At 47.7% G+C, this 138,532-nt stretch overlaps 15 protein-coding genes and 2 long non-coding RNA genes across 27 annotated transcripts in view; 14 read left to right on the top strand and 3 right to left on the bottom strand.

Moving 5' to 3' along the window:
* Positions 1-6,629: 6,629 nt before the first annotated feature.
* LOC120649240 (DIMBOA UDP-glucosyltransferase BX9-like) lies at positions 6,630-8,578 on the bottom strand. 2 transcript variants are annotated; one of them, XM_039925987.1, is made up of 2 exons: positions 7,756-8,578; positions 6,630-7,674 (listed from the first exon to the last, which is right to left on the bottom strand). In XM_039925987.1, exons 1-2 carry the CDS (start codon positions 8,309-8,311, stop codon positions 6,791-6,793), a joined length of 1,440 nt encoding a protein of 479 aa, XP_039781921.1. In that variant the 5' UTR covers positions 8,312-8,578; the 3' UTR covers positions 6,630-6,790. The 2 variants fall into 2 exon arrangements, with proteins under 2 accessions (XP_039781921.1, XP_039781922.1); XM_039925988.1 differs by having other exon boundaries at positions 7,786-8,376.
* Positions 8,579-18,283: 9,705 nt separating this feature from the next.
* LOC120648461 lies at positions 18,284-18,681 on the top strand. The gene is made up of 3 exons (XR_005664953.1): positions 18,284-18,317; positions 18,392-18,460; positions 18,542-18,681. It is a non-coding gene; the product is annotated as an uncharacterized LOC120648461 (long non-coding RNA).
* Positions 18,682-21,960: 3,279 nt separating this feature from the next.
* LOC120648950 lies at positions 21,961-23,229 on the top strand. Its single transcript, XM_039925573.1, has one exon. The coding sequence runs from the start codon at positions 21,961-21,963 to the stop codon at positions 23,227-23,229; it is 1,269 nt and encodes a 422-aa protein (XP_039781507.1).
* A 2,705-nt stretch (positions 23,230-25,934) lies between these two features.
* Positions 25,935-29,122, top strand: LOC120649241 (dolichol-phosphate mannosyltransferase subunit 1-like). Its single transcript, XM_039925989.1, has 8 exons — positions 25,935-26,304; positions 27,566-27,665; positions 27,795-27,828; positions 27,906-27,982; positions 28,080-28,105; positions 28,343-28,507; positions 28,586-28,700; positions 28,793-29,122. The coding sequence occupies exons 1-8, from the start codon at positions 26,198-26,200 to the stop codon at positions 28,895-28,897; spliced, it is 729 nt and encodes a 242-aa protein (XP_039781923.1). The 5' UTR covers positions 25,935-26,197; the 3' UTR covers positions 28,898-29,122.
* A 3,776-nt stretch (positions 29,123-32,898) lies between these two features.
* On the bottom strand, positions 32,899-34,986 carry LOC120649242 (methyltransferase N6AMT1-like). The gene is made up of 2 exons (XM_039925990.1): positions 34,774-34,986; positions 32,899-34,128 (listed from the first exon to the last, which is right to left on the bottom strand). The coding sequence occupies exons 1-2, from the start codon at positions 34,861-34,863 to the stop codon at positions 33,379-33,381; spliced, it is 840 nt and encodes a 279-aa protein (XP_039781924.1). The 5' UTR covers positions 34,864-34,986; the 3' UTR covers positions 32,899-33,378.
* Positions 34,987-35,157: 171 nt separating this feature from the next.
* On the top strand, positions 35,158-40,551 carry LOC120649244 (pentatricopeptide repeat-containing protein At1g74850, chloroplastic-like). Its single transcript, XM_039925991.1, has 5 exons — positions 35,158-36,622; positions 36,713-37,128; positions 38,234-38,548; positions 38,637-38,744; positions 39,653-40,551. Exons 1-5 carry the CDS (start codon positions 35,162-35,164, stop codon positions 39,987-39,989), a joined length of 2,637 nt encoding a protein of 878 aa, XP_039781925.1. The 5' UTR covers positions 35,158-35,161; the 3' UTR covers positions 39,990-40,551.
* A 559-nt stretch (positions 40,552-41,110) lies between these two features.
* Positions 41,111-42,862, top strand: LOC120649246. The gene is made up of 2 exons (XR_005665202.1): positions 41,111-41,799; positions 42,525-42,862. It is a non-coding gene; the product is annotated as an uncharacterized LOC120649246 (long non-coding RNA).
* A 581-nt stretch (positions 42,863-43,443) lies between these two features.
* Positions 43,444-46,725, top strand: LOC120649245 (calmodulin-binding protein 60 A-like). 2 transcript variants are annotated; one of them, XM_039925992.1, is made up of 7 exons: positions 43,444-43,678; positions 43,796-43,871; positions 44,311-44,363; positions 44,444-44,934; positions 45,227-45,387; positions 45,499-45,699; positions 45,803-46,725. In XM_039925992.1, the coding sequence occupies exons 1-7, from the start codon at positions 43,542-43,544 to the stop codon at positions 46,385-46,387; spliced, it is 1,704 nt and encodes a 567-aa protein (XP_039781926.1). In that variant the 5' UTR covers positions 43,444-43,541; the 3' UTR covers positions 46,388-46,725. The 2 variants fall into 2 exon arrangements, with proteins under 2 accessions (XP_039781926.1, XP_039781927.1); XM_039925993.1 differs by having other exon boundaries at positions 43,451-43,678; positions 44,447-44,934; positions 45,803-46,454.
* A 3,471-nt stretch (positions 46,726-50,196) lies between these two features.
* LOC120649247 (nucleobase-ascorbate transporter 6-like) lies at positions 50,197-61,030 on the top strand. The gene is made up of 14 exons (XM_039925995.1): positions 50,197-50,504; positions 50,677-50,774; positions 50,880-51,056; positions 51,162-51,262; positions 51,375-51,450; positions 51,531-51,590; positions 51,686-51,870; positions 51,980-52,076; positions 52,176-52,262; positions 52,364-52,422; positions 52,524-52,615; positions 60,060-60,137; positions 60,239-60,399; positions 60,535-61,030. The coding sequence occupies exons 1-14, from the start codon at positions 50,405-50,407 to the stop codon at positions 60,751-60,753; spliced, it is 1,590 nt and encodes a 529-aa protein (XP_039781929.1). The 5' UTR covers positions 50,197-50,404; the 3' UTR covers positions 60,754-61,030.
* Positions 61,031-61,953: 923 nt separating this feature from the next.
* LOC120649248 (ras-related protein Rab11C) lies at positions 61,954-64,752 on the top strand. The gene is made up of 3 exons (XM_039925996.1): positions 61,954-62,114; positions 62,246-62,454; positions 63,949-64,752. The coding sequence occupies exons 2-3, from the start codon at positions 62,290-62,292 to the stop codon at positions 64,429-64,431; spliced, it is 648 nt and encodes a 215-aa protein (XP_039781930.1). The 5' UTR covers positions 61,954-62,114; positions 62,246-62,289; the 3' UTR covers positions 64,432-64,752.
* Positions 64,753-72,764: 8,012 nt separating this feature from the next.
* On the top strand, positions 72,765-75,491 carry LOC120649249 (protein NRT1/ PTR FAMILY 5.6-like). The gene is made up of 4 exons (XM_039925997.1): positions 72,765-72,974; positions 73,170-73,387; positions 73,510-74,033; positions 74,354-75,491. Exons 1-4 carry the CDS (start codon positions 72,842-72,844, stop codon positions 75,204-75,206), a joined length of 1,728 nt encoding a protein of 575 aa, XP_039781931.1. The 5' UTR covers positions 72,765-72,841; the 3' UTR covers positions 75,207-75,491.
* A 2,256-nt stretch (positions 75,492-77,747) lies between these two features.
* LOC120649250 (Bowman-Birk type trypsin inhibitor-like) lies at positions 77,748-79,753 on the top strand. The gene is made up of 2 exons (XM_039925998.1): positions 77,748-78,020; positions 78,208-79,753. The coding sequence occupies exons 1-2, from the start codon at positions 77,918-77,920 to the stop codon at positions 78,477-78,479; spliced, it is 375 nt and encodes a 124-aa protein (XP_039781932.1). The 5' UTR covers positions 77,748-77,917; the 3' UTR covers positions 78,480-79,753.
* A 17,323-nt stretch (positions 79,754-97,076) lies between these two features.
* On the top strand, positions 97,077-102,114 carry LOC120649251 (D-xylose-proton symporter-like 3, chloroplastic). Of its 2 annotated transcripts, XM_039926000.1 has the most exons (14): positions 97,078-97,345; positions 97,470-97,558; positions 98,043-98,121; positions 98,201-98,260; positions 98,356-98,422; positions 98,507-98,631; positions 99,350-99,451; positions 99,530-99,907; positions 100,103-100,150; positions 100,291-100,353; positions 100,480-100,560; positions 100,829-100,927; positions 101,021-101,158; positions 101,612-102,114. In XM_039926000.1, exons 1-14 carry the CDS (start codon positions 97,268-97,270, stop codon positions 101,744-101,746), a joined length of 1,542 nt encoding a protein of 513 aa, XP_039781934.1. In that variant the 5' UTR covers positions 97,078-97,267; the 3' UTR covers positions 101,747-102,114. The 2 variants fall into 2 exon arrangements, with proteins under 2 accessions (XP_039781933.1, XP_039781934.1); XM_039925999.1 differs by having other exon boundaries at positions 97,077-97,345; positions 98,356-98,631.
* Positions 102,115-105,243: 3,129 nt separating this feature from the next.
* On the top strand, positions 105,244-107,848 carry LOC120649252 (L-type lectin-domain containing receptor kinase SIT2-like). The gene has a single exon (XM_039926001.1). The coding sequence runs from the start codon at positions 105,487-105,489 to the stop codon at positions 107,539-107,541; it is 2,055 nt and encodes a 684-aa protein (XP_039781935.1). The 5' UTR covers positions 105,244-105,486; the 3' UTR covers positions 107,542-107,848.
* Positions 107,849-113,613: 5,765 nt separating this feature from the next.
* Positions 113,614-116,065, top strand: LOC120649255 (L-type lectin-domain containing receptor kinase SIT2-like). The gene has a single exon (XM_039926004.1). The coding sequence runs from the start codon at positions 113,829-113,831 to the stop codon at positions 115,863-115,865; it is 2,037 nt and encodes a 678-aa protein (XP_039781938.1). The 5' UTR covers positions 113,614-113,828; the 3' UTR covers positions 115,866-116,065.
* Positions 116,066-116,361: 296 nt separating this feature from the next.
* On the bottom strand, positions 116,362-119,866 carry LOC120649254. 2 transcript variants are annotated; one of them, XM_039926002.1, is made up of 5 exons: positions 119,737-119,866; positions 117,633-119,566; positions 117,135-117,339; positions 116,872-117,065; positions 116,362-116,785 (listed from the first exon to the last, which is right to left on the bottom strand). In XM_039926002.1, the coding sequence occupies exons 2-5, from the start codon at positions 119,548-119,550 to the stop codon at positions 116,712-116,714; spliced, it is 2,391 nt and encodes a 796-aa protein (XP_039781936.1). In that variant the 5' UTR covers positions 119,551-119,566; positions 119,737-119,866; the 3' UTR covers positions 116,362-116,711. The 2 variants fall into 2 exon arrangements, with proteins under 2 accessions (XP_039781936.1, XP_039781937.1); XM_039926003.1 differs by having other exon boundaries at positions 116,426-116,785; positions 117,633-119,843.
* A 260-nt stretch (positions 119,867-120,126) lies between these two features.
* LOC120649256 overlaps positions 120,127-138,532 on the top strand; it is a 27,201-nt gene continuing 8,795 nt past the window's right edge. The window contains exons 1-5 of one of the 7 annotated variants that reach the window (XR_005665203.1): positions 121,078-121,182; positions 123,025-123,083; positions 123,634-124,203; positions 124,277-124,503; positions 124,535-124,723. Coding sequence is in view for 6 of the 7 variants with exons in the window: in XM_039926008.1 (XP_039781942.1) it covers positions 123,081-123,083; positions 123,634-124,203; positions 124,277-124,438 (735 nt within the window). In the remaining variant the exon portion in view is untranslated. Of the gene's footprint in view, positions 120,174-121,077; positions 121,183-123,021; positions 123,084-123,633; positions 124,204-124,276; positions 124,724-125,495; positions 125,685-126,948; positions 127,428-138,532 lie in introns of those variants that run through there. The other 6 variants (XM_039926009.1, XM_039926010.1, XM_039926006.1 and 3 more) reach the window with 6 other exon arrangements.

The raw sequence follows: 138,532 nt of genomic DNA on the forward strand, positions 1-138,532 counted from the left end.
AAGGAAGGAAGATGCAGGAAAGCTAGCCATCAGCGCACGAGTCGGCGATCAGGGGGGGGGGGGGGGGGGGGGGGGGCAAAGCAAAGGCGACGGAGGGAAAGGCCACGACGCCGGGCGGGGCCGGGGCGTCGCGGCCGTGGGGAGCACGGCGGCAGCGGAACGTGCCCAGGCCCGTCCCCACGGCACACATGCTGTCCCGTCGTGTCGCCTGCTTTCCGAGCTGTACCGTATCCACGTTAACGTAACCGACCCAGTCCCGTTGCTGGGAGCAGCATTATTGATCCGAGATCTTTGCGTAATCCACGAGTATCGCCGCCGCCGCTGTACATGGCCGTCCATTTGCCTGCCTGCCCGCCATGCCATTGCTAGCAGAGCAGCCTGCAGCGCTGCTATGCAAGAGCCTGGTGGCCGGCCAGTTGTTCATTTTTGGAGGAAAGAATCACATGCGTTTGGGCTGGGCCAGGGGCCAGAAAAAAGATGGTGGCGTGCTGCGGCGTAAGCGGCAGCGTGCGGGGCCCGCCGGTCAGCGTCGCCAGCCCAGTCTCTTGACCTGGCCACCGCCTCCCGTCGATCACCCAAAAATGAGTCACGAGGGCGGCTGCCGGATCCAGCGCAAAGGGACGTTGCGCCCCACAGGCCCATGTCTGATCTGATGGGCCTCAGAGTGGAGTTTGGAAGTGATGGGAATGGGCCGCTCGATCATCCATTGATCAGCGCGTTTTTTCTATTTTTATATTATTTTTAAAAATATTTTTATAAAAATATATTTTTGTTTCACAATTTACAATTCTATACTCCTGCCGCCCCTGCCGGGCGGTAGGGACCTACATGTAATTAAAATTTGAGTTCTATCGCATGGAGGCCCCTACCGTCCGATGGAGGGGCGGCAGGCTCCCCCCAATATAAAAGCTGAGGTCCCCCCACACCTGCATTTGCAGCAAACAACATCCATAGAGGGAAAAAGGAGAGACGTGGTGTGAGGGAGTGAGCTGCAACAGCGAAGTCCGCACTTGTGATCTGCAGGTAAGTTACGTATGAATCCATTAATATTGTAAAGCAATTTAATTTAATTAATACTATAATATTAAAATTTTATTTCAGTATTAAATTTCAGTTTATTACAGACTTGTTTCTAAATTAATTATAAATTAAAATAGAATTAAGTTTTGGATAGTGAAATATAGTATGAACCATACGTAACTTACCTGCAGATCACAAGTGCGGAATCCGGCATGACTTCGCTGTTGCAACTCTCTCCCTCACCCCACGTCTCTCCTTTTTCCCTCAATGGATGTTGTTTGCTGCAAATGCAGGTGGGGGCTCAGCTTTTATATTGGGGGGAGCCTGCCGCCCTCCTGCCGGGCGGTTGGCCTGCCTGCCGCCCCTCCACCGTGCGGTACGGGTCTCCATGCGATAAAACTTAAATTTTAATTATATATAGATCCCTACCGCCCGGCAGGGGGGCGGCAGGGGGCCGCCCGCCCCCCAGACGGGCGGCCCCCTGTTAGGCGGTAGGGGTATAAAAATGTAAATTGTGAAACCAAAAATATATTTCTGTAAAAAATGTTTTTAAAAAATATAAAAATAGAAAAAACGCTTGATCAGCGGGGCCAACAATTGAGTGGAGGCCCATCCATTTACGTGGGCTTGTTGTATTTTTACCTATGATTCACGGCCAATTCCCCGGCCTATCATTGGGCCACGTTAGCATGCGGCATCCCGACCGTCCATCCGGCAACGAACGGCCATGGCTGCGGGAGGAGCAACGGCCCCCGGACATCGGCCGTCGAAGGGTGGAGGGGTCGTGTGCAGCCACCCGGCACCCGCCGGCTGGCCGCCGCCCCAACTGTCTTGCGCGGCCGAGGCTCCCCCGCGACCGGCTCCTCGCGGCGGCCGATGAGGGCAGTGAGACCAGCACACGCCGCCGCCTCCGCGCCAGGCCATGAAGGGAAGGGGGAGAGGCCGGCCGTCGTCCGCTGCGGGGCCAAGGGCCGCGCACCTGCGCTTGCTGCAAGCGCCGCCAGTAGCTGCAAGAGGGAAGGGTCGCGCGCCGCCACCGGCCGGCCCCTGGCCACCTGCTGCCGCGGGGAGAGGGGGAGGGGAGGGGCCGGCCTGCCACTACGTCACGGAGGGGAGGACGCGGACGCCGCCGGCCATGGAGGGGAGTGGGAGAGTAGGGCCAAGCACCGCCCCGCAGCCACGCGAGGCCAAGCGTCGTCGCCACCGCCGCCCCAGAACAGGGCCAAGCGAAGCAGCAGCATTGGCAGAACGGCAAGCACGGCCCCAGATTACCGATAGAGCGAGGTCGTGGGCAAAGAAAGGGTGCTTACCCTCGCCGCCTGCCTATACGGCTCCCTCTGCTTATTCCACTGTCCAACGCATGCGAAGGAGGACTGGAGGAGCAGCAACGCCACAGGCAGGCAACGCCAGCCCTTCGCAGCTCCCCCCGCGCCCTCACACTCTGCAGAGCACACCTGCCAGCGGCCTTGCCGGCGGAGTGGCCATTGGAAGATGACCAGTAGCTGCTCGACGAAATGCCTCAAAGTCAAGCTACTCACTGGACCAACACTCGACACAGACATCCTCTGCCTAGGAATAAGGTGGCTACAACATCCTCAGCCATGTCTTACTCGCATTCGATGAGACTGTAGCTGTAGCAAGTCACCTTCTCTGTAGGTAATGTGTGGTTTGATGAAATTTTCTAAAGCTTTCTTCACCTTTTTTTTTTGTGTGGTATGCCTTATAAAGGATGAATCTCATTTTTTTTGTGCTACTTCACCTTTTATTCTGTAGCTCAACAATATTACCTTACAGATACAGTGACAAATTTACATAGCATTGCAGCATGAGCACAAACCAATAATTACGAACCAAACAAAGTTTGTTTAATACATAGCATGGAGGTGGGATCACAAAGCTGGTAAAAAGATATGTGCATGCAAACTTTACGAACACATCTCAGTAATTGCCAAACGGTGAAGTTTGTACCACAGGCATAATTTTTCTTTTGATAAAGTAGAAGCATATTACAAATTAAGCAATAACAACTATTAGAGATATGTATAGCTGTAACCTTTTATCAGCATTCATTGGCCTTCATTGTATACTGATTCTCTACCATGTATACATAAGCCCATTGGCTATATATATCAGTGACACCCCCTGATTGGGGTGTGTGGTGTTCCCCATATTCACCTCCCTACAACAACTTCAACAAGTATTTACTAAAGTGAAGTTCAGCTGCTATGGCATTCTGGATTGTAGGAGTATCTTGTGCTATGTAAGCATTAGGATAAAATAGCATCTATACATTCTAACAAATAACAGTGTAGTAGCAGCCAATTTGGCTATCATCAAACTAGGATGTACACCTGAATGAACTTGAAAAGAGAAAATTTGAGGAGGTAGAAGAACTTCTGTATAGCTTCAGAAATATAACTCTCAACATACTGCTCTGTTTTCCTCATGGAGCTCCAGCTTTAATTGTACTATCATGAGAAACATCAGAAGGATGGCTCTCCCAGTGGATGTTACAAATGCCATTTAAGATGCAGCTACAAGTAGCAATTAACGTGTAGTATGCACTTGTGCTATCCTATTTATTATGCCACTCAAGCACAGGCTTAGCTGCCTTAACAACTTTGGTTTCAGGAGCCATCCCTGAACCCTTATACAAGAACCAATCAAAAAGAGTCCAGAGTGCAAATTATAATTTTTTTAGGAAAAATGAATTTATCAGAAATATCACACTCTCCTGCAACAGTATTGTACAAAAGATTAGTGCTCAGAATACAGTGATACTTGAACTAAACTAAATCTTACTGAGTTGCATTAACTATTTTGCTTTGTTGAATAAATTGGGCACCGAGGAAGTTCTAGATTGCAGTACCAAATTTTTTTGGGATAATATAGCTTAATAAAACAACTCGAAGTCCAAGCTATGCTCATATTTTCATTAATTTCTCTATAGTAATATCCAAGTTTAAAAAGTGGCTTGGGCATGATCTTTTATAATGGTTGCAACCAGCTAGATAAATGGCAGGAAACAATTTTGTCAGTACATAGACAAACATGTACACTACTCATCTATGGACAATTTGTTTATGACTGTTATGCATACTCCAAACAGTGTGGTCACTCAGCCATTTTTGGAGAAACATTACAAATAGAAAATGACATATGGGTTAAAACTTTAGACACGTATTCAATATGTATATACCTCCACAAATGATACTGTATGTTCATCAGGATTCAGTAACATAATTTAAAATTTGCCATTTCATAGACTTTGGAGCAATTCAAAACTTCAATAACTTGAGTGCCCCCCTTTTATAGCTGTGATATATCCCTTTAGGCCCTTTTAGAAAAAAAAATTATTTCTTAGCAGCGTGACCATTTAAACATATTAGAAAGTAATTTTAATAAAGTGTAAAAGTTTCCTATTAGTCCTACTAAAGTGTTTGATCCCTTGTTTTTACATTACCTTGACATTATTATTCTGATCTTTTACAAAGAAAACACTGATCAATTATCATTATGGAGTGAAGGGCTAACTGGCCAAATTAAGCTGGCGCGGCAATGCCAAACACCAATCTTTTGGCCCCTATGTAAAGTCAGGATCTTTATAAAACCATGTTACATCTATAATTTTGGTGGTTCAATGCAAGTATGGTGCTCGCTCATCGGTACATTTGTTTCTTACAAATTCAAAACCACAAGAACACAGTTCGGTCATCACAGTGAAATTGTGCATACATTTTCATCGATCTAGCTACCACAACTACATATTCTGTGCATGCATTCGCTATTCTCAGTATCTAAAATATATACAAACATGCGGCAAAACCAAAGGTAGGCAATGGCTTCAGCGCGGCAATGCCGCGTGTTGTTTCTAGTGATATCGAATTTTGACGCCAACGGTGTGATCTTTTGCTTTGTTTGGTTCGTCAGCAATCAGCTGTATCGTTCGCTGATCAGTGTGGATTCACACACGAGAATCGACCGAACCTTACACGCACAAACGATCGAGTATCTTATCTTGCATTGCAGCCATGAGATCCGGCAGCTACAGACACCGGCGACGACCCGTGCTCCGCCTGTAACTAGCTCCACACGGATCCCAACTCTTCTAGACTCGGAGCCTGCGTCGATGCGTCGTCTTAGCTATACATAGTGGTGGTAAAGGGCCTAAGATTTTGAACTAGAAAGGACCCTAAAAGGGCCGGGCTCTAATCTTATATAATTTTGAACTAAATAATTTAAGGGTCTTGTTGGGCTGTGAAGAGGCAACTAGGGCCATGGCCCATTACCACCCCTGGCTATACACCGCCACCGGCGCTGAAGGCGTTGTGTACGGTTGTTACATGACATCGACGCCGAGTTGTGTGGTGTGCCTGCCCAACCCCGACAGGGAGGTCTATTCATCGCATATGCGAAAAATTGAAGTCACATTGCACATGCACTGTGCTTCTTCTCCGACGAGCTCCGGCGGCGGATCCGGCACAGCGGAGATGGTTCCGGTGGCGGAAGAGGCGAAGGCTGGTGGAGGCAGCGAGGGAGTCGACGGAGGCGGCGGGGGAGACGGGGTGGGGGGGTCTTCGCCGGCGAGCTCCGGCGGCCCAGCGGCGGCTCTGGCACGGCGGAGACGGTTCCGGTGGAGGGAGAGGCGACGGAGGCGGGCGGAGACGGAGGGGGGGGGGGGGCGAAAGCTTCAGGAGAGGCGGCGGAGGCGGCGGGAGAGACGGGGGGGGGCACAGGTTCTGCAATTGGAGGTTATTTATCGGCCTTTTCTACACTTACTGTTACTTATCGGCTGGGCTGGCTGTACATATGGCCACGACAAGCCATTGGGAGGTTTCCATGTTTGGGCGTACTGGGCACGTACGTCTGAACGAACGTCTTATCGGCAGATGCATGGCCGTACCTGTACACAAAGCACGTTCGTGTTCTACTGTTCTGTGTTCATCCTCATCTTGCGTCCGTGTTCCGAGTTTCAGTTCAAGTTGATTCTGTGGAATCTGAATACAAGATACGTTTATTTACACAGCTTTCAAGCAATTTTCGACATAACTCGGAGAATAGAGATGTTTCTTTTAGTGCGATAGAGACCTCTTCTTGAAACGTATACTCCCCTCGTCTTAAATTATTAATCGTTTTATTTTTTTTATATTTATAGTTTAGAAAAAAAAATTATTGAAGTTCAACGGCTAAAAAATGTAAACTTGACGCAATACCTGCTGACAGCGCTGCAGTGGAACTGCGAAAGAGAACCACTCAGAGCATCTCCAAGAGCTCTTGTATTTATGAATAGCTAAAATTCTGATATAACTATTATGTAAAACGAAATAGCTAGCGAAAAAGAGATGAAATCCAACAGTTTTTCCAAAATGCAAAAAGGAATGACTAGCACTTAGCGCTAGGCAAAGATGCCTAGCGGCACTCCCTGGATAGAAAACAAGGATAGAAGACGAGGTAGATAGAATTTTTGTTGGATGAGGACTTTTTGTCTTCGTTTTCTTTTTAAAAAAACTCACCCAAGATGCAAGAACTCTTGGAGATGCTCTCAGGGACCCCAAGACATAAAAATCACGAGGTTTCTGCCAGTAAATTTCTAGCATTTTTTCAGCCGATTGAACAATAAAAAGTTAAAATTCATGATTCGGAACTACTAAAAGTTAATTGACACATGAGGTTTCATGCAAGTTTCATCATACCGAAAAGAGTTTCAACTGATTACCGAGTTCAGACACGAAAACCTCAAGCATGATGACAGAGGGACAAGAAGCTAATTTTACAGGGACGTCATGTGCGCGATCAGCTTATCAATGGCCAGGCACGACGACCCGCCCTTGCCGATGCACTCCTCCGCCGCCTTCTTCAGCTCGCCGGCCCTCGCCCTCATCTCCGCGCCGTCCTTGCCGGTTATCAGCCGGCGGATCGCCGCCTCGACGGCGCCCCTCTCGAGCTCGCCGCCCACCTCGAAACCCACCCTCCACACGTGCTCCACGTACCTCGCGTTCCCCATCTGGTCGCCGAAGTAGGGGCAGCACAGCATCGGCACCCCCTCGCACACGCTCTCCGTCGTCGAGTTCCACCCGTTGTGCGTCCAGAAGCCGCCCACGGCGCGGTGGCGCAGCACCTCCTCCTGCGGCGCCCACGCCACCACCATCCCGCGCCCGCGCGTCGCGGCCTCGAACCCCTCGGGGAGCTCTTGCTCTTGGTGCGCCGACCCGCGGACCATGCCCGGCCGGACCACCCAGAGGAACGGCACGCCGCTGCCGGCGATGCCCCACGCCGTCTCCACCAGGTCCCGCGGGCTCATGCAGGCTAGGCTGCCGAAGCTCACGTAGAGCGCTGACGCCGGCGGCCGCGCGTCCAGCCAGTCCAGGCAGCTCCGGTCCTGGCGCAGCAGGCTGCTATCGCCGGCCGGGGAGAACTTGTGGAGCGGGCCGATGTCGAACACCGGCACGGTGAGGTCCCGCCGGAGGCCCTCCAGCTCGCGCCGCTCGAGCGCGTCGAACGTGTTGAGTATGAGGCCCGAGGAGACCTTCACGGCCGTCACGGCGCGGGCCAGAAGCTCGCGCAAACTGCCGCGGTCGTCGTCGCCGAGAAACACCATCAGGTCACGCACTCGGTACGGTGTCAGCTCGCTCACCGGCATGTCACGCTGCGACTCTGCATCCATCGAACGAGTGAGTTCGCGTCGATCCGAGGAACACGTGTTCCTGTTGTTCCTACGAGCTACTAGAAACGTACGTCGTACGGACGCAGGATCAGAGGACATGCCTTTCACGGGGAGGTAGCCTTTCTCGAAGAGCATCGGGTACGCGAGGAAGCACGCAAAGCAGGCGGCGCTGCCGGTGCGCAGCGCCAGCGTGGGCACGGCGAGCTTCGCGGTCACCTCGAAGATCGGCAGCAGGTGCGCGTCGGCAATGAGGCACGCGACGGCGTCCCGGGAGTACTCCTCCAGGACGGCGGCGAGGCGGTCCCGGAACCCGGACTCGCACGCGGCGCCGAGCGCGAGGATCTGGGCGATGACGTCCTCGATGGCGGCGGGCGCGGGGCCGGACGTGCCGTCGGGGACGGGGACGGGGACGAAGCGGTACTGCGGGTGGCGCGCCGGGTCCGGCGCGTTGAAGTGGGTGTGGAAGACGGTGACGGAGAAGCCGCGCGCGTGGAGGAGGCCAGCGAGCCGGAACATGGGGTTGATGTGGCCCTGGTACGGGAGCGGGAACAGGAGCACGTGCCGGCGCCGCCCGCCGTGGACAGCGTCGCTCTCCGCGGCCATGGCTGGCGCTGGTGGCGGCGTCATGGCCGATGGCTCGGCAGAGTGCAGTGCTCCACTACACTACCTATCTGTGTGAAGGCTCACGCTATTGTCACAGCTCGCATATATAGCGACAGCGCGAGCTCGATCCTGGTAGTCGCACAGCATCATCGGATCCGAGCATATCCAAGAAGCTCTCCATTTTGTTAACTCTTTATTTAACTCTCTATTTGCATCTCCATAATGATTTCCCAGCAGCTACATTCAACTCTCCCTCTACGCACGGGATCCATATTTGGCTAGTCAAAGTTTGGTTGACGAGTAGGCCAATTAGGAGAGCCGGGTGGCTTGGCAAGTTGTATAACTAGTATGTTGGAGAGCTATTTTAATGTTGAGTAGTCAAAATTTGCATTGGTTAGTTGAGCTATTTGGTTAATCTCTTCCCTCCATCTTTGGAATTTCCGAAATGTTCAGCGCGTTTTAATAGAACGATTTCAAAAACACAGCACATGCTGTGCAGTCAGAGAGTCAGTACCGTGCGGGGGTCATTGCTATCACATTTAATTACTCAGATCAAAGCAAGATCTCGCATTAAACCACACAAATCATCACCAAATTGGTAACCATTCATCTTTGTGATAAAGGTAGAGGCCACGTCAGTTGCCAACATGAAACAAACAACCATGATCCTTTGGTCCATTTCACTTGACACAGAAAGAATCGAACATCTTTTCTGCCCCATGGCTTGCACTGACTGCGGCCGTAGAAGACACCGCCCACCAGCCATTGTCCATGCTCGATCAGAGACGAGGACGACAGCCGACTAGCTACTAGCTAGCAGCACCAACCGATTTCTGGCTGCGGTCTTCAAGTAGTCATTGACCTGCATCGACCACAATCATGGAAAGCATGCGGTCCTTCCCCCATATCATCATATATATCTTCATGGAGACGTGGAGGATGACACAGTGGTGAAATTGAAATTCTTTCTCATCAAATTTATACCTACCTTACTTTTTACGGAGGTTCCACTTGCCAATCCAAAAATTTGATAAAAGAGGATATAGAGTATAGACCCACGAAATTGACAGAAAAAAATATATTTCCATCTAAAAGCTAAAACTTTTTTCACCAAAGTCTTTACATACCCATGTCACGTACCCACCCTCTGGATGCACTTTGCCATCCACAATTAAGGGAGTTAATTGATTCATCTAATATTACTTTCCTTTTTGAAGAAGGATTCACCTGCTTTTATAGAAAGCAAATAACGAGTTTATATACAAGGACACGCTGGGGTCACCAGCTTAGCAAAGGAGAGAGCTGAGTAGGGGTAGGCCTGGGCATTCGGTTCCTCCCGATCGGTTCGGTTCCTCGATTTCTGTACAACTTCGGTTCTTAAGAATAAGGACCGATCGGTTTCTTTCAAAAATAGGAACCGAGGAAATTCGGTTTCGGTTACTTCAGTTCGGTTCCGGTTATAACCGAACTAGCCTAGAAGTTCGCGAGTTCGCCGGTGAAGAGGGCGCTGCCACCGCGCCTCGATGGGCAGCTGCTGCGCCGTCTTGTGGGCCCGCATCGTTGATCTGCCACCGACGCGCTGTCCTATGGGCCGCCGCCATCAATCCGTGGCCGGCGTCGTCGATTTGCAGCCGCCGCACCATCGATCCGCCGCTTCGGCGTCCTTCCGCCACCAACGCACCGTCGATTCGTTGCTGCCGCACGCTACTGCCGTTGCCCCCGCGGCCGTGATGTCGTGCTCATGCCAGGAGGTGGGAGGGACCGAGGGAGGGAGGAAGCGAGGCGCGGACTGGGCGCCGCCCACCGGGAGGGTGACGGCCAGGCGAGGAAAGGGCGAGGCGATGCGGGGCCGGTGGCCGTGCGGGGCGAGGCAGGGGGCTGTGGGCGAGGCGACGGTAGGGGGCGACGCCCTGGTTGAGCGGCCGAGGTTGGGGTGCGGCAGCTGCCTGGGTGGCGGGTGCGGGACTGCGGGTGGGTGGGCAAATAGAGGGGATTGGGATGGCTGGGGTGTTAGCTAGGGTTTGTAGTTGGGCCGGGTTGAGCCTTAGTTAGGCTACTTGGGCTAAATTTGTTGTGAGTTCGGTTCTTCGGTTAACTGAGCCCAGGAACCGAAACCGAACCGAGTATTTCGGTTCTTGAGAACTAGGAATCGAAGAGGAACCGAATTTCTCGGTTTTGGTTCGGTTCGGCTTCAGTTCTCAGTTTTTTCGGTTCGGTCTTCAGTTCTCGGTTTTTTATGCCCAGGGCGAAGTAGGAGCGCGCAGGCCTCCAAAACACACAGACACCCCCTGAACGCTTACAGTGTTACCACACCCATGGTAGACAACATAGTTCCAGTCTGAGTTCAGCGCTAAGAGAAAAACAAAAACGCATCACAGGAAGGAGACTTCTGGTGATCTATTACGCAGCGACGCCATGACGTTCGGATTTGTTTTTCTGGAATGCTAAGAGATAGGGTTTAGAACCGGGCCGGCATTGACGTCAATCATGGAAAGCATTCGGTCTTTCCACCATATCTTTATGGAGGATGACACGAATGGTGAAGGAGAAAAAACGGCAATAGCTTCGTATGGAATGAGGTTTTCGCGTCTGGTTTTCTTGGCCAGCGGCCAGCCCCAACCTGTCCGGATCTTATAGTGGGCGGCGTCGTTCGTCTGCGCCGCTTGCTGGACCCGGCAGGATGTGCTTTCTTTCTTTCTTTCTTCTAGACTAGGCACCCTCTATTCATGGATCGGCGCCGCAAGCCCGCAAGAAGCTCAGCAAGCACGGTGCTATGCAGATTTCTGATTGTCGACTTAACTGAATCCACTATCCCCCCCTTTCCAAGGCGACACGGGGGCTCACCGCGCCGCCGCCCACCAGCCCTCCCCCAGGCCGCCTCCGTTGGCCGCCGCTATCGCCGGAGGCGGAGGCGGCGGCCCATGGCCGAGCCGAAGCCGACTCTGCTCGCGCATCCCCCCTCCTCTCTCTTTCTTCCTGCCTCCCCCCAACCCCCTCCCCCCGGCCTTCAACCTTGCTCGTGTTGTGCCATGGGGGGTCGGTTGTGCGGGGCGCGCGGCCGCGCTGCCGTCACTGGCGCTCACCCCGGTCGCGGCGCCCTTCCTGGCCGGCCCCGCTCCGATCTCGCGGCTTGCCATGCCGTCAGGTGGCCGGGGGCCGCCGCCGCCGTCGGCTTGCTCACCCCGGGGCGGGCTGCCGGGCACTTCCGCCCTCCTAGTGGCCTCCTGCGGCGGTGCGGTGCCGGCCGGCGTTCCCTCTTTGTGTTGCGGTGGCATTGGATTAGTGGAGGGATTTGGGTGGAAAGCGAAAGCCAAGGACCCGTTTGCGGGCTGATGACAGAGACGCCTGCGGGCGCCGCTCACCTTCTTGAAGGCATCATCTTTCCCCCTCGCCCCTCCTCTCCGGTGAGCTCTCCGGAAGAAAATCCTGACCATGTTTGTCGTGGAGCTGCAACCACGGCCGGGTGGCGGAAGGCACCCGCCCTAGCCCAGAGGGTGTGAACTCGGGGGTTAGCTAGTCTTAGTTCGATCTCACTCAAGAACGCGATGAACACAGCTGATTTAGAGTGGTTCGGGCCGCCGGAGCGTAATACCCTACGTCCACTGTGTGTTGTATTGCTTGCGCTCTCTAGCTGAGTCTTGAGAGAGTCTGAGGATCCGTGTTCTAGCGGGTGTGCTCTCCCTTTTATATGTCCAAGGGGAGCACGTATACTGAGCGGGGCCCCGACATGTGGACCCGGCGATGTATTATAAACTACACTTTGGCCTTCAATGCCTTAGATCCGGAGATCTTGTCGTCGGCTTCCGTGCGTAGCTTCTGACCAGGGATGGTCTTGAGCTGTCCTGTCAGAGTAGAGTCTAGCCTCTGCAGCCGCGCGTCGAGGTCATGATGAAGCGCCGAACTACTGACTTAGTCCACTGTAGCAGTGTGCACTGTTGCTCCAGTCAGTAGCTGGTCATCATGACTCGTCGTGCATGCGCACGGCGCTGAGTCTTTAATGCTTGTCTTGGTAAATGACGAGCCGCGTCGGTAATTGGCGATCCATAGTGTGGACTGACAAAAGCTGCCCCGTGCCCAGAGGCAGCAGAGCCCACCTCAACCACTCGCACTTAATGCGGGTGGGTGAGGGAGCTTCCAGCGGAAGGCTTGCGCCCGCGCCCGCGTGACACGTGGCGGCTCCGGACCCCTCCCGAGTAGCTAGCTGAGCCGAGAGCTCACGGGGGTCCGGATAGGCACGTGGAGGTTCAGGACCCATCTGCGGGAGTCCGGATGGCACGTGGAGGTCCCGGACCCACCTGCGGGGGTCCGGATGGCACGTGGAGGTCCCGGACCCACCTGCGGGGGTCCGGGTCCGCGGCCACAGGTACTGAGCATTTCCACCTCTAGGACACGTGGTGACACCGGACCCGTCCCCGAGCGGGAAGCGGGTCCGGGACCGTTGGTCCGGTGAGATGGAGTCGAACCCCAGGGGTCCGGCTGCTCAGCTCCTTAGGGCGTAGTTACGGATAACTACGCGAGTCTTGGCACAGTAGGAGTGGGTACCCCAGTTGCAGGGTACCGACAATGTTGGTCGGACGACGGCGATGTCTTTGACGTTGCTTCCTCCCTTGAGGCGTTATCTTGAAAGCTCCGATGATGGTGGTTGTTTGGTCTCTTCGGAGAGTTCCTGCTTCTGCGCCTGCCTTCGCTCGATTTTATTTACATCGTTAGGGTTGCATCACTCGTCGTCGTCTGGCGGATACTTTGCCGCCGTCGTCGTGTTGGTTGAAAATCACTTCGGGCGGACGTTTTGCCGCCGTGGTTATCTGGTTGGGTGGATGCTTTGCCACCATTGTTGTGTTGTAGATCTTTGCACCCTTATCGTTGTAGTTTCCTTTGCAGGTTCAGTTGTATGGTTGTGCTAGGTTCGTAGGTCGGGTGAGTCTCCCCGTCGTTCTTTCTGTACTTGTCTGTTGTGTTGTCGTCTGCCACTTGCTTAGTGGTGCTTGTATCTGCCTTAATAGCCTATTAAAATTTATAATGATCGTATTGTTTTTCTCTTAATGAAATACATTCTCAGTCACAGTGACGTTCGGAAAAAAAAACACTGCTACGCGCCAGCAGTTCACCGAGAACTATCTCAGATGCGAGGTCGATCGTCGAATCGTATAGGAGACTAGCTACTACTACTAGTCCACAGCATGCCAGCATCATGCCTCTACAGAGAGGTCCATCTCATCGGTAAAACACATCCACAAGGCTGGCCGCCTAGTTACGCCTCTCCACTGTGTCCAGCCCCGAGTAGCCCGGTAGCCCCCATCTCCGGGTGGAGAAGAGGACCAAGAGGAGTAGAGGGAACCAAGATTGAGGCCTCGATGACGACGACAGCAGATTCACAGCGGGATCTCTTTGCTTGCGGGGCTCATCCAGGCTGCGAGGTGAGGGTCAAGTGGTGGTCCCACATCCAGCAGGGGGATACCAGGCTCCAGTGTCCAGTCGGGGCCTCGGGGGCAGTGACGGAAGGTTCGTCCACGGCCCGCCACACCCAAGGATGGTTGCAGCAGGCTGGACCCTGACCGATGGCAATTGGCAAGGTAATTAAACTGTTCAGAGCTAGGACAATTTGTGCTGTTTTATGAGGAAATTTCATTGAATAATTGGTGAATTTGGGATGCAAGTTTCCTTTTTTCAATCATCGCGCCGGCCAAAAAATCATCAAAATGAGCTACAGCGGATTTTAATGAGGTAAGAAAAAATTGATGGAAAAAATGACGTGGATCCACCTTTATAAGGTGCCCACTCCCCCAATACACGATGATAATATGCTAGCAACCGGTCGCGTTGTTTGCATTCGTAGTTGAACTTGGACTCTTTGGAGCATGGTAAAAAAACTGCTTTAATCCAACTTTGCTAGCGCGTTGACTGGTTTTGTCATGCTGTCCAAGTCAACGTTTATTCGCAAAGGTTCGATCAAGTCTTCATCCAATGCCTTCGGCTACATTGTCCTAGACACGAGTAGTCAGTCAGGGTTCTCTAGTTTCACCCTTAGAGCATGGAAAAACAATGCTCCATCTTTCTCTCTCTTACTTCGAGCATCGATGGATAAGGATTTTGCCACTGCGGCCAGCGATGCTCCGTAAAAAATTCCCAACCTCGACGTCAGTATAGTCATCGATGCCAGAAGCCTGATCGATTTAAAAAATGACATTGGCACAACTGACATTGGCTCAACTGACATGAGCCGGCGGATGGCCTCAAGCCCACCCTCCACACGTGCCTCGCGTTCCCCATCTGGTCGCCGAAGAAGTAGGGGGCGGCGCAGCATCGGTGGCACCCCCTCGAAGGCTGCTGTGGCCAGCTGGCCTGGGGAGAACTTGTGGAGCGGGCCGATGTCGAACGCCGTTACGCCGGCGCGGCGAGGTCGCGCCGGAGGTCAGCCGAGCTCCCGGCGTTCCAGAGCGTCGAACGTGTTTAGTATGAGGGAGCCCCGATGATGAGGCTTTCACGGCCGCCGCGGGGCGCGCCATCATCATCTCATCTCGCGCACCACACCACCTCGTGCTCGTGCTCGTGGGCTCGTGGCCGTCCTTGCCGATGCGCACGGCATCTTCAGGTCGGGCCCCCTTCATTCCTCGGCGCTCGACGGAGATCCGGTGCAGTGACCGCACGTGCAGTGACCGCCGCTGACACGTGGACCCCACGGCACATGGGCCCACACGTCAGCGGCAGTCACTGCACGTTGCAGTGACTGCACGGGAACTTCGTCCCTCGGCGCTGGAGCGTGTTGAATACGAGGCCCGACTGTGCAGTGCAGGAGCAGGACGTACAGGAGGCCCGCCACGGCCGGCGCGCGCCATGCGTACGTCATCTCGCGCATATGGCATCCCCCCTCGTGTCCGTCCTTGCCAATTAATGTGCATCAGGTCGCGCAGCTCCCAGCACTGCGTGCATGTGAACGAACAGGAGGGCGTGCCTTTCACGGGGGTTTTGCACAGCATCGGCCATCGGGTATGAGGAGCACGCCAAGGAGCCCAGATAGACCGGTCCTAGCCGTGTCAAGCATGGCGTTTTTTTTATTTTTTTATTTTTCAAAATCATTTTTTACAGAAATATATTTTTGGTTTCATAATTTACAGTTTTGTACCACTACCGCCCGGCTGCGGGGCGGCCGGCCCCCAGCCGCCCTGCTGCCGGGCGGTAGGGACCTAAATGTAAACAAAATTTATTTTTAATCACATTTTGGCCCTTGGAGGAGGCTGCCGCCCGGCAGCAGGTACCCGCCACCCAGTGGCGGGGCGATAGGCCTATCCGCCGCCCGGCAAGAGGGCGGCAGGCCCCCCCTCTACATAAAAGGCTGAGCTCCCCCTCCCCCTCATTTGCTTCCCACGACATCCAGAGAGGGGGAGGGAGAGAGGAGGGGTGAGGGAGGGAGTTGCAGCGGCGAAACCCTGCCGGATTTTGGATCCGAACAGCAAGTAATAAATATTTCTCAACTTTCTTATTCTAAATTTTTTGTATGTTTAATTCTATAATTAGTGTATGCAACAGTAATGATATTTTAGCGATTTAGGTACTATTTTTATCATAATTTATTTAGAATTATGATTAGTTTTTAGAAAAACCATTTAGGTTTACCAACTTTAGGAAATGCTAGAAAAGTTTATGAAAATTTCAAATAAATTGTAGAAAATGCAGAAAACTTATATTTTTTGTGTTAGGTATGGCCGAAGATACGCCAGCTCTACTTGACCGAGTCATAGACTCGTCGCACCGGTCCTTCCTTGCAGTGGTTCAGCGCGTGAAACTTAACATGCTGCGTCCACGTCCACCAGCGGAGTTGATTCCTGTTGACCCACGATGGGTGCCCAGGTGATATGTCGTCGGATTATGTTTCTGAGAATACGTTTGTTTCGTATACGTTTCCTACATAATGTACTTACCTTTAATCGTTCTACTTTTCAGGTTGAGTGAGGCTGGTCTTCTTACTATAGGCCGTCTTGCTGAGAGTGGTTTGGCAAAGCTGGACAGGTCCCTACTGACGGCTCTGGTTGATAGATGGAGGCCTGAGACACACACCTTCCACCTCTCTTGTGGGGAGATGTCACCGACCCTATAGGACGTTGCGATGCTGCTGGGTTTTCCTATCAGTGGGGATGCCGTAGGGCCTCGCGTTGTCCCGTCTACGTGGTTGGACGATCTAGAAGAGCGTTTTGCAAATATTGACATCGCGATTGATGTATAGGAGCACACAAAAGCAACAGGGCCTCCCAAGTCATGGATTCTGCAGTTCCAGGTACATACCTCGTTTTGTTATGAGTAATGTTAGAGTTATGCTTTTGACTAGTGCAGTTATGGTTTTATTTTATAATTGATCTTATACTCATAAATGTTCATCTTTTCTATGCAGTCCGACAATTTGGCACATGATGCTGATGAGGATAGCGTCACTCGATCCCTTGAGGCATACCTGTTGTTTTTGTTTGGATACATAATGTTCAATAACTCACACGGGGCCTATGTGGATAGGGTGCTTGTGCCTTACGCACAGGAGATCGCAGAGGCAGCTGTGGAGGAAATGCCTCAATACAGTTGGGGTTCAGCGGTACATGCAGCCACGTACCGTGGCCTCTGTAAGGCATCGGTGCAAAATAAGCACAATACAATTCTTACAGAATGTCCGATTCTGCTACAGCTTTGGTCGTATGAGAGGATAGCAATTGGTCGTCCGATTATCGACCACTCATCGTATGAGCCGGATATGTACGGTGACACCGAGGATGATAGGCCGACCATGGGGACTCTCTGGTACGCTCTTCAGGTACGGAAATGACTGCTACTCATACTATTATGTTGGCAATTCTGTTGCTTTGTTTGACCATCTTTATATTTCTTATTGGTATATATTATTAATTTCGTGCAGAAGAGTTGGGCCCATGTACAGTCTCGGCGGTCCTATCCTGAGTTTGTAGCTGAGTTTGATCGATTGACACCTGAAGACGTTGTGTGGGAGCCCTACTCCCAGTTGGCTATAAACACTCGTGCACCATTCGGGATATCTTCGGTTTGCTCTCAGGACCAGGGCCTTTGGATGACAACTACAGCGTTGGTGTACGACATTTACATTGAGGCCCACTGGCCGGACAGAGTCAGGAGGTAGTTCGGTCAAAGGCAGTTGTATCCTGTGCTGTCAGCATTGGATCGGGTCCAACGTCATGACCACAGGTAACGATTCATATGTCATTTCAGTGATAATGCATTGCTGCTTTAACTAATCAATATTTAGTTTGTCGAGGGCTGGTCAACCCTTCTCGAACATGTGGGTGACAAGGGTGTAGCCTTGGGTCGATGGCTGGGACCAGGCAGAGGAGAACGTGGCGCTTTCGATCCCTGCACACACACGGAGGCTTCGTACAGGGCGTACCTGAGCTGGTACCAGCCTCAGACTCGTTGTCGCTTGATATATGCTGACATGCATCCAGAGCCGCATGTTGCGACCCCACAGGATGGCTATGCACGACATAGGGATGCGGCATTAGCTGGGGCGGTGAGTCAAAGTTATCATCGCTTTTCAAATACTTTGGATTAGAGTGTTAATGTCTTTCTTTTTCTTGCATGCAGTTTGAAATGTGCAGGTTGATGGACGTAGATGCCAAGGGCGAATTTGATGAGGATTCGAGTGGGATCTATGATGGATAGGAATGAGCAAGAGTCGGCTTGGACCCGAGTTTCACAAAGAGCCCATTCCATGCTTGAAGCCTTTGGTAGCCAGACATCGTACGATGACTCCTACGGTTCGTCTCAAGCCTCGACCTCATTTCCTTGTGGTCCCACACAGCAGCAGCCTTCCCCAGCACCTTATTGGTCTCAGCAGCATTATCCAGGTACGTGAGGATACTTACTGACTTTCTACTTTGATAACAACAATTAATTCTCAGTCCATACAGGTGATGGACACCCACCTTATCAACCTCACGGATGGACCCAGTTTAGTACCATGGCACCAGCTACAGGATGTCATTTCAACCAACACAGGCACCATCACGACATTTCGGTAAACATATAGTCCATATCTTAATTTCAATTAATTTTGGTATGAAGTCTAATTCCTTTTGCATTTACATATAGGATCACAACACTTATATGATGCGGGATCTTCTTCGTATTACCCTATGGCGACAGCAGAAGGAACGCAAGGTAAATACCTAATCCGTAACCCGAATTTATCATGTTCTTCTTATTTCTATGAATATTTTAAATAATTTGAACGGTTTACAGGATCGCACCACCAGCTTCCTGATATGGGTCCTTCTTCGTATCCACCACCAACAGTTACGTATGATAAATATGTACCCAAATAGATGACTTATAAGACGATGATTAAGATATCTTAATTGCTACTGCATAGGGGCCACACAAGATACCTTGAAGGCGAACTTCGAAGACTGGAGTCAGTTATTTTCTACACCTAACCAACAGGCCGATCCTACCTTCCAGACACTTGTGGCCACCGGACGTCTAGGTAGAGACATAGGGCCTCCAGACCGACACACATACCCTACAGACCACATCCAGACATGCCCGGGGTGGTTAGGAGGTGCTTCTAGTTGCTTCTGTATTTTTGTTATGAACATGTCATCATGTTATACTTATTTCATTCTCATGCATCACCTATTTCGTTCTCAGTTGCGTATGTGTATGAATTGCTAAGTTATACTTTTCATATTCATCTACTTTACTAATGTTTTTTTTTCTATCCAAAATATCTAAAACCATATCCGCACTGACGGTTAAGGTTTAACCTGCGGGAGGGGCCTGCCGCCCCCTGCAGGGCAGCGGGTAGTCCTACCGCCCCGCCACCGGGTACCTGCCGCCCGGCTGCCGGGCGGCAGGCTCCCCCCAAGGGCTAAAATGCGTTTAAAAATAAATTTTATTTATATTAAGGTCCCTACCACCCGGCAGGAGGGCGGCAGGGGCCGGCCGCCCCGCAGCCGGGCGGTAGGGGTATAAATCTGTATATTATGAAACCGAAAATATATTTCTGTAAAAAACGATTTTGAAAATATAAAAATAAAAAAACGCGTCAAGCATGGCCCATGGTCAGATGTTACATGGGCCGGGTGTGCCAGGCCGGGCCGCTAGTTGGTCCAGATCCACTCCCTGCTTCTTCCTCTTTCCCCTTCGTCTCTCTCGGCGTCGTCAGAGTTGAGAAATCCCCCATTCCGCAAGCCGCGAGCGAGGGTTTTGCTTTGCTGCTCGGGACGAGGAAGAGAAGCGGCGCGATGGCGGTGGCAGACCTGGCGTTCAAGGCGCTGACGGCGGGGCTGGGCGTCGCCACGCTCTACCTGGCGGGCACCTTCTCCGTCAACGTCTACCGCGGCCTCGCGTGGCACTCAGAGCAATCCGTAAGCAGGGACCCCCAATCCCGCCCCCTCCCCAACCCCGCGCGTCGCTGGCCGGGCCCCGATTTGGGACCCCTTGACTTCCCTCCGACCGATTCGATGCCTGCTCGCGCCGAATTCGACCACGCTCTTGCAATTAGCTTAGCGACGATGCTGGCGGCGTCAGTGCTGTCCCGGTGATTGTTTGTTGCGTCGCTTGGGTTGTTCCGTGGCTGGCTAGATCAGCGAAAAGCTGTTCCTTTGTGTCCTCTAGATTGATGCGAAGGGACTGTCTTCCCGGACGCGTCGGATCAGTTTTGCAAGTGCTTACATGATATATTTCAGCGATCCCATTGCGCATACGATGTCTGCTAGTTTGTTAGAACTTACCCCATATTCCTCAAATTAGTTGACTTAGCATTCTGTTTTTGAGTATGAATGTTAGGTGTCATTGAATGTTTGGCGTGTTAGAATAGGGCGTTTTGTATGCTCTAGTGTACATAACAAGGTTAGGTTACCTCTGGATTCTCATGGTAATGTCAATATCGTGTATGCTTTGATTAGTGACCAAGTTGCTGTCTATTATGAAGAATTTGGCCATGCTTTGCAAATTAGCAATGATAAGTGGCTATGCGAGTGTGGATTCGCGATTCTTGTTATCAATCAGTGGATGGAAAGTTACTGTATTCCTGTGCTTTGCAAGCGTTAACATGATAGTTCAGCGGTCCTATCCTATGGTGCGTATTTATTTGGTAGCTGTTTCTTGTAGAAGCAACTGGTGTTTAGAACCCATCCCATTTATCAAATTAATTGCTTTAACATTTAATTTTCTGGTATCAAGGTCAGGCACCATTAGGTGCTTGGTGCAAACTAATGATGGGAGTATGAAACTACCTGGGTTGAACATCTTTATTGTTTGGAGTTTATGTAGTATGTTTGTATGCTGCAGTATAAATAAGTTGGTTAGATTACATTTAGTTATTCTTCATCATGTTAAGATCAACGTTTGGACTTTCCTTAATCCTCATCGCACCTGGAATCTGTATAGCATTCCTGATTTTAGTCTACAACTTATTTGGCATATATTTTCTTGGTTTAGTGAGAACTTGATGCACTTTTTAATCGAAGCGATCATAAAATTTTGGGGATCATATGATTGCATTTCTTTGGAGCTTAGAAAAGGAATTCTCCATATTAGGATTCACAGTCCCTGATTATTGATATTAGTATAGGTAAACCTCAGTGTGATTGATCAGTTATGGAATGCAGAAGTCATGTCAATGCTGGGTATGGTTTCTGATATTGGTTACATGGATCCAGCTCTCTATTTTGAGTCCAGTGTAGCATTCAAACAAGTTATTGGCTAATGGGAAATACTTGCCTTGCTGGTTGCTAAACACATGGGTGCTAGATGAACATTATGTTTTATATAAGTGTGTGGAACCTGAGTTATTTTGGGCTACCTTAAGGCTTCTGTTTTCTAAATCTAAAATACCCTGAACTCCTGCGATAGAACCTTGTCTTTCTTGTTTCAGATATGGGTTGTACTCTGTTCTTTACGGTATTTTTGCTATGCACATTCTTCTGGATTGCATGGTAACTTCTACTGTTGTCCATTACAGAAGCTAGAAAAGGCGAAAACCGAGGATTGAAAAGGGTCATCAGTCTATTTTAGATGGCAGACGCAAGCAACCACAAGGAGCCACGAAAGGAAGAGAGGGCCTTTTTGTTGATGGGCGATCATTTGTGTTTATTGTATTTGGTTGTGTAGACCATTCAAGTTTCCCAGACCGTATCTTCAACGTGATACACAGTACAATTCAAGTTTCGACACAACACTACGAATGGCTTTTCCAATGAAAAACAATTTTTACTCTGAAACAATTTGCCTTGGGCTCGATTTTTATTGTCTTCCTCTTGTGTTTTCTGGAGGAAACCCATCCGTTCTTGAGTAAATGGAGGCTCCCTACCCTTCATTCATTTTGAACGCTGCCTTCTAGATTCCCGTGGAACAGGAACCCCAACTCCGATCGGAACCCCATCACAACACAACAGATGCTGGATCTGAATAACAGAATACTTAGGATCGACGCCACTAGTGTCCGACTGTCCAGTCCGTACATTCATCCAGCTTTGATTTGGACACCACGCCGCCCTCCCTCCACGTCTTTATAAGCAAGCGCCGCCGCCCCAAGTGCACTGCGCCACGCACGTCAACAACCAGCGAGTTCCTTCCCCTCCTCTCCTCTCGCCGGGAACGTAGCAAGCAACTCGAGAGCCCGAGGGAGAAGAGAACCTGCGACCTCCATCCCCGACATGATGGCTGCGGAGGACGGCAGCAGCTTCCGTCCTCGCGACGACGCGTCGTCCATCGCCCTCCTGCGCGGCCTCCGCTCCGGAGCCGCCGACTTGAGCTTCGTCCACCGCGCCGACGTCTGCTCCGCCGCCCCCGCCGACCTCGTCGCAAACCTGGAGCCGGTGCCGGGCACCGATCTCGACCAAGGCGGCTACAACGCCATCTGGCTCTTCTACTGCCCCAAGCGATTCAAGAACGCTCAAGGCAAGCCCAGCGGCCACAGGCAGCGCGCCATCGCCGGCGACGGTACCTGCTGGCACTCGGAGGCGGGCCCCAAGCCCGTCAAGGGTCTCGACGGCGCCACGTTCTGCAACCTATCCTTCGGTCGCAAGGAAGGAGGCTCCACCCGTGCATTCAACCGCATGGGATGGTGCATGACCGAATACGACGACAAACACGGCGGCGGTGACGGTGGCGACCATGTCCTGTGCAAGATCTATCGCTCGTCTTCGTCTCTCGCTAAAGGGAAGTCGAAGCTGCCGACTACCCAGCACTCGTCCGGCTGCAAGAGGAAGGCGACTGGCGACGAACCCCAGGCTCGGCCGACCAAGACGAGTCACAAGCACGCCGCCTGCGCCGGCGTCGACGAGGAGGAGTTCTTGCTTACTGACCAACAGATGGGGATGCCGCCAGAGCCAGAGTCCCTGTGTCCAACCGAGGAAGAACAGTTCACCTTCACCATGGAGGAGCTGTTGGGCGGCCCGGTCTACGAAGAGTACGGTGGCTGCTCCCCAAACACCCAGTTCACCATGGATGAGATGTTCAGCAAATCCAGTGGATCTTGCAGCATGCCGGCAGCCGACGACCAAATGGAAGAGCCTCAGGAGCAGGTGCTGGAGCCCTTGCTTAATGACGACCAGATGACGATGCCAGTGGGCATAGATTACGAGTCCCTGTTCCCAGCTGAGGAGGAGCAGGACCTAGTTCAGCAGAACACCATGGTGACAGCCGAGGTGGAGCAGTTTCAGCAGGACACACTGATGAGCACAGCCGAGGAGGAGCAGCTTCAACAGAACAACCTGGTGACTGCCGAGGAGCAGCAGCTTCAGCTGAACCCCCCGTTCTCCATGGACGGCTTGTTGGGCGGCCAGGTGTACCACGAGTACGGTAGCTGCTCCGCGAACACCCAGTTCGCCATGGATGAGTTGTTCAGCGGATACTACGGCGCCCCGACAGCAATGGCTGTGGCACCGCCTGATGTCAGCTTCTTTGAGGGCCTCGCCTTCTGATGTGTAGCACTGGCTAGAACTAGCTGCTGCATGTGTGCTTAGCTGCAAGCAAGTTGCGGCTATTGCTGTTGTAAGATTAACTAGATGTTTTTCGGGGAGGAGCGCCCATAGTCATTGCCCCGGGGATGTAGGTCACATTGGCCGAACCTCGTTAACAAATATCGTGTCTTGTGTCGTTCGCTTGCGTGGTTCTTTTGAGTTATGCATTTACGTATATTTTAGAGACCAACATACAACATTTAGTGTCTGACCTCTGATAATTCATAAACAGATGTTCCTATGCTGATAAAAGATTAAAAGGCAAATTTGCTATGCTCCAAAAGCATGAAGTGATCCATGTAGTTCAGTATCCTTGCATATCGGAATACATGTGATTACTGCTAAGAAGCAGAGCACTGGTTGACTGGACTGAATCAAGAGAAGCCGATGAATACGGGACAAATTTGTATTCCACATCAGAATAATAAATCATGTATTGAAACTCGAAAGAAATAAGGGGGACGCTCGTGTGAAAAACTCTGTCATGACTGTCCACGGAAAGTTGCACACCTATGTATATCTTTGCTTACGTTGTGAGCAACTGGTAGAGTAGGCCTTTTTAGACAATACTATTCAACTATGTCAGAACTCAGAATGTTTTAATTTCGTTCATCAGAGCCATGGGGGGCATGGGGTGAATAATGAATTCTAAGCAGTGCTTGAGAAGTACTTTTATTTGTACAGTCATTATCTCAATCATCAGACAACTGGTTTCAAAGGGAAAGGATCTTCAGACACCGACAACAGCTTCCATCTCCAGAACTAATAACTGGCTTCATTCAAAGACCTTGAGACAACAAGTGTCAAACTACCACTGTCACATGCTTTTGTTTGACTTCTTTCTGAATTCCAGTAAGTAAAAGAAAGGTCGTCGATTGGATCGTCGGTCGTCGCTTCCTGGTAGCGACGAACACGCCTCCAATAAGTTCCACGGAATACCAAGCACGTCAAGCACGAACAATCTCAACTCTGAAGACAAAATGCCACATCCTCTGCTCGATATGCAGAACATCTTGCAATAACCGGCTGCTGCTAGCGCTTTTGGACGAAGCAACAAATGGAAGACAGATCGATGCACAAAGTTGCCAGACCCTTGGTGCTCAATTATTCATGGCCGGTGCCAGCAGAGGCTCCCAATTGATGGTCTGAACGCGGCGGCGCTCCGTCGAGCCAGCCGAGGCGCAGAGCGGAGGCGGCGCCTGCCTGGTTCGCACCACCGAGCAGAAGCTAGGCGTCCAGGTTGCTAGTACGACGTGCGCGTTTGCGACAACGGTACCGGCGCTCCGGCGAGCCACCGTGTGCCATGGACACGGCGCTGATGCGGTGTTCAGGTGTCGGCGCAGCCACGCAGCTCGATACGCTTGTTTCTTCTTCGGAGGAAGGCAACCAACGCCCGGCGCGCACCGCGCGGCGGCTCTCTGGCGAGTCATGGTGGCACGCAAATACCGACCGGGGGGTGGACGGTATTTGATACCGTCCACCCCTACGTCTTCTCGACCATTGGATCGGAATTGTACGGTTGATATCGGACGGTTTTTTAAAAAAAAACAAAAAAAGATCGCGAGGGTTTGACCTCGGAGGAATCGGCCGTAGTACTCGTCAGGCAGGGCGCGGCTGCGCGGGAGCTGGATGGCGCCAGCGCCATGGCAGAGGACGCTGGTCTGCGAGCTCGCCGGTCGAGGACGCGGGGAGCTTCGTTTCGTCGCCGCCTCATTCGAGAAGAGACCTCGCGAGCTCTGGTCCGTGCGAGCGTCCGTGGGGCCGACGCCTCGCGCCTCGCCGCCGCCAGCGTGGGGCGTGGTCTTTCTACTGCTTTGAAGTGAACGGTGGCCCAGAGAGCGCGAACACAGCAATGGCAGCGGAATGCTTTGGCAACTTTGGTGGTTCGACCGGCCAGGGAGACCGAAGCAGGTGCCACCATTTGAACAGAGATCAAGCCGCATGTATCACTGCAGTTTGCCCGTGGCTTGATTGATAAACTGGACACGCTGCTCTACATTGCCAGTTGCGACACTTCTTACTTCTTGGCGCGCGATAAATTTCAACGCTGAGGCCTTGTCATAGTATGCCAGGTTTCAAATCAAAAGGCGATTTGAAGTTGTATCTGAACTCAGTTGGCTCAACTGATGGAGAACTTGGCAGGCCAAGAAATCGGTTATGTCATGCAGTATCTTTCTACCTTATTGCTAAGCAAAATTTACAATTAGTCCTCACTGAAATAATGCGGTAAGCTATGCCAATAGCAGTGACTTAATATTGTTTCAGTTTGCTGCTTGCAACAACCTCTGCTTAGTAATGGAAGTTACTGAACTTGTACAATTAAATGTATGCCAAGAGAATTATTTTTTATGATCTTCCAGTTGTTTGATGAAGGACACTTTTGTCTGCATATTTCGCCTATGAGAACTAGGGAAGTAATTCTCCATCCAGTTGGATCAAGAGTATTTTGTTGACTGTTTCTCTCTAAACTTAACTGCTACAAGTGCAGCATGTTTGCAACGAAGAAGCTGATCAAGCACATTAACAAGATCAATAGTCCATCAGAGACGTGCTTATACATATTCTTAGGGAAACTCTCAACTCAGTCTACAGTATGACAATGCGCAGTTGTTACGCATTCGTGGGCTTGGTCTGGGCCACAAAACTGGACTACGCAGGCCTAAGCCCATTCAGATGTGCTAGGGCTTGGGCCCGGCCGTCCTAGCGAGACCCGAGCCGTTCGTTCGCCGCTCCGGCGAAGGGCTGCACCTGCACACGGTCTCGTTCGCCGCCTCGTCGGTCCTCTGCAACGGCGGCTGCGGCGACAAGGAGCTTCAGGGTCATATCCGCAGCCCCTCGCCCACCGGTACCAGCCTGTGGTTAGCACCCGACCCGACAGAGCGCTCGCCTGAGGGAGGAGAGATCCGCCGCTGGGTCCAGCCGGCCGACAATGGAGGCGGCGGCGGGCGGCAAGCGCGCGTACAGCATCATCGTGCCCACCTACAACGAGCGCCTCAACGTCGCCCTCATCGTCTACCTCATCTTCAAGCACCTCCCGTAAGCACAATCCCCCCTGCCGTCTGCCGCTGATCTGTCCCTCGCTCCTCGTGTTACGGTTGTACTATCGAGATCGTCTTCGGGTTCGAATCCGGTTCTCTGTGATTAAAATCCGAGCAAATTGAATCAACACCTAACAGGAACCGGTCTGATCTGGTTGTGTGAATGGAACTTCCCCTATCTGTTTAACAACCTTGCCCTGAGATCCGACTGCAGGCACATGTAAATTATAAATTAGAATCACACATAAGTCCATCATGCATCCAATTGAAGATAAGAGCACCCTTATGTTCTCTCTTTCATGCAATTCGAACTCTGTTATGTGGCCATTAGCCAGCCCTCCCTTGAGCTCTGCTTGCACATTCTTCGGTATAGAGTTGCAGAGTTATAATGATGCCAGTTCGGTTGAAGACTTGAAGTGATCACTGGCCACTTGCTTTTCTGGGAACAATAAATGAAACGTTTTTCTAGTGCATTTTGGCAATAATCAAGGTAGAATTTGCCTGTTTATTGAAATTTTGAACTTTCAATGATGATTCAGTCTTGTTATAAGAAGAGCTGATTCTGTTAGCAGTTTTCATTTCTACTTGCATGTTTTGGACCATACAGGTCATAGATACCCTTCATACTAGTGCTGACCTGCTGGTGTGCTTAATTCGCTCTATTAGACTAACAAAAACTTAACACACTCACTACAAGTTTATCAGATACATCAAAAGGGTCATGAGAAGCTCTTCTAATTGGAGATCAAATGCAGTATTAGATATTGCAAGTCTTGGCCTGTTGCATATCCCTGTTCTCAGAATAGCCATCTTAGAGCAACTCCAAGAGACTCTCTATATCCATCCCAATTGTTAGAAATGGAAATTTTGATAGAAAAATATCCTCCAAGAGCTTCTCTAAGTGGTTATCCAAATATAGCCATCATCTATTCCGGATTTCTCGCTAGCCAAAGATAGATAGTGAAAATGGCTCTCTAGGGTGTAAACAAGATATAGAAAAGCTGTTGGAGAGTGAACATATATAGAAAATTATTTTTATGTAGATAACTCTCCAAATGATGATTCAGAGAGTGAAAATTAGAAGGATTCTTGGAGATGCTCTTAGAATGCCAGCAAGCATCATACCAGCATTATTTAAGTTCCATTGTTTTGCTGGAAGCTTGCTAATTTTGTGAAGTGGAAAAACTTTTACATTCATTTAGATATGTTGCCAAATTCTTACATATTATAAAACCTAAGCTCAAGTTTTTGAACCATAGGGATGTGAACTTTGAGATCATTATTGTGGATGATGGTAGTCCAGATGGAACTCAGGACATTGTAAAACAATTGCAGCAAGTATATGGTGAAGATCGTGTTGTAAGTATCTTCTAAATTCTAAAATATGCTCCAGATCAGCTTGAAGTTTTTGTATATGTAGTCTTTTTTTTTAATTTTTTTGTTGGTATCATGGCTTAATTCATTGTCTTCGATATGACACAATGCCAGTTACTGCGAGCTAGGCCAAGGAAGCTAGGACTTGGTGAGTTTAGAACTCTGATATAAGTGTTATGTATTTATGCCATCCGTTCATATTAAGTAGCAACTGCAAATATGCAGGTACCGCATATTTACATGGATTAAAGCATGCCTCAGGGGAATTCGTTATTATCATGGATGCGGACCTATCTCACCATGTATGAACCTTTCACCTTTTGCTTTTTTTATTACACGTTTTGCTATTCAGAATATTTTCCTCCTAGCTTGCTAACTATTTTTCCCAATCTTGAACAGCCAAAGTATTTGCCAAGCTTTATTAGGTAAGAACCTTATCTCTGAATATAAGAGTTATTGGATTTCTATAATACAGATAGTAGCCCACATCCTCAATCTGATTTTGCGTGAAGATAATTCTCGATCTGGCTGATCCGAGAATGTTTTTTAGTCACAAACTTTTAATCAAATAGCTGGTCCCTTTGGGCCTTTGATTGAGGCTATTGGTATGAACTGGCTTAGGAGAATGTGTTCGTTTTTAATCATGTTGTTTCCTTAAGCAGGAAGCAAAAGGAAACTGGTGCTGATGTTGTAACTGGCACACGTTATGTTAAGAATGGTGGTGTCCATGGTTGGAATCTCATGCGCAAGCTAACTAGCAGAGGAGCAAATGTTCTTGCACAAACGTTACTACAGCCTGGAGCTTCAGATTTAACCGGATCGTTTAGGTGTGCTTTCTTTTATTTTGAACAGAGTAAACACCTTTCAATCTCTGTCTTTGGATTATGAATATAATTTCATAATAGGCTATATAAGCGAGATGTACTGGAAGATTTAATCTCCTCATGCGTCAGCAAGGGCTATGTGTTCCAGATGGAGATGATTGTTAGGGCTACTAGGAAAGGTTATCACATCGAAGAGGTACCTTATTGTGTTGTCTCATTTTTTTTCGTGTAATAATGAACATCTATTGGCTGTGGTAAATGGAAATTTGATCACCCTATCCTCACCAGGTCCCAATAACGTTTGTCGACAGAGTCTTCGGAATTTCAAAACTTGGTGGGTCCGAGATAGTTGAGTATTTGAAAGGCCTCGTGTATCTGTTGCTCACAACATAATTGATGATGTACTGTAGGCATCTAACTTCGTGAGTAAAACCGTGTAACAGAGAATTTTTATGATGTGTCACTGCAGCTTGAGTTGCATATCACTACTTACCTCTCCAACTTGCGAATGGATTATTGTATACAAGGCTTGGTTTGTCAGTACATTATTTCACTCAAGTGTCCCCAATGATTTATAATTCTGATGTGGAATACAAATTTGTCCCGTATTTATTGGCTTCTCTTGATTCACTTCAGTCAATCAGTGCTCTGCTTCTTAGCAGTAATTACATGTATTCGGATATGCAAGGATACTGAGCTGCAGGGATCACTTCATGCTTTTGGAGCATAGCAAATTTGCCTTTTCAATCTTATATTAGCATTGCAACTCTTCCTTATCTGTATCTGCTTATGAATTATCAGAGGTTTGGCATGAATGCTGTATGTTGTTCTCTACAAAACATAGATAAACGCATATATCAAAGAACCACGTAAGTGAACAACATCAAGGCACGATATTTGTTAACGAGGTTCGGCCAATTTGACCTACGTCCCCGGGGCAATGACTACGGGCGCTCCTCCCCGAAAACAACAGCTACAGAGTTAGTCTTACAACAGCAACGGCTGCAACAATTGCTTGCAGCTAAGCACACATGCAGCAGCTAGTTCTAGCCAGTGCTACACATCAGAAGGCGAGGCCCTCGAAGAAGCCGGCATCAGACGGTGCCATAGCCATTGCTGTGGGCGCGCCGTAGTATCCGCTGGATCCGCTGAACAACTCATCCATGGCGAACTGGGTGTTCGCGGAGCAGCTACCGTACTCGTGGTACACCTGGCCGCCCTCCATGGAGAACGGGGTGTTCAGCTGAAGCTGCTGCTCCTCGGCAGTCACCAGGTTGTTCAGCTGAAGCTGCTGCTCCTCGGCAGTCACCAGGTTGTTCTGCTGAAGCTGCTCCTCCTCGGCTGTGGTCATCAGCGTGTTCTGCTGAAACTGCTCCACCTCGGCTGTCACCATGGTGTTCTGCTGAACCTGGTCCTGCTCCTCCTCAGCTAGGAACAGGGACTCGTAATCTATGCCCACTGGCATCGTCATCAGGTCGTCAGTAAGCAAGGGCTCCAGCACCTGCTCCTGAGGCTCTTGCATTTGGTCGTCGGCTGCCGGCATGCTGCAAGATCCGCTGGATTTGCTGAAACACTCATCCATGGTGGACTGGGTGTTTGGGGAGCAGCCACCGTACTCGGCGTAGCCCGGGCCGCCTAACAACTCCTCCATGGTGAAGGTGAACTGAATGTTCTCCTGAAACTGTTCTTCCTCGGTTGGACACAGGGACTCTGGTTCTGGCATCGCCATGTGTTGGTCAGTAAGCAAGAACTCCTGATCGACGCCGGCGCAGGCGTGCTTGTGACTCGTCTTGGTCGGCCGAGCCTGAGCTTCGTCGCCCGTCGCCTTCCTCTTGTAGCCGGACGAGCGCTGGGTCGCCGTCGGCTTCGACTTCCCTTTCGCGAGAGACGAAGACGAGCGATAAATCTTGCAGAGGACGTGGTCGCCGCCGTGTTTGTCGTCGTACTCGGTCATGCACCATCCCATGCGGTTGAATGCACGGGTGGAGCTTCCTTCCTTGCGACCGTAGGATAGGTTGGAGAGCGTGGAGCCGTCGAGACCCTTGACGAGCTTGGGGCCCGCCTCCGAGTGCCAGCAGGTACCGTCGCCGGCGATGGCGCGCTGCCTGTGCCCGCTGGCCTTGCCTTGGGCGTTCTTGAATCGCTTGGGACAGTAGAAGAGCCAGATGGCGTTGTAGCCGCCTTGGTCGAGATCGGTGCCCGGCACCGGCTCCAGGTTGGCGACGAGGTCGGCGGGGGCGGCGTTGCAGACGTCGGCGCGGTGGACGAAGCTCAAGTCGACGGCTCCGGAGCGGAGGCTGCGCAGGAGGGCGATGGACGACGCGTCGTCGCGAGGGCGGAAGCTGCTGCCGTCTTCCGCAGCCATCTTGTTTGGGGATGGAAGTCGCAGCAGGTTCTCTTCTCCCTCGGGCTCTCGAATTGCTTGGTACGTTCCCGGCGAGAGGAGAGGAGGGGAAGATGGAACTCGCAGGTAGCAGGTGGACGACGTGCGTGGCGCAGTGCACTTGGGGCGGCGGCGCTTGCTCATAAAGACGTGGATGGCGGCGTGGTGTCCAAATCAAAGCTGGATGAATGTACGGACTGGACAGTCGGACACTAGTGGCGTCGATCCTAAGTAATTCTGTTATTCAGATCCAGTATCTGTTGTGATGTGGCCAGGGGGTGCTCCGATCGGAGTTGGGGTTCTTGTTCCACCCACGGGAATCTAGAAGGCAGCGTTCAGAACGGATGAACGGAGCTTCCATTTACTCAAGAATGGATGGGTTTCCTCCAGAAAACATCAGAAATCGCAATTTCAGTATAAGTTTTTCGAGATCGTTAGTAAGAACATAACATTCAACGAAATACACTGTCATGCGCTAAGAATGTATGTCGCGTCCATTTGAATCCAGCCATGCGCAGAGCGAGCGTGTGAGCTCTAGCTGTTCTCGAAGGAAGCGGCGACGAGTCGGAGTTCCCCGCGTCCTCGACCGGCGAGCCCGCGGCGTGCTCCGCCACGCCGGCCTGAGGGTCCGGCCTCCGGCAGGGCGCCAGCGCCATGCCGTGTCTGCTCTCGTTCCATTGCCGCACGCATGATCGAACTGGCGTTGGCGCTGGCGGCCTGACGAGGACGACGGACTCCTCCGAGGCGAGGGGATACGCTCCGATCTATACCGTACGAGTCTGATCTAACGGTCCATAATTCGTGCATCGACCTGTGTTCCATTTGCTGGTTCGTCCAAAAGCATTAGCAGCAGAGCCGGTTATTACAAGATGTTTGGCAGATCGAGCAAGGACAGAGGATGTGGCAATTCGCCTTCGGAGTTTGGGATTGTTCACGCTTGACGTGCTTGGCACTCACCTTTCCTTAACTTTTTATTGCATACTGGAATTCAGAAAGTGAAGTCAAACAAAAGCCCCCAAGTGTTTGAAGCCTGTCGCTCCAACGAATTAGCACAACACTGCTGCTGCTTTTTTGAAGTTAACACTGCTGCAGCTTAAGCATCAGTCATTAGTCCCGGAGATGGAAGCTGTTTGTCGTTGTCTGAAGATCCTTTTCCCTTTTTGAAACCAACTGCCTGAAGATCAATTGAGATAATGATCGTGCAAAGAAAAATACTCGTGAAGCTCTGCATTTGAGGGGGGAAGGCTGCACATCATGTCATCATCCAAAATTCATTTAGCGACCTCGTGCCGGATTTATTGTTGTACGTCACATGCCAGTCCTATTTAACGTTCAGCTCAATGGCTGTGACTTGGAGCAGAAGGGATGACTGTCAACTTTTAATTCTAACGTTGGTGGTGACTGACAACTTTCAGTACTAACGTCACACACGCACGAGAACATAAGGCAAAAATTAAGGTGCCAAAATAAAAAGGTTCAGTACTTTCTGGTCTAAAGTCTAAACCAGTTTGGTTCGCGCCTTATTAAACCTATCAGGCTAGGCTGATTCTTGTACCCTCAGCGCCTGAGGCAAGTCAGAAATCAACAGTACGTTTCATTCAAACACATGTAAAACATACTGCCATTTCAAATTTGCCAAGGATTCCTGCTTTCTTTCAGAATTGAAGACTCCTGCAACGGACTTTTGCGCAAAGAGATTGAAATCCAACTGACTCAGCCTGGAGAGAAGCATTTGTAACAGCTGCAGATTCGTTTGCAGCCTGCATTCCGAGCCCATTGTTATCTGTTCGTTCAGTTGACTTTTAGAGTATGCTTTAAAAAGTTGATTTAGCGAAGAGAAAAACGGTTTAAAGACCTTTAGGCAGGGATTTTATTTACCTTTTCAAAATCTTCTAGTTTCAAAACCTATTTGGTAATTCTACCATCCAGCGGAACTGAAACAATATATGCATACGGCAAATGCAGTACACTGAAAAAATGCATCTCAGGAAAATGAGTAGACCAAGGAACGTACCACAAAAAGCAAGGGACATAATTTCATTGCTACTTCGTTGGTATGTACATCTAGAACCCAAAGAGGCAAGTAGCACTGTGCGCAACTCAGCAAGCTGACCTGATGATGGTATTCCTTTAACTGATCATGTAAGGGCACAAGAAACTGCCCAAATCTTCTTTTCCTCTCATCTTGAAATGATCAATTAAACAGAATAATCCATCCGGAAAACACAGATCCCAAAAGCAGTAAGATAAGAATCCATGGTAGCATATATACACACGAGGAGAACATAAGATAACAATTTAAGCTACAAAAATAAAAAAAAGTTCAGTAATTTCTGGTCTAAGGACCTGTTTGGTTTGAGATCTAAACCAATCAGGTTAGGCTGATTCTTGTACTTTGAGTGTCTAAAAATATGCTGCCATCTCAAATTTGCAAAGGATTTCTTGCTCCTTTTCAGAACTGAAGATTCCAGATTGATGAAGCCATGAACTGCTAGGAACCCTTGTGCCAAAGGGATTTGAAAGGCAACTGAGAGAACCACGACTCAGATTTAGGAGATTTAGGAGACGCATTCGTAGCAGTGTGCGGATCTCGCCAAAACTTGAGAACAAAAAGGCTCTCCTCCTCAGTACATCTTTTCAAGACAATGCGTGAAGCATACCCCATCTCGCTCATCAGATGACATATATCCAAAGGATCATTATCTTCGAGGGTCACCATGTACAGCCACCCTCTTTCTGATAGGATCTCCCGCACAGCAGGAAGGATCCTGTCTATCACCTGGCGCCCGTTCAACCCTCCAGCCCAAGACGAGGCAATGCCTTTGCATCCAATTTCTTCCTCCGGAGTTGGCACGTAAGGAGGGTTAATGACTACCACATCAACCATACCAGCTAGACGCTTCTCAAGACCAGATACAATATCAGTAACCATCACATCTGCATGCACGCCATGGGCTTCAAGGGTTGCTTGAGTTGTCTCCGCAGCATGTTTGTTGATGTCAGTTGCTAGGTATTGGGTTCCAGAGGCTAATTGCCTGAGCATGATCGCAAGAGAGGTGATGACATAACCACTGCCACACCCTACCTCCATACATAACCTTGGCTGCAGCGCCAAAAGTTGTGCTTTGTCTGAGAGCAGTGCATCAACGAGGGCAAAAGAATCATCACATGGCTCATACACCTCTGGATGGCTTGCGACAAGCGGAATCTGTGCGGTATTTAATGTCCTTCCTGAAGAAGACTGCAAAAACAAGTTCTTATCATGCAAACTGGAACATACATTCCCTAAAATAAATAATATATATAAACACAAATTTCTGTATTTGTCCGTTGAATGCAAGCACGATCGTTATTTAGATGAAACAAACCAGTACATGAAAAAATGGATATATCGCTTGTTAGCGCTCTGCGCTCTTGCAGCAAGCAGTTAAAAAAGACACTTTTAGCTGAATGCCACTTATATCAGAGCTAATTTTTTAGCAAGGCCTCTCACTGCCCAAATAAAGGGCGTATCATGAAACATATCTCTCACCTTGACCTCACGCTGTACCTTCGCTGCTTAACCTAGATTGTTGTATTAACCTAGACAGTTGCACAAAATGACTTCAGCACTAACTGAGGAAGTTTGTGCACATGGTTGATCCAGGGCCAAATTTCCAAACAAAAATCCTACTTAGGATGGGGAACAACGGCGCGCTACCAGGGAACTACCTCGCGGGCGGCGGCGCAGCCATGGCCACGGGATAATCAAAACGAGCTCAATCCTGCATCCCACCGCCTCCGCTAGGTTCCAAATCGTGAGATGCGAGGACTCATGTCCCGCTCCCAAACCCTCGGCTTCCCCCCCAATCTGGAACCAAAAACCGTTGGAGTGGGAAGTGCTCACCTTGCCCCTCCTGGGGAGCCCCTTCTCGGCGGCGCTGGCGGAGTGCTCCGTGAGATTTCTCGACGCCGCCGCTCCGTCTCCGTCCGCCATGGAACAGCGGGAGCTGGGGGGGGTGAGGTGAGATGCTGCCGCGATGGGGACCTGTTGCTGGTTGCGGCAGGGGCGGCGTGTTTGTGTTGGGGAAAAGAAAGAAAAGAAAGGGAAGGGAAGGGTTGCGGCAGGGGCGGCGTGTCTTGACCGAACCGACGCCTCGGACTGGTCAGGCTCAGGCTCAGGCTCAGCCTGCGACTCTATCCACTTCCCGGAGGCAAAAATCTCCCCCAAAATCCAAGGCGTGGTGGAATCCTAAACCCCTCTCCCCCCGCCGCCGCGGCCGCCGCGTGCTCGCATGGCGCTCGTCTCCACTGCCACCGTCGCGTCGTCGTCCTACCACTGCGACCTCCTCCTGTTCCCGACGGCCAGGAGGAGCTGGCGCGGGCCGAGGAGGAGCCGCGGCGCCGCGGGCGCGAGGCTCGCGGTGCTGGAGCGTGCGGGCGCGGGCGCGGGCCTGGCGGCGCTGGAGCGGGCAGGGGCTGCGGCGGCTGCCGCGAGGAGGGAGGAGGTGGTGCCTGCGGGGAATGGCAGGAACTCGTACGAGGTGGAGTCGCTGATCGACCGGCTGAGCAACCTGCCGCCGCGGGGCTCCATCGCGCGCTGCCTCGAGACGGCGCGCCACCGGCTGACGCTGCAGGACTTCGCCGCCGTGTACAGGGAGTTCTCCCGCCGCGGCGACTGGCAGCGCTCCCTGCGGCTCTTCAAGTATATGCAGCGCCAGTCGTGGTGCCTCCCCGACGAGCACATCCACGCCATCGTCATCGGCGTCCTCGGGCGCCAGGGACCCGCCCTGCTCGACAAGTGCCTCGAGGTATTCCACGACCTCCCCGCCGACTCCCGCACCGCGCTCTCCTGCACCTCCCTCATCGCCGCCTACGCGCGCAACGCGCTTCACGAGGAGGCGCGCGCATTGCTCCACCAGATGAAGACCGCGGGGGTCGCGCCCACCGCCGCCACCTACAACACCGTGCTCGCCGCCTGCGCCCGCGCCACGGACCCACCCGTCCCCTTCGACATGCTGCTCGGCCTCTTCGCTGAGATGCGGCACGATGTGTCCCCCTCCGTGCGCCCCGACCTCACCACGTACAACACCCTCCTCGCCGCTGCCGCCGTACGCTCTTTGGCTGATCAGTCTGAAAAGCTGTTGCGCACCATGCTTGAGGCCGGCGTCTCCCCTGACACTGTGTCTTATCGCCACATTGTGGATGCCTTTGCCAGCGCCGGCAACCTTTCCCGCGTCGCTGAGCTGTTCTCCGAAATGGCATCCACAGGGCACACGCCAGAAGCTTCTGCGTATCTGGGACTCATGGAGGCACACACGAGTGTTGGTGCCACGGCTGAGGCAGTTGCTGTGCTGCGGCAGATGCAGGCTGATGGATGCACGCCAACAGCTGCCACATACCGTGTACTCCTTGATCTCTACGGAAGGCAGGGGCGGTTTGATGGAGTGCGCGAACTCTTCCGTGAGATGAGAACTGCTGTACCGCCAGACACAGCCACATATAATGTGCTCTTCCGTGTATTTGGGGATGGTGGCTTCTTCAAGGAGGTGGTGGAGCTCTTCCATGATATGCTTCAAACTGGGGTAGAGCCTGACATGGTTACCTGTGAAAATGTCATGGCTGCGTGTGGTCGTGGTGGCCTCCATGAGGATGCCAGAGAAGTTCTTGAATATATGACCAGAGAAGGAATGGTGCCTACTGCGGATGCCTACACCGGCCTGGTTGAAGCTCTTGGCCATGCGGCTATGTACGAGGTCAGGATAATAATCCAGATCTTATTATCGTGACCCTGTGATATCCCATTTCTGATGAAATGTTTTGTTGGTGACATTTCCGGTATGCAGGAAGCCTACGTTGCTTTCAACATGATGACTGAAATCGGTAGCTTGCCAACTATTGAGACCTACAATGCTCTTGCAAATGCATATGCTAGGGGTGGGCTGTTCCAGGAGGCTGAGGCCATCTTTTCTCGGATGACTAACAATGCTGGCATTCAGAAAAACAAGTTTTCATTTGATGCCCTCATTGAAGCATATTGCCAGGGCGCACAATTGGATGATGCAGTGAAGGCGTACATGGAGATGCGCAAGTCCAGGTTTAATCCAGATGAGCGTTCCCTTGAGGGGGTACTCAATGCCTACTGCATAGCGGGGGTCATAGATGAGAGTAAAGAGCAGTTTGAAGAACTTCAATCTAGCGTGACTGTGCCTAGCATTATTGCCTATTGCATGATGTTGTCACTATATGCTAGGAACGACAGGTAATGTGAGGGACTTGTTGTTTTAACCTACAAAACTGTCATATCCTCTCTGGAAGATTGCTCATGGTTTTATAACAGAAACACTGATGCTAACAAAGAGCACATTATGTTTTTTTAACTGGAAATTACATTATATTAACAATGTGTTGTTAGTTTCCTTATCAAACTAACTGTTTTTGGGGTGGAAATAGGAAAGGAGATTTACAAGATTCGATTTGATGTGCCTGCCATCTATATTTTAGGTTGCTAATCAGAGTTCAAACTTCAAACAAGCAATTGGAACATAAACTGCCAATGTAAACAAATGACTTTAAGCCTCTAAAAAATACTGGGGCTGGGAACTCCAACCAATATGCTGCTAGACATCAATTGAGATTTAGATGATAATTATCAGATCAGGGATCCGGATCCTTCTTCAACCCAACTAATACGATAAGCACTCAGTTTCAGAAGCTGAAATTTTGTTTTTGTGTTGAATCACACATGTAGATACAACTTGTTTCCAACATGGTACTATTGTGGGTATGAATTCACATTTATTATATGCTTTGGTATGGAAATAAGTTTCTTGAAGGGCGGGCCTGGTGCAGCGGTAGAGCCTACCGTCTGTAACCGGAAGGTCCCGGGTTCGAGCCACAGCCTCTGCACATTTGTGTGGGTAAGGCTTGGGGCTTAAAGACAACCTTCCCCAGACCCCGCACAGTGCGGGAAGCCTACGGCACTGGGTACGCACTTTTTTTTTATGGAAATAAGTTTCTTCCCTTCTTTGTGCGTGCTCTTTCTGGTACTTGGCATTCTTAAGTTGGCCATGGTATAGTCTACATTATTCAGGGTTTCAGGCGACATTTGTAATGGACAATGGCACAATGCCTGTATTCATGTCTATCAGTTTAAATCAAACAATTCTTGGGGATATGATCAATGCTTTGGATACAAGCATATTTGTGTTTACATAACTTAGGAGTCACTGAAAATATTATCTTGTTTGATTTCAATAACTATAAAAGTTGATGTGAACAGCATGTTTCCTGTTTCTAACTGATGTGATAGGACTACACCATAATCGATATGCATTTTAACAAACTAATCAATCTGCATTTTTCAGGTGGACTGATGCATATGATCTGCTGGAAGAAATGAAAACAAATCGTGCTAGTAGTACACATCAAGTTATTGCTTCCCTAATCAAAGGGGAGTACGATGATAGCTCCAACTGGCAAATGGTTGAATATGCCTTGGAAAACAGCACTTTGGAAGGCTGTGACTATAGTTTACGATTCTTTAATGCTCTCCTTGATGTGCTTTGGTGGTTTGGTCAGAAGGCCCGAGCTGCTAGGGTTCTTGATCACGCAGTAAAATTCCGGCTCTTTCCTGAATTATACCGCGACACCAAGCTGATCTGGTCACTAGATGTACATAGGTGATGCTATGTCTTGATCATAGTATTTGCCTTAAGCAAATTGATTTTCTATTTGCCAAGATGTACTAACTATCAGCTTGCATTTCAGGATGTCTGTCGGTGGAGCACTGGTGGCTGTGTCAGTATGGCTCAATAAGCTTTATGACAGATTACAAGGAGATGAAGATCTTCCGCAGTTGGCTTCTGTTGTTGTATTGTAAGCTTTGAGCCTAAGTTCAAATGTTCCTTTCGTATTACTGCTTTCTGTTGCTCTGTTATGGTATATTCTTGAATTGACTCTATATTTAGTTACTGAGTCGTTTTAGTTGATATACTTGCAGAAGTGCAACTTGATTTTAAGCCAATTTCTATAGTGTTTAACTTTACATGGAGAGGAGCATTTGAGGGTATAACTGGATATTTTTACTGCAAGTGAAACTGAAGCCCAAACTTTTTTTTGTAGGATAACAGTACTTCATAGCATTATTTCATTTCTATTCTCATAAAAGGAAAAAGTTCAATTCACTCCCTTCAAGTATAGCCAAAGTCTGAATAACCCCTAAACTATAACTTGGTTTAATTTACCCCCTAAACTATGCCATTTAGTTCATTTCACCCCATAATACAATTTGTCTTTTTTGTTTCTCCATACACAAGTTGAATTTTAATTTCAAATTTTGCAGGGTGGTAGTGGACATCACAATGCATATTAAAAAAATTGTTATAATTTTTCATATAATTTTGAACTCTGATGATTAATTTATTATTAAATAACCTAACCTATCAAAATAATGATAAAAGATTATGATGCATACTATCATCTTGTAAAATTTCAACTTAAAACTCCACCTATGCATCGAGAAATGAAAAGGACAAATTGTATTAGGAGGTAATTTGAATCAAAGAGCATAGTTTGGGAAGAGGCGGGGGGGGGGGGGGGGTAAAATGAACCAAACGATAGCTTACGAGGCTATTCGGACTTTAGCTATAGTTGAGGGGAGTAATTTAGACTTTTTCCCTCATAAAATGATATACAATTGTTTGCACTGTTATCAATTTAAGTGAATATTTTCCTTCTAGCCTGTTTTGATCTGTCTGATTGTGCTTCTATACCCACTTGTTCAGGAGGGGAGAAATGGAGAAAAGCACAATAACAAGAGGACTGCCAACCGCAAAAGTGGTCTACTCCTTTCTAAATGACACATTATCAGCGTCCTTCCATTTTCCGAAATGGAATAAGGGGCGAATTATATGCCTGAAGTCCCAATTGAAAAAATTGCAGTCAGCCATAGATTCGTTAAATGGGTCTGCCACAGCTGGTTTTGTCCCCTTGACGAACTCCCATCTGCCATCTCCTGGTTCCAAGATATATACTAGGGAGGCCCAAGTTGATAATGGCACTGGCCATTTGCCTGACGAACCATTGGTAGAGAAAAAGGAGTCAGAGCTTCTTGCATTGTGAGTTTCCAGGAGCTGCTGCCCATCGCATTTGCAGTTCCAATGTCATCGGTCTGAACAAGGGGAGCCGAGATGCAAGTGACAGGCATATTTTTGGAGTTTGGGCATTCAGAGCTTCATCTCTGTACCACAACGATATGCCTACTTGCAGAGTGGGGTTTGCTTCAGTTACATACATGGTCCTCACGAAAAAGGAAGTTAAATAGACACAGTGGATACAATTTGAGATCCACATCTTTGCCTGAAATTGGCCCATAAATGGTGAGCCCCTAGTTACTGCAAGCTTGACAGACAATGCAGAACTTCCAGTTGCATTTCAGCATTTAGCTCGTTGTAGGGAGGAGAATGGGATTACGGATGTTTCTGTTAGTTGCTCACTTGCTCTGTATGACATACATGTACACCTAGCGCGACTCTGTAAAACATGCTTAGCCTCATTAGCCTGATAAGTGACTGCTAGTGAGACATGTCTCCTGTTGATACGTTCTGGATCCTGATGGAAATAGTGCATGTAGTGTGATTTTACTCTTACAAGGGCCAATTCTCACCTGAATTGTTTGTTGCTGTATGTACGATGCCGTTGCTTTCGATGAGTGAGTTTATTTACAACTCGCATTGTTCAAACGAGGAAGAACTGTAAAATTATGTCCTCTGTCATGTGGGGGTAGCCACTGGCGTGTGGGGTCTCTTTCTGTTCGTTACTCCACTTACGCCTTCATCAGCTACCGCGCACTCGCAGAGTACTCGAACCCCGGGAGGCACCACCTACCGGAACCCGGAAGCGAAAGCGACGGCGCCGCCAGAGATGGAGACGGAGGCGGCTGCGGCGAGGCAGGCCAAGGAGTCCCTGGAGCTGGCGTTCCAGATGTCCCAGATCCTCGACACCGGCCTTGACCGCCACACCCTGTCGCTGCTCATGGCGCTGTGCGACCGCGGCGCCAACCCCGAGGCCCTCGCCGCCCTCGTCCGCGAGCTCTCCTCCGCCGCTCCCCCAACCGCCGCGGCGGCGACCCCCTCTCCCGTGAGCAACGGCACCGCGGCCCCGGCCCCGGCATCCGTGTCGCTGTTCCCCTCCGGCCTTCGCCGTTCCTAGGGTTTGTGATATCCCCTTCTTCTCCGGTGAGATTGCTTATCAGTAGTCAAACTAGATCCCACTAATTGCATTTGGCCGTCGTGAATGCCTGAATGTAGCATTTCCTCTGTTCAGTAATTTTGCGTCCTGGGCTCCTGGATTGTGAGCCATCTGTACTTCCTACTATGAGTTGGTTCCGACAAAATGTACACATATTAGATGTGCTGCAGCCGTCATTTGGAATCTATTACCTTAATGCAACAGTGTTAAAAGAAGCCACCATGTTCGCCGAAAGGGTCTAGAAATTCTCACGTTAATCTAAAAAAGAGAAGGATATAGATCACAATGTATATTTGGTTCACATGATTAATTTTGAATTTGGCATTTCTAGAAGCAGATAATGAGAATGCTGAGCTGTGGAGGTCTTCGTTGTTTCTGTGGAACAAGAACGATTGTGGTAGTTTCTACCTGTTGTTGTTTCTGTGGAACAAGAACGATTGTGGTAGTTTCTACCTGTTGTTCTGCATGCCGCCCTTTTAGCTATACCTTCTTGAGTAGTGGTGCTGCCATGTAGGTGTGTTGCAGCGACTGTAGATTAATCATCTGTGCAGAATGTCAGCCCACTCAGGGCCCCATCACCAACCCAGTTCATTCTGTATTTGAAAGCTCACAAGTTACTCGATCAGAATCTAGACTGCCACAAGTTACTCGATCGCCCTTAGATAATTGATCGTATGTGAAGGTGATAATTGGGGACTGATTGATTGATTTTTCATATTATTATCCTTTCATGTGTTTTCTAAGGAAATGGCTGGAGCTTTGCCTATCAAAGGAAGCAAGAGCGCTTCTTGTTTTTTTCCTCTCTTTGACCCCAAGAATCAATAAGATAATAGTAAAAAAATTGTTGATTGTGATTATAGATTCTATACGCCGAGTTTGTTTGAACATAGATAGATAATCAAGCAATGTGATGATTGTGGGTTGGCTTTCTGCATGTACCATTTTCTTTTGTTTCCTAGTGCTGGATAGGTCTACTAATCTGTTCTGTCACCAAATGGTAATGTCGGATTTCAATTAGGTTGGTTCTTGTAATTCTGCTTGAATGTTTACTATAGCTTTTTTATACAAATACTGCCCAGGACAAAATTAAGCCTTATAACATGACGCTCTGGCACCATTTGCCCCTATACTGACTGATTTTAGATGTAAATCGTTTGGTGTACTTTTTCTAATTTCAGTTGACCTGCTTTGTGCAGTCACTAAGAATGGCTACTTTTCCTATATGCTGCTTCAACATTATCTTACTGCTCGTGTTGTTTTGGATTTGTCCATGGTTGTTTTGGTCCAATCCAAGCTACCTTAAGCGTTTTGTTAGTTCCTTGAGATTTGAAACTTAACCAAATTTTTATCCCAAACCTTCTTCTCTTGATTTTGTTGGTGATATTTCCTCTGTTTATGCTTAAGCAGGTACTGCTGAAGACTGAACGGGACTGATGTCATCATTGTGTAGTAAAAGCAAATTTAGTGCTGGAATTGCTGGATGAAAATTGAACAGGAGTGCCTTCTGCATTGTTGTGGCTGTTGTTGAGACAACAAACCTGTGGTTCACAGAGGTACTGAAATTGACGTATCCGTCGAAGGACGTATGCGGGTTAACAGTTGTGATCATGTGGAGTCGTTTTCTTTTTCATTTATCATTGGATTGCGTCGGTCAGTTGTACGCATCAGTTTCACAGTCGGTCTTCCGTCAATTATCCTCGCTTCGACAATACCGCCCAGTGCATTGTGCTGTGCTTATCCTGCGAGGGAACGTGTCATGGCCAACCGATCCAACATTCACTTCCAGGTCGCAGTCAAAAGGTGCGAGGATGGCATCCCGTCGCTGCGCCCCTGTCCCGTTAGAAGTGCACCGTGATGCCATCTTACTGGTGCTCCACTCGTACTAATATTCTCGATTTGATCACCTCGTGGTCGTTTTTACAGTTGTGAACGTTTGATACCAACCGTGCGAGTTGCGATGCATAATTCGGATGGTTTGATCAGCTCTTGCAGGCTGTCCAGGTTCAGTGCATCGATTTCGTACTGCTCAATTCTTGTAAAATGTTTTAGAGAGGCTACGAGCTTATTCTAGCTTTTTTTATGAGGAAGACAAGTTTATTTTAGCTTGATCAGGTCAGGAATTGTGGCTGGATTCAATCTTTTTGGAGCACATACTCTGTATTCGAATCGATCGGACTAATAAGCTCTTAAAGAAAGCCGGCCTGGGCCGACCCTTGAGTGGACCGGTCGTTTTGGACTGCAGGATCTGCTCCCAATGGCCCACTAGCGCAATTTCAGGTCATTTTTCTAGAGAAAGAGAAAGGAAAACAATTTTTTCTAGTGTAAGGTCGGGCGCGGAGTTAGGTCAAGCCGCGGTTGCGACGCGGTGGGCGAGCCGAAACCAAGCGGCGATCGAGGCGAGGGGTGGTGGCGTGGCGTCCGGAGATGTCGCAGAAGAGGCAGCCGGAGGAGAGCGACGGCCCGCGCCGCGGCGGGGGCGCCGAGCCTGGCGGGAGCTCCTCGTCCTCCTCCCTGCCTTACCGCCCCGGCGAGCCGAAGCGCCCGAGGGTCGCCCTCCGCGAGTAAGTTTGCCCTCGGCGCCCCCTTGTGGCCTCGATTGGAATCCCCCGGATTGGATTGTGCCGATTCGTTCCCGCCGCTCTCTAATTCGATGGCGTGGTGGCATGCTCGTCGTGCAGTGTGATCACGGAGGTGATGCGGAACACCAGCATCGACAAGTTCTTAATGGCGATCGAGCCCCTCATCAGGAGAGTGGTGAGACTGAGACCGCCTTTTATTTTCGTTATGTGCCCCCCATTTCTCGATTCCGTGGCTTGAAAATTCATAGGATTGGTTATTTGCTATGATTGCGCCCTTTAGCCTGTTCATCCTTTCCTTTGCCTGGTTGGTTGTGTTGACGATACATAGTGCTGTTGCAATCCCGTCTTTAGGCTGATTATATTTTAGGTATTTGTGTTACCACAGCTAGTTCTGGTTTAACTCCCAAACTACTCCTTTGAGAAGCTTGCTTTATCTGTGTCATATTAATAGCTGTATAGTCTTAGCCTACAAAATAAAGCTTTGTTTACCGTTTCCATTCTGTGTCCACCCATTCCAATTCAGAGAAGTTCACTGTAGACAACAGCCTAGATTCGCCTTCAAACTTGTGTTTAATTTAGCCATCTACCAACGGTTTTGATATATTCATTTCTAGGTAAAAGAAGAAATCGAGTTAGCATTTGCAAATCATGCCTCTATCATGGAAAGGTATGGATTTAACTCCACTTTTGACAATGTTGTGTTGGTCACTTTATCTCTAATGAGTTCATTTCTTATTTTTTTATTAGAAGTGTCACAGATACTCTCCCATGTACATCAAAGAATTTGCAGCTGCAGTTCATGACTAGGCTTTCTCTTCCAATATTTACTGGCTCCAAGATTGAAGGAGAGGGCTCCTTAAGTATAACCGTTGCTCTAGTTGACACTTTGACGAGACAAGTTGTAGCATCAGGCAAGGAGTCCCTGATGAAGGTTGAGATTGTAGTCCTAGAGGGGGATTTTGAAAGTGGAGAAGATGATGACTGGACAGCTCAGGAATTTAACAATAACATTGTCAAAGAAAGGGAAGGTAAAAAGCCCTTGATTTCTGGAGATGTGTTTGTTGCCCTTATTGATGGCATTGGAACAGTAGGGGAACTGTCATTCACAGATAACTCCAGCTGGACACGGAGCCGAAAGTTCAGGCTAGGTGCAAGAACAGAGGATGGCTGTTTCAATGGCATAAGAGTACTGGAAGCAAAATCGGAATCATTTGTGGTTAAGGATCATCGAGGAGAGTGTGAGTTTATGATTGGATTCTCTTAAGTTTTAATGCACAAGCTATCCTTTTAATTTCTTGCTCTGATGGACTCATGCTAGGCTTCTGACTGATTATCCATACAATTAATTTAGAAAAAATTAAAATGAACTCCTTGTCCTCTAGACTTTAATCGAACAGTGTGTCTCCTTTAAGTGATGGATTTTGATATCCCAGTGATCTACCTTCTCTAATTGAATGGGACATGTTATTCTTCCATAGCTTTTAATACTTCTAAAATGGTCTAGTTTATTCATTATCTCCTCTTGATCAGTGTACAAGAAGCACCACCCACCATTTCTTGAAGATGAAGTATGGCGCCTGGAGAAAATTGGCAAGGATGGTGCATTTCACAAGCGTTTGAATAGGGAGAGCATCCGTACTGTCAAGGATTTCCTCACCTTACTACATCTTGATGGTCCTAGGCTTCGAAAGGTATTGTTCTGGTCTTCATTTGTTCTGCTGCTCTGCATATTGTTGCCTAAGGTAGTCACAGTTCAGCAAAGATATGTATTTCTACCCCTGCTCTATGTTCAAATCATGCAGATATTAGGTGGTGGCATGTCAACAAAGATGTGGGAGGCCACCGTGGAGCATGCGGAAACATGTGTTTTAACTGACAAAGTGCATTACTATTATCCAGACGGTGTAAACAAAGCTGGTGTTGTATTCAATGTAGTTGGAGAAGTAAGAGGGTTAATATCTGATAAATTTGTTTCTGTTGATGATCTTACTGAACAGGAGAAGGTAACCATGTCTCTTCACTTTTTCATTCCTTTGAACAAGCTCACCCGTTTTTACTACACTTCCACCCATTCATCTTTGTTTTTTACATGTTTGCTATTTTCAGGCTGAAGCACGTGTGGCTGTGAAGCAAGCATATGAACACTGGAAGAATGTCTTTACATGTGACAATGAAACACTCGTGGAAAATTCATCACAGCTGTTCAATACAAGATCTCCATCTTTGCATGAAAATGAATATAACCAGTTTCCCACGCAAGTTTCTACAGATGGCTTTGTTTTGAGTCATTCGACCCTACAATCACCTGACATTTTCTCCATGGAACCATCCACTTCCTTAGACCCTTGTGTACTGGAGACTGAGCAGAGCAATGAAAATCGGTTTCAGTCAGAGATGCCCCTAGTTGGTGGCCATGAAGCACCTCAAGAGTCTCATACGCTGGATAAGTTCTCCAACTCATTGGTTTACGAGGACTGCAGTCATCCCCCATTCAATGATATCTATTATGGTCCTGTAGATCCCAGCATATCCTTTGACACACAAGATCTTGGAGCTGCACTGAAAGGTTTCATTGCAACTATATCAAAGCCTAAGGCGGCATATAGAGGATGGAGGATGCTGTCTTACGTGCTAGGATGGATTTTCTATACCAAGAGAATTGTGGCAAGGAGAAAGAAATATGGGAAATAAATGTCCTTGAGGCTTTGTGCCTTTGCGTAGTTAAATTGAAAAATATAAGTAGGGAGGAGATGATGTACATTAGAGTTGTTTGTTGCCTCCTCATCTTTTGGGTGCAGTTGGTAAGCTCTGCTGGTTTCTTGAGCTGTATATGAGCATTTTATCAGCTAGGGCCTAGGGTTCCGATATGCGGCTGTAAATAATCAGATGAAGTTTTGTACAGGGTGAGGGATGCGCCATACATGCAATGCGCAAGTATTGGTGATGAAAAGCCGAGTTTTTTTTTTTTGGGCAACCCGTGTATTCTGTATAGCATGCTGGTTAAATCTGCCCATTTTTTGATGATGCAATCCAGTATTGTGCTGTGCGCGGTAAAAAGGTGTCTTGGGATGGTTGTTTACTACTAGGGCAGAGCCGGTAAAAAGTTCATTTTCCCTCCTAGTGTTTAGGCCATGAGCTTTCCCATCATGGGCATATTCTTGTTCTCATTGTTCTAGTTTGATTTGGGCCTTTGCTTGGGGTGGTTATGAACTTCCAAAAATGAGTAAAAGGAAAAGTGAAAGTCAAGGTGAACGTCCAAAGGCCCAAGTTATACATAATGAGCCGTACAAACAAAGCACTCGCAGAAGACGTTGATTAGAGGCCCAGAGAGACGTTGGGGAACGAAAGCACACTAATAAAGTATACTAGTATATTGCATAACCCTGATGATGCTCTCCCATCACCACCACCGAAAGACGCGAGAAGAAAACAAGAGAAGGACGGAGGAGGTTGGTTTGGGCATTCGCAGCAGGCGCCAACGTCTTTATTCCTCTGACGCCCCCTGCCAATCCCTGCAGCCACAACACTACTCTACTCCATACACATGGCCGTGTCCGTGTGATTTGCTGCAGGATCAAGATCGGCAGCGCGCTAGCCTAATATTTACCTGGCTCTAACATCGTTTAAATTACGCTCGCAATCGCATGTATAAATATGATATCTGTGTCGGTCGGTCGATTCCCTTGTTTGGTTGCGGGATCACTGGGTTAGGTTGGTTCCAACCCGGATTTTGGGGGCGGAGCTAACCCATCCATTGTTTGGCTGCACTTCTAATTTTGAGGACGGAGTGGACCCATTCCATGTTTGGTTGAAGGAACTGGGAATACGGGTTGGATGGCATGATAACACCGTTAGTGAGGGTCCCACTTGCAACCAATGGACCCCACCTGTCAAGCTCTCATTTTTTTATTTTTATTTTTTTCCTCTCACCCTTTTCTTTTTTTTTTCTCCCCCTTTCCATCTTCCTCAGCCCGAGCGCCTGCCCACCTTGCCGCCCCCACCTCGCCTGCCGGCCCTGCCTTGCCGCCGGCCGCCGCGCTCTCGGCCCGCTGGCCCCATCCGCGGCCTCCGCCAGCCGGCCGACCACGGCCCCGCCCTCGCGCCGGCCGCCGCCATGTCCTCCGCCGCTAGATCTGTGCGCCGCCGCCGCCATGGCCGCCTCCGCCGTGGCCGTCGCCGGTGCCGTGGCCGCAGGAGCGGTCGGCGAACTCCGCCCCCCCGCGAGCGCCCCCCGCCGCGCGCCGCCGGCGTCCGCGTCGCCCGGCGAGCCCCGGCCCCGCGACGCCCCCTGCCCCCGCGCTGCCGTCGTCCGCGCCACGTCGGCGAGCTGCAGCTCCGGCCCCCACGGTTCCCTGCCCGGCCGCACGGAGAGAGATGGGGGCACGGGGCAGCAGAGAGGAGAGACGGGAGAAAGACGTCGCGTGAGAGCGGAGCGGAGCGAACTCGTCCGCCGGATTTCGTGGGACAGAGCTAACCCGCATATCTACCGAATATACCTCTCTGGGGTCCGCTCCGTCTCTTGCTGCCTCCATCCAAACACTCCAAAAAGAGATCCGACCCATTCGAGTTGGACTCATTCTCCCAACCAAACACACGATTGGTGCTGAGATGGACGAACGAGTGGAGTGGAGGTGGATCCAGCCTCCTGCCTCAGGGAGTCAGGGGCTCCCACCCCTGCAACTGGAATCATAAACAAGAGGAGGTTCCCGAGATCCTTTCCTTGCACCTTTCGCCTTGCTTTTGCGACCTGCTCAGTGCTCAGCCGGTCAGCCCCCATGTGGGGATCACTCGTCCGCTGGGTCCCTCGAACCAAGCGTTCCGGTCGCCGTGTGGGTCCCTCTCTCAGGCCGTGTTTAGTTTCTCTTAAAATTCCAAAAAAAATTCCAACACTATAGTAATTTCGAACGTTTGACCACTAATTAAAAATTTTAAATCATTCCATAACTTCCGGATGTAATTTCGAGACGAATCTTTTAAGTCTAATTAGACCATGATTGCACAATGTCGTGCTACAGTAAATAGTCTCTAATGATAGATTAATTAGGCTCGTTAGATTCGTCTCGCGATTTAAAATCCATCCGTATAAAAAGTTTTATAAATAAATTTCATTTAGTACTTCTAAATGTCAAGATTTCGTTTCCAAATTTTTTGAAAAACAAAACTAAACAGAGCCTCACTCTTCTTAAACCCTTGGCCGTAGCACGATAATCTCCTCGGGTGGGGGGGGGGGAATGGCCATCACTGTCTACAGCATGGCTTGCATGAACAAGAACAATGCTACTACAAATGGCCATCTAAACGCGGCGAGGGACCGTGTCATCGCTACCCGACCTCGCGCATCGTACTCGTACCAATGGATGATCGTACGCCGGCGCAGTACCCGACGCACATTTCTTGGTAGATAGAGATGGGCACATACATTGGTCATGAAGAAAGCATCAAGGGCGGTCGCCGGGGCAATCCAGACTTAAAAGAGCGGCGAGGGCAGGGGAGCATGATGATGGTGTTGGCAAAAACGGAGGCATATCCGGTGCAATCACCGAACCGGTGAAAGCACCGTGAAAGCAAACTAAAAAGGTCTTTAAAAAATTCTGAAAAAAATCATGAATGTACATCTCGGTCTACCCCATCTACATATAAATTTCCACGATCAAATTCATCTTACACTTGCAGTTACAAAAAAGACAAATTTTCTGACAATCATTAACGTTCAAATGCAGTCCAAATTTGTCTTTTTTGTAACTGTTAGAGTAAGATGAATTTGATCATGAAATTTTATATGTAGATGAGGTAGACCGAGATGTACATTCATGATTTTTTTCAGAATTTTTTGAAAACTTTTTTAGTTTGCTTTCACGGTGCTTTCACCAGTTCGGTGATTGCACCGGATATGCCTCCGGCAAAAACAGCACCCACTCGCCGCGCCGCCCGCAACCGCAGCAAACAAACCAACGGCCGGCCCCAGGCGCGCCGGATGCCGCCCCCACGGCCCACCCCTCTTCTCAAAACGGTCGAACCGGCGTGCGCGATAGAGACGGCCGCGCGCTAGTGATCGTACGCGCACGGCGCAGGAGGACACTCCCGGTCGCCGGAGGACCAGCCGGGGCATGAAGCGAATGATGGCCGCAGTAACTCGGCAACCACCGCCTGCGCGGCTGCTGCGCTGCGCCCCCGCCCCGGCGGCAGGCACCAGGCAGGGAGATGCGGCCGTGCGCGTACAGGGGAGCTGGTCAGGATCACATGGAGATGGTTTGTTTGACGCGGCCCGGGCACCTCTCCCTCTGCTTGTCCGGTCCGGTCGCAGAGGCTGGCTGGCGAGAGGGAGGGAGGGGGGCCGGGCCGGGCCGGGCGTCGGTGACCCGGCGGTGCGTGCCCGGAGCATATTTTACTCGATGCGCGTGGCAGTGGCAGCGGCCGCGTGAGTCACCGCGGAGTCATCGCCGCGAGGCGAGACCCCTGTGCCGCGTTGGTGCGCTGCGCCTCCTCCCACCCACGAGTCCACGACGCACCGCACCGACCGCTTCAAATCGCGCGTCGCCACGGCACCTCGCTCACTTCTCACTCTTCACTTCCTCACTCCTCTCGCTTCGCATTTGCCTCTGCGGCTCGCTAGCTCGCTCCCACGAAAAGCGAGGAGGAGAGAGAGGTTGGTGGGAGAGAAGAAGCAGGAAGCACCCCAAAGAACAAACAAACAGCTCCTGAGCTGAGATGGCGGCGCCGGCGCCGAAGCAGGAGGAGCTGCAGCCGCACGCCGTCAGGGACCAGCTGCCGGCCGTCTCATACTGCCTCACCAGCCCGCCACCATGGCGTACGTCCTCTCTCACTCACTCTCTCTCCCTCCCACGCTAATCTCTTCCCCTCACTCTAATTGCTCCGGCCCTGTACACTGCCGCCGCCGGCCACGCGCATTGCTCCTGGATCTCTCTCTCTCGGACTGACGACTGACGCCGGCTTCCTCCGTGTTCGTGTTTGCTGTGCAGCGGAGGCCATCCTCCTCGGGTTCCAGCACTACCTCGTCATGCTCGGCACCACCGTCATCATCCCCACCGCGCTCGTCCCCCAGATGGGCGGCGGCAATGTACGTACCAGACTCCTCTCTCACTCTCTTTTCGCTCTCTCCTCGCCGCCGCCGCGCCGGAGCCTGACAAGAAAGCTTCGCCCTTTCTTCCTTTTTCGCGGGCAGGAGGAGAAGGCGCGGGTGATCCAGACGCTGCTGTTCGTCGCCGGGATCAACACGCTGATTCAGAGCTTCCTCGGCACGCGCCTCCCCGCCGTCATCGGGGGCTCCTACACCTTCGTCGCGCCCACCATCTCCATCATCCTCGCCAGCCGCTACAGCGGGATTGCCGATCCCCACGAGGTACCTCATTTTCTTGCCCGGCCCGCCTAGCCTCGACGTTTCACTGAGGTTTGCTCTGCAAACAACCAAATAGCACTGGTTAATCTGGTGGACCTGTGGCTGCAGAAATTCCTGCGCATCATGCGGGGAACGCAGGGAGCGCTCATAGTGGCATCCACCCTCCAAATCATCATGGGGTTCAGCGGACTTTGGCGCATTGTTGTCAGGTTGGTTTCCTGCTCCTCAATCCTCGGGTTCAGGTCCCAGTGTTGCGATGAGTTGATCAGTATACCCTACCTGACCCCATCTGTGCTAACTCCTGTTCCTTTAATCTTGCAGGCTATTGAGCCCGCTGTCTGCTGCTCCACTGATAGCACTCGTAGGATTTGGGCTCTATGAACTCGGATTTCCAAGTGTAAATCTTTGTACATGTATATATTAGACCTGATGCATTTAACAACATGGAGATAATAAACATGAATTTTTTCCCTGCAGGTTGCCAAATGCATTGAGATTGGTCTTCCACAGATTTTACTGCTTGTTGCTCTTTCTCAGGTATGATGATGCATCAGCATGGGTGTCTTGTGATTTTAACCGTAAAACAGCTGGATCCTTGAGAACAATGTCTGATTTTTGTTTTTCTTTTGCAGTACATACCACATCTACTCCCCTTAGTGGGAACTGCCTTTGAGAGGTTTGCTGTCATAATGTCCGTTGTGCTTGTGTGGCTTTACGCCTTCTTCCTGACAGTTGGTGGCGCCTATAAGAATGCTGCTCCCAAAACCCAATTCCACTGCCGTACTGATCAATCTGGACTTGTTGCGGGTGCTCCATGGTAATATCATGCATCCTTTTGCATGCTTGCATACTTATTCTTATTGCTACATCCTCCAAAGAGCATGCTTGGCTGCTAGATTGATAGATTATTGATCTACAATTTGCAGGATAAGTGTACCTTATCCATTTCAGTGGGGAGCACCAACCTTTGATGCTGGTGAAGCTTTTGCTATGATGGCAGCTTCCTTTGTTGCTCTTGTGGAGGTATATTATTCAGATGAACCCATGATACCAATTTAACGCTTTTTTATCCTAGATGGAACTGCATATCATCAAGCTAATACCCCTAACTGCATGATGCAGTCTACTGGTGCATTCATTGCCGTTTCACGGTATGCCAGTGCAACTCCATGTCCTCCTTCTGTCATGAGTCGTGGCATTGGTTGGCAGGTATATCTAAATTCCTTCTTTTGCAGTTAGTGTATCTCAAAATTTGAATGTCATGTGAGCATCTAATTGTCTTACCTATTAATTTGTCTGTGTCATTCCAGGGGGTTGGTATTTTGTTGGGTGGTTTATTTGGAACAGCTAATGGCTCCTCCGTATCTGTGTAAGTAGATTCTTGATGGCTGGTGCAACTAGTTTTAAAAGTTGATTATGTGATCTGAATTCCATTCAATACTGACCTGAGTTTGCATGGTTCTGAAACAGTGAAAATGCTGGGTTGCTCGGTTTGACACGCGTTGGTAGCAGACGTGTTGTGCAGATTTCTGCTGGATTTATGATATTCTTCTCCATTCTTGGTAAGCCCCATGCTTTTTATGTAATTAGCTTTTGACTTCTGGTGCCATAATAACATGTGTTAAAGTAGCTAACTTTAAGGTTGGAATTGATTTAATTTGTTGTCCGTGAAGGTAAACGGGTAGGCTACGCTAGCACCACTATCGCATATACCCAAGACGCTTGCGAGTAGAAGATCATAGATCGTTACCACTAGACGCGCAGCGCAGCGGAAGAAGTCGCGCGTCGATGTAGAGGAAGTAGTCGATCACGTCCCACGAACCGAGCTCCTCGTACTTGATCCCAGCAGCCGATCAGCGCAGCAGTCGCAGCAGCGCCTCCACGGAGTCCACACGTACGGGGATGAAACGCCGGGCGTCGGTGTGCTAGCACCGCACGCACGGCAAGGGCGGCGGCCGAGAGAGAGGGAGGGGCGGTGGCTAGGGAGGTGGCGCAGCTCAGGGTTTCGCCCCCTAGCCCCTCCCTCGTATATATAGGGCGTACTAATGGGCTTCTATCTCATAGGCCCATTAGTAACCCTATTCCCTCTTGGATCATATCCTTTTGGGCCTTTAAACTGTATTGTGATGATGGGCTCTTGGTCATATCACCAACAATCTCCCACTTGCACTAGAGACAATCATACATGCAAGCTTTCCAACATTCCAAACCCCTTAAGTGTGTGACCCGTTAGGTTCATGTGTAGGTGGTCGTGATCGGAAATCATTTCCGAATCACAAGTCAATAGCGGCACCTAGCAGGGCATAGTGACTCACAAATATACATAAAGATCATATCGGCCGAACCTTAGATATACTCATACACCGATCCCTTTGCCACACGATACCAGTCAAGCTCAAAGCGAGATGCGTGCCACTTTTGTGATAGCTCGACCATTCTCTCGATCTAATAGTGGATTCTATTCATAACTAACCTTTAGTCATCATGATTAACTCTTTAATCACTTTGGCATGACCATGCACTTTCAAATCCAACTATCTCGAGGGGCCCAGAGATATCTCTCCCGTTATCTAGGAGGGGCAAATTCCATCTTGATCCGCTCACATTCCATTCCATGTTTCATGACACACCTGTAAGCTGCTTTTGTAACTACCCAGTCACGGAGTAGCGTTTAGCAGCTCCAAGATGCACCACTACACACAGTGAGAAATAATGGCGATCTCAGGTCTAAGGATCCAGTGGGTATAACATTCAAGAACAACTGATGGCACATACAAAATAACTATCCCAACATTATATTGGAGTGGGTCAATCCAACACCATGTTCACCAACATGTGTCCACATCATTAATCCGATATCTCCATATCCATGATCCGTGAAACATGATCATCAATTAATGCATGTGCTAGTCTCAACGTCGTTGTTGTCCCACACAACGACATAAACTAGGGACAATTTAGAATCATATCATTGTCAACAAAGAGTTTCACGAACAAGTCACATACTTGATAATCAATGTAAAAATAATCATCCATGGAACAAATAACAATTATTTATCATTATATAAACATACTCATGACACAAAATCTCCCACGCACACCAGAATCACTGATGTAAGTATCTAATACCCACAGATCTCATGTGCGTCTCATGCTTTGGTTGTGGGAGAGGCTTCGTCAACGGATCAGCAACGTTTGAATCCGTGTGCACCTTGCAAACCTTCACATCACCTCTCTCAACAAAGTTACGGATGAGGTGATACTTCCGCAGTATATGTCTGGACTTCTTAGTTGTTCTAGGCTCCTTTGCTAGTGCAACGGCACCACTATTATCACAATAGAGGTCCACTGGACTGGACGCACTAGGAACAACACCCAAGTCAGAAACAAACTTTCTGATCCAAACAGCTTCTTTTGCAGCTTCGGAAGCTGCAATATACTCGGCCTCTGTCGTCGAATCAGCCACCGTATCTTGCTTGGAACTCTTCCAGCTCACTGCCCCACCATTGAGGCAGAAAACAAAACCAGATTGCGATTTGGAGTCATCTTTGTCTGTTTGAAAACTAGCATCGGTGTAACCCTTTACAAGGAGCTCATCTTCACCTCCAAATATTAGGAACATATCCTTAGTTCTTCTCAAGTACTTAAGGATACTCTTTATAATTGTCCAGTGAGGTTCACCGAAATCTGACTGATACCTGCTCGTAACACTTAGAGCAAAGGAAACATCTGGGCGCGTGCAAAGCATAGCATACATGAGCGACCCAATGACTGAAGCATAAGGAATCGTACTCATCCTCTTTTGCTCATCAGGTGTTGTAGCACACTGACTCTTGCTTAGAGTAATGCCATGTGACATTGGCAAGAAACCTTTCTTGGAATCTTGCATATTGAACCGATTCAATATCTTATTAATGTACGTGTCTTGGCTTAATCCAATTAGCCTTTTTGATCTATCTCTATAGATCCTAATACCCAGAATATAAGCCGCCTCTTCTAAATCCGAAAAACTCTTTTTCAATGAGGTTTTAATGGCTTCAAGTATTGGAATATCATTTCCGATCAGTAATATGTCATCCACATATAGGACCAGAAACACAAGTGCGCTCCCACTAGCCTTTTTGTAAACACAAGGCTCATCTTCATTCTTGATGAAGCCAAACCCTTTGACTACTTCATCAAAATGAATATTCCAACTCCGAGATGCTTGCTTTAATCCATAGATGGACCTCTGAAGTTACATATTTTCCTAACATTTTTAGGATCAACAAAACCTTCAGGCTGTGTCATATATACATCCTCACTTAGATGTCCATTAAGGAAAGCGGTTTTGACATCCATTTGCCATCTCTCATAATCATAATATGCGGCAATTGCTAGGAGAATCCGAACAGACTTTAGCATTGCGACGGGCGAAAAGGTTTCCTCATAGTCAACACCTTGAATTTGTCGGAAACCTTTCGCCACCAATCGTGCCTTATAGATGTGAACATTTCCATCCATGTCTAATTTTTTTTAAAAAATCCACTTACAGTCGACAGGTCTCACACTGTCAATTTGATCGACTAAGTTCCAAACTTGATTATCATGCATGGATTTTAACTCGGATTCCATGGCTTCAAGCCATTTGTCGGAGTCGGGTCCCATCATTGTTTCTTTGTAGGTCAAGGGCTCATCATTTTCCATCAATAATACGTGGCGCTCCTCCGTAATAAGGAGGTTGAGCTTGTCAGTAGCGTGACGTGCCCTTGTAGACCTTCGTGGGGCTGATGCCTCAACTACGGGTTGTGCAACATCTTGCACATCCCGTGGATCTTCAGTGGGTGCTGAAACAGTTTCGGGTGTTTCCTGAATTTCTTCAAGTTGCACCTTGCTCCCACTAAATCCTTTTGAGAGAAATTCCTTTTCTAAGAAAACACCATTGCGAGCGACAAACACTTTGCCTTCCGCCTTATTGTAAAAATAATATCCTTTGGTTTCCCTAGGATACCCCACAAAGAAACATTTGTCTGACTTTGGAGTGAGTTTATCTGACATCAAACTTTTGACATAAGCCTCACATCCTCAAACTTTGAGAAAAGATAATCCGGGACGCTTTCCAGTCCATATCTCATATGGTGTCTTCTCAACAGACTTACTTGGAACCCTATTCAGTGTGAACGCAGCAGTTTCAAGAGCGTAATCCCAAAATGACAATGGAAGATCAGCTTGGCTCATCATGGACCTAACCATGTCCAACAAGGTTCGGTTCCTCCGTTCGGATACCCCATTCCATTGAGATGTTCCGGGCGGAGTTAGCTGCGGAATAATTCCACATTGCTTCAAATGATCACCAAATTCAAGGCTCAAATATTCTCCTCCACGATCAGATCGAAGAAATTTAATTGTCTTGCCTAATTGATTTTGTACTTCATTCTGAAATTCTTTGAACTTTTTAAACTATTCAGACTTGTGCCTCATTAAGTAGATATAGCCATATCTACTAAAGTCATCAGTGAAAGTAATGAAGTACTGAAAACCACCTCTGGCTATTGAGCTCATTGGTCCACATACATCGGTATGTACAAGTCCCAATAAGTCACTCGCCCTCTCACTATGACCAGTGAAAGGCGTTTTGGTCATCTTTCCAAGCAAACAAGACTCACATGTGTCAAATGATTTAAAATCAAATGAGCTTAACAATCCATCTTTATGGAGTTGTTAAATGCGTTTCTCATTTATATGACCTAAGCGACAATGCCAAATAAAAGTGAGATTCAAATCATTTGGTCTAAGCCTCTTAGTATTAATGTTACAGACAGATTTATCCTCAAGATCAAGAACATATAATCCATTCACCAATGGACAATGAGCATAAAAAATACCATTGTAAAAGATAGAACAACGTTTGTTCTCTATTACAATCTTAAAATCACCAACTTCTTCCAAACATGAAGAAGAAATAATGTTCTTGCTCAAAGCAGGAATGCAATAACAAATATTTAATTCCAAAACTAATCCGGAGGGTAGAGACAAGTGGTAGGTGCCGACCGCCAACACCGCAACCTTTGCGCCATTGCCGACACGAATGTCCAACTCGCCTCTTGCAAATCTTCTAGTCTCACTTAGACCCTGCAACGATTTGTAAGTGTGAATCATCGATCCAGTATCAAATACCCATGATTCACTAGAAAATAATGCAATATTTATTTCTATAACATTTATACCGGAAGTGGAAGTCTCACTTCCCTTCTTCTTTTCTTCCAAGTACTTATTGCAGTTCCTAGACCAATGTCCCTTTTCATGACAGTGGAAGCATTCATCTTCAGAAGTAGGGCCAGATTTGGCCTTAGGTGCTGGCTTTAGCTTAGAGCCCGAGGACTCACCACCGGAACTCTTTTCCTTGCCTTTACCTTTGGGATTAGGAGGCGTCCAACGCTTCCTCTTTTTGTTCCCCTTCTGAATCATCATCACATGATTGAGATTCTTCTTAATGCTCCCCTCTGCTGTCTTTAGCATCCCATGCAACTCACTCAATGTTTTATCCAAGCCATTCATCTGAAAGTTCATGATAAAAGGCTCATAGCTCGCCGGGAGCGACTGGAGAATAACATCAGTAGCCAAGTCTTGGTGAAGTTCAGAACCAAGTCTGTCCAAAGTCTCAATGTAACCAATCATTTTGATCACATGAAGACTGACTGGGTTACCTTCTGCCAGCTTGCACGCAAACAAGGACTTTGAGATATTGAACCTCTCAGTCCTGGCTTGGTTCTGAAACATCCCACGCAGCCCCTCGATCATGGTATGAGCATCCGCATGCTCATACTGCTTCTGCAGATCAGGGGACATGGTGGCGAGCATCAGACAGCTGACATCAAGTGAGTCATTGCAGTGCTTCTCATAAGCTCTGCGATCAGCAGCTGTTGCATTGTCAGGGAGATCATCAGGATATGGCTGCTCAAGAACATACTCCTTTTTCTCTTGCCTGAGAACAATTCTCAGGTTGCGGTACCAATCAATAAAGTTTGTTCCATTCAACTTTTCTTTCTCAAGAACAAAACGCAAATTAAAAGCGGAATTGTTACTGGCAGACATGATCTACAACATTAAAGTAAAGCAAGATTTCAGCACTAAGTTTATGTAAAGACTTTCATTAACTGATTTAACAAAAGACAACCTACTATATCAAAGTCATCTTCCCTCTAATGACATATAGTGGTTAAAGATCCATAATCACTAAAATTCTAGTGAGCTTTAGCATCACGGCTAGAAAAGTAGTGATACAGGTAAGTAACAAATTACTAATTACATCTTTATGCGACTCTTGTTTGTTGGGTGGCATCCAATGCCCCGGCCCCAACCCTATGCCTTAAAGCCCAAAACTGTTTTGATAGCTTTGCTGAGTAAACCAATACTATGCTTGTGAATGTTCGACATCCACCCTATACAAAAGTGATAGCTGAGGGTACTCTACTTTGGTAAACCTACCACACAACGATCAAAATTTATAGGTGCAGCTATTGGTAAAAGGCATCAAAAACTCAACCTTTTCTGAGGGAAGCTATTCTATCATGATTAAAACATCCACCATATGTAAAAGCATGAAAGAATAGTATGACAGGAAAATAAACATCACAGGCATATAATCATATTATATTGTGAATAGTATGGCCTCTTGCATCACAATGGGCTCCATCGCCATAGCTCCAAGGTGACCTCCATTGCCATCCGTCCTGTCTTGTGGTGATCATCATCGCCATCATAATTGAAGCCTCCATGAAAAAAAAGTACTAAGCTACTACATCTAATAGCTAGTGAAATAATTACATGAGGATTCAAACATCACAAGTCGACACGCAGGTCGTTATACAATAATGGTGCAACCTCAACCCGGTTGTGTTAACTTGCGACACGCAGGCCGCACAAATCATTACATACATCATCACATGACATTGAGGCCATACCATTCACATCACACCCTGCAAAAACAAGTTAGGCGTACGACGTGTTCTACCAAAGTAGCGCTTGGGAAGCCGCTACAGCGAGAAAGCAACGGCGGTCCCTATGAAAATCTCATCAGAGTGATCGCATCACCTCAAATCCGAGCCATTCATAATGCCTCAATTTTCACTAGGTCAATCACCTTGACCGTGCAAACTTTGCACTTGAGAAGACTGCATCTACACATAACCTTGATCTGTTGGTTCAATCTGCTGACTATGCACACAGTTAGTCCCGATGGTGATTCCAGCCGGTAGGGACATGTCGTATGCATAACAGAGAAAGAACACAAACTAATCTTTTGTCACATGCCGCGCAATCAACTCGCTCCAGTTTTAACCCCTTATGACCAATTGATCTAATCAAACCGTGCAAAAGTAATAGATCCAATCTACTACAACAACATATCACCTATATGCAAAAGATCCAGACCAAAAACTACGCAAGATGGCTCTGGTACCACTGAAGGTAAACGGGTAGGCTACGCTAGCACCACTACCGCATATACCCAAGACGCTTGCGAGTAGAAGATCATAGATCGTTACCACTAGACGCGCAGCGCAGCGGAAGAAGTCGCGCGTCGATGTAGAGGAAGTAGTCGATCACGTCCCACGAACCGAGCTCCTCGTACTTGATCCCAGCAGCCGATCAGCGCAGCAGTCGCAGCAGCGCCTCCACGGAGTCCACACGTACGGGGATGAAACGCCGGGCGTCGGTGTGCTAGCACCGCACGCACGGCAAGGGCGGCGGCCGAGAGAGGGAGGGGCGGCGGCTAGGGAGGTGGCGCAGCTCAGGGTTTCGCCCCCTAGCCCCTCCCTCGTATATATAGGGCGTACTAATGGGCTTCTATCTCATAGGCCCATTAGTAACCCTAATCCCTCTTGGATCATATTCTTTTGGGCCTTTAAACTGTATTGTGATGATGGGCTCTTGAGCATATCACCAACAGTCCGGACAGATACAGTTGAGCAATTTATACTATGCTCCTGCACTTCTGATGGTAGTGGTTTTGTGCTGCCTTTGTAGGGAAATTTGGGGCTGTTTTTGCATCAATTCCTGGCCCAATTATTGCAGCTATATATTGCCTTCTCTTCGCATATGTTGGTACGTAGCACGAAGCCACAAGTAAATTTTAAACATTGCATCTTCTTTTATATAAGATGGTTGGATTGTGGTAAATGCAATGTGTTCTCCTGTACAAACAGGCATGGCAGGTGTTGGGTTCCTTCAGTTCTGCAACCTGAATAGCTTCAGAACAAAATTCATCCTGGGCTTCTCCTTGTTTATGGGTTTGTCGGTGCCACAGTATTTCAATGAATACACTTCTTTCGCAGGCTTTGGTCCAGTACACACACATGCGAGATGGGTAAGATCAAGTTCGAATCAAAATTCAATCTTTTTACAACAAGAGCAGCAAGCTGACACACTTCTAGTAGTTTTAGTGCTTTAGTACACTGAAGGGCTGCAAACTAACTGATGTTTTTCTTGTGCTCATGTCCAGTTCAATGATATGATCAACGTGGTATTCTCGTCAAAAGCATTTGTCGGAGGCGCTGTAGCATATTTTCTGGACAACACTCTGCACAGGCGTGACGGCACAGTGAGGAAGGACCGGGGACACCATTTCTGGGACAGGTTCAGGTCGTTCAAGACAGACCCACGCAGCGAGGAGTTCTACTCCCTCCCATTCAACCTGAACAAGTTCTTCCCATCCTTCTAATCTGCTATCGGTGACAGAAAAAGGAAAAAAAAATGTACGGTTAGGATGTTGGCGAAGTGATTTTGGAAATGCCATGACCACGCTGCTGTTTCTCCTATTTCTACTGTACCTCTCGAGTTATGAGTCTTGTAGAGCTCCTTTTGAGTTCTGAATCTTTTAGAGCTCAGCAGAAAACTATTCTGAAGGAATGGAGAAATGGCTTGGTATTTTTTGGATGTAAATTGGGTTGGATTCCCGATTAGATCAACAAACTGAAAACTCCCAACTTCTACTATCTCATCGGTCTTACTATTACGATTTTTTTAGATTAAGCTCTGTTATGATATTTAGAATCCTCCTGATGCTCTTACAGCACGGCAATTTATCTTCCTTCAGAGGGATGTGCTAATTTATCCCCATCCTGGTGAACACATGAGGATGGTCTGAACTTCTGACTCCTGAGCTGAATGCACAGTTGCAGGCCATGCTGGACTGCTGGAGTAATTGGGTGTTGCAATTTGCAGTTTTCGTATGATTTCTGCAGCTCATTCTGTCGGCCTTCAGGACAGAAGCAGAACACACGCACGCCCACAACATTTCAGCACAGATTGCGCGTGCCTCCGAGAAGCAAAAGAAGGCGCGGTATGAACTCACGCAGTCACATGCTTGCCACGGTCAGGCATGGTCAAACGCAACGGCACGGATCTACCCCCAAACTGTTGCTGAGGTAGTAGCAGTACAACTAGAAAAGCCAGACCATTTCAAAGTTCAAACTATAAGAAAAATATTTATGAGTGGCACATGAGTTTTTGTCGCATGCACGACCTCGTCAAGTACCAACCACTAACATGCAAAACTTTTTTTAAATAAATAGCACAAGTACACAGTACTAACATGCAAATATGTGGGGATTTTATTTATTTACCCACTTTTTACAGATTACGAAATCGTAAATTAGCAGCCGACGCTAAACTTAATTGATGTCCACACGAGCTCGGTGTTTTTTCCCCCTTTATATTGTACTCCATCTGATCTGACGCGTCAGAAACACTGAACCCGAGAGATCTGTTGCGCGCTAAACTCCAAACTAAAATTCAAATTCTCTGATGGTTCGTTCCTCTGCTATACTACTTGTGAAATTTTGAAATTTCTTTTATCTGCCAACGTTATTCCTTGATTATGTTTTTGCCTTTAGATCCCCCAATGATTGAGTAATTATTCGCTAACTATTTCCTTCCTTTCCCCGACCGCGCTGTTTACGCCTACGCCCACGTCTCCGCCCGTTTTCCTTTCGGTTTCCTCCCCACATCTCTCTCTCTCTCTCATCATCGTCGCCACCTCCATCCCCTTCGGCCTCCGATCCCTCCACGAGTCGAGCAGAGGTACGCACGCTCAATTCGCCGCGGCTCCCCCCCCCCCCCCCCCTCATTCCGCGATCCGATCGATCCGCGCGGCGGCGGGTTCCTGCGCCTTCTTACCGGGTGGATCTCGTTGGCCTGCGTGCGCCCTGCAGGATCCGCGGCGGCGGTGGTGGCGGCGGGCGGTGGTCAGCCGGCGATGGCGCACCGGGTGGACAACGAGTACGACTACCTCTTCAAGATCGTGCTCATCGGCGACTCCGGCGTCGGCAAGTCCAACATCCTCTCCCGGTTCACCCGCAACGAGTTCTGCCTCGAGTCCAAGTCCACCATCGGCGTCGAGTTCGCCACCCGCACCCTCCAGGTAAACCCACTCCCTCCCTGCCGATCCATTGCATTCCATGCGTTCTGGATGCGTTTTGATTAGATGCGATTGTTTCGGCATGGAGCCGTGGAGACAGAAATTTGGGATAAGTAAATCATTGTGGCTGATGGTTCTATTAGAATGATTTGGAGGATGTAGTGTGCTATGCTCATCACGAGTATTAGCATGTATCAGATCTATGAAGTTTCCTGTGTTGTTATGAATGATGGTAATTGATAGGTGGGTATGAACATTGTATGGATCATATTTATACATGCAGAGAAGAAAACCATGAATTATGTCAGAGGCATATGTGGGGCTAAATTTTGAAGTCTATCCTACGGCAGGCTGGCTGCCAGGCATTAAGCAGTATTTGCAGCTTTTCCCAGTTCTGGTCCTTATTGCAGTTTTAGCTCTAACTGAATTATTGAATAAGTGGTGATGTGTTTTTACACAAAGGCTTACATGGGAAATTTTGTGTCCTCAGCTAGTAAACTGGTTCTGTTGCTCATTAATGAATGTTGTCTGCATCAATGATTCTGAGTTAACAGTGCAACAGTACAGCTAACTGCCACCATAAAAAAGTTGGTAATATTTAGTTGCATGGACGTTGTTGATTTGTCCTTCAGTTTGGAGGTTTCTCAGCTTGTCTGTCTGAACTCCATCCAATATGCATAATTTGCTTCTGTGCTTGTCTGTTTTGTCTATCACTTGAATATTTGTAGTCATTGTCCACTTTTTTTTATTGTTTTGTCTCATTATCCAATAACAAACTGGAACGTACACTTGTTTTCTGGTTATCTTCTACTGTTTTAAGCTATAATGTTGTGAAATTACTTTAAATTCCTGTATTCAAGTTTACTGACATTGTTTTAAGTTTTAACCCCAATGGAGAAAATGTTTAATACCGGTGGTTTAATTTTAGTACTGCCAGATGCTACTTCTGAGTCCACTGATGCATTGCCTGATGTATTTGCAAGCATACACAGGCATTGTGTTTATCATCGGTGATTACATATCAATCATGAAACCATCACTTTTTTCAGTGGTAGCAAATTGGTTTGTTCAGCCTGTTATGCAAATGGGCAACTTACTCAGGGCATACAAGTCTATTATCTTGGCCAGGAATGTTTCACTTTTTGAATTCGGAACAAAGAATCGTCTGGCAGAATGGATATTGTGTCTTCATGAGTTAATGATTGCGCTCTTACCATTTACTAGTCTTGTCCTTGAAATGCCAGACATGGTCTGTTTTGTCAGGACAAAGTCTTTGATTAATTTAGTACATATAAGAAAATTTGGGAGCTGTTTGATTGCATCAGCTTGTCTTTAATTTAGTTATCTACTTTTATTTTGTTCTTTTTATTTGCAATAAATTATCTTCACTTTTGCTTATTTTTCTGCTTCAATGTATTGGTATTTTCACTGTTTTCTTCGGTGAGTGATTTAAAATTAAGTTTTCTAACACTATCACTGTGTTGTTTGTTCTAACAGATAGAAGGAAAGACCATCAAAGCTCAGATATGGGATACTGCTGGGCAAGAGAGGTACCGTGCAATCACTAGTGCTTACTACAGAGGAGCTGTGGGTGCACTTTTAGTCTACGACATCACAAAGAAGCAGACATTTGAAAATATCCAGAGGTGGCTTCGTGAGCTCCGGGATCATGCGGACTCCAACATTGTGATCATGATGGTTGGTAACAAATCGGATCTGAACCACCTGAGATCAGTTCCAGAGGAAGATGGCCAGGCATTAGCGGAGAAGGAAGGCTTATCCTTCCTGGAGACATCAGCTCTTGAAGCCCTGAATGTTGAGAAGGCATTTCAGACTATCCTCGCTGATATTCATCAAATCATAAGCAAGAAGGCGCTTGCTGCCCAGGAGGCAGCAGGCACCGGGCCACCAGGTCAAGGAACCACCATCAATGTTGCTGACTCATCTGCCAACACAAAGAAAGGATGCTGTTCTTCCTAGGGGCAAACAAAGATGTGATGGTGATGCAAAAGGAAAATATAATGGATCTTACAACACTGTAGGTGTTATGTAGGTTGCCTCGACTCCTTTTGGCCTGTAACTCTGGTGGGGTTGTAATCACAATTCATACTTCTGCAAAGAAATTCTCCTCTCTGGTAGATATTTTGGTAGAGACCAGTGTTTGGCAGACTTGCTTCGAGAGTGTGTTTTCTTTCAGTGCTCTATCCTTATATAGTCTTTCTACTGAAAAAAACAAAATCAGATATTTCTTGTATTTCTACTTGAGTTTGTGGTATGATTCGACATTTGGTTTCTGTGCTAGAATGTCCATCCATGTTCCAAACTAGGTTCTTCCAAACTGCAGAGCTCATGAATTCTCCTTCATGGTTTTGGCTTATGTTGATTCATTCTCTTGTTGCTTGGACTATATGTGTCCCCTCCTCGCGGGAACATACTTCAGTTATGTTTGTGTTATGCATCGATTTGAGACTGTTATTCGAAGTTGTTCCATTCTGACAGAATCAGTTCTAAGCTATCAGCTTTAGCATAATCCTCTTTCCAGTTCCACTGTAAAGCTGCATCTTCATTGTCAGTAGTGAGCGACCACGCATAACTCGTGTTAAAGCACCTCAGCCTCCATTCAAGCTTTTGATATATTCATGTGTGGCTTTATATCATCATATCCTTTTCTGTGATGATTTATCCTTTTCTGCTGGGAGAACAACAAATCATTCAGATGCCAGTCTATCGGGAGCCAAGTGCCCAAGTTGATAATATCTTAGAAATCAACTTATCTTACCAGCATTCTCTGGAAAACCTTCAAAGATTAGGCTGGCCAATGTCCTTTCAGCAAAACTTGGTAGAGGTCATCGTTTGGCGGACGTACCAGTTTCTACGGTCCACAGTTCAGAGCATCAGGTTTTCATTTCCAGTTCTACATGAGTTTTTCGAAATTTGAAGCATATCCATCCATTTTTGTGTTTCCACGTTCTGTTCTTCCGGCCTGCACAGCTCATCTGTTCTCCTTCATGCTTTATTTTTTGCCCATTTGCTTGTCCTGTTGGTTCATTCTCTCGTTGCTTCAACTACGACGTCCCTTCTCACCTGAACCATACTGTAGTAGCGCATCATGATTGAGCTTATTATGTGGTTCATTGCTGCTAGCACATTCTGACAGAATCAGTTCTCCGCTCTCAGCTTTAGCATAAACTTTCCAGCTTTCCCTTTGGAATTGCATCTTCGCTGTCAGTAGGAACCATGCATAACGCTTGCTACTGCAACACTTCCAACCTTTTCATGCATGCCTTATATCCTCATTCCTAAAAATTTTTTTCTGTTGCTCTCTGCAGAGTCGACGTCAAATTGTGCTGATGCCCGGTCTTTCAGAGACGAGAGACCTGTTAATATCACCATTTGAACAATCTGAAGAACACATGGGCCTTCCAAGATAAAGATTGGAAGCGCCAAATTCCTTGTCAATTGTGGTTTCGCACCCATGTATCACTCTCGGCCGATTCATTTCACGACGATCTATCCCTTTCTGCCAAGACGGCTGCACATTATTCACATGCCCAGTCTTTCAGAAATGAGATCCGACACTATGATAAAATCTGAAGAGCTTTATCTGAATTCTGAAGAACGAAAGGAGACGAACCTTTTTTATTTTGTGAAGTGTGACTACAGTCCCTACCAACTTGCTATCTCCATTTGCAGCAGCTAAGAAGAAAATATTTTGTCCACACACACAAAAAAAAAAAAATCAGTCAAACTTTTCAGGCAACGGGCACTTGCACAGATGCTCGTCACAGAAAATGATAGTGAATGATGAGATCGTGCAGGTCGTTCGTCAACTGTCGAGCCTCCTCAAACTGGATTCTCAGCGACACAAAACGTTTGCCGAATCCTGTTCTGTCCCCTCAGCGAGAATGTGCACAGTCATTGACACATGCTCTCTTCATACCTCTTTTGCAGGCCAAAGCAAACAGTTCTCTAGAAACCTTGTCTGGTTTTAATCGTTTTTCTGATCCAAATCCAATGCATCTCCTCTCCGGTTCGAGTGGCAGGCAGCCTTGGCCCTGACCGTGATCTGTCATGCAGGTTGCTATTAGTCATGTGCTTATTTTTTTAAGGAGTCTCCAGGGCTACATCTACATGGCTAGCCAACTCGGGTTCTAGACCCTTCCCTTCTTTGATTGGTTGGCATTGCTTAGCAAGGTGAAGACGATGATTAACTGAACCCAGATAGAAAATTACCCTTCATGGTGGATTGATGTGAGGCGCACTTTGGAGAAGCGAGTGGGTGTTTGATGCAAGAGCAACAAGGTAACTCGTTACTGGCTAACACAAATCCTGACCCACAAATGTGCCAATGCTCCAAACAAAATGGATTATATGTTTCCAATTTGGTACTCCAATGGTGACATTCTCCAATTAAAAAAAATGGCTACATTCTGATTCTCTGAATTTATCCTATTAAGAAGTGTTTGTGTATGGAAAACAAGGCTTCATCCCAGAATCTATATGCTTGTTCTCATCAGGGGTTAGACTAGACCATGCTGGAAATTCACTATGACCAGGACAATAAAAAAAATACCCACTTGTGGCTGGGGTGCAATCTACCACAAATATTTATTCCGATTCCTCTCTAGATGCAAACTTGGTCGGTGTAGGCCAGGGGTTGACTAGGAGATTACCCACTAAACTTGGAGCTAATCATTTTGCTCCCATCATGAGATTTTGGTTGGGAATTTTTCATGCTCCACACCAAACGCATAATAGTGAATTTGTGCACATCTTGGTGAGGATGTTATTAGCTTCAAATACTAGAATAAGACCATCTGCATTGCAGTTTGTAGGTGCAATAATGGAGACGACATGGGGACGTCTATGGCTCTATCACTTGCACAGCTGAGAAGAAAAGGGCATCCAAATTCAAATCCAGTGCGAAAGCATGCACTCATCTCTTTTATATCTTCTTTTAGAGAATTCCTTATATAACACCATTAACTAACGTCTTTTTCGCATTTTATTAAAACTGAGTGTACCAAAGTTAGGGGCAACTACAACGTCAGATAATATCTACATTTACTACAAGATTTCTATGATCCCCATTTTTTTTTTTTTGCGAATGGACGATGCTATTGGTCCTATATATATTATTTTGAATAGCCAAGGCCTTTTTGAACCTAATTGAGCCAATCCCCATGGTCAATGGTTTTTTTTTCCAGAAACAATGGTCGGGGGATTCTTGGTCGCTAATTTGCTTTCCTTCTTGGGAAACATCCAAATGATACTATAAAACCCTTGTCATTTGTGAAAAATAATCCTCAGCCATTTGGAAACATAAAACATTTAGAAAATCTTTGATACTAGCGGAGGCCCATGTGCGGCACGCACATATTTTTTTAAAAAAATCTCGAAAACAAGAATTTTAAATTTATAGTAAGGGTTGCATTTGACATGTGGCAATGATATATTGTTAAAAACAAAAGATAGAACGTGTGGGGGGTGCCTCCGGTGGATTAGGAAAGTCCAAATTCCTTCTAAACAAAACATAAAACGTGTGTGTCTCTGGTGAATAAGCAAGTATTATGCGGGTCCAATAAGAAAATGATGGGTTTGTTGTGTTTGGATACGTAAGCCTCTGGTGGAAAAAATTACTTTTTGGTAGAACATTTTCTTTCTATCAAAAAATGGATCCCCACCCCCTTTCATCGAACCTTTTGGCCTGACAAGTGTGACCTTCATGAGGGGTGTGGTAGGCCTAATCTTGGTAAGAAATGATTTCAATTTTTCAACTTCTATAGTATAAATATAGATCATGTAGAGATTATCTGAAAAAACATTAGGTGCTACAAATTGATATCGAGTAATATGTAGCTCAAGTACTTGTCCTACCACTCTTCCAGACCACTTCAGGTATGTGTCTTCGAACACAAAGGCCGGGATATTCATATTTCATTGTGAAATAAATACGATTATTCCATATCACTTGGCAGCCTAACCGATCCTTATCTCCAGCGTGCCTATTTTGGTTGGCATTTCAATTGAGTCACATTGACATCACCAAATTTCAATCAATCCATCTGATTTGGCTCAGAATGACTGCTAATGGCCCAAGGAAAGATATCTGCAATTATAGCCATACGATCCTCTCTTTCAAGGCACATGTCAGTTGACATTTCAGATTGCGCCAATGGTCGACACGTGGACCGGTGCCACTATCTACAGATTAGTGATGCATCCCCTCACTAACCTCGGCTTTTGATGATGGTCAAAGCCTGAAAGCTTCACACGATCTACTGAAAAGCACAATGCCAATACAGTATCCTCTCAACCTGACGATTTGACAGTAGTTTGGAGTGTGACGACGCCCATAATGGGAGAGCACGTCCACTGTCCCCGGATAGGTCCAAATGATTATCCTGCCGCTCCCACAATGCCCGGACCGGTCAATCTAAAGTTCTTGACGTCTGCTAGCCCAAGAGAAGTGTTATGCATAGCAATTCGATAGGTTTACTAACAGTCACTGACAAGCAGGCTCTACCAATAGTGTGATTTCAGCTGGACCCACATGCCAGTGACCGGCACCCTACTGATCCCACGGAAAATACCTTGTACCCGGAGCATTTTCCGGTGGCGGCTGAAGAGCATTAGCGTCCACTAATTGGCTCAATCTGTACGATCTTGATGTGCAAATTTCTGCCGCATTTCTTTCATGTGCTTGAATTAGTTAGTTGGAGGCAGCCACTGACTAAAGCAAAACCAAAGTGGTGGCAGCAAAGCTGTGGTGTGGATCGCATCCATCCATCCGTCACCGATGGCATCCAGCTCGTCGGTGTCGGTGATGATTGAGCAAGTGCATGCATGGAGTAGTTTTCTAGCAGGTTTGGTGCATGTGGAACTACTATACTACTAATTTGGGTTAAAATCAAGAGTGATATATTTGTGGTTGAAATTAATCGGTTCAGAGATAATGGATGTGGTTAGCTGCGAGCTAGTGACATCAGACGGATGGCACATCAAGTAGTTATCGTCTGCTATTGAAAATGATTGTGCTCCACCGCGCTGCACTGGTCGATCAGTGGGTGCAGTGCTCATCCTTTTCGTCAAATATATATCAGTTCCTCCGCCATGTCTTGTTGGCTGTTGTCAACTTTCTTTGCGGTCGACAACGTGTACTGGAGCAAATCCCATCCACGATCCAACTTTGACTGGGTTTCAAATTTCAAACACTGAGGACCACCACCACTAGCTACTGTACTTTGTAGGTTTATACATAGCTACATTTTTCCAATTAATTCTTGCAGGGTGCTGCATTTGTGTTGTTAACATTGACGGTGTTCGTTCAGTCGCTGAAACCTGTGTTTTACTTACAAAGCTAGAGATGTCCTCTGCATATGTGGTATCAAAGTAAGACCAGAGCCTTTTTTTTTGCAGAATAAGTAACCTTTCTAGCCACATAGCCTTCATGATTAGAAAGATTCAAGGGGCAAAAGAGGTGGTATAAGCATTATGACAACTCAACGGGAGAGAAATAATAAAAATAGAAGGCAAAGAATCGTAATGGGGTATGACAACATCTTCTAAACACGAATCCCCGGACTCAAACCAGGCGAATCCATCGGGCCACATTGCCCGTTATCCTGCTAACCGTTGCATCCCGCGAAGTCACACACTATACCTCAGTTCTTTGCAGAATGGTTTTCATGCTGCTGATTGTACAGCCGTTGCTAAAAGTCCCTTGCTAAAACTCAGTGTCAAATCAATGGCATCCACACGTAATATTCTGGTGGAAGTACTTGTCCCCCAAACAGTAAAATTAATAACTTTTCCCCTTCGGATATGGGCTACCTAGGCGATATATATATTCAGGAATAAGAATTTGTTGATTAGAATGCACAATCACTTCTGATTGACCCTTCATGGTATATTAGCGTTCTAGGTTTACCCACTAACTCTTAAAAAAAGTTTAGCCACTTGCTCAAGAAAATGGGCTTCTTTAACAAAATTAAGAAAACTGACTAAACTGTGGGCTTGCAAACCCGACTTGCACTCAGACCACTTGAGCAAAAGAAAAACTGAATAAAAGAGATAAAAGTATCCAACTGTATTTGCCTTCTAGATTACTCAGTTGTTGGCCAAGCATGTCTTCAAGCTCAACTACAAATTTTAGAAATTGTGCAAAAATAGGGGGGGAAACTGCTCTCTCGGTTTGAAACAAAGCATATACATATATCCTGTCCACTAGTGCAATTGAAATTATATTTCGTGTATTCCAATTCAAATACACTCACACTCTTCAGACTTTAAGCTTTATAATTTTCTATCAATATTTAATGTAAGATTTTTGTAGATACAACTTTTACATCATTATATTCATATTTGAAAGCACTTTCATGCTGTGTTGACCCGTACATTAAATGCAGTTATTGAAGTGTCCTGGTCATCTTACATGATTCCTTTGACTACGTGCAATGTGAAAAATACACCGCACCCGTACGTTTGCATAGTCCAAAACCTGAAGCTGTTGCTCGGCCGCCCCCACACAACTCCATTAAAAACCCTTGTCCTGGGACTGTAGTGGGACAGGACAACCCGAGACGTCGGAAAACAAGGATCCAGCCATCCGGACTGCATCATCCTCGTCGCGGCACCACCGCTTCCGCCGAGGGCCTGCTGCTGATGGCTGGCGTTTGGAACTCTGAGTCTCTGACCTGACCTCCGCGCCAGGAATGGAACGAACTGAACCGGAAGTGCTGCGCGGTGATCTGCTACGGTTTGCAGACGTTACACATGATGCATGGTCATCTCGTCCACGCCCACCTGTCTGCGGGACGCCCTCTATATCTATCAATCTATCTACCTACAAGCAACAACATGAGCATCTAATGTAACCGAGATGCAGAGAGTCAGAGCCTGACGCCTCTTGGATGAGAGTTGGAGACAGATCACTACTTGTATATATACATATATGTATCTTTTTATTTCAAAGCTAAGAAAGAAATGCATATATGTATCTTCTTTAATTAGTTGGGTTGATGACAGCACATCTACTAGCTTGCCAAGGGGAACCAGGGGACATCTACGCGCTTTGCACCACAATATCATACGGATTCCCAAAAATAGGTCGTCTTTTATGAGTAGATTTCCTGCAATCTTGGCAATAAACCAGTAGATAGATAGAGGTTGTGTTTAGATCCGTAAAACAGTAGTAAAAAGAGTTACATCGGACACTGTAGCACTTTTTGTTTATTTATGATAATTGTTGTCCTACCATAACCTAACTAGGCTCAAAAAATTCGTCTCGTCGTGTACATCAAAACTATGCAATTAATTTTTTTATTTATCTACATTTAATGCTCCATGCATAAGGTAAAAGATTTGATGTGATAGGTAAATAGTGAAGTTTGGAGAGAGAAATTTTGGAAGTGAACACAGGCAGAACACACAGCGCCCCCTTTTGCTCTGACTCGTTTTCGCTGATACGACGTGGTACCAGCCCACACAGTTCTCCCCGGCTTTTGCTTCTGAGCCAGCCAAGCCAGCCAGCGATCTCCCGCATTAGTGCTGCCTAGCGCTGGAGGAAAAACTCGTAACTCGCTAACTCACTCATTAGTGGCTCGGCTCGAGCTCGACTTGTTTTATAATAAGGCAGCTCGTTTTATAATAAGCCAGCTCGATTTATATCAAGCTAGCTCGAGCTGGCTCGCGAGCTTCTCACGAGCCATAACGAGCCAAATTAACATCTCTCGGTAGCTCGGTCCAGTCCAATTATATAATTGTGGACTTATCGTCATGTGTAAATTGTGGAATTATAGATCAATTGGTGGATGAATTATGTTCTCTAGTGTTAAAATTATAAGTACTTTGTGTTTATTGCTCACTTGCTTTTATAATCTCTTTGTACTGTGTTTTTATTATTTGGCTCGCGAGCCAAACGAGCTGGCTCGAGCTTTTTAACAAGCCGAGCCGAGCCAGTGTATTAACGAGCCGAGATGGCTTGATATCCAGCCCTAGTACTGCTGCCTCTTTACTGAACAATTGCCAGATTAACAAATTCCCTCCATGGATTCGCCTTTCGCCCAAACGTAAGAAAATTAATAAAAATTTGCAGGCCTTGCCTTTGCTGGATTCGATTCGTGCACATCTATCTATCTCCATCTCCTCAACATCGACCACCCGGACGGGACCCGGTGGTGGTGCCGCAATTCAGAGCGCTGCCCGCCAGCAGGCCCCTCCTCGCTTTCCCATTTTCCCGGCCGTGCCGTGCTGCCATGTGGGCCCCGCGGCGGGGGTTATATAAGGGGGGCCTCTCTCAGAGTCAGAGACTCATCAGACCACCACCAAAGAACTGGATCAAACGAAACAGCAACCCCTCTCCCCTTGACTGGCCAAGGAATTGTTGGGGATGGAGAAGAGCTTGAGGGTTGGGGCCATGGAGGACCGCGGGGACTGGGTGCACGACTCCTCCGTGGATCACCGCGGGAGGCCGCCCTCCCGCGGCGCCACCGGGTCCTGGAAGGCCGCAATGTTCATCATCCGTGAGTAGCCAGACGACGGCCAGATTGATTTTGATTTATTTTTCTTTTCAGTCGGCGTGGCGTGCGTGTTCTTCGGGCTGGTTCTTCCTAGCTATAGCAGCTTTAATTATTTCCACGCTCCCAAAATAGCTAGGTACGGTGATGGGTGACTACTGACGACCCGTCTTGCATTTGGTTGATTCGCATCGCATGCAGTGATCGAGTTCAGCGAGAGGCTGAGCTATTTCGGGATAGCGACGAGCCTGATGCTCTACCTCACCAAGGTGCTGCAGGAGGAGATGAAGGTCGCGGCCAAGAATGTCAACTACTGGATGAGCGTCACCACGCTCATGCCCTTGCTCGGCGGCTTCCTCGCCGACGGCTACCTCGGCAGGTTCTCCACCGTCATCTTCTCCACCGTCGTCTACCTGCTGGTGAGCTGCATGCCTTATTCGGTTCCTGCTGCAGGTTGGCTTGGCATGCATTTAATTTCTCAACAGCTATCTAGCTAGCGCCATTGACGCGTGCGTGTGCTTTCTGATCTTGTCGCACGCAGGGCCTGATGGTCCTGGCCACGGCGCAGCTGTCGCCGCGCCTCAAGCCCGAGCACTCGCTGCGCCTGCACGAGGTGCTCTTCTTCGTCGGCATATACCTGGTGTCCGTCGGGACCGGCGGCCACAAGCCGGCGCTGGAGAGCTTCGGCGCCGACCAGTTCGACGAGAGCCACGCGGCGGAGCGGGTGCAGAAGATGTCCTTCTTCAACTGGTGGAACTGCGCGCTCTGCTCCGGCGTCCTGCTCGGCGTCACCGTCATCGTCTACGCGCAGGAGCGCATCGGCTGGGGCGCCGCCAGCGTCGTGCTCGCCTCGGTCATGGCCGCCTCGCTCGTCGTCTTCCTCGCCGGATGGCGCTTCTACCGCTACCGGGTGCCGGAGGGCAGCCCACTGACGCCGCTGCTGCGGGCCGTCGTCGCCGCCGTGCGGAAGAGGCGCCTCGCGCTGCCGGCCGACGCCGGCGAGCTGTACGAGGTGAAGCCGCAGAATATCAAGAAGAGGCTGCTTTGCCACACCCACCAGCTTCGGTAAGAACTGGCGTTAAGCTGCTTGCTTTCTCCGGCCCGGCCGGCCGGGCCTTTTCTTTCGCCATTAAAGAGTAGACTAGTGATCGGGAGATGCAATTGCTGCTGGCCTGGCTACAATTGTTGCAACCATCACTAGTGACCGGTGATTGCGATACCAGTTTATCCAATTCTGCTTCTTTTCTTTTGGATGCACAAATCTGGAGGAAATCTTCGAAAGGCAAAAGGGAACAGCAGCCCGGCCAGCAGCATTACGATGAAATCTTTTCCCTCGTTGAGCATGAACAGTGACAGGCTGAGTAGTGGCACGTGTATGTATGTAGGTTCCTCGACAAGGCGGCCATAGTGGAGCACGGCGGCGGCGAGGACGCGTCCGGGCCGTGGCGTCTGGCGACGGTGACGCAGGTGGAGGAGACGAAACTGGTGCTGGGCATGGTGCCCATCTGGGTGGCGACGCTGCCCTTCGGCATGGCGGCGGCGCAGGTGTCCACCTTCTTCATCAAGCAGGGGAGCGTGATGGACCGGCGCATCGGCCCTCACTTCGTGCTCCCGCCGGCGTCCATCTTCGCGCTGTCGGCGGTGGGCATGATCGCCACCGTGGCGGCCTACGACAAGGTGCTGGTGCCGTACCTGCGCCGCGCCACGGGCGGCGAGCGCGGCATCAGCATCCTGCGGCGCGTGGGCATCGGCATGGCGCTCGCGATCGTGGCCCTGGCCGTGGCGGCCGTGGTGGAGCGGCGGCGCCTGCGGTCCCCCTCGCCGGAGTCCATGTCGGTGCTCTGGCTGGTGCCGCAGTTCCTGCTGATGGGCGTGGGCGACGGGTTCGCGCTGGTGGGGCTCCAGGAGTACTTCTACGACCAGGTGCCCGACGGCATGCGCAGCCTGGGCATCGGGCTCTACCTGAGCGTGATCGGCGCCGGCAGCTTCCTGAGCAGCCTGGTGATCACGGCGGCGGACCGCGCGAGCTCCCGCGGCGGGCGCGCCAGCTGGTTCGCCAAGGACCTCAACCACAGCAGGGTCGACCTCTTCTACTGGCTGCTGGCCTGCATCGGCGCCGTCAACCTGGCCTTCTACGCGGTGGTCGCCACCAGGTACTCGTACAAGGCCGTCAGGCCCGGCAAGGTCGGCGACGACAAGTCCGCCGCCGCCAACATCGAGTGCGCCGCCGCCGCTTAGGCGTAGCCGATCGATAGATAATCGGTCAACCAGTTAGCTGCAGGATCGGATCGTTAGCGGCTAGCGATTAGATATACATATATACTATAGTATAAAAAAAGTGTACGTATGATAATGTGGTGTATGGCATCGTGTCGCTCTAAGCCTCCTCTTGGTAGTAGGATGCATGGGATTGGTGTCGATCGTTTGCCTGTGCCTGTAGCATAGACGACGTTCGTGTACTCGATCGCGTGCCGTGGATTGTAGCTGTACAAGTGATGCGACGATTGATGATCACGTGCACAATTGCGTAGTCGATTAACTCGTGATGACAAAATGCCAAAAAAGAAATGGCAAACGGGCCGGCGGGGCTTGTCTTCTACTCCGGCGAGCTAGGGCGGAACGGCGGCGGGCAACGAAGGTTAGGGTGGCATTCGCATCATCTAGCACCGGCAGTGGGTGGCGACGTCCGCAGTGGACGGGGTTGGGATCATGGGGTGGCCAGGGGAGGATGCCAGATTGCCCAGGACAGGATGGAAGTGGAAAGGGCAGGCGCTGGCTGTGATGGAAGGGGGAGAAGGAACGGACAAGTCTCACTCCAGGGCCGACCAACTCTTCGATCGAGTTGGGCTGAAAGCGAATTGGGGGAAAGATGCCGCTGCCGAGTGGTTGGGCTGAAAAAAAAAGCTGGGCTAGTTCGTTGCAAGAAATTATTTGGGGGACTTGCCGACTTGGGGTGGGCCGGCGGGGGCAGCAGCCTGCATCGGCGTCCAGGGCCACGTTTGTCTTCTGAGTTGGGTTGAAAACAAATTGGCGCAAACAGGCCGCCGAGCAAACAAACGCTCGGCTCGGTTCATGGGCCGAAACTATTTGGTCAGTTCCACCGGGGTTGGCCCGTCCGTTATACAGCAAGCAGGCTCACATTTCCAAAAGAAAAAGGGTAAATTGCTCCGGTTTTCGGTCCAAATGATGATCTGTGCCTTTCGCCTTGTTCGGCTGGCGGATTCAGCCGGATTCAGCCAGCCACAACAGTATTTTTCTCTCACGTAAAATCAACCCAGCCACCAGCCAACCAGCCAGCCAACAGTATTTTCCTCTCACGCGAAATCAGCCAGCCAGCCAGCCGAACAAGGCCTTTGTGCGTGGTGCCGACAAGACAAGGAGTTGGACGGAGAGTTGGGTTTTTTCTACGACTTTTTTTTTCTTTGATATGGTTTTCTACGACTTCGATCTCGATGACACTAGCAAATCGAGTACAAGGCAAAACTAACCAACTGCACGCGCCACACAGAAACAGAAACACTAGCATTACCACTATGTTCCCGGGCAAAAGCCAAAGTGGCAGCGGCAAAGGCCAAAAGAAAATGAAAACACTCTTTTTTCGAAAAGCAAAAATGAAAAGGTTCTTAAACAAGCCGAAGGATCGTGCCAGAGCATATCCCTCCAAAGGCTCTCCAGCGGTCTGGTGGTGGTGGGAGATGGAATTTTTTTTTCTCTAGCCCACTCGCAGGTCAAGTCAGATTATTTAAAGTAATTATCCTGTGCTATTTAATTGTGGGAAAAGTTGGGAGTTCGGCGTCGCGGCGAGCCATGGAGGAAGCGGCCCGTCGCCGTCTCGCCGGAGTGCGGACGTGGCCGTCCATATCCTCTTCGTTTTCCCACATTTCCTCGTCGCCGCGCGGTCCAGTCCTCCGGATCTTCTGCGCGTACGGTCACGCGTTTCTCCCTGAAGCAGCGAGGTAGGCTGTGCATTGGCGACGCAGAAGATCCGGGCTGGGTTTGGCGCTGCACGACGAGGGAGGGGAGTGCGTGGGCCCATGAAAGTGTCGCTTCACTATCTACCTCCTCCGATCTTATCTGTGGTGACTCATTTCCGCCCGGGAGGATCCTCTGCAGACTCATTTCCGCGTGTGAACTTATCACCTGTTGGTGCCACGCTTTTTTGCACAAACCCCCTGGTGTTATCAGGTTTGTTATAGTCTTATTACGGGGGCACCTCCACTATCTATAAATCTAACATGAGCTCGTGTTTTACTTTCAGCAGAAAAGCGCGCTTTTGTTTAACATAAGATCTACTTGGATCATTGGATGTCAATTCATTTCTTTGAAGAAATCTCTCGAATTTGGTGTACACTATTTTGTCAGACTTTTTTACACCGTGTTCGGATGAAATTCATGTTTTTGTTACATTCCAAACCTCACAGTTGAATATGTTCCAAGGTTTGAATATCCCTTTACTTTAGAGAGATGCCAAGCGCAACTGAGATGATATTGGGAAATCTAGAGGTAACAATGAAATACAACAGGAGGAAAAAACAACTTGGTACTGATGAATTAGCAAAGCTGTATTGCATGGTCGTGGTCGTGGTCGTGGTCGTGGATCATACAAAAGCACTACCATTGCCTAAGAGAACAAAGATGAGCACGAGTTGGATGAAGAAGTGCAATCATACGAAGCCTTCAATTTCATCATAGTATAGGGTTTCTTCTCCAAGTTGTGTCTTCGTCTATTGCCACTTGCTCGCTTATCAGTGGGCGAGCAGGACCGCACATGGCTTGGTGCCCGGAGAGGGGTCCCATGGTTTGATTCACCTCTATAAAGAAGGCTTCTTCTATTAGCCGCGTACAGATAAGCAGCAGCTCGAGTCCAACCAAACAACAACCGGAAGAGAAGAGAAGGCAAGAAGAGACTCACCCGTCGCTACGAACACCAATTCTTGCAGAGAGGAGGCATGAGAACCCAAGTGTTCTTCCTCACATTCGCCTTGCTCGCCGTGCTCGGGCAATCGAGCAACAGGCACCACCACCACCACCACTCCCATGTTCAGAGCAAAGGTACTGGATCTTCTCTTCTTGCACAAAAGATGCTCCTTTTCTCGACATGTTGATCCAAGAATTGCTTGACCCTTTTCCTTTCATGGGTTTCCAAGTAACAATCAAAGAATTCGTGATTCGTTTGGTTTTTCTTGTGAGTATATGCATCAGCTTGGCTCACCCGGTTGGAATCTGTGTCTGGTTTCAGGGCATGGAGGGGGAGGAGGAGGAGGGGAGCTAGCGAGCCGGGGGAAGGCGGCGGCGCGGGCGTGGCCGTGCTGCGACAACTGCGGCGGGTGCACCAAGTCGAACCCGGCGCAGTGCCGGTGCCTTGACGCGGCGCCCCGCGGGTGCCACCCGGCCTGCCGGGACTGCGTCAAGTCCAGCCTCAGCGCCGACCCGCCGGTGTACCAGTGCATGGACCGCGTCCCCAACTTCTGCTCCCGCCGCTGCTCCGCCGCCGCCGCCGCCGCCCACTGACCGGCCGGCTGAGCGGACGACAACGAGTCGACGACTCGTTCTGATTGCTGCTGTTGACCCACCAACTGTCCAACCCAACCCACCCACCCGCCCGCAATTCCTACCTTCTGAAGGCAAGCTGTGGATTATAGATTTTTGTGTGTAGAGAGAGATGAGGAATCTGTTCATCTGATGAGCAAACCAAACCAAGCTTGGATCTTTTTTTTTCCTTATTATTTTGTCTTTTGACTTGACACTGCTCTGTAATTGCTGGCTACTACTGCTTGGTTGACTGTTGTTGGTTGCGAGGAGATGCGCATATGCATCAGCGGGTAGCAGAGAGGGCAAAGCGGAACAGAGGAATGAAGCAGGGAGCGCCGACGTCACAACGTACGTGCTAGCGGCGACGGCGAGCAATCAATTCAATCAAGCGCAGCAGCAGGAAACGAACGGAGTGGGAGGGTGGGTGGCGCAAGCACCGGATCTCGTCGGCCGTGACCACCACGTGGTTGGAGCCGGTGGAGGAGGTGTCGTCGTCGGCGTCAGCCATGGCGATGATCCAGCAGGGGCAGGAGCCGGCGGCGTGGTGTCGACGGTTCCTCCGATTTGGGTCGCCGAGCAGCTAGCGCGAAACAGAATAAAGGAGCCGATCAGGAGAGGGGGAGAGAGGGAGAGATGTTTACCTGTGCTCTGCTTCTGCTCCCTCGATTGATGAACTTCACACGATTGAATTAAACTTGCGGGAGTCGAGCGTAGTTAAATAGCCGGCCAGAGGAGAGGCACGGCGGCCATGCTTGTGTTGTGCTTTTCTTTTTCTCTCGACTGACGCGTGGGCCCACAGCGCTGGGAGACGCCTCCAGGCTCAGCGTCGCTCGCCGCGCCTGCAGCGCCAGCCGGGTGCCGCCGCCGCCTGCTGGCGAGCGCCGCTACGCTCCAGCTGCGCCCGCCGGGGGACCGCCGCCGTCGCGCTCCAGCTACGCTCGCCGAGGGGGCCGCCGCCACCACCGCTGCAGCACCCTCGCGCGCCGCGCGCCGCGCGCCTGCAGCGTCCGTCGGGGGCCGCCGCCCATTACCCTCGCGCCCGCCACCGGCCGCTCCCGCTGGATGGCCGTCGCCCCCGCGAAGAGGAGGAGGTGGAGGAGGAAGGGGGAGGGAGTCTCTCTCGACGTCGTCCTCCTCGTTGGCACCGCCGCCATGAATCTGAACGTGAGTGATGGCTGTCTGGCTGACGCATTCAGAGAGGAAAAATTGATACTGTACAAGGACATGTTGAAATACAAGGATGTTTATGAAAATGGTATGGGTGGATTTGTCTTGACATATAGTTTCATAAAAATTATATTTTATTTATATTTTAAAGAAACTTTATAGTAAAAAGTATAGTCAAAATTATGTTTTGAATACCGTGTCAATATCTAAAACGACATCTAATTCGGACCTGGAAGATACCTCAATGCACTCCAACAATAATTATAAGGGTTAACTGAATTCATACCATTGTAAATTTATCGGTTCTCAAAAATATCATTGCAAAAAGGTTGAAATGGTGTTCATGCCATTACATTTTGCTTCTTGTTCGAAATATACATGTCGTCGGTGTTTCGGTTACCGACTAGTAAATTTGTATGAAAACACGCGTCTAGCCCGAATGGTAGTGAGAAAGACAAAATTTATACTGATTCGGGCAAAGTGCTCTACGTCCAGTGATCGGTCAGCTCAGTGTATTCTCACTCGAATTTACAGCAAGGGTTACAAACGGGGCGAGAGTGGGAGCTGGCCCTAAGTTTCTAGGAGAGAGGAGTTCATGGAAATGAGTTCGTGGGGCGGGCATGTATGGTGGCTCAGGATCTGATGCCCTCGCGCAGGAGGCCCCCTCAAGGAGGGGCATGACGATGAAGAAAGAGGAAGAAATGGAAGGGAAAAAGAATAAGGTCTTGTTTAGTTTTTTTAAAATTGTAAAATTTTATAAGATTTTTCATCACATTAAATTTTTTAACGCATGCATGAAGTATTAAATGTAGCTATATAAAATAACTAATTACATAATTTATCTATAATTTGCTAGCCGAATTTTTTGAGTCTAGTTAATCCATAGCGGAACAATAATTATCAAATATAAATAAAAATGCTACGGTGCTTTACACTCAAAATTTTACGTGTATCTAAATAAGGTCTAAGTAGCACGGTTCGAGATGCTGTTCACCCACGGCACTGCCTTCCTGTCCATCACTGTAGAGGCCTTGCCGTCACATCACACGCCCGGCACTGTGCCGTCCGTCATCCCCTCCGTCTTCCGCGGGGGAGGAAAAAAAGGAGCCAATAGCGATGCCAACGGGTCGGATTCGGATCGAGTGGAGTGTCTGAGCACCCAAAACCAAAATCCAAACTTAAAATTCAAACCCGACCTGAACACCGATTCGGGTCAAAATTCATCCACAAAATCGAAACCCGTGGATACCCGAAACCCGATTAGATATCCGAAACCCGCTTTTGTCTGGCAACACAGTAAGAGTAATAAATACTTTTATAAATATATAAATTATATATATAACATTTACATGTATAAATAAGATGCAAGAAACAGTAAATAATTTTCTAAGTCAATATAGAATAAATTTAATAGTCTAAGTAAACAAAATTATTATCAAATATATTATAAAACATGAGATTTTATTCCAAACGGTTGTCCATTGGGTATCCACGGGTGAAAACCAAATCCGAAACCGAACCCGATAAGTTTTGAAGCCCCGAACTCGAAAACCCCGAGTGCAAAATCATCCTCGAACCCAAACCCGCAAAATCTGAAACTCGCGATATCTGACCCGTTGCCATCTTTAATTTAGGCCGTGTTTAGTTCCAACGCAAATTTTTTTTGCAATGTAATCTTATTAATTTGAAGTACTAAATGAAGTTTATTTACAAAACTTTTTACACAGATGGGTTGTAAATCGCGAGACGAATCTAATGATACTAAATAATCCATGATTAGTGTATGGTTATTGTAGCATCATTGTTGCAAATCATGGATTAAGTGGGTTTATTATATTCGTCTCACGATTTACAGCTCATTCATATAAAAAAATTTATAAATAGATTTCATTTAATACTCCATGTATGTGTCAAAATATTCGATGTGATATTTTCTCGATGTGATATTTTTTGCGTTTACGATTTTCGGGTAAAGATCTGGGCCTAATTGTGGTTGTGAGCGACTGCCGCGTCCCCCCTGCTTTGCCGCACCGGCCGACACCTGGCAGCGGAACGGTGTGGGGGCGTGGCTATAGCGCCGTGTTGTTCCGCCGGCCTCTCCCTCCCGACACGGAAGACAGGACCGGGGGCGATCGTGGATGAGGTCATCCCTCGTCACCTGCCCTCTTCCTTCGTCAGGCGACGTTGGCCAATGGGACAGGGGCGGGATGGTGCCACAGTATCGGACTGACTGTGGCATTTGCGCCGTCGGTGGGAAGGGAAAGTGTTTCCTTCCTAGCGCGCGGAGTGGATGGTTGTACGTACCAGGACCGTCTCTTAGACATGGAGGCCCTAGGACCAAATGTAAAGTGGGGTCTTAAAATATATAAAAATAGTATATTAAATATAACTAATATATTTTTTCATATAATTATATAACTTTAGTACATATTATTTCAAACACTATTTTGAAATATGTTAAACGAGAATGATAAAATTGTAAAAATACAACTAACTCATGTTCTATTAAAGAGCAGCATCATCCTCGTATTCTTAGAAAATGAAATATTCAATTATATCTTCGTAGTTGATCTCCAGGATATCATTTCCAATTGCTATTTTTACCATTCCATTGAGTCTTTCTAGCATCATAGTAGAATGCAAATAGGATTTCAATAATTTGAGTTTAGAAAAAAAACACCTTACCGAAGATGCAACAGTAACAAGAATAGTTAACACAATTCTATATACAATAATACAATAATAACAACAGTAACTACTTGGACCCCTCCGTTTGGGGGGCCCTGTGCCGTCACCCAGCTTGCCTGGGGCCATGAACGGGCAGGAGCAGTACGACGAACATGGACATGGGACCCACACCGAGGAAGGGAGGACGGTTGGGCGAAGCGGCGCGTCTCGAGAGTTTTGGTCCTCCAATCTTCGGGCGAGGGCGGAGTGATCCGAGGGTTCCCACCACGCCAACCTTCGGACGGGACAGAGCCCTTGGATCGCGTCCTCCACGTCGACCCTTCGGACGGGCCGGGCTACCCTTGCTCGGTGTTGGGCCGGGCCATCTGCATATTGTTTCATTGCCTTGGGCCGCTCAGCGCGCCCTTTGATGCAGTAGTTAAGGCCTGCTTAAGCCCGTGCTTAGGCCGCCCTAGTTATTACACCCAACAATACCATTATGAATCAATTTTAGATCAAAGTGTCTTGTTTTCTTCCTCCCTTACCATTTTAGCTGGGATGAAAGGCAGTTTGGTTTAAAACCGTCCATAGTGGAAATATTTCAAACGAAAGACAAATTATAATCGCATCAATCAAATTCCGACCTTTGTAGTGGTATTTTTCAAATGGAGCAAATTTCTAATGGCACGGATCTAATTAACTCTATTTATAACCAATTCCTTTGAAATTTATGTGGTGGATAGATGTTCATGCTGACTTTTGTAAGATTCATTCATGTATTTGTGATTATATATATATATATATAATATATAAATAATTCCTGCTTCTGCTTGTTACCATATATAATCGAAGCCAGTGATACTAGGCAGGCCTAGCCCAATCCAATGGCTGCATGTGAGTAGTGGCCCAGGCCTGCAACCCAATTGAATCGCAACCCAACCTACCACAACAGCTCCTCTCTCTCTCCTGCGGTGAGGCTCCCTAATTTCGATCGAGTTCACACTCCTCATGTCTTCCTCCCCAAAACCGAAGCGACGATGTCGACGAGGTGCATCCACGGTGATCGCCCCGCTCTCACGGGCCTCCACCTCTGCAATAATCCATGTGATGGCCACATTGACTAATCACCACTCTACCTGGTCAAAAGGGTTGGAGTTTAGAATGGGAAGGTTTGAAGGGGGTACCATGCAAATTGGCGGTTTAATTTCTTCTGTGTTGTTACTACTACCGATAAGATCATTAATCGTATCAGCAGTTGCTAGAATCTAGATGGTGAACTTTGGTTGCAAATGGGATTTTGATGATGGTTGGATGGAAAATGATGATGGTGCTTGATTGGAGTGGAATTATTAGAGAGGAGATGTAGGTTGGAATGGATGATTGGGGCTACTGTATGTTGGATGGTGATAAATAACTAAGAGAGAAAAATCATTTATAAGCTTTTTATTATTTTTCCAGAATGATCAAATCAGATTAAACTTGTAAAATACATAATAATAAACCACACAAGTATATATTAGTTAGAAAAAAAAAGTGAAACCAATATCGTCGTTAGGTTTCTATAAACAAATCTATAGGCCCTAATCGTGAAAGGAGCTTTATATTTTCTATGTAGTTAGATGTGTACAGTTCTCAATATATTTGTCTAAGCTAGAAGCCACGTGCATCGCTATCGTAGGTGTGAAGAAAATTTTATGGCTCTGGTGCAACGCGCGGGGAATATATCTAGTATAGTTATAGATATAGACTTAGCCGCTTGAATGAAATATTTTGTGTTATTATTGACTTTTATATCTGTCTGTTCCTCCTCGCTCCGATGCTTTCTTCATTCATTCTCATCTTTGTTCGACTTTGGAGTAGCACTGCAGTACGTAGCAGCGAACCCGGGCAGTTTTGCAAGTTTGGAGATGAGAATGACATGGCGATATAAGTTTAGAGACGGGCAGTTTGGAGTACATATATAGTGATCTTGCTTATTGGTAGTAGTAACAACACAGAAGAAACCGCCAGCTAGCTGGGATCATTTTATTGCATTGCATTGCATCGCATCGCATCGCATCAATGGCTAGATGGGAGCGCTAGCAACCGCAACAGTCTGAGCCTCGGAGGAGGAGCTAGGGAGAGGCGTATTTAGTGTAGCAGGAGCATTGAAAGTTGTCGTCACACTCGCCGTAGATGTTGTCGGAGCTTTCAGATAAGCAAGTCTCATTGCAACCGTCGCCAAGGCCAAGGCAAGGTCCAGAATAACTGCCGCTCAAGTGCCGACATTCACACCAACCGTTGGCATACTGGTGGCATTCACCTCGCGTGCGTGTGGGCATTGAACACAGTAGTTCATACATGTACACACGTACGTACATACCGGCGACCACGATGACAATTAGGAGCACAGCTGCAGAGAGCTTATTCTTTCCTGAAGGCACCATTGCAGCCTGCAATTTGCAGGTTTGTGGACGATCGAATGATGAGAAGTATATATATAGACACACACACACACATCACGTGCCTAGTGTGCTCCGCCCTAGAAGCATAAAGTTCCGTCAGCCACATTAGAATGGTTACTTTTGTTGACTGAAAAGGTCAGGTTAACAAATGGAGCATTGGTACAAATTAAACGTCGTACGTAACTTGTCGTGTTGCCACTTGCCAGCGGTGGGTCGGTCTTTCCCAGGGGGGTGTCACGTCCAGAGACGCCGCAGCCGAGCGTTTGCCGGCCGCTTTATTTTCTCCGATTCTTTTCCGTAACGATAAGATCGCAAAAATTTTTCCTTCCTGTCCATAGAGAAGAAAGCTTATATCCGGACGTCGTCCGGACTCTCCAACGGTGCTGCCTGCCGGTCCACACATACGGCGCGACATAGATTTTCGCTGCCTGATGCCTCGGACGTCCAGCGGCGCTAGACATGCTTGATGCTCCTGTTTCTGTTTCTTCAAAAACACTGTGTATCTATATTCTATATACTCTCTCTGTTCACAAATATAGTGCATTCTAGAGTTTTATTAGGACAAATTAAGGAACGGAGGCCCCTTAATTAATAGATGTTTTTTACTAATTAACTAAGAAATCTGCTACCAGTAAATAAAGAAACCGTTGATCTAATCAAAGGCCAAATTACTGAATTTGTCAACAATATATAGGGCCCACTCAAGTCTAGAATGCACTAACAAATTTTGAATGTTAAAATACACTGTATTTATGGACAGAGGGAGTACCTAATAATATTTTCTTTTTTCCCCCTATATGGGCCATCCTAACTAACTTCATGATGAATGACTATCTTAGTTACGCGTATACGACCCTCCTGTTTTATGACATATGTCGTGCATGTCCAGTAACGTAGATAGCTAGGAATTCTAATTGTAATCCAAATCGGATGCTGAGTACCTGAATACATTGGAATCCTAATGAGATATAAAGAAAAGATATAACAATAAAAATTAGGCAAATTTGGATGCAAGACTCAATGGTAACATGTGTATATCATCGAGTGTGGCTTACATCTTTGTGGCCATGCATCAATGACAACTAGCATTAGTATACTACTGCTACAAGAAACTAGTATTGTATAAGTTCTACAATATTAACTATTGTAGTCGTATTTGAACTGGAATAAAAACCATATCGACCAAATAAAAATGGCATCTAAAGAATCAAATTCATCAAGCATATGTTCTGACAACCAACTTGTCAGTTTCTTGGACTCGGTAAAAAAAATACATTGCAGGATGTCAAGTGCTATTGCGTGAGAAACTTGCATTCCTGTGTGTAGTTTTCTTGCCAAATTAAATACTGTATTTCTCAACACACATATGCATGTTAAGCAATCACGCAGGGGTGGGAGACATACGGCCGGCCATTCGGGATCGGTGAGGACCAAGAACTGCCTTGTGCATCAGCCCGGCGACAGATGGAGCGCTCGCTGCATTCTCTTTCTTCTTTTCTCACCCCTCTGGCCCGGCGATAGAATATGCTACAGCCTGCACTGGCCGCTCTGGCAAAGCCGCGGCTCACAGCGCCGCCCCTAGCCCACCTCCACCCTCGGACTGCCGTGGCGCCGAGCACTCGAGAACCTTGTCCGCCCCTCAGCTGCCCAGCTCGCTGGACGCCGGTGCGAGACGCTCCGGGCCTCCGGTCGCTCTGGCGTAGGCGCACCCTGCACAGGCTGCCATGGCCACGGCACCGCCCACCGGCCGCTGCCCTGCGCCCCCGCCGGCCGCCGCCTGCATCAGCCTCCGCCCTGCTGCCCTGCCGCCACACGCCGCCCGCCGCTGAGCACGGAGCGCCTGAAGCATGAGACATGATCGCCGAGTGCGGGATGCCGCCATCGAACGAGGGGAGCGGCAGAGCGCCGAGCGGGCGACAGTCGAGCGTCTCTGCGTCTCGGTGGACTGGACAGAACGTGGACTGGGCGGTACATGTGGGATTGTGGGGCGACCTGCTGAGTGGGCCTTGTAAGCTTGTTCTTTAGCGGATGGCTCCCAGCCCCACCATGCCCCCACTGAGGAGAAATTTCCGCTATCGCAGTCCTAGGGACCGGGTAGCAGACACTGGTGCAGACATTCTTACTGAGGTTCCATGTGGTGGTAGTTATTCAATTTGGTTCGAGTAACCAACACTATTCTTTACGAGTGTGTTGGGTCTGTTTGGTTCCCTGACTAAATTTTAGTAGAGAACATATAAAATGTTTGGACATTATTTAGAGTATTAAATTGAAAGTGATTGTGTGCTCTAACCTAAGAGGGGGAGGAGGTGAATTAGGCACTCTAAAACCTTAACCTATAACTCCAACTAGTTTGCACAAAAACTTAAACTAAACAAGCTATCTAGATGTGCAACTACGGTTCTTCTAGTGTGAAACCCCCATCTCAAAAAAAATTTAGCAACATATAGCCAATTCTATTAAAAATACTACTCTATGAAAGTAAATGCATAAAGATTGTAATATGAAATGCGGAAGCTTAAAAAGGAGGGATGAGAGGAAGCAAACTCTCGACACGAGGATTTATCCCGTGGTTCAGATTGCCACAAAGGCGCCCTACATCCACGTTGTTGAATCACTCACGAAGAGTATTGCTTCCCGGCAATCAAATCTCTTCCGTAAACACAATCACGGTCACCTTGATTCCGCTTTCCACTAAGGGAGATTGCCCACGAAGGAGGAGTCTCCGTCCCCCGTACAATATTGTGGACGCCGCTCCACATCAAGCCGGAGGGTCGTTGACGTGCCGGCGAGCCGCCAATGCTCCAAGGGGCCGGCGCACCGAGATACAATAGTTGGTTCACTCAAGAACCGCAGCACAAGGATCTCAACCTTGCTTACTCACTCACTCAAGAGCTAATCTAGCACGCACACTCACAAAGTTAGTGCTAAACCTAAGAATTTGATCAATATGCACTTGGGTTGGCTTGGAGGTGTTCTTCAATGTGTATGGTGTCTCTCTGGTCTCCGGCAAGCTTCAAATGGCCGAGGGTGCCCATATATATAGCACTCCAACTTGAACTAGCCGTTTAAAGCCGTTGGCCAGTTTTCTGCGTAGGCATCGAAACTTCCGGTGCTAGAGCATCGGTTCTTCCGATCACTCACAGAATGATTCTAGCCGTTGGCTCCTCTGACACGGTTGCAGCAACTTTTTGGGACCATCAGTTAAACCGATGATTGGACGTCGGTTCTTCCGGTGGTACATGATCTTCTCGTAGCCGTTGCACTTGATAATTTCTTGCTGACGTTATTGCACCGACGCTTGCTCCAATGGGGCATCGGTTCTTCCGGTGCTGAAGGCTTGGCTGCTGCCCACTTGACATCGTCTCTGAACAATAGTACGTTGATTGCAACGATGCCTCTGAGTGACCCGTCGGTTAAACTAGTGCTACTGAGTTTTCCTCACTTGGCTCAGTATGCACGCTCAATTATACCGATGCAGTGACGTTTGTTCTTCCGACAACCATCGGATGCTCCGATGGTGCGGGCATCGGTTAAACCGGTGCAGCAGAAACGACATCTCCTCGTCCAATTCGTCGCGGCGATCATTTGGATCCTCTAGATTTCCACTATACTTTGGCACCTCTACGACTGATTGGACTTGTCATCTTGATGGTGGATTGGACATGGCGTCTCGACGATAGATTGGACATTGCGTCTTGACGATGAATTAGATGTGTTGAATCGTATCCATGGGACCTAAAGACTCCTACAAATATGATCTTACAAACTTGTTACTCTCATTGATTATACTGTCACTCAATCACCAAAATCACAAACAATGGTCTAGATGGGGCCATGTTACTAACATAAACACAAATGAATAATAAAATTAACTATAGAACCTTGTGTTAAATCACAAGATGAATCTAATAAGGTATATGAATTCATGATCAGCGTATGATTACTGTAGCATCACTGTAGCTCACCATCTATTAATTAGGCCTATTAGATTCGTCTCGCGATTTAGGACCCATTTGTGTAATTAATTTTATCATTAGTCTATGTTTAATACTCTTAAATAGAAGATCCTAAATTACAGACCGATATCGAGACGCCTGTGGAGATCACATCAATATCGACATGGAGAGTTTGCATGCGTGTGAGTGTTTGTGTTTGGTCATTAGCAAAAAAATTTAAATATTTTCAAATTTACATTACAAAAAATTAAAAAATATTAGCTAAATGTTATCCAGTGAAATTAGTATTTTGTCCTTGCGATTATCAAGCCTCTAACATGTCCCCCTTCATTATTAAAGAAAAACTGTCCCCTTCATTATTTGTTGGTTTGGTTTGTGTATCCGTCGTCGGTCACACGTGAAAAGAGAGTACAGTATAGCTGGACAGTCGATGGGTTAGGCTGCCCGCAGTGGCTTCTGTAAGCGGTATGCAACGCCATATGGAGTATCAGCCATGTTTGGTTTGGGATCGAAAAAATTTTGTGAAAACTTTTTATATCTCTGATCACTAATTTAAAGTATTAAATAAGTCTAATTACAAAACCACTTGCAGGGCTTTTGGTAAATTCACGAGATCAATCTAATGAGTCCTTTGACCGCACGTTTAGAGGATGATTGCTGTAGCATCACTGTAGCAAATTATGGATTAATTACCGTCACTAGATTCGTCACGAAAAATTACACCAATTCCTGAAAAAGTTTTGCAAATAGACTTCATTTAGTACTCCATACGGGTATTTATCTTTTTGTGTAATTTTGATGTGACTTGTAACCAAACAAGTCCATGGATATAGAGTTTTTTTTTGCTGCAGCAGCTACTCTAATAAGCCCGTTTAGTTCCAAAAAAATTTCACACGCTACAATAACTTATAATGTTTGACCACTAATTTGGAGTATTAAATGTGGATAATTCGCAAAAACCATTTCACAATCTCTGGGCAAAATCGTGAGACGAATCTAATGAACCTAATTATGCAATGATTAGACAATGTTGTGATACAGTAGCCAACCTCTAATGACGGATTAATTAGACTTAATAGATTCGTCTCGCGATTTTCCGTCCATCCATATAATTAGTTTTATAATTAAATCACATTTAGTCCTTTTAATCTTCGATTGAAAAAGTGCTACACTAGCTTTCCCAAAAAAAAATTTGGGAACTAAACGCGCCTGCCCCGTTTGCGGACGGAGCGGACGCGCGGGATATCCAGGCAGTACGAACGGAACGCAATCTGTTTGTGTGCGGGCCCCGTTTGTCCTTCGCTCCTATCCCCAACTGCCCATCTCTGTCGGTCTCCCTGCCGCAGCCTCCTCCCCGACCACGCCGCTGCCGGACGCCGGCACCCGCCGCGCGCAGGCCCTGCACCGGCCAAGCTCAAGGCGCCCAATCTCGAGCTCAAGGCGGCGGCCGGCTCGCCATGGCCCTGCGCTGGCCGAGCTCGAGCTCCAGGAGGGGCGGTGGGGCTCGCGGGCGGAGGGAGCAGAGGAAGGGCGGCCCGCGCACGGAGGAGGTTGGGGAGCAGAGGGCCGGCAAAGAGAGAGAGAGACCCTGGGAGGCGGCGCCGGCGGCCCTCAGCCATGGCCTCCACGCGTTGGCGGGGAGGCGTGGCCAGACCAGCCATGGTCGCCGCCACGTCATAGACCCGCGCACGAGGAGGAAGAGGGAGGGAGGACCTGCGCGGGAGGAGGGAGGGGCCGCCCCTGCCTCGCGGCCGCCTGGATCCGCCTGACCGCGCGCCGTCGCGGCCTCCGCCCCGCCCACATCCACTCGCCGGCGCCGCTCGAGCAGGGCCTTCACGCGGGGGAACTCGATCCCGCGCGGAGGAGGTGGCCGGCGAAGGTGGCCGGGGGAGGAGGGGCGCGGTGGCGGAGGGAGGGAGGGAGCGAGAGAGTGGGGAGAGAGAACGGGGGTAAAAAAAGAAAAAAAGAATTATGAAATGTGGGCTCTATATCGGGAGAGATTTTCGAATACTAATTAAAAAATTAATTTCGGAACTCACCTAACACAAATTAAAAAACTAATTTCAGAACTCACCTGGAAATCGGGAGACAAATGTTTTGAGGCATTTGATTGCATCATTAACACATATGAGTTACTATAGCACTTATAACTAATCATACACTAATTAGACTTAAAAGATTCGTCTCGTTGTGTATATTCAAACTGTATAATTAGATTTATTGTTTAATTATATTTAATGGTATACAAAGAGAGAGACACAAATTTCGAGGTAAATTTTTTTTAACTAAATTGGAAGGTAAAGGCAACCCCGTGCCACATGAAACAGTTTGAATTGAACTTGCTCAAGTTGATTTTCATTTTTTTTAAGGTACAAGTTGATTTTTGTTGCGGTCCATGTCCCCGTTGGTTTGCACAACAGCACAAGCATCCTCACAGGCGCGGCTGACGGGCCGCTGCAGTGGGACGGGACGGGGTAGCTGTAGAAAAAGGGAGCAGCTTTTACAGGCCCTCATGCGTGTCTAGGCAGGCAAAGTACTGCTTGCCCATCTACCTTACCACGGCGACGAGGGAGGGAAGGGGAGCCGGGGAGGGGCAGTGCGCGCGGTGCGCCGGCCCGCAGTGGCCAGCCAGCGCCAGCCCACCCGTGACCCTTCCCATTAACACGCTACCCTTTCGGAAAAAGTCTATATTATTCCTTCACTAGTGGGAGATATCGTTCCCTCACCTATGAAGGGTGTATTGCACAACCTTCCAACCTATAAAATGGTCTATCTCACCTTTTGAACTTTTCAAAACCAGTTAAATTACCCTTAATACAATTTTGAAAAATTATAGTAAATCACAAAAAAAATCATAAAATAAAAAATCTAATTATGTTAGACTCCAAATGAATAGATCTACACAGTGAATATATAATATAGTATGTTTTAATATATTTTATTTGTTATAGCTTTAGATCTATACTAGATATATACTTTTCTTTATAGCTGTAAAAAAATGTACTAAAACATATTATATTATATATTCATTGTGTAGATCTACTCATTTGGAGTCCAATACAATTGAATTTTTTACTTTATGATTTTTTCTGTGATTTATTATGATTTTTCAAAACTGCGTTAGGGAGTAATTTAACCGGTTTTGAAAAATTCAGGGGAGTGATATAGACCGTTTCATATGTTAAGAGATTATTTAGTTCAACCCACATAGTTGAGGGGGTGATATAGATTTTTTTCATGCAGATGTCTAAAGGGTGAGATATAAATTTCGAGGCGAAAATTTTTGGTAACTAAACTGGACCTTGGTAAAGGCAACCCCGTGCCACATGAAACAGTTTGAATTGAACTTGCTCAAGTTGATTTTCGGTTTTTTTAAGGTACAAGTTGATTTTTGTTACGGTCATGTCCCCGTTGGTTTGCACAACAGCACAATCATCCTCACAGGCGCGCCTGACGGGCCGCTGCAGTGGGACGGGACGGGGGTAGCTGTAGAAAAAGGGGGCAGCTTTTACAGGCCCTCATGCGTGTCTATGCAGGCAAAGTACTGCTTGCCCATCTCACAGCGACGAGGGAGGGAAGGGGAGCCGGGGAGGGCCAGTGCGCGCGGTGCGCCGGCCCGCAGTGGCCGGCCAGCCCACCCGTGACCCTTCCCGTTAACACGCTACCCTTTCCGGATCCCCAATTGGCTGTGTTTAGATTTGTAAGATAATAATAAAAATAGTCACATCGGACACTATAGTATATTTTAGTACTTTTCGTTTATCTATGGTAATTATTGTCTTATTATGACCTAATTAGACTCAAAAGATTCGTCTCGTCGTGTACATCAAAACTATGCAATTAGTTTTTTTTATTTACCTATATTTAATGATTCATGTATGAGACAAAAGATTTGATGTGATAGATGAATAGTAAAGTTAGAGCTGTCTACATGTTCAAACTAGGAGCGTCACCCCAAACCAGAAAAGAAAATAATTTCAACCTGCATCATGCATCCGATAGAAACTTTCCCATCGTCCGGGATAATCTCAACGTTGCGATGGAGTTCTTTTTTCTCCTCTCTTTTGTTGTTAGTACTCAATCTGTTCCAAACCAAATGCAAATGCAAATATATATCATAAACAAGTAATTTGGGATAGTAGTATTTGTGGCATTTTATCTTATTCAAAATTTAATCTAAATATAGAAAAATAAATATAAAATAGATCATAAACAAGTAATTCGGATAGTAGTATATGTGTATTATATTAACGATGCAAACATGTATAGCTTACCAGGACTTTATTATAAGTAGTGCATTTGTCTTATCTTTGTATTCGTTTGCTCGGAATATTTTCTTTTTAGACATGTGCTTGGAGTGATCTTGGTAGACTCTTACGGTGATTTGCATTGGTTTAAGAAGGATATGGAACAACCACCCACCCCGCCTAATACCACCATTCTCTTTTCTCTTTTTTTAATTATCCTCTCTCTCTATAGAAAAATAATCGTAACCCACCCTTTATTTTTTAACTGTAATTTTATTTTTTCCATCTCCAATTGGCAGGCGATTTGAGTCACCATGATCATGATAACAGCGAGTCCTTTCTCTCTCATTCCCTTCCCTTCTGTCCTTCCCCCCTCTCTCATTTTTACCTTCCCTTCCGCCCTCTTCCCTTCTGTCCTTTCAGCTTCTGCTTCTGTCTCTACGTGCTTCCTTCCTCCTACCGCGGGCCTCATCTCGCACTGTGGCAGAACCGCCTAAACTAATCCGGCTCAAGTGCATTAACCATCACCATTACTGATAAAATAATTAATACACAATTCAAATGGAGTAATCTGACAGTCTGTCGGGTAAAATCCCGATGCAACCAATGCATTTTCGATCGAAACAACATACCTCACACGAAGGTGGGCCCAGAGATTACAATAGTCACAAATTTTTCAACACAAACTTCAAAAAACTTAAATGCACAATAAATAATAATAAGTGGAACAATAAATGCACAAATTTTTTAAAGTTGAATGAAAACCTTAGATACATACTTCTAGGTACCTATTGATTGAACATTAGGAATAAGTTCGAATAGATGCTACGCTAATAGGACCGGTAAAAGTCGAGTGATTGTCTGTCACTCGCGAGCTTCATAGGAATTGATTGTTTACATTCTTATAATAACTATAAGGACCATGGTCGGATTTGGTTACAAACTTCATGGTTGAAATCCGTCTGTGTTGATAAATTGCTAAGGCCGCAGTGTGTGGTATCGGTGGTTAAGCATTTGAAAGTACTAGCCACATACCGTGAATATGGTAAGCGGTAAGCCTAGTAACTGATCGGGCCGGCAAGTGGACATACCCCCACTCTCTCTTAGAGATAGGAAGTTAAATTTATGTTGCAACACCACGGGTGCAGAGATGTGGTTTGCTCCCTATAGTCGGAGAGAGTGGCACTGATCCATGAACCGGAATAAAAAGCCAACGGTTGCTTGGGAGTGAATTGACAGTACTTCAAGCGTGTGTGTTAGGTTTACCCTTGCAAGGTTGGAAATTCGATTCAGAATCGTCCGTTTCTCGCGGAAATTGAGATTGCTTGATCCCTTTGCCACATAGAGTAAGAAGTGGAACAATAATGATACTCAATCTTGTTGAATGTAATTAATTCCTCTACCATATTTGTATAGATAGGTGCTTACATAGAATGGTTAATAAAACTAGAATCTGAAAGCTAAAATTTGAAATTAAGGGCATACTCTTTGTTGTTTTTCAGCAAAAGAAACCCTAAAACCTTTCTAAGCCTAGCATGTCTGGATATGGGGCTACTATATACCCTTAGTCGGGTCAGTCTTGCTGAGTATTAGCATACTCAGTCTTGCTTGTGACTTTATTTTCTGGTAAATTTTTGGGATCCTTGATGAGATTGACGTCATGTACGGGCTTTATCATGATGTCATATATCGTCGCTAGTGGTCATTTTTCTTTTCCGCTGTTTATAAACTCTGAAGAACTTATCTACTTTCAAATTTCTGAGGTACCCTGTTTCAATTCTCAAACTCACTTTATAATAACATATACTATTGAAGTTTGTGTTGAAAATTTTATGACTGTTGTAATCTCTGGGCTCACCTTCGTATGAGGTATGTTGTTTCGATCGAAAATACAGTGGTTGCATCTGGATTTTACCCGACAGACTGTCAGATTACTCCGTTTGAAGTGCGTATTAATCATTTCATCAGTAATGGTGATGGTTAACGCACTTGAGCCGGATTAATTTAGGCGGTTCTGCCACACCCACGTCCAAAAGGAATCCCGCATGTCCCAGCGACCGTGAAGAGGCAGGATGAGGGTGGGCGGCGGTGGAGCACAGAAGAGGCGAGGGAGGACAGCCGCCGCGACGAGCAGGGAGGTGAGCGGCTACCGGCATCGCCGCCACGCGTGGGGAGATGGGCGGCCGCCGCGCGAGTAGGGAGGCGGGTGACTGCCGCTGCTCGTGGTGAGGAGTGCGGCTGTCGGGGCCTGCCGCCGCCAGGTAAGAGGGCGGCCGCCAGGGTTGCATTGCCGCCGCGCAGATGGAGGAGCGCGTGCTGGGGCGGCGGCCGTCGCCGTCGCGAGTGGAGACTGGAGACACGGGCTGGGGGTTTTACTCACCGTCTTGCTCCCCTGCTGCTTGCGTGTGCTTTCCACCTGCTCCAGCCGCCGGGTCTTGTGGTCTGCAGTTCACCCTTCTTACACTGTGAGTAAACCCTAGCACCTCTTCACATCGGGTTTGTGCTCTGCAGTTCGTTCATCTTGCGTGGTTCTTGGGTGCTAGGGAAGTCCAGCATCGCTGGTCTCTCTACGCTCTCCACCGCCATGGCATGCAACCCCTTCGCTCGGACATTGGCCTTGTTTCTTGATATGAATTTGGGACAATCGCATGCAGGTTTGATTCCGCCCTGGTGTGGTGGTGAAGAGATGGGTAAGAAGAGGCGGTAACCCCTACAGAAGCGCACCAACAAGAATGTGACCGACGCGCAGCAGCCAAAGGAGGCGGCTTTGGCTCCCAATGTGCCTGCGGAGAGGGCCACCAACAAGAATGTGCCCGATCAGCAGCACAATGATCCTGCAGAGGAGTTGGTGGCTACATCATTGCCCCAGGGGCACACAGAGGAAGAGGTGCCAAACACCAGCTCCTAGAGGAAGCCCACAGAGCGACATCTTGAGGTGCCCAAGGAGGAGCCCACATTATCCACCCCAAATCCATTCTCCAAATTATCCTTTGGCCCAACAGCCAAGGCAGCGCCGAAGAACGAGATGCCCCCATCCATATTTGACATCCCTTCCTTTGGTCCCCAAACCTCAACCTCATTCTCTTCTAGGGCAACTGACAGTGCGGGAAACTCCAACACTACAGAGCCACCCAAATTCTCCTTTGGAGCAGCAGCCACTATGGAAAATAAGAACAGCAACCCGGGGGAGGAGGAAAAGGTGACGGACACCAACAATAACACGGTGGAGAATACTGATCCCACACAGCCAAAGGACATGAAAGAGCCGGTATTCTCCATAGGGCTCTCAACCACTGACAGGAAGCTCGCCGGCAAGAAGCCCACTAGGACCAAGAATCCCAAGAAGCAGCAGCCTAAGACCAAGGACCTTGGGGTAGGGGTGGGGAAGGCGGTGGTCAAACTTTGAGATGGTTTGACTCTTTAAAATTCTTGAAATGACTTATAATTTGGGACGGAGGGAGTACTAATTTTGCAAAAAAATCATCGATGTTAATCGACATCGGTTCCGCCCCTAGTAACACTGATCTGGGGTGGGGAGAAAGCCAGGGAATATGCCATCCAATGAACCACGCATAGTCAAAATTAAACCCATTGTCCCATTCGTTTATTTCAAAACTGAACCCATTCGCAACTGAACCACGCATTGTTTTTTCTATCACAAAGCTTAAACAATTTTGCTTAAAGTTTAAGATGAGAGTCTGCAACGAGCCTGAGAACATGATGAACGCACAGGAATCTTACGGCCTTTTCTAGTCTGGAGTAGCCCGTTAACAAGCTCGTTGGGCCTGCTGTTATCCCGATCTGTGTTCACGGAAGCAACGGCCCACAAATAAGAAAAAGAGCTCAAAGCATCGTAGCCCAAGTCGTTAGTTCCCTTGGTTCGGAGGTCTGCGGGTTTAGTACCACCTCGGCAGCCAATTTTAACGAATTAAATTTTGGTCCTGGTCGGTTCATCTTTTCTCTGTATTGTGGGGCTGATTGAGTTTGCGTTCTCGTCCTTTGTTTTTGCCGGTTCACCACTCCGAGGTTACGTGAGGTTGTATTAGCAAAGTTGTCAAATGCTTATTGTTAGGAATAAAATAATTGTCGCACGTGCGAACCCACACGGCCAAGCTGAGGTCCTTCTGACCCAGCCATGGCGACCCATTGCCTCCCCCCTTGGTCACTCGCCGCATCCACCGCCACTCGTGCCATCGCAGCCCCGACCTGCGCTACCCACCGCCCACTGCCCTGCCACCGCCGCTGCCGCCCCCTGGCTATCACCTATCAGCCACCGCTCGTCGGCGATGGATGCTCTCCGCGTGACGGGGGACGCCGAGCCGCTTCTCCGCCCCGCCGCCGGCGGGGGACACCCCAGGCTCCGCGTACGGCGCCCGACCCTACCCCGAGGCGGCGGCTAAACATAGCCGTCGTGCGCCCCTGCTATTCTGGGGAGGAAGCGGCTCTGGTTGGCAGTGGAGGTCTGACGGCATGGAGGTCGATGTGCAGGTGCGGACCCATGCGCAGGGCGAGGGCGATGCCGGGCGTGGCACCGCGGCGGGGGGCGCGGCGTTCTCGTGGGCACCCGTCATCCTCCCGTAAGCTATTTGCTGCCCACCCTCGAACTACACCCGTCATTTCTAGCCTGATTCAACCTTGCACAATGCCTGATCGAGGCAACCGCCTAATTGATGCACTTTAAATAGGTTGTTCCGTAGTTTTGGCTGGTTCAGAGTTTTGATGAGGTATTGGCTTGGATTAATCATGTAGCAGAATTGCTCAACTGTACTGCATCGTAGCAAATTGGCCACATAATATAGAACTGTGTTATCTTTTGTTTCAAAATACACTAAGATCCACGACTTAACCATTTTAAAATGTGATCCTTTAATATGGAGCAGTCATAGACTGTATGATGATATAGTAATTTAGGACCTGTTTAATATTTTTGTACAGAGCTTGCATAGCAATGCTCCTTGGTGTAGAGATTCGAAAATAAACAAATAAAAAGGGGGTAATCAGGACGCTTATCGAAATTGCAGCCTCAGTACTGAACTACTGATGGATCACTGTTTGGAACAGGTTCTTGTTCCCTGCATTGGGCGGACTCCTTTTCGGCTATGACATTGGCGCAACCTCTGGAGCAACAATCTCTGTACAAGTTAGTCCCTGTTTTCGTTCCTGTGAATTTCCTCTAGCTGACATACAGTCTCACTGCCACTGGGTGTATTCCTCTTCAGTCTGCTGATCTCAGTGGCACCACTTGGTTCAACCTTTCATCTGTACAACTGGGGCTTGTGGTAATCAAAATTTCTATGATTCCTAATCTTTTGCTTCTTCATTTTCCTATAAATTATCAAGATCAAACTGAGTTTCCTTTTTTTTTTTAATTCAGGCAAGTGGTTCACTTTATGGTGCTCTTGGTGGCTCTATTCTCGCATACCGTGTTACAGATTTTCTAGGTGAATTAAAAAGCTACACCAATTTAATTTCCTTACTATACTTATTTGATAAGGGGGCGGATAACTTCTACCATCTTGGTACAGGAAGGAGAATAGAATTGGTCACCGCGGCTGCATTGTATATTCTTGGTGCTTTGGTCACTGGATTTGCTCCTAATTTTGTAGCTCTAATCATAGGTCGTATCCTTTATGGGATTGGTATTGGATTGGTGAGTACTGCAGGCACAATTTGTTCCCCCAAAGATGATCCCAGGTTACTGTTGTTAAATGAATCTAATTTAGGAACACATGTAAAAATGATTTCTGGGGACAATAACCTATATATTCACTCAAGCTGGGTAACATGACATTCTCTTGGTGTTTTGATATTTCAATAGACCAATCAATTATTTTGCTAAGTATACAGCAAAATCTCTATTTCCGTGATCTGCACTATACGCAACAAGCTGGTTGTAAATCTATCATTTCACTGTCAGTATACCTTGGTTATGCTGTATACCTTAGCAAATAATTAAAGTTGTGTTCTGATGTAATTAATTTATGATTAGTCTATTGAATATCACCGGCCGTTTACGGCAAAATCAAGTTGGTTGTAAATCCATTATTTGCTAAGGCGTTTAATCTAACTTTCTGCTTCAATTTCCGAGGTGGAGGCACTAGGTGCTTTTTTTCTTTTCTTATGGCACTATGTGTTTTGCGGGTAGTACTTCACACTAGCCTGTTTGACACCAACTTTTAACATCCACAAGCATTTAAATTCTCCATGGATCCATGCTTTGTGAAAAAGGGATTAATAGGAATTGAAGAGGATTACAGTTGCAAAGAGCATATGCATATTCAGCTAGGGGTATGGGAGAGTTTATAGACCAATGATGTCCTAAACATTAGGATGTTATGCCACTGAACCATTATGTTGCTCTGTGCCAGGCAATGCATGGTGCGCCACTTTACATTGCAGAGACTTCTCCTTCGCAAATACGCGGAACATTGATATCTTTGAAGGAGCTGTTTATTGTGTTAGGAATACTGGTAATTATATATTCCTCTGTGTATTCTACTTTTATGCACCCATTTCATGCATGCTGACCATTAAACAATTTTGTGCAGTTTGGATACCTTATAGGAAGTTTTGAAATTGACAACGTAGGAGGATGGCGGTACATGTTTGGTTTTGGCGCTCCGCTTGCAGCTGTTATGGCTATCGGTATGTGGAGTTTACCACCTTCACCAAGATGGCTACTTCTCAGGGCAGTTCAAGGAAAGGGATCTATGGAGGATAATAAAAAGAAAGCAATTCAAGCCCTTAGAACATTGAGGGGCAGCTCAGCAAGTGAGAAGGTTTTAGCAGATGATGTTGAAGATACCATTATCTCTATTAAGGCTGCCTATGCCGGACAGGAAGGTGAAGGAAATATTTGGGAGGTATTTGAGGGAGCTAGCTTGAAGGCCTTCAGCATTGGAGGAGGGCTGGTTCTGTTTCAGCAGGTATTTTGTTCTCTTTAACCCATGTATATGCAGATTACACAAGCTAAAGTTCTGGCCATGCTTTTATCATCTTTTGTTTTGTAATTTTCTGCCCTTTTGTATCTATTTTCAAAATATGGGTGAATGCTACTTCTTTTTGAGTGGTATCATAAACATGCTGGAACTGTGATATCGAGCTAAACTCTTATTTGGCAGATAACAGGTCAGCCAAGTGTTCTATATTATGCAGCTTCGATACTTCAGGTACCAATATTTTGCTCGGAATTATTTGGTGATATAGTTTTTATATAGAAAATTTAGAAGTCGGATACTTTTATCTGCTAGATACAGTTCTTTAGTTCATACAATTCAATGTCTCCATCTCTAAAGTATGCATTATGTAGACTGCTGGGTTCTCAGCGGCATCAGATGCTGCCAGAGTGGCAATTTATATTGGGTTGTTCAAGGTAATGCAGAACATCTACTTTGGTACTCGTATATTAGCTGCTTTTGTATCAAACTGTGTAGGTAGAAATCTTATGCTTTCTTTTAGTTCGAGTCTGTGTAACAATTCTATTTTCTATTCTTTGCAGTTGCTAATGACAGGTGTTGCGGTATTGAAAGTTGATGATCTTGGAAGGCGCCCATTATTGATTGGAGGTGTTGGTGGAATCGTGAGTTTTTATGTCTTTGTGTTATTCGATTTAGTTCTACATATTACATGGAAAGTGCCCACACACAGACTTGAATTGAGTCTGGCAATCCTACTTAACATGAACACTGGAAATACTAGTATTTAAGGTACTGTATTAGTCTATAACTCTACATTAAAATGAGATAGTCGGTATTAGTAACTTTGCGCATTTTCTGTCAGGTTTCTATTCCTATGTTATAAGTTTATAACTAAATTGCCCTTATGTTCTCTGTAACTTGTAAATGCAGGCTCTGTCACTCTTCTTACTTGCAGCTTACTACAAGATTCTGAACAACTTTCCATTTGTTGCTGTTGGCGCTTTACTTCTTTATGTTGGTGCTTACCAGGTCGGTGCATTTATTCTGTACAAGGAGCCTGACAAGCATAACAATATTTGTTTTCAGGAATCCACAAAAAGCTTATACACCCATGTGTTTCAGGTCTCATTTGGTCCAATTAGTTGGCTAATGGTGTCTGAGATATTTCCCCTCCGAACAAGAGGACGTGGGATCAGCCTCGCAGTACTAACAAATTTCGGCTCGAATGCGTTGGTGACATTTGCATTTTCACCCTTGCAGGTATTGCTTCTCATCTTGCCACTTCCTGGTCTGCAATTTCATGATGTTTAGCTTCTTCAAGTGCAGTCCCAAAATTACATGACCAACTAAACGTGTCAATACCTAGTACTTGTGATCAAGGAATCCTTCCCCATTAAATACTCATTTTGACCCGTCATAGAAAAACTGTTGTACCCTGTGTCCCTGTTCTGTGGTCCAAATTCAGCCTCTTCTCAGGTCCAAACTCATAGTGATTTTTTGTTTGTTTGTGTGTGTGTGTGTGTATTTCAAAACTCAAAACTGCTAACTGACCTCCAACCATGGTTTCACTGGGGTTACCGCCTTACCGAATTAGTGTATTTTGGCTATCTATTCGAAATGCTGATATTAATTTTTTCATTTTGCACAAATATGGGAACAAGCATTACACTTTTGCGGTTGTGCCAACAATTTATATTTCTCTTTTCACCACAGGAATTCCTTGGGCCAGAGAATATCTTTTTCCTGTTTGGGGCCATAGCAGTGCTAGCCCTCGTGTTTGTGATCCTCAATGTTCCCGAGACAAAAGGACTGAGCTTGGAGGAGATCGAGTCTAAGATCCTGAAGTAAAATGGCGCGGTCAGGGCTCTACAGCCCCAGTTGTCGGCCAGAAAGTTCAATGCCGTTTACAACATGGATTGCTCACTCGTAGGATCTGAGTGCGTCAAAGTTTCAGACTTTGAGTGCATAAGCAGGACACGTCTCGGTGTAAATTGTGCTTGCCACATGTATTGCTGTTGCTACTTCCCATTGATGCATCTGCAACCAGGCTAGACTTTGTTCAGCATCTGGAGTGTCACTGAACCAAATAGACATGACAATCAAGAAGCTCATGAAACAAAAATGCGACGGGCAATGGAAACCTGACCACCGCATTTAACAATACCTGCTCATTTAGCATTGATTAAGCTCGTCCACGAGACAGCGATATTCTGTAACATTTGGTTCCTGATGAAGTGATGACGCATCTGGCCCAGATTGCGTCCTGGTGGGGGGCGTGGAATCGTATACTCTCATGATTCAGGAATAAGAAATACACCATGACAACTACTAGCTAGCTACTCCGTATTAATTCAGATATTTATTTTAGGAAAAAGTCCAAATCACTACCCTCATCTATCAACAATGTCCGGATAACCCCCTAATCAATTTTATAGTTTACTTAATCACCACCTTTTCCTAAACCAGTTCACTATACACCTTCCGCACGCTCTAAACCTGGTTTTGCTAACTGGATGGCTGTTTCACGAACTAATGATGCCACACAAGCAGTCTAACGTGGCAAAAAGATCGCAGGTCCACTTAACCCCCTCCAGAATGCCCCCTACCTCCCGAATGTGCATCTCCCTACTGCCCACACTGCGCCGGCGTCGACTGACTCCCATTGCGCCCTAGCTAGCTTGCTCGTCGCCATCCATGTCTTGGTCGTTGCCATCCATCCCCGCGCTGGTGTGGTTCCTCACTGTTGGTGGTTCACTTCCGCTGGGCGCCAAGCTTGGCCCGTGCTATTCCAACGGATCTCCGGCCACCGCGGGGCCTGGCCAGTGGCCACAACTGCGCGTTGTGATGCATCTCTACGAGGCGGACGCTCGGCCAGGTGTTCCACTGCTACGGGGAGAAAGACCAGTGCTGCCAAGCCTGCACTAGGACTGGACAGGATGAAAGGCAGCCATCGTACTGACGAACTAAGCTTCAGCTTCAGATAGTAGTGAATTGAAGACTTTATCAATTGAGATTTGGATCAATATAATTGTGTGAATTTAGATTTCTGCATCTGTCAATTTCAGAGAAAATTCATCTAATGTAGTGCTTTTCATCATATTCTCAGAACAACTATAACAGATAACCAGATTCCCGTCAAAACTATTTTTAATGCTTGCATGTAACCGGAAAGTGGCAAAAATGAATTGTACCATAATTGATCGATGTGCTAAATTGAACCAAAATTGACTAACTTATAAGTTCACCATATGACTAGACCAACTAGTTACATCCAAAAGACGATAAACAACTCAAATACTTGCTGGTAGTTCACTTCCTTTTCTTTGCAGGAGCTTTAAGCCGTGGAGATAGCCTTGGTAGCAGCTTTTTTCTTATTCTTCACAGGAGTCGATGTGGAAGGCATGTAACCTGACTGCTACTTTAAGACCCTTTTGTGTTCCTAGGCTTCTTTTGTGGCTTATTAGTCTCAGAACCTGCATATATAGAACAACATTTGTCAATTTGTAGTACACATAGTGCGGCAAAATTAATTTAAAAAAATTCATTGCATATCAGATACTTGCCTCTTTGCCTGACTCGTAAATCCATCTAAATGAAAAAAAAACTCCCAATTCCAACCAAGATTGGATCGCCAACATCCAAATAGTCTAACCGCAGTCCAATGTATACACAGTTCTCTACAATTTTTTTCATCCTAGGGGCAGGGAAACACACCTGGTTGACGTTGTTGTCGCCGATCAACTTGTTTGGGCCGCGACCATCACAAGCGCCGATCAACGTCGTTGTCGGGGGCACCGAGAGGGAGGCGGAGCCAACGAACTCGAGGTATAGGCGAGAGAGGAAGGAACACACCTGTTCCGTCCGCTCCCAAGGGGGTTAAGTGGGCATGCAATCTTTTTGCCACGTTGGACTGCTTGTGTGGCATCATTAGTTGGTGAAACAGCCATCCAGTCAGCAAAACCAGATTTAGAGCGTGCAAAAGGTGTATAGTGAACTGGTTTAGGAAAAAGTGGGGGTTAAGTAAACTATAAAATTGATTCGGGGGTTATCCGGATATTGTTGATATATAAGGGTAGTGATTTGGACTTTTCTCTCTCTCTCTCTCTCTCTCTCTCTCTATATATACACACACACGCATTAGGATATCGATGCAGTAATATGCGCGGGTTGACTCGCCGAGTATAAAGTGTGATTTCTGAAAACTGCTCTGCCCGGGGATTACTGGCTGCAGTTGGGTTGGTTATCACAATCAAGATCCCCCAAAACACAAGAGATAATAAAAATCCTGATCAAGCAACTCATCCAACGTAACGGCAGCAATGTGACAGCAAGTTAACGACAGACAATTATTAAGTTCTTGCTGTGGGGCAGGGTTCTTAATTTGATTATTCATCAGTTGGCGACGATGATTGACTTTGCCTGATGTATCTAGCCCATATCGCGTCCTGGTGTGGCGGGACTGGATCGTGCATCTTTGGATTTAGATACTGTCACAGCTGCCTAGGAAGAAAAGAGATGTTCCAATGATCCCAACCAACTCAACTGCAGTCTGCAGAGGCCACTCCTTGAGCTCGATCGATCGCAGCACGCCTGTTCAATCCAGCTGGCAGTTGCCGCTAGCTAGCCATGGGTCTCTCTCATGTGCAGTGCTTGTGTCTGCCTAGTGTGCGCGCCCGGCGAATTGAGTGTGGATGGCGACCCCTGCCCTGGCCTTCAATTCAGTTCAGCCATGAGATAGATAGATCTTGCTTTTGGGGGGCTGGTACTAAGATGTAACGTCACACGTCAATCAGAGTAAAGTCAAACTTATTCGGAGGTATCATCAAGATCCTCAGAACTACTGTATTAATTTGAAGATCTACTAGGCTTCTCCTAAACTTGCTAATTTTTTTTCACTTGAGGGTAAAATATCAATAATTAGCCTATGCTTGCCTACATATGTGCCATGCCAATGTGGTCATAATGTTTATCTATTCATCCTTTATATGACCGATTTGGAGCTCTCTCCTCTACAGTACATGAAAGATTGGATAAAAGATCTAGCCGTATGCTTCTTCTTCTTCTTTTGTTGGCATCAGTAGTCGTGCGTGTGTGCGCGCGTGTGTGAATTATCCTAACATTCACGAATGTTTAAGGCATTTGATCACTTTAATTCAATATCACTCGTCCTGTTTCTGTGAAACTTAGACTCTGTATTTCTGTTGCTATAATGGAAATGGGTGGTGCCCGCGTCGAAAAAAAAATCAATATCACTCACTAATTGATCTCTACAAACCGTGTGTTTTCAGCTTTGGAATCATAAACCCCAAGTTCCATGCCACGACTGTACCTTTCGTTGATTCGTTCCTACCTCTCGTCCTCTCCCACCCATGCTTTGTAGAGCAGTCCAGCGCTCCCCGGCGATGCCCGGCCGTCCACTTCTACGTCCCTCTCGCCGCACGCGGCTCGGCTCGGACTCCCCCCCTCCCTAGTCCCCCTACCCAACCGGCATTGATTGCTGCGGCAGCAAGCTATAAGCAGCCCGGCACAACTTGTTCGCCGGCCGCTGCGAGCGAGATCGCCGTATCTTGTTCCAGCTCAGCTCCACCATGCCGGCCGTTCTTGCCGCGCTGGTGCCGGTCCTGCTCGCTGTGCTGGCTCGAGGCGGCTCGGCGGCCGCCGCAGCCCCCGAGTTCGTTTTCGCTGGCTTCGCGCGCGACAACCTGACGGCCAGCGGGGCCGCCGTGGTCACCTCCTCCGGCCTCCTGCGGCTCACCAACGAGACCAACGAGGTGCTCGGGCACAGCTTCTACCCCGCGCCCTTGCGCCTCAAGGACGCCTCCACGGGCGCGCCGCTCTCCTTCTCCACCACCTTCGTCGTCACCATCCTGCCGCGCTACCCGGACGCGCACGGCCACGGGCTCGCCTTCGCGCTCGCGCCGTCCGCGACCCTGCCGGAAGCCATGGTGGGCAAGAACCTCGGCCTCTTCAACACGTCCAACCACCTAGGGAACGGCAGGAGCGGGGTCGTCGCCGTCGAGCTCGACACGGCCATGGACGAGGAGTTCTCCGACGTCAACGACAACCACGTCGGCGTTGACGTCAACAGCCTCAAGTCCAACTGCTCGAAGCCGGCGGGGTACGCCGACGCCGCCACCGGCGAGACCACCGGCCTCAGCCTGGTCGGCGGGGACCCGCTGCAGGTGTGGATCGAGTACGACGGCGCGAGCACGCGTCTCGAGGTGACCGTGGCGCCGGCCGGCGCGCCCAGGCCGGCAGTCCCACTCGTGTCCTGCGCTGTCAACCTCTCGCCGGTGGTGGCCGACGACACCTACGTCGGCTTCTCGGCCGCGAACGGCGCTGCCTCCAGCTCGCACTACGTTCTCGGCTGGAGCTTTCGCCTCGGCGGCGGCGGCCGTGCGCCGGACCTCGACCTCTCGAAGCTCCCGCGGGCCCCGTCGTCGCCTAGGCCCAAGAAGACGATGCATCCGCAACTGCTCCTGACACTGATCCTCCTCGCCGTCGTGGCGCTCCTCGTGGTGTCAGCGGGCGTCACGCTACTCGTCGCCTGGCGCCGGCGGTTCGCCGAGGTGGAGGAGGACTGGGAGATTGAGTACGGCCCTCACCGGATCAGCTACAAAGACCTGCACGCGGCGACCGCGGGCTTCCGCAACGTCATCGGCGCCGGCGGCTTCGGCACCGTGTACCACGGCGTGCTCCGGCGGTCGGGCGCCGAGGTCGCCGTCAAGAAGATCGCCCACGACTCGCGGCAGGGGCTGCGCGAGTTCGTCGCGGAGATCGCGAGCATGAGCCGGCTGCGCCACCGCAACCTGGTGCAGCTCCTCGGCTACTGCCGGCGGCGCGGCGAGCTGATCCTCGTCTACGACTACATGGTCAACGGCAGCCTCGACAAGCACTTGTTCGACGCCGACAAGCCGGCTCTGAGCTGGGAGCGGCGCGCCAAGGTCGTCCGGGACGTCGCCGCCGGGCTGCTGTACCTGCACGAGGGGTGGGAGCAGGTGGTGGTGCACCGCGACATCAAGGCCAGCAACGTCCTCCTCGACGCCGACATGAACGCCAAGCTCAGCGACTTCGGCCTGGCGCGGCTCTACGACCACGGCGGCGACTCGCAGACGACGCACGTCGTCGGGACGTTCGGGTACCTCGCGCCGGAGATGTTGAAGACCGGCAAGGCCACCACGAGCGCCGACGTGTTCGCGTTCGGCGCCTTCCTGCTCGAGGTGGCCTCCGGCCGGAGGCCCATGGAGTCGCTCAGCGGCAGCAATGCCGACCCGGCGGGGCTCGTCGACAACGTCCTCGAGTGCTGGAAGGCCGGGAGGATCAGAGACGCCAGGGACCCCAGGATCGGCAAGTGCGACGAGGACGACCTCGAGGTGGTGCTCAAGCTCGGGTTGCTCTGCTCGCACCCTGACCCCCAGTGCCGGCCGAGCATGAGGCAGGTGCTGCAGATACTGGAAGGCGCTGCGCTGGCGCCGGCGACGCCGCCGGAAAATCTATGCAGCAGCGGCAGGATCTTCGGGTACTACGAGGGGTTCGATGAGTTCGTCAGCATGTTCCCGACGATGATCGAGACAGCCACCGTCACGACACAGCCGCCTTCTTCGCGCTCCAGCGCTGAACACCAGCACCTGATCTCCGGTTGAGTTCTATCATCAGCTCTCCTCACTAAATTACATAATTCTCTTGTAACTAAATAATTCAAAAGTCTATATAATTTGTAGTGATTTGCATATGATGGTTGAAATTGGAAAGCAAAAAGCTACAGGATCATGCATTTGTGTAGTATAACAATCCTCTCTCTCTAGCAGTGAGCATAGGATACAGTTTTAGGGATGATCGAAGAGAGGTTTTTGTTGTCATCCTAACCCTTTGACTGTTTAGGTTTTGTACGTGTTATCTTTTATGTAAGTGAACATAGGATACTAATAAATCTTGATTTTTTTTCTCTCTCGCGTATTTACCATTTTAGATTGGTGCATTTCAGAAGAACTGGTTCTGCAAATGATAAGAACAGGCGAATAAATGGACGTCAAACATCGCATACAAATCTCTTCAATTGCAATTAATCAACCTTGAAAATGCTAAGAATATTTTAACACCATTTCTAACTTTTGTGAAGAAAAAGAACCATTGCCTTCACTCAGAGGCTGTGGTGAATCTAGGGTTTATTATTAGGGTGGTCCAATACAACAATTTTTTTAGAATATTTTATTGAATATATCAATTTTAACTTACAAAAAGTGTAATCTCTCATAATTCATCTCCTCAATTCAACTAACAACTGTTATACTACTAACTATTTTTTCTATCAGTAATAATAATGACAGATATGAAGAAAAAACTTAGAGGATAAGGGTCTTTGGGCCAAATCTTAGCAAATACTTATTTGTTAAGAACTAATCGAATTGAAGTCATAGTGTCGTCGTTGGCAAGAATCGATATATTCGCGATATCTGGGTCACAATTGGTATCGACTAAAGAAATAGTAGGAATCCCCAAAATGGCACATTCCCGAAGAGCTATATACTCTTTTTGCTGATCAAGGATGATCACAATGTCAGACAACCTCGCCATATATTTGATTCCGCCGAGATATCTTTGCAAGGTAGATAATTTTCTCTTTAAGATTGTCGCATCTCTTTTTGGGAGATGGTGGAATTTTTCCATTTTTTCTTCTGCTCTTAAGTCTCTAAATTGAGAAAGTCTAGTTTTGGTAATCGACCAATTCGTTAACATACCACTGAACCACTTTTTATTAACGAAATAACAACAAGATCTTATTGCAGCTGATGCTACTAAATCTGCTGCTCTTTTTTTGGTATCCACAGTTAAGAAGCTTTTTCCCTGACTTGCTGCATCAAAAACTAAATCACAAGCTTCTGATAAAAAACGAGCTTTTCTAGCGAGATTTGTAATATGAGTACCTTTACGATTTGCCGAGATGTAAGGGGCCATTTTAGGATTCCATTTCTTAATACCATGACCAAAATGAACTATCGCTTCTATCATCTCTTTCAAATTGATGTTCCAATATCTTCTTGTTATTTTTTTTCACACTTCCTTTTTATTTTTATTTTTTTTGTCTTACCATTACGGAATTAGTTTCTTTTTGAAGATTAAGAAAGAGCTGAAATAGCTTGAAATAAATAATAATTGTTCTGATGAAACCTTCTACTCAGAATTAACCATTGATACACGGTATAAACATAGCCTTAATGAATTAACTGACTTCTTTTACTTATTAAAATACAAAATAAAAAATCGGACCTGTTAGCATTCTGAGGTAAAAAGTATAGTTTAAATTAAAGTAAAAATAAATTGCTTTATGTATACTTAAATCGTATAAATAGTGGTAAAAGGGGCTTCTTATATTTCATAGAAATTGTTTGTTACATCAGAATCAGAAGAAACTAATTCTGTATGGAGAAACAAAATATCTCTCATTTCCAATGCAAATAATTTTTTTTTGAATGTTGAAATAAAGGTTCTTGTCTTGTGGGGAACGATGGACAAATTTTTGGAATCCGGTACCAACAGGTATAATCCCCCCGAGAACTACGCTTTCTTGGCCGGGACTCAGAGGAACCAAAAGATATTACAACGTTTTTATCATGGGGAAGGATCAGAAGATCCTAAAAGTTTCGGATAAAAGCCTGTTTTTTTTACTAAGAAGTGAAGCATCGCCTTCACTCAGGGAACTAAAAGATGTTGCCCAATACTAGTTCTACGGGTGACCGGACAGAAGCGAAGTCACGGTCGCCCCCCAACGTAGCGGGTCTCGCTCCCACGTGACTCCTCCCAACCTCCTTTTTTTCTATCGGCTTCACCTTCCTCTCGTGAGATTCCCTTCCGTTCGAGTCTGCTTCATCTTCTTTTTTCGTTCTCTTTTTTTAGCTCTGGATCTGACTTAGTGTTCGCCGGGCCGGAGGTGCAGTGCGGCAGCCCGGGTGCGTAGAGGCACAGCACGGTGGTCCGGCAGCGAGGAGGCACGGCGGCCTAGTGATGGGGAGCTCCGCGAGCTTCACCTATCAGGGGCGAGCGGCGCGGCGGCGGGCTTCCACGGAACAAAGCTCCACGCACGGCGCGGCAGCCCGCACCTCAGGCTCTCGCCAGCAACAGCGCGGGTCCTCCCCCAAGCATTCGCCTCCGGCAGCGGCGGCGGGAAGCGGGTAGCCCGAAGGGGTAGCAGCGTTATTTTTCTTTTTTCTGTCTTATTTTTTGATGCAAAAATTTGCACAAAACTTTTTCTCCATTTTTTCTAGTTTTGGATGCAAAAGTTTTTTTTCCAATTTTTTCAACATTTCTTAAAACCTTCTCTTTTATTTTTTTTCTCATTAAAATATTTTTGGTTTCTCTCTCCAAAATATTTTTATTTAAAAAAATTCTCTGCAAAACTTTTTACCCGAGCTTTTCTTTGGTCATTTCTCCTTCAGTTTTTTTGCTGAAAAAAATTTCTCCTAAAAACTTTTATTACAAAATGACAAAAATTTTATCAGAAAAGGAAAAAATAAAGAAACTGTTGGAATTCGACCGTACGGAACGAATCTACCAGGCGCCCATAAATTAGGGTGCTCCAAGATGTTGCAACCTATCATAGGGGGAAAAGATGGCAAGAACCTACAAGTTTAGCATAAAAGCCTGCTTCTTTTACCATTGATGCACTGGAAGCAGCAGAAGATATCTGAATCCTAAATATCTAAAGGACAGAGATGGACAGCAAGCATAGATTGCAGAAGTACCCAAAATAGAGCTCCTTTTTTTTTTGAAAAAGCAGAGCTCCTTACACAGTTTCAGAGCCGATTTCATCTGCTAGCCACGGATCCCCAGTCCCCTGCACGCCGCCGCATCCTCCATTCCTCCTTCGTCACACACGACACGAGCACTGCCTCAGCCATCGCTCCGGTTGCCAGAGACGGCGCAGCTCGATCGATGTGAACGCCATGGATCCAACACCTACTGCCTCCTCTGCCGCTGATATCAATTATCATACCTGGCCCGGAACAGGGACAGCGAAATAATAGGCAGGCCCCGCTCCCACGTCGCCGGTCTCGAGAGAGAAAGCGACATTCTTGAATCACCAAGATTCCAAGAAGGCAACACGCATGCGATGCCGACCAGAGATCGGACGCAGCAACAGCGCTGACTCGCCAAGCTAGGGGTGGGCATTCGGTCTATTCGGGTATTTCGGTTCGGTCTATTCGGGTTTTGCGAATTTCGGGTTTCAAAAAATGAGAACCGAAATTTTAAAGACAAAATTAGGAACCGAACCCGAATAGACCGAATATTTCGGTTCGGTCTATTCGGTCCACCGAATTAACCAAATAATAAACACACCATCATCTTCCATCAAAATATATGCAATGAATAGTTAAATAGAAGTACGAGTAATAGCGATAAGTAACTATGAAAAAATAGCATAATGAAATAGACATACAAATATTAAGATGAGATAACAACTATTAGCTAATAAGTTCAAAAATCACATAAGATATCATGGCATACCAAGAGTTTGAATGAATTTCGGGTTATTCGGTCTATTCGGGTTTTGGAGGCTAGGAACCGAACCCTAACCCGTACCCCGAATTAAACCATAAATGTGGACCGAACCCGAACCCGAGAACCATAAATTCGGTTCGGTTCAGTTCGGTTTGGTTTTTTCGGGTTTTAAATGCCCACCCCTACGCCAAGCGAAGACTCATCCCGAGTGAGAGGGAGACCGGCTGCCTCTGCTCTACCTGCCCAAGCATTAGCAACGAACGCCGGCCGGGACCTCGACCTCGTCGTCAAGGCCGCGGCCGGTCCTGGGGTACGGCATCACCGTCCTCTGCTAACATGGGAACGGGATGGACCGGACCGGAGATCCAGCAATGACCACACCGTGTGATACTAGTACATCGTCCCCAACACCACACCAGTGCAGAGTCATTAGTCGTCTTCTTTTACTGCAAACACGCAAGTAGTGACACTGCACTCGTTGTTGTGGGTCTCTTTCTGAATGTTGCTGTTCTGTATCTGCAGAATCTGCATATAAAGTAATATGGACAGAAGACTCATGACTTGGGCCTAAACGTCTAATTAAGCTGATGTAGGACCTCTGCTCTGATAGGGGTACGTATACTACTCCATCCGTTCCAAATTATAAGACATTCCAAAAAATTTGGAGAGTCAAAGCAATCTCAAATTTGGCCAAAGTTATAGAAATGAATATAAAGATTTATGATATCAAATTGATGTACTATGAAAATATAACTAATAAAGAATCTAATAGTACTTAATTTATATAATAAATATCATTATTCTATTATATAAATTTGGTCAAATATAAAAAACTTTGACTCTTTAAGATTGTCGGAATGTCTTATAATTTGGAATGGAGAGAGTATTTGAAAACTTACCACATTGTTGATCGTTGATTGAGATTATTTGATAATTATGGTGCAGTGAGATGGATAGACTAACCTGGACAGACATGGTAGTCACAGGCCCCTGCTTGCGAGTGTGCTGCACGCTGCTTCTTACCTCGCTCTTCGTCTGCAGTCGGTGCGATGTTGTTCAGCTGCGGCGTAAAATAGGCAGGTCCACAGTTTGTTTGTGTTGGAGTATATTGAGCACATGTGTATAGAGGCCCATCTAAAAACCCATATATAGGTATTATATATACCCACCCTTCTAAGATTGGAGGAATACAAGCCATCATTTCCTCCTACAGTTTGCAGCTTTGTTGGCCACGTTACGCCTCTAGCTTACAATACTAGCTCCGGAAATGCAGAAGTCTCGAGCTGGAGGGACCTGTAGCTGGGCGTTTAAGTGGGCTAGTGTACCATACTTTTGGCATGAATGTTTCCTCCCTTTTCACGGTGAGAGTGACACCTTTACTTTGTGTGAAATTCTGCAAAACCTAGGTAGAGAAGATAACGAGGGAAGTATGCAAGGGGTTGATCTGGACTATCGAATTTTAGATCCAAAAGTTCAGGATATGCATGAGTTAGAGATTTGCAAATTCAGAATAAAGGCATCCTCGAATGAAACACGACAAAAAAGAATGAGGTGTATTGTGCTCCATATCGAAATTTTGTGGACCAGAAAATCACAGTAACTGAAATAAAAAGGAATGAAAGCGCTATACGCGACTCAGTTGAATTTCTATTATTTTTCCCCTCACTACTTTTTCTCTGATTCCAGTCACATCCCGTCTCCTCTACTCAATTCGTGTTGAGATCAAGGTCCTACACTAGGTTAGGGCTACGAGTCTAGCCTCTAGGGTTAGTGGATTTTAGGATTTGGAGGTTGGATTTGAGAACTTAGAAGGAGGGACATGAAGGAAAGTAGTAATGGAAATGCCTGGTGGTCAGAGCATGGTTAGCCGGTGCGACGAAGGGTAACCAATGTGGAGTGTTAGGGTGGGGCATCTTACTTTGACGGAGCGTGGATGGTTGGGAGAAATGGTACATCTAATGGTGGGATCCGGCAGGGACGAGAGACCGAGGGAGCACTTGCCAAAAACAAATAGAAGTTGCGAGTTTTCAAGGACTCTCGGAAATGACACGCTTGGCATCAAGCGGGTAGGAGTAGTAGCACCCCGGATGCCAGCACTCGCCGCCTGGACAGCAGGTGGTCTCTACCTCGCATCCCTGTCACGCTTTGAAGAATCACCCGCGAGCAGCCAACCCGCGCGCTCCCTTCCCTTCAAGCTTCCTCCCTGGCCCCCCTCCGATGCCGTCCCCTTCCTTCCGCGTCCCTCTCGCCACGCCCGCCGCGGACCACCAGCTGATCGAGCCAGCGCCGACGACGGAACGCGACCAATTCCTACCCGGCCACCAGTAATCGAGACCCACGAATTTAACTCACTGGGAGCCCACTGCGACAGGATCGGAAGATGTAAGCACAGAGCAAACCTCACCTAGCTCGCCTTCGTCCTGTGCGTTCCATCATGGCAGCCGCCGTTCTCGCCGTGCTGGTGGCCTCCCTGCCCGTCCTCCTCGGACCGGCGGAGGCGGCCACCGAGTTCGTGTTCCCCGGCTTCGCGCGCGCCAACGTGACGACCAGCGGCGCGGCCGTGGTCACCGCCTCGGGCCTCCTGCGGCTCACCAACGAGACCAACGAGGTGTTCGGGCACGGCTTCTACCCCGCGCCCTTGCGCTTCAAGGACGCCTCCACGGGCGCGCCGCTCTCCTTCTCCACCACCTTCGTCGTCGCCATCCTGCCGCGCTACCCGGACGCGCACGGCCACGGGATCGCCTTCGCGCTGGCGCCGTCGCCGACCGTGCCGGGAGCCGTGGCGGGGAAGTACCTCGGCCTCTTCAACACGTCGGACAACAGGGGCCAGGGGAGGAGCGCCGCGGTCGTCGCCGTCGAGCTCGACACGGCCAAGGACGAGGAGTTCTCCGACATCGACAACAACCACGTCGGCATCGACATCAACGGACTAGTGTCCGTGAACTCAACACCGGCGGCATACGTCGACCCCGGCACCGCCAGCCTCGTCAGCCTCAGCCTGGTCAGTGGGAATTCCCTGCAGGTGTGGATCGAGTACGACGGCGCCAGCATGCGCCTGGAGGTGACGGTGTCGCCGGCCGGCAAGCCCAGGCCGGCCGGCCCGCTCGTGTCTTCCACCGTCAACCTCTCGTCGGCCGTGGCCGACGACACATACATCGGGTTCTCGGGGGCGAACGGCGCCGCGTCAAGCTCTCACTACGTTCTCGGCTGGAGCTTCCGCGTCGGCGGCGGCCGCGCGCCGGACCTCGACCTCTCGAAACTCCCGGCGCTCCCGTCGTCGAAGAAGACGATGCCGCGGCTGCTGATCGTCATACTGGTTCTAGCTGCCGTCTTGGTACTAGTCTTGGTGTCGGGGGCGGTCGCAGCGCTCGTCAGAAGGCGGCGGCGGTTCGCCGAGGAGGAGGAGGACTGGGAGATCGAGTACGGCCCTCACCGGATAAGGTACAGGGAGCTTCACGCGGCGACGAGGGGCTTCCGCGACGTCATCGGCGCCGGCGGCTTCGGCACCGTGTACCACGGCGTGCTCCGGCGGTCGGGCGCCGAGGTCGCCGTCAAGAAGGTCGCCCACGGCTCGCGGCAGGGGATGCGCGAGTTCGTCGCGGAGATCGCGAGCATGAGCCGGCTGCGCCACCGCAACCTCGTGCAGCTCCTCGGCTACTGCCGGCGGCGCGGCGAGCTGATCCTCGTCTACGACTACATGGTCAACGGCAGCCTCGACAAGCACCTGTTCGACGCCAGCGGCAACAAGCCGGTCCTGAGCTGGGAGCGGCGCGCCAAGATCGTCCGGGACGTCGCCGCCGGGCTGCTGTACCTGCACGAGGGGTGGGAGCAGGTGGTGGTGCACCGCGACATCAAGGCCGCCAACGTCCTCCTCGACGCCGACATGAACGCCAAGCTCAGCGACTTCGGCCTGGCGCGGCTCTACGATCACGGCAGCAAACCGCAGACGACGCACGTCATCGGGACGCTCGGGTACCTCGCGCCGGAGATGAGCAAGACGGGCAAGGCCACCACGAGCACCGACGTGTTCGCGTTCGGCGCATTCCTGCTGGAGGTGGCCTGCGGCCGGAGGCCGATGTCGTGCGACGACGACCTCGACTCGCCGGGGCTCGTCGACCTCGTCCTTGACCGCTGGAAGGCCGGGAGGATCATGGACGCCAAGGACCCAAGGATGGGCAAGTGCGACGAGGCCGATCTCGAGCTGGTGCTCAAGCTCGGGCTGCTCTGCTCGCACCCGGACCCGCGGAGCCGGCCGAGCATGAGGCAGGTGGTGCAGATGCTGGAAGGCACCGGGACGGTGCCGGAGACGCCGCCGGAGGATCTAGGCAGCAACAACAGGTTGTTCTTCGGATACAGCGAGTCGTTCGACGAGTTCGCCACCATGATTTTCCCGGAGTCCGAGACCACCACCGTCACGACACAGCCGTCGTCTTCGCACTCCGACGAGCGGCAGGAGCTGATCTCCGGCTGAGTAGTGCCATCTCTTCTCTAGGTGTGTTTACGAATGGTTGGATAGTAAAACAAGTAGTCACAGATTTAGGTGCTGTTTAATCTTTTTGCGAGTGAACATAGCATATCGTCAGCCATTTGTAGGGATGACAAAAAAAAAGGTTTGATGTATAAAGTTCTAACTGCAGAGGATATAAGAATCAGGTTAAACTATTTCTCGTATATTCATCATTTTAGGCTGGTCCATTTTCAGAAGAGCATACTCAGCAAATAACAAATGCATCAGAACAAATGTTAAACACATCAGCCTTAATAATCGGTTGTAGGTGAATCTCTTCAGGTCACCAGTTAATAAATCTCAAACGAGGACCTAACATCATATCTGTGGACAATAAGAGCCCAAGCGTCATCTTCGCTCACAAGGAATAAACTAGCTTATCATGGCCTCATGGGAAAATGATAGTGGCACGACAAATGCAAGAGAACAAAAAGTGAACACATCAAAGAACAGTTAACAGTTGATAAGCCACAATCGATTGTAGGTATCTCTTCAGATCAACAGTTAATAAAACTCAAAAGAACTAATAATATGGTAAACTCATTTCTGTGAAGAATCAGAACCCAAAGCGTCACCTTCGCTAAGGATCTAAAAGACATTAACTTGCTTAACCTGGGAAAAGGTTGTGGCACGAGAACCCCAAACTCTATAATGGCTGTATGCGTTTAGAACAGTGGACTTGGGAAAACATAGGAAAGATATCTGAAGAAACAAAATACAGAGCAAGTGACATACGGTCCTACATGGAGAATCAGAACAGGCAATGCCAGATTTTAGCTTACAGGTTAGCTGGCTAGTTCATCTATAGCGTCAGCCACAAGCAGGATCATCGTCATCTTCCTCGATCCCCTGGGCAGCACCTTGGATCATTTCGTCATCAACTCCTGAAAGGAAGTTTAGAAATTTTGGTATTTAGCTTCTATCATTACCCACAGATAGAGTCTACAAAAGGAAATGCATATGGATGTACCTTCAATGAAGGACTCAAATTCATCTTCATTTGGTTCCCTTGCTGTGATTCGTGTGACTGATTGATTAATCTCCATCCAGTTTGGCTGCTCAGCTAGGCCAGAGAACAGTGCAGGTCTATCCAGAACCCAGTCATCAACTATGTCTATATGGTCCACTGAGACAGGATCAAATGTTTTCACCTTGCGTTGTTGCCTATGAACATATCAATAAGATCACTCAATAACAATGGCAAGATTCTAAGCAACGAGGTGGTTACATTACCTTTGCTGCAGCCGTAGGTTGTATTGAACAAAGGTGAGATCACGCATTCGCTGACGCTCAAAACTATTCATTCTTTCATCATGAACTTGTTCAAAATGAATGTGACCCCGATCACATCCTCTCGCACTGCAGGTCTGACTGAGAATACGGACCCCTAGACGTGTTAAATTTGGGCAAGCTCCTCCATATGTATACCACCATTCAGCTACAAGATCAAATAACAATAGTAAAGACAAAACATTAAGTATCACTAAACATACTTCACCATGTGACAACCTCGTTCAAAGGATGTGCAAGTTTGACAATGTTCCAAATCTTTAAAGGCAGGTTTATCAGAAAAGTACAACATCTCATTTGATTTTGATGTAAAAAGAAAATAATCCCACAAATGTAACTCATGTTTGCATGGCCAAGATGCAATAATAATACTATTGTGTAAACTAGTTCTTTTTTTTCGAAAGAAATAAACTAGTTCTTCACAAGTTATTAAATACTAACCAGGAGGTAAAGTTCGTCTAGAACGGACGGCCATTTGCCTACGAAAATCCCCTGCAGTCTCATTCCGGTACATGTTGAGCTCTCGCTGGATTTTATCTTGGATTTTCACATCAGAAACCAGCCTTTCTATGCAGTCTAGCATCCCTGAGAAGATTACATTTGATACATCACCTCGAATTCCATCAAAAAATAGTGGATTCAGGAAGAAACCAGCTGAATGAAGTGGCCGTGGTGTTTGGTTGTCCCATCTCCAGTCGATAATATTCCAATAAGCCATGTAGTCGTTCTTACTCACTAGCTCTTTCTTGATTGCTGCTTTGGCCTGGTACAATCCAGCATAAATGTACCCCATAGCAGGCCTCTTGATACTACCGACTAGCTTAAGGAGATGCACGAGTGGTTCGGTGATGTGAACAACGGCAGCACAAGAGGACCAAAATTGCAAGTTGTTAACAAGATTGGTTGCTTCGATCCCTCCTTTGTTTGGCAGCACAAAGTGTATCCACTCATCTGAGTTGACTATGGCTTGCAAAGCCTCCTTCAAACTGTACATGTTCTTCAGTGTGACAAAGTTCATGGCAGCACGAGTATCCGCAGGAACTAGCAGATCCTTGCCTTGCAAATACTTCTTCATTAGATTCAACGCAAATGAGCTGTTGTAGACAAACCCCGTGATGACTTTTGCACTACTTATTATCTCACCGATTGCCCCTACCTTGCTGAAATCTTCCAGCATGCCATCGATGCACTGGAAAGAGCATGGAGACCAGAATAATGTGGGAAATGTTTCGCCTAGCTTTTTTCCTGCAGCTGCATGGACCTCGGAGTTGTTTGTGATTACTTGGACAACCTTTTTCTCGCCAACTTCCTCAACAATACTTTTCAGTAACTCGTACAGTGCATCTGAAGATGCGACAATGCTGGTTGCATCCACCGATTTGAGGAACATAGTACCTTCCGGGCAATATACCGAAAAGTTTATCAAGGTTCTGCCTTTATCAGTGACCCACTCATCAGCCAGCACTGAGCAGCCGGTCCTGGTCCATGACCCCTTGAAGAACTCCAACCTAGCCATCACATCATCCAGTGACTTTTTAAGAATGTGACCACGAAAGCCATGGTATGAGGGCGCCTCAGGCCTCGCTCCTGCTAATGCAATGGCCTCGAGCATGGGCTGGAAGTAGACTGAATTCACTGCTTCCAATGGCACACCGGCATCATACAAGAACCTCCCAACTGCCACGGAAACCTGCTCCTTGTCCAAGCCAGCGTGTCCGAAATGTCCTGATGCTGGCGTAACTGTGTCGAGTTCCATCACAACCTGATGAAGTGGATTGGTCTGAGGAGTAGGCGGAACATGCTGCTGCTGCTGAGTCTGGGGAGTAAGCGCCAGCTGTGGAGTGGAGGCGTTAGTCATCATCTTCCTCTTCTTATTGCTGGCACTGCCCCTCATGGTCTCCGGAACGGGAGTCCTCTGTTGTTCGAGCGGCTCGGGTTCGAAGTCGAGCACCTCGTTGAGCGGGATCATGTGGACGGGGCTGTCGGTCCCCCCGGTGGCGGCGTCGGCGGGGGCGAAGCGCCTCATGTCGCCGGGCGGGAGGGCGTTGGCGAGCTTGCGTTGCATCTTCTTGGCGGCGACGGCGTCGAGGCTGCGGAGCATGGTGTCCTGGACGTCGCGGGGCACCATGGGGCAGCAGCAGGCGTTCCCGGGGCGGCGGGCCAGGTGCTCCTTGAAGCGGTGGATGCCGCCGCCGAGGAAGTGCTTGCCGCAGTAGGCGCACTTGAGGCGCACCCGGCCGTCGGCGCGCACCATAAGGCAGTGCTTCCACGCCGGGTCGTGCTTCTGCGCGCCGATCTGCACCACCTCCTCCTCCTCCCCGGCCCCCGCCGCCGCGCCCTCCCCGTCCCGCGCCTCCATCCGGGCGCGAGCTGCACTGCATCAGCCATCACCGTCGAGCGTCACGAACGGCGGAATTGGATTCGAGCGCAACCGATCGAGCGAGCCCTAGTACTAATCCCCAATTGGCCGGTGGCGCGCGCGCGGGCGCGAGCCGGACGAACCAGTAGAACCCGAGGAGAGGAGTGGGATCGAGAGAGAACTCACCCGGGTTTTTGGGTGGCGAAACGGCCGGGCTTCCCCCAAATCGGCGGCCACCGGGGCGGGGAGGAAGAAAACCAGTAAGACGGAGGGGATTGGGGAAGTGGGGCGGCTCGGCCGGGTCATTGGTGGGTGGGGGTTGACCTGGCCGGTTACATGTTCGCGAGGGGGAAGGGTTGGCCACCGGCCCAGCCGGTTCTCGAGCTGGGTAGGGGTTGGTTCGGGTCAGGTCGCGTCGGGTTGGGCTGATCGGGGCGAATGTGCCGGACCAGTGAGCCGGCCTGGTTGGTTTGGCCGGAGGAGAATGCAAAGCACTCGGCTGCCCCACCCGTCAGTCTCTCATGAGTGTTATAGAGAGGAGAGGAGGGCCAGGGAGAACCGGGCCGAGCCGGGTGTCGATAAGGAAACACCTCGCTCGCTGCTCATTGCTGCTGGTAGCAAAGATGAAATGAAAACCAGGTTAGTAAACGTTTCCTCTCTCTCGAACTCTCCCGAGCGCTACAGTTGAGAGAGGCGAGAGGGCGGCGACCCGTGCTCCCGCCGGCGGGAACGCCGATCCCCTCCATCTCCGGCGGCTCTTCGAGCCTCGGATGTGTGGGGGATCCGCGTCTCCTTGCCCGGTGGTGTAGAGTAGGTCCTAGGTCATCTAGGTTTAGGTTTCCGGGCGCCGTCGGCGAGGCGGTGACGGCGGCGGCGCGACGGAATAAGTCCCTCCGGCTCCTTCATCGTCTCGGTGGCGCTTTCTCCGGCGTCGGCGAGGGGCTGGTGAGGGCGGGGTCTGACGGAGCTGGGTGCCTTGCTGCTGCGGGGTTGCTTCCGGTTCTCGGAGATTCCGAGGTAGGAGACATGGCCGCGATTCTTCATCCAGGTATGGTTTGGAGGTCGTCGGCGGGATGCAGAGGGTTGGCTGTGGGGTTGAGGTTTGCAGGGTGGGTGGACCGCTTCTTTTTTCTTGCTGTTCGCCGGCGGGGAGGGCGGATCCATGGCCAAAGGAGCTCGGGGTGTGTCCCCGGCCGATGCGCTTTCTTCGTTCTCCTCTACTGCGGCTCGTGTCAAAGCTTTGCAGCGATGGGGTTCCTTTTGGTCTCGGAGTTCATGTCGTCTTGCTCTGGTGCTGGCCATGGTCACGGCGGAGGAAGGCGACGGTGTCGGCGACGACCGGTGGCCACAGCAAGTGCAAAAGATCTACTGGACTTCGTTGTAATTTTCTTTTTCTTTAGGGTCTTTTGTGCAAATGTGTGTGGACAGCTGGTCCCTCTGTATGCTTCTAGTAGGTGCCTGTATCGTCTGGGTCTTGTACTCGTATACTGCTTGGTATAATACAGGTGTCTTTTATCAAAAAAAAAAAAAGATGAAATGAGAACTGTAGCTAGATCGAGAGCTGGGGAACAAGGTCGAGAAGGGGATTCCGGCGGCCTTGCTAGGAGCTGATCTGCCATCGGCAGCACCGAGGTATGGCTCTCGGGTCACAACGCTGTTTCTTTCCGTAGATCGAGCTAGCTCCATCTGTAGGGGAAAATAAACAGTTCTCCGACTCTATCTGTCTCTAATCTCTCCCTTTTTTGGCTGGGAAATGCCAATGGAAAACTGCACGAGAACTTTTTGTGAGATTGCACCCGTGCGCGTGTGATGTGAGATTTCGAAAATATGTAGGACTAATAATCCAGAAAGGAATAAGCCGCGTGCTCGCTTTCTTTCTCGTCCCCAAGTCTTTGGTTGAAGACTTGAACTCGCTGGAGTTGGTGTGCTGTGCCAATATCTATTTTTTTATTAAAAAAAAGTGCAGGAGCGCCGCATAATCATTCAAGGAGGAAGAAGTGCAGTTTTACAGATAGCTTAATATTACATAAATGGAAACTAAGATAGCTCAATCACCGACCAGAGGGGTTCAACACGCTTGCTGGCACAGCTTGATCTCATCTTGAATTAGGCCAAGCACTTGGAGTGGCAGCAGTGTCTTGCTTGTTGTCAAAACACGACTGTTTCGCTCCTTCCAGATATGCCAAGCTGTATACATCAGCAAAGCCCTCTTCATGGTACTGGGGTCAGCATATCTTGGTCCACCAAGCTTAGCTTCCATGTCTGTCTCGTCTCCTTCAGGCACTAAAACTTGCTCTGCCGTCCATCTGCTCATCAGTTGCCAAACTTCTTTTGCATAACTACAATGCAGACACAAGTGAAGTGCTGTTTGACGTTCTTGGTCACATAGGGGGCAAGTCTGATTGCAGTCCCAATGTCTTGCCGCCATTTTATCTGCTGTCAGAATTTTGCTTTGCACCAACAGCCAAGCAAAAAAATTATTTTTTCTTCTGCATGAGGCATGAGCTTTTCAAATAATTCTTCCCTCAAAGGTGCTGTAGGTTCCATGCACTTGAGCCAGATATGCCCATTTCGACATGCAAGCTGCATTACCTGTCCACTTCCATCTTATCTGGTCTTCCTGGTTTGTGTACTGCTTGTCCTGCACTAGGACCCACAGCTCCACGAATTCTACCATTTCATTGGCCGTATTCATCCGCCACAACTTCCTGGTTCAATTATGGTCCACCAGAATGATGTGCCAATATCAGCAGGGAAACTGCCTTTGAGGGATGGAGATGAATCCTTTTCTTTTTTGGCGTCCGCTCCACTACTATCTTCTTCTCTGCTCGCATTTTTGAGACCTGACACCTATCAGGATTCAGGAAGGTAGGGGACTTTAGTTCATTTCTATTTTATTTTGAGTAGTAGTTTGCTTAAAATGATTATGTGGTCTAAACTGCTGGTACATGGCACTAAACCGCTGTTAGACCAATATAGTGATGGCCTGTTTAACGAGTTAAGGCCTTAAGATCATCTTTAAGAGTGCCTAATATGTTACTCCCAATAAATCTGTATTGGGACCTTGCCAAAAAATTGAGCAGTGTTATTGGGCACTGTTGGACCTTTGTTTTTCAGTTTTTCACCCAAAACTGATTATTTGAGGAATTTATTGGGCACTCTTGGAGATGCTCTAAGGGATAGGTTTACACTGATTAAAAACGAGGGATGGAAGTCACACTTTTGCAATACTTAAGGGGTGACAAATACACCTTTTCCTTTATGCAATATTTAAGGGCTCTATTGTAACTAGGATCTTCGTGCTACGAGTCCCAACAGTTGTCATTATAATTTGGGTGTATTCTATATTAGAGTGTGCCTTTTGGTAGATATGTTGGGCCTAACAAAATTTAGGTCTTTTATCGATCATGTTGATTTGAGTTTTTTTTTGTTACAATGATGAATTCTGAAACCCTTTTTTTTTGTTTTAAGAAGGATGCAAGGCTTCGAACCAATCGCTGTTGCCTCCGCGAGAGTAGGAAGATGATGAAATGGTAGATATGTTGTTTTCTCTAGATCTTAAGAAGAGTTCAGCGATGTTTGTCGAGTAGTTGTTCAACTAATTGATTGATGTGTATTGGATGAAGAAATGGTTGAAGTGTCTTTAGTAGTGCTGGCGTCGTGGCTTCAATTTGTGATGCTAGTTCAGGCATATGCCAAGATCTTCTTACGAATTACCTAAGGTGGAGAAGATCAGTTACTGTATTACCGTGGTTGTGTCAAGGTATGGTGATGCAGGATATTGGAGGGGGGAGGGGGGGTCCTTTTGGAATCAAAGCATACTGCAACAGCATAGGGTTGTGCTTGAGGGGAATGATACAAAATTATGACGCTTAATGGAAATACAGAAATTGAAATATCACAAAACGGCTAAGAAAAAAAAATAGAAGTCAAGAAACTCGGGGCAAGCAAATTAAACTATAAAAAGCATCCCCTTTTTTAGATGATGGAATACAATTGTGGAGTTTGAGACTATGTTTAACCATGATCGCTGAGCAATGATTTGTGCAGCGATCCTGCCAGCTGATGTGTTCTCTCTTGCAGCTTGCAGGTATGCCAGTAATACAGAATAGATCTGTGGTATGTCATGGGCAAGGAATGTTTTGCAAGGGACCTGAGGGGGTAAAAGTGAACCGGAATTGCCCATTCCAGGCCAAAGGGCAGGTCCTGCTTCAGTGCAAGACGTTCCAAGAAATGCGGCGCTGGATACTAGACACCTTCCGGCTGGACGAAGCGACACACGACATCACCCTGCGGTACATCGTGCGTGTGCTCAGGTCTTCGTCAACACGCCTGCACTATGACATGCTGGTCGACATTCTAGGAGACAATGAGTGGCAGACGTTTGTGGACTTAACCAAGCACCTCGATGGATCGTTCGTGCTCTACGCCGAGCGGCGCGCCAAGCAGCAGGTGACGCCGGGTGCAGTTCCCGGCGGCGTGATGGCTGGCATCAACGGAGCATCGGCTGCTTCGCGCACGGCCGGGGCGGATGGACGCGGCAGGAGAGGGGTCAGCTGGCCACTTTGCAAGCACGGCAAGCCGTGCACCATCGAGACTGACCGGGGCCCTCACAGCGCGGGGCAACGGTTCTATCGCTGCCGTCTCTTTGCAGTACGAAAACGCCTGTGTTTATGGTGGTGTAAACGCCTCTTCAGATCAAATGACATTATTAATTGTGGTCCAGGATGCTGGGAAGGACTGTGGATTCACGCAGTGGCTGGACGAGGAGTTCCCTGAGCAGGCGACCAAGCACATCAGCAGCCTCATGGGCAGTGTGGGGTGCCTGGAGAAGCAGGTGGAGAATCTCCAGGAGGAGCTCGACGAGCTTCGTCGCCGGTATGCCTGATCATCCAGGTCTGCAGATTGGCTAGGGACAACTGACCATGCACGCATGTTCTCCTCTCAATAACCGATGGCAAAGAATAGTCTTGGCTAGTTTCGACCGTGTTGTCGTGTCCGTTCCTCTTGGTTGTGTTCGCGATGTGCTAATGTAGCCGCGTCATTCGCTGTTGCTTTGGAAGAGCTGGTCTCCCTGAACATTCTGAACTGTGGCTGTAAACATATATGCCATGTTTCTTGCACTGTTGGGAACTTGGGATTTTCCTTTTTAGAGGTATTTGTGATTAGCTGACCGGCGAATTTGGTGTTCTGAACATATCAATTCGGGCCCTAATGTGTTTGGGCCACACGGCAGTGACTCCTAACCCGGGCTGAAGAACCTCGCAAAACATTATTCACGGGCCGGCCCGGACAATCTCGCCCCCGATTGCCAAGGCGTCAATTAATTTGCGCCCCGGTAAGCGGTAACCGCGACAATACTGTATGGCTCAAGATGCAAGTGGGCACTTACGTTTTTTATCACCCCTCAAAAAAAACTTTTTTATCAGCTAATTAATTAGTATGGTGGTTTTTCAAAAAATGCAGATACCTATATTTTTCGGATCAGCTAATTAATTAGTATGATGCTGATGCATACCACACTAGTTCATTTCTCTTTCTAGAATACTATTCTAACTTATATTCCTATCTCAAACTTAACTGCCACCGATGTAATGTAATTGCAAGTCAGTTGTTAGACAGATTTTTTATTACACAGTACAATTTAGATATTTTTATAGACATATCATCAGCCAGAATATCACCTACCTAGGGGTGGTAAAGGGCCCTCCAATTTAGCCTAGCAAATTTAAGGATAGGGCTGGATAAGGGCAGGACTAAAATTATATTCATTTTTGAGCTAAAATTGATTAGGGCTCAAATTAATTTGTGAAGGAAGCAAAAGGGCCTGGCCCGTTACCACCCCTACACCTACCAGCACTTTTAAATTATAAAATATTACACCCACGGGAGTGGAACAGAGCCTACTGATGTGTCCCGGGACCACCCTGCTACGCGGCCGTCAGGCAGTCGGCAGTTGTGGATTGGCATAGGCACACATGACACACCGCATTCCCCCGTGAGAAGGATGAACCAGAGTGAGCTGGAGAGACAGGCCGCGGCGCCGGCGGGCGGAGGCGGAAGAGATTCCGGCCTAACCAATCCAGGAGCAGATCTATCGTCAGCTGATCAGCAATCACAAGGTGAAGCTTCAGGTACCAGTGCTGTTTCTTTACTGTAGAGCTGTATATGTTGGGGGTGGGTGGGTGTGGGGCGGGGGTTGTGAATTTGTTGGGAAATGCCAGTGAAGACAAGAAGCTTTGTGCATGGGCATGTGTGAGTTTTGGAAATGTACGGAGGACAAAATCGCTCGCTCGCTTGCATTTGTTCCCTCCGGAGGACTTAGTTTGAACCAATTGTAGTTGAGTCCGCACCTTTGCTTTGTTTTGTGAACCTCCGATATGCTCCCCCTGCTACTACATCAGCAGGGGAAGGGGCTTTAGGAATGGGATATTTTTATATTAAAGAAAAGATGGCTAAGAGATGTCAAATTTAAGTCATGGGTTGGGGCGAGATTTAGTTGACGGTAGGTTAGCTACAGCACACAATTTAGGGTTAGATGTATTGTTGCTCAACCACATTTTTTGGGTAATAACTACTATGATGGATTTAATCTATACACTTTTAGATGTGTGTTCTTTGCAGTATATTGGATTGGCCACAATGGGTGCATATTCTTACATACAGACTGTTCAGGATGCATTGGCTTAAGTTCAGATATGTGATTTAAGAAATTTTGGGTCAGATCTAGCTTAAGTAGCAGTTGTGCCAATGCCAACTACAGTCCCAATTCCAACAACTAGACATTTAAATTAAGATGTACACACCTGAGGGATCTTAATTTTGTCTCATATCCCAACATCTAGTTCTTTACAGAGACAATGAAGTCCATTTGATCCGCCAAGGTGTTGATTTGAGTGGTTTTCCGGTTACCATGTAAGATTGAGTGCTCAACCCAGATGGAGCAAGGACTTGGAGTCTTATAAATGCTTGACACGCTATTTTTCTTTGGACCCTGAGAAGAGTTTGCATTGATCATGGAATCGTTTTGCTAATCTGTTGCTGTGGGAGTTAGTATGTCTGTGTCAGATTAAACTGTTAGTTGTGGTTAAATTTTTGCAGTGGTGGAGACAGCGTGGGTCTGCTTTTGCTTTGGATATCGTAAAATAAGGCCCACGCTACCTACACCAAAACATTCTGAACTGGTGATTGTGAAGGGGAGTGCTACAAAATAATGGTATTTGTAGTGGAAATGCAGAGATTTTACAAGAATTCTCACAGAAGACTAGAAAAATAGAGGGCTATCATATCAGTATATCACAAGAACAGATATATATTTATTATATTTAGGAGTATGAATACTGTGACCATGATTGAACCATGGTGTGATCATGCCTGATATGTGTTCTCTGCATGCAGAGCCTGCAGATATGTCAACAATACCGGATAAATCTGTGGTATACCACGGAGAAGGAATGTTTTCTAAGGGGCATCAAGGGGGTGTAGAAGTGAGCAAGAACTGCCCTTTCCAGGTCAAAGTGCCAGTAGAGCCCAAGCACATGATGTTCCAAATGATGCGGCGCTGGATAATGGATGCCTTTAAGGTAGATAAAGCCACTCACGACATCACCCTGCGGTACTTGGTGTGCGTGAAAAATACTCGGTTACCACGCCGGCATTACTACATGCTGGTCGATATACCTGGGGACGATGCCTGGGCAACATTTGTGGATATGACATCGCGCTTTGGTGGATCATTCGTGCTCTACGCCCAGTGGCATGCTAAAGCCACAGCACCTGATCTTGTTCCTGATGGCGCCAGCACTAGCAACAGCGGAGCAGCGACGAGGCCTGCTGCAGCGATGGCAGCCGCGCCCAAAGAGCCCGCTGTGATGCATGTGTAGGGAAACGGGTAGGCTACGCTAGCATCACTACCGCATAAACCCAAGATACTTGCGAGTAGAAGATCATAGATCGTTACCACTAGACGCGCAGCGCAGCGGAAGAAGTCGCGCGTCGATGTAGAGGAAGTAGTCGATCACGTCCCACGAACCGAGCTCCTCGTACTTGATCCCAGCAGCCGATCAGCGCAGCAGTCGCAGCAGCGCCTCCACGGAGTCCACACGTACGGGGATGAAACGCCGGGCGTCTGTGTGCTAGCACCGCACGCACGGCAAGGGCGGCGGCCGAGAGAGAGGGAGGGGCGGCGGCCGAGAGAGAGGGAGGGGCGGCGGCTAGGGAGGTGGCGCGGCTCAGGTCATCGCCCCCTAGCCCCTCCCTCATATATATAGGGCGTACTAATGGGCTTCTATCTCATAGGCCCATTAGTAACCCTAATCCCTCTTGGATCAATATCCACTTGGGCCTTTAAACCGTATTGTGATGATGGGCTCTTGGGCATATCACCAACAATCTCCCACTTGCACTAGAGACAATCATACATGCAAGCTTTCCAACATTCCAAACCCCTTAAGTGTGTGACCCGTTAGGTTCATGTGTAGGTGGTCGTGATCGAAAATCATTTCCGAATCACAAGTCAATAGCGGCACCTAGCAGGGCATAGTGACTCACAAATACACATAAAGATCATATCGGCCGAACCATAGATATACTCATACACCGATCCCTTTGCCACACGATACCAGTCAAGCTCAAAGCGAGATGCGTGCCACCTTTGTGATAGCTCGACCATTCTCTCGATCTAATAGTGGATTCTATTCATAACTAACATTTAGTCATCATGATTAACTCTTTAATCACTTTGGCATGGCCATGCACTTTCAAATCCAACTATCTCGAGGGGCCCAGAGATATCTCTCCCGTTATCTAGGAGGGGCAAATTCCATCTTGATCCGCTCACATCCCATTCCATGTTTCATGACATACCTGTAAGCTGCTTTTGTAACTACCCAGTCACGGAGTAGCGTTTAGCAGCCCCAAGATGCACCACTACACACAGTGAGAAACAATGGCGATCTCAGGTCTAAGGATTCAGTAGGTATAACACTCAAGAACAACTGATGGCACATACAAAATAACAATCCCAACATTGTCTTGGAGTGGGTCAATCCAACACCATGTTCACCAACATGTGTCCACATCATTAATCCGATATCTCCATATCCATGATCCGTGAAACATGATAATCAATTAATGCATGTGCTAGTCTCAACGTCGTTGTTGTCCCACACAACGATATAAACTAGGGATAATTTAGAATCATATCATTTTCAACAAAGAGTTTCACGAACAAGTCACATACTTGATAATCAATGTAAAATAATCATCCATGGAACAAATAACAATTATTTATCATTACATAAACATACTCATGACACAAAATCTCCCACGCACACTAGAATCACTGATGTAAGTATCTAATACCCATAGATCTCATGTGCGCCTCATGCTTTGGTTGTGGGAGAGGCTTCGTCAACGGATCAGCAACGTTTGAATCCGTGTGCACCTTGCAAACCTTCACATCACCTCTCTCAACAAAGTTACGGATGAGGTGATACTTTCGCAGTATATGTCTGGACTTCTTAGTTGTTCTAGGCTCCTTTGCTAGTGCAACGGCACCACTATTATCACAATAGAGGTCCACTGAACTGGACGCACTAGGAACAACACCCAAGTCAGAAACAAACTTTCTGATCCAAACAGCTTCTTTTGCAGCTTCGGAAGCTGCAATATACTCGGCCTCTGTCGTCGAATCAGCCACCGTATCTTGCTTGGAACTCTTCCAGCTCACTGCCCCACCATTGAGGCAGAAAACAAAACCGGATTGCGATTTGGAGTCATCTTTGTCTGTTTGAAAACTAGCATCGGTGTAACCCTTTACAAGGAGCTCATCTTCGCCTCCAAATATTAGAAACATATCCCTAGTTCTTCTCAAGTACTTAAGGATACTCTTTACAATTGTCCAGTGAGGTTCACCGAAATCTGACTGATACCTGCTCGTAACACTTAGAGCAAAGGAAACATCTGGGCGCGTGCAAAGCATAGCATACATGATCGACCCTATGGCTGAAGCATAAGGAATCGTACTCATCCTCTTTTGCTCATCAGGTGTCGTAGCACACTGACTCTTGCTTAGAGTAATGCCATGTGACATTGGCAAGATGTAGGATCAAGAACACCGACTAGAGGGGGGGTGAATAGGCGGTTTAAAAACTAAAACCAATACCACTAGAGAAATTTAATTAGTAACAAAGGAAAGCCCTATGTCAAGCTATTACTATCTCTAGATGGGTTTGCAACCTAGGGTGACAAGACACAATTCAAGCTCTAGTAAAGAAAATTGCTCAAAGTAAATGCAAGTATTAAAGAGAGCAAGAGTAGTAACCAAGCTTGACACAAGAAATTATCCCGTGGTGTCGATGACTTGCCGGTCACCCCTAATCCACGTTGAGGTGGATTCCAAGAATCAACCGCTCCTCTATCAAGAACCTCTTGATCTTGAGCCGGCTTGAATCAAGGAACCGCTCCACACCTCGATTCCACTAGAGTTGCTCTTCACCACTCCGGTGAGGTGAGCACAAGACCTCTCACAACCGAAATCGGGGCTCCTCAACAATCTCCTTGGAGGTGCTCCACGAAATCCACTTCTCCAAGCCGTCTAGGGAGCGGCAACTCCCAAGAGTAACAAGTTGATGACGCTTGCTTGAAGTATCCCTAATGCCACAAAGCTCAAACTCTTGATGCAATGCACTAGGAAGCTCTCACACTCTCAAAAAATGCAATCTCTAAGCAAGTGTGTGTGAGAGAGGGATGCCTTAGCTCTAATATGTCAAGAATGCAATCCAAATGGCCAAGAGATCCACCCAATGGCCGGGCATTGGGTATATATAGACATCCCTCCAAAAACTAGCCGTTACACTCTTTTCTGCGAAATCGTGGACCGTCCGCGGTTCAAAAACCGGACTGTCCGCCGTTATAAACCAGTGAGTCAGAGTGCATTTAATGCATGTCAGAACTAGCCGTTAACCCCTGGCGGACCGTCCGCGCCCTGGTGGCGGACCGTCCGCAGTTAAGAGTTCCAACCTACCAGAGACTAATATCGTCTCTGGAACATTTTGAGATTTAGCCTGCGGACCGTCCGCGCCTCAGTAGCGGACCGTCCGCAGTTAAACTTTTCAGCCCAAACCAGAGAAACAACCTCTCTGGTACAAATTTGAAATTAGCTGGCGGACCGTCCGCCCACCTGGTCCGGACTGTCCGCCAGACCACCAGAGCCTCTGCAAGCTCTCTGGAATGGTCGCGGACTGTCCGCCAATCTGGGCCGGACTGTCCGCCCCTCTGGGCCGGACTGTCCGCCAGCCCACCAGAGCCTCTGCAAGCTCTCTGGAACGGGCGCGGACTGTCCGCCCCTCAGGCGCGGACTGTCCGCCGTTACTCAGTTAGCTCTCGAACTTAGTCTATTTCAAATCTTTTCAAAACGCCGTTAGCCCTCATGCATGCAACTAGACATTTTGAGCAAAATGGCACTAAAGACCCGTCAAGCATGAGTACACAACCCCTCTTGATAGTACGGCTATCTATCCAACAAATCCGGTCACTTTTCAACCACTAAACGCCTTGTGACCGGTAAAATACAAAGGCCCTATTTTATACCTTTGCCTTGAGCCCGAGCTTTGCTCATCATCTCCAAAATTCCATACGTACACAACCGAATCTCTTTCATCCTTGGATCAACCTATACTCATTATCTCAAATGAAATCGTTAATCCACAAACCGTTGTCATTAATTACCAAAACTCGAATTAGGGGCCTAGATGCTTTCAATCTCCCCCTTTTTGGTAATTGATGACAACACTAAATTTTGGAGTGATAGAATTTTTCAAGTCAACTTTATACACTAGGCATAAGGTAGACTTGGAATTGAACTTTGGAAGAACTTACTCATTTTCTTGAAAATTTCAGAATATGGTATGAATAAATTTCCCAAGTTCGATGAGTAGAGAGAACTCCCCCTTGATATGTGCATATAAGTTTTCATGAATACCAAGCACACATATATATATTTGAAACTTTTGACGGAGTTTTCCCTACAAGTGGAAATCGAGGCATACAAGATACAAGATATATATGATATGAACTTTGACATGGTTAGCACAACCTCACAACCACAAGATGAACATAAATAGATAAGAGTAGCACACACCAACATAGTTCATCACACAATACAACCCAAAAGTTCAAATCCAAACACAAGTCTTAAGTAGAGATCAAACAAGACACAAATAGGCATGAGTAGCAAGCGGAAGCCGAAAGCGAATGATCTCCATGAGATGTCCATGAGCTCCCCCTAGATCCAAGCACTCCAAAGCTCCTTCTCCCCCTTTGGCATCAATTGCCAAGAAAGTCAAACGGCTGGTGGAGGAGGTGGCGGTGGGTAGAACGGCTGGTGCGGGTAGAACTCTGGAGGCGGCACTGGAGCCGGAAACACTGAGTAGAAATGATCAGAAAACCCTGTGAAGGCTGTGCTGAAAGCATCAAAGCGCTGCTCTAGCTGCTCCTGTCTCTGCTCAAACTGCTCAAACTGTTCAGAGGAGGGCAAATCCTCAAAATGTGAGTCAAGGGCTGCTATATCTGAGTGTAAGCTCTCATGAAACCCCTGCATCTGAGTCATCATGGGCTGGAACATCTGCTGCTGCATGTTCTGAAAGTTGAGGTTCATCTGATTCTGCATCTGACTAGCCAACCCCGCAATCTAAGAGGACATGCTCTCCTGCATGGATGCAAAGTATGGATCAAAGTAGCCAGCTGGAGGAGCCCACTGCTGCTGTGCTGGAGGATGCGGTGGTGGCATGGCATGCTGAGCTGCAGCTGCTCCCATATGAGCATCATCATCACTATCATCTTGCCCCTGTGCTTCGGCATCCATATCATCTCCAGGGAAGGGAGTCAAAGGCCTCAAGAGAAAAGCATTGTCATTCTTGAATGGCCTGAAAGGTGTGTGCTTGCTTTCACATATCCCTCTGAAGCTAGTTTTAACCTTGATGATGGACATAATGTATGGAGCAAAGTACAAGTTCATCTCCATGTTAAGCCTCAAGTCTGCAAGCTGATTCATGATAAGAGCAATGATATTGATTCTATTTCCATTCATGATATGAGATATCACATTCCAATAGTGCCCTCTAATCTTGTCCTTGTTGCCACTCTTAGGCATGAATGTGACTCTAACAATTTTATTGATCACTGCAGGATGATGCCTTAGACCCTGAGTGCCCCCAAAGCTTCTAGCAATTCCAAGATTTGCAGGCTCATAGAACATGGGGTAGTCATTCTCATCTAGAGGGTTTTCTAGCACAACATTCATACTATGCTCACTATTTATGACATTATAATCCAATTGATTTGCCTCAGCAAACTGTGCAAATGTAGCACCATAGGTTCTTTTTCCAGTTGTCCACCTAAATGTTTCCTCAACCATGTTGATTTCTAGAGTGGCATAGAACTGGCGTATCACTGTTTCATTCCAATCACACCTATGCTGCAGAAAATCAGCTAACCCCATTTGCTGAAATCTATCCACTAGATCAGTCATGACTTGATGTTGTCTCATATAGCCTAAGTCAATGGTCTGATGTTTGAAGACATTTTTCTTAATTAAATGACCAAAGTAAGCATCTTTTTGTACCTCGGTTTTGAAGAAGAGAATGTTGGTGTCACGAGGCAAGCTGAACTGATCCACTGCTCTTGCATTTGCATAGCTCTCTGCAGTCCACTGTCGGCTAGGTAGATCTAACCCCATCAAATCTGTAACATCATTGTCAACCCCCTCAGTATCTTCCTCTGAGGACTCATCACCAACATCTCCCACTGAAGATGCAGCAGCCATCTCACTGACATTTGGAGCATAGTCCACATCATCCGAGTCATCACTGTCTCTTTGCCTTTTAGAAGTCATTGCTTTCTTGATTTTCGTAGCTGTGGCCTTGACGATCTTCCGGGGTGGCCTGAGATCAAGATTTAACCATAAGAACAATTACTAAAGTCATAGAATCAATCCTTAATGATAAAGCTCAATTCAGCACTGATCTGAGAAAACTGATACTAGCGGACTGTCCGCACTTCTGAACGCGGACCGTCCGCGGTTCATGAAATACCACGGCGGACCGTCCGCGTCCAGCAGGCGGACTGTCCGCGACCCATCTGTTCTGCACAGGAACACAAAATCGCCCTCATCTTTGATTCATCCATATTTTGAGTTTTGATTCAAATCAACCAACCAAACTTTAACTCTAGCAACTCCTCATCACTAGGAATAAGATCCCCCAAGTATTTGCACGAATCCATAGAAAAAAAATAGATCGGAGCATCTAACCCTAACTCTTTCCAATAAAGAAATCCAAGAACAAGAGTTAGGGATTCATTGAAATACCGCGAGGACATGATGCACTATCTTGAGAAGAGTCCGGGGATGTGCTCGGACCGTCCGGGAACCACTCCAAAAGGGCTTGACCTTGTCGTCTTCCCCACGTGCTTGAGAGAGAAAGAGAGAGACACTTTTGGAGTAGTGTTTGGTTTGGTGGGGAGGTGAAGGGGACATCCAATATAAGTCAAGTCTGGCCGACCCCACGATTCTGTCCAGTCGCGGACTGTCCGCGGTCCTTTGGCGGACCGTCCGCCTTTGAAATTTTTACACTGCAACTGACTGAAACTGCCTCTGCCCAAACATGCGCGGACCGTCCGCTGTCCTTTGGCGGACTGTCCGCAATGAATTTTTGCGGTTGACAACTTCTCTGCAGAACCTCTGGTGAATAAGTCCAGTTAACGGCGGACTGTCCGCCCCTTACCCGCGGACCGTCCGCGCTACCAAAAATCTGACAAGTCTGAATTCTGCCAATTTTCTCAATTCCAACTCTAATTTGGGATCATTGCTCAAATAAAAATCTAAAAATCTCAAATCTTGCATGAAAACCTTCAAACAACTTATATGAGCAAGTTTCAACAAGAATTCAAAAATAAATCGAGTAGAATCATGAAAACTCATAAATGGCTCAAAAATACCTCAAAAATTCATAAAAATGAAACAAGAAGTGCATGAAAGAACCATATGCCACATGTGCTAGTTTTCAAGCCACATTTGAGAAGTCAATTATGTTTAACTCATTTCTCAACTTGCAAAACCGAGATTCATCCAAAGGCTTGGTAAAGATATCGGCTAATTGATCATCCGTGCCAATACCATCAATCTTGATATCACCCTTGTTCACATGATCTCTAAGAAAATGATGGCGGATATCAATATGCTTGGTTCTTGAATGTTGAACCGGATTAGAGGCAATCTTCACGGCACTTTCATTATCACACAACAAGAGAATTTCATCAAATTTCACACCATAATCTAGAAGAGTTTGCTTCATCCATAATAATTGAGCACAACAACTTCCGGCCGAGATATATTCCGCTTCGGCGGTTGAAAGAGCCACGGAATTTTGCTTCTTTGATGACCATGATACAAGAGATCTTCCAAGAAATTGACAACCACCGGAAGTGCTCTTCCTATCAACCTTGCACCCCGCATAATCCGAATCCGAGAATCCAACCAAATCAAAATGAGCCCCCTTGGGATACCATAAACCAATATTAGGAGAATATTTCAAATATCTCAAGATCCTTTTGACGGCGGTCAAATGACATTCTCTAGGTGCGGCTTGAAATCGTGCACACATGCAAACACTAAACATGATGTCGGGCCTAGATGCGGTCAAATAAAGCAAACTACCAATCATAGAACGATAAAGCTTTTGGTCAACCGGGTTACCTCCCTCATCTAGGTCGAGATGCCCATTTGTGGCCATAGGAGTCTTGATTTGTTTTGCATCTTCCATTCCAAATTTCTTCAAGATATCATTCACATATTTTGATTGACACACAAAGGTGCCTTCCTTGAGTTGCTTGATTTGAAGTCCAAGAAAGAAACTCAATTCACCAATCATGGACATCTCAAATTCCCTAGACATCATTTCACCAAATTTCTCACAAAAACTTGGGTTAGTTGAACCAAAGATAATATCATCGACATAAATTTGACAAACAAACAAGTCTTTACCAATATCTTTAGTGAACAAGGTAGTATCAACCTTACCAATTTTGAAGCCCTTAGAGATAAGAAAATCCCTCAATCTTTCATACCAAGCTCGTGGAGCTTGCTTAAGACCATAAAGAGCTTTAGAGAGCTTGTATACATGATTTGGCTTCTTGGGATCTTCAAAACCGGGAGGTTGCTCAACAAAAACAAGTTCACTAATTTTGCCATTCAAGAAAGCACTTTTCACATCCATTTGAAAAAGTTTAATGTTGTGAGAGCAAGCATAAGCTAATAAAATTCTAATAGCTTCTAATCTAGCAACGGGAGCAAAAGTTTCACCGAAATCCAAACCTTCGACTTGAGTGAAGCCTTGAGCGACCAATCTTGCCTTGTTCCTCACAACCATTCCATCTTCATTTTGCTTGTTTCTAAAGACCCATTTAGTGCCAATAACATTATAATTCTTGGGCCTCTCAACTAAATCCCAAACTTGATTCCGGGTGAAATTATTTAATTCTTCATGCATAGCATTCACCCAATCCGGATCTCTCAATGCTTCATCTACACGGTTAGGTTCAAGAAAAGATACAAAAGAATAATGTTCACAAAATGAAGCGATGCGAGATCGAGTTTGGACACCCTTACTAATATCACCCATGATTTGATCCACCGGATGATCCTTTGCAAGAACATGATGAATTCTTTGAGGAATAATGGGTTCTTGAGTTGATGAAGAAGGTGCACTAGATGAACCAACTTGATCTTGTACTTGAGAATCATCATTACTTGAATCTTGTACAATTTGTTGTGCTTGATCATTTGAGATAGAAGTTGAAGGATTAACTCTAATTGAGATAGAAGGACCATCTTCATCTTCATCTTCTTCTCTTGGTCTAACATCACCAATTGATATGTTTTTCATTGCATTTCTCAACCCATCACTTCTCACATCATCAAGATTTTCTTGTTCATTTTGAGACCCATTGGTTTCATCAAACTCAACATCATAAGCTTCTTCAACAATGCCATGTGTTTTGTTGTAGACCCGATAAGCCTTGCTACTAGATGAATATCCAAGAAGAAAACCCTCATCACATTTGCTTTGAAACTTTGATAACCGAGTTCCCTTCTTGAGAATATAGCATTTGCAACCAAACACTCTAAAATATGATATATTTGGCTTCCTTCCAATGAGCAACTCATATGGGGTCTTGTTATGAAATCTATGGCAATACAATCTATTTGAGGCATGACAAGCCGTGTTGATTGCTTCGGCCCAAAAGCTATCCGAAACATTATACTCGGAGAGCATTGATCTTGCCATATCAATCAAGGTTCTATTTTTCCTCTCAACAAGACCATTTTGTTCCGGAGTGTACTTGGTTGAGAATTCATGCTTGATTCCTTTCTCATCACACCATTCCTCAACTCTTGTGTTTCTAAACTCACTTCCATTGTCGCTCCTCACTCTCTTCACTTTGAGCTCAAATTCATTTTCGGCCCTTGTAAAGAATTTCTTGAATGTGTCATATGTATCGGCCTTGTCATGAAGAAAGAAAACCCATGTATATCTTGAGTAATCATCCACTACCACAAGACAATAGCAATTTCCACCTATACTTCTATAAGTTGTAGGACCAAATAAATCCATGTGCAATAATTCCAAAGGTCTCTCGGTTGACATGACACTCTTAGTGGGATGAGTATTTGCAACTTGCTTTCCGGCTTGACATGCACTACAAAGCTTATCTTTATCAAACTTCACATTCTTCAAGCCAACTACTAAATCATGCTTCAAAAGTCGGTTGAGTTGTTTCATGCCAACATGACCAAGCCTTCTATGCCATAACCAACCCAAAGATGATTGAGTGAATAAGCAAGTGGACAAATTTGCCTCTTTAGTTGCAAAATCCACAAGATATACATCCTCATGTCTAAATCCCGTAAAGATGTGATCTTTTCCATCCAAGCTAGTCACTACAACATCATCTTTAGTGAAACTACACTTATATCCAAAATCACAAAGTTGAGTGACCGCTAAGAGATTAAACTTGAGAGAATCAACCAACAATACATTTGAGAGAGAATGATTGCTTGAGATAGGAATTGTACCAACTCCTTTGACTTTGCCCCGGCTATTGTCACCAAAGATAATGTCACTATAGCCACCAACATTCTCATCTAGAGAGGAAAACATCATTTGATCTCCGGTCATGTGTTGAGTGCATCCACTATCAAGCACCCAATGTCTTCCCCCGGACTTGTAATTCACCTACAAAGAGGAAGTAACCTTTTTAGGTACCCAAACTTTCTTGGGTCCTTGAACGTTAGTAACCACATTAGTGACCAAGACTTTTGGCACCCAAATGGCATTCTTTTTAGCACCATTTATAGGTATCCCAACAAATTTTGCACTAACATTGCCATTTGAATTTTTCATAAGCATGTAACTTGAATCAAAGGATATGACTTTCTTGTTGGTGCAATTCTTCTCAACATGTCCAACCTTCTTGCATTTTTCACAATATGGCTTGCCACTACTCTTCACAAAGGTAGTTTTGGTTTGCACAAAAGCCTTCTTCCCTTTCTTAGGAATATATCCAAACCCTTGCTTGTTCAAGGTGAACTTTTGGCTTGCCCAACAATGATTAAACTTTGCTCTACTATCATAGCATTTTCTCAAATCATTAGTCAAGCAAGTAACCTCTTTCTTTAACAAATCATTTTCCATAATGAGAGATTTATTGCAAGATGAGTTATCAATTTTAGTGCACAAAGAACTAGTAGAGCTACAACCACAAGATTTATCATCAATTAAATCACAACTAACACCAATGCTCAATGTTGCTTTTCTTTCATGACTAAGCAAGGTATTGTGAGCTTCCTCAAGCTTCTCATGAGTTTCTTTGAGATTCTCATGAGAAGTCTTTAGCTCCTCATAGGAATCTTGAAGAGAAGTAA

Source organism: Panicum virgatum, chromosome 9K (assembly GCF_016808335.1).
Source record: "Panicum virgatum strain AP13 chromosome 9K, P.virgatum_v5, whole genome shotgun sequence".
Lineage (NCBI taxonomy): Eukaryota > Viridiplantae > Streptophyta > Magnoliopsida > Poales > Poaceae > Panicum > Panicum virgatum.

Coding starts and splice junctions, on each gene's coding strand:
- LOC120649240 (XM_039925987.1), bottom strand. CDS start 8,311: ATGACGCCGCCACCAGCGCCAGCCATGGCCGCGGAGAGCGACGCTGTC. Junction 7,675..7,755: donor TGATCCTGCGTCCGTACGAC/GTACGTTTCTAG, acceptor CGATGGATGCAG/AGTCGCAGCGTGACATGCCG.
- LOC120648950 (XM_039925573.1), top strand. CDS start 21,961: ATGATGGCTGCGGAGGACGGCAGCAGCTTCCGTCCTCGCGACGACGCG.
- LOC120649241 (XM_039925989.1), top strand. CDS start 26,198: ATGGAGGCGGCGGCGGGCGGCAAGCGCGCGTACAGCATCATCGTGCCC. Junction 26,305..27,565: donor CTCATCTTCAAGCACCTCCC/GTAAGCACAATC, acceptor TTTGAACCATAG/GGATGTGAACTTTGAGATCA. Junction 27,983..28,079: donor ATGCGGACCTATCTCACCAT/GTATGAACCTTT, acceptor AATCTTGAACAG/CCAAAGTATTTGCCAAGCTT.
- LOC120649242 (XM_039925990.1), bottom strand. CDS start 34,863: ATGGCGGACGGAGACGGAGCGGCGGCGTCGAGAAATCTCACGGAGCAC. Junction 34,129..34,773: donor GGCTCCCCAGGAGGGGCAAG/GTGAGCACTTCC, acceptor TTGTTTTTGCAG/TCTTCTTCAGGAAGGACATT.
- LOC120649244 (XM_039925991.1), top strand. CDS start 35,162: ATGGCGCTCGTCTCCACTGCCACCGTCGCGTCGTCGTCCTACCACTGC. Junction 37,129..38,233: donor CTATATGCTAGGAACGACAG/GTAATGTGAGGG, acceptor TGCATTTTTCAG/GTGGACTGATGCATATGATC. Junction 38,549..38,636: donor TGGTCACTAGATGTACATAG/GTGATGCTATGT, acceptor CTTGCATTTCAG/GATGTCTGTCGGTGGAGCAC.
- LOC120649245 (XM_039925992.1), top strand. CDS start 43,542: ATGTCGCAGAAGAGGCAGCCGGAGGAGAGCGACGGCCCGCGCCGCGGC. Junction 44,364..44,443: donor CATGCCTCTATCATGGAAAG/GTATGGATTTAA, acceptor TTTTTTTATTAG/AAGTGTCACAGATACTCTCC. Junction 45,388..45,498: donor ATGGTCCTAGGCTTCGAAAG/GTATTGTTCTGG, acceptor CAAATCATGCAG/ATATTAGGTGGTGGCATGTC.
- LOC120649247 (XM_039925995.1), top strand. CDS start 50,405: ATGGCGGCGCCGGCGCCGAAGCAGGAGGAGCTGCAGCCGCACGCCGTC. Junction 51,263..51,374: donor CTTTGGCGCATTGTTGTCAG/GTTGGTTTCCTG, acceptor TTAATCTTGCAG/GCTATTGAGCCCGCTGTCTG. Junction 51,871..51,979: donor CTTGTTGCGGGTGCTCCATG/GTAATATCATGC, acceptor TACAATTTGCAG/GATAAGTGTACCTTATCCAT.
- LOC120649248 (XM_039925996.1), top strand. CDS start 62,290: ATGGCGCACCGGGTGGACAACGAGTACGACTACCTCTTCAAGATCGTG. Junction 62,455..63,948: donor TCGCCACCCGCACCCTCCAG/GTAAACCCACTC, acceptor TTGTTCTAACAG/ATAGAAGGAAAGACCATCAA.
- LOC120649249 (XM_039925997.1), top strand. CDS start 72,842: ATGGAGAAGAGCTTGAGGGTTGGGGCCATGGAGGACCGCGGGGACTGG. Junction 72,975..73,169: donor GGCCGCAATGTTCATCATCC/GTGAGTAGCCAG, acceptor CATCGCATGCAG/TGATCGAGTTCAGCGAGAGG. Junction 74,034..74,353: donor TGCCACACCCACCAGCTTCG/GTAAGAACTGGC, acceptor GTATGTATGTAG/GTTCCTCGACAAGGCGGCCA.
- LOC120649250 (XM_039925998.1), top strand. CDS start 77,918: ATGAGAACCCAAGTGTTCTTCCTCACATTCGCCTTGCTCGCCGTGCTC. Junction 78,021..78,207: donor CTCCCATGTTCAGAGCAAAG/GTACTGGATCTT, acceptor GTCTGGTTTCAG/GGCATGGAGGGGGAGGAGGA.
- LOC120649251 (XM_039925999.1), top strand. CDS start 97,268: ATGGATGCTCTCCGCGTGACGGGGGACGCCGAGCCGCTTCTCCGCCCC. Junction 97,346..97,469: donor GGGGACACCCCAGGCTCCGC/GTACGGCGCCCG, acceptor GTCGATGTGCAG/GTGCGGACCCATGCGCAGGG. Junction 98,632..99,349: donor ATGGGATTGGTATTGGATTG/GTGAGTACTGCA, acceptor GCTCTGTGCCAG/GCAATGCATGGTGCGCCACT.
- LOC120649252 (XM_039926001.1), top strand. CDS start 105,487: ATGCCGGCCGTTCTTGCCGCGCTGGTGCCGGTCCTGCTCGCTGTGCTG.
- LOC120649255 (XM_039926004.1), top strand. CDS start 113,829: ATGGCAGCCGCCGTTCTCGCCGTGCTGGTGGCCTCCCTGCCCGTCCTC.
- LOC120649254 (XM_039926002.1), bottom strand. CDS start 119,550: ATGGAGGCGCGGGACGGGGAGGGCGCGGCGGCGGGGGCCGGGGAGGAG. Junction 117,340..117,632: donor TAGACGAACTTTACCTCCTG/GTTAGTATTTAA, acceptor TTGATCTTGTAG/CTGAATGGTGGTATACATAT. Junction 117,066..117,134: donor AACCTACGGCTGCAGCAAAG/GTAATGTAACCA, acceptor ATATGTTCATAG/GCAACAACGCAAGGTGAAAA.